Source organism: Diabrotica undecimpunctata, chromosome 4 (genome assembly GCF_040954645.1).
Source record: "Diabrotica undecimpunctata isolate CICGRU chromosome 4, icDiaUnde3, whole genome shotgun sequence".
Classification (NCBI taxonomy): Eukaryota; Metazoa; Arthropoda; class Insecta; order Coleoptera; family Chrysomelidae; genus Diabrotica; species Diabrotica undecimpunctata.
This window is the reverse complement of record NC_092806.1, coordinates 103,780,147-103,924,325: the sequence shown is the minus strand read 5'-3', so window position 1 is coordinate 103,924,325 and position 144,179 is coordinate 103,780,147. Positions and strand designations below refer to the sequence as shown.

Sequence of the window (144,179 nt, the reverse complement as noted above, 5' to 3'; positions counted from 1 at the left end):
CCCTACCACTTACCAACTCATCCGCCCGAAGCCATTGGTCAGCAAGTGGGAGATCGCTTATACCGGCAATCGCTCGGTAAAATTTTCGCCATATCTGGCTACCCTCACTTAGTTTAGTCTGCAGACCAATGCAGTTGCCCGGGGTGTGGCACGTGGAGCTATAAGTGAGAGTTAGCTGTCTTATGAGGACCAGTTATCAAGAATCATCTCCCGTCTATGACGCTCGATGTGGTTGTCCAATATCAAATCTTCAGAATTCATATCCGAAATTGGACAGTATAATTTTATCACCCAGTAGACCGAATGAATCTATTTGTTATTAAATACACACACGTAGTTAATTAGGTTACATACACATTTGGTCAATTATAAATAATAATTTGGACATCAGTAAAAAGTACTGACAAAGTTAAACAATTTACATAAATTAAATACACATATCACGCTAGGTACGCGAAAAATATTGACCCAAATAGAATTTATATAAAACTATATCTCTTGACTAGAGAAGCATTCAATCAATATTCACTCAACGAACATATAGTCTTCAACGATCAACTTCATCAGTCTCTACTCAAAGTAATCCCGGGTCTACACCCATAGTGTACGTCTCAACAATAAACTCTGCTACTATTATTTGGTGTTTCCATTACAACAGAACGAACATCTTCACTGAGCCAACGAAGGGAATTTGTTCAGTGGTCGTTTCGATAAAAAAGGTGCTACCTCTATAACACAACTCTACACCCCCTCTATATCTCTTTGGTTTCAACAAATTTGTTGATAACAATTTCATTCTATCTAACTTACTTAAAATGTTTAATCTTATTAATATGTTAATTAGGTTTATAACAAGTAACTAAGTTTATTTAAAAAAATTACCAAAACTGCTATTTTTAAGTGTATTCTCTTGTGGTGTTAATGTACGTCATGCGAAAATATCGTATTGAACTCTTAATCATAATCGATTATGGTGATCGTGTTAGAACAGGATCCAAAAAGTCAAATATTTGTATGGAAATTGTCCAAAATAGGCACATCGAACCATTTTTCATAAAAGGAAACGAAATAAAGGAAAGACTAGTCACAAGTATTGAGATTTACTAAATAACCAAATTATTCCTACACTTCAAGAGATTGGCCAGTTACCACAACATTTTCAGTTTTAACAAGGTGGGGGGCGTCTTCCCACTATTATCGATGAGTTCGAAATTTTTCAAATGCGAATTCTTCAAATGGATGGATTAGACGGAAAGGATACATAGATTGGGCTGCTTGCTCTTCAAACCTTATTCCGATAGATTTTTTCTTTGTAGTTATCTAAAATCATTTGTTTACATTAGGCGATCAACATGTTTGCATTATTTGAAACAAAGGAATATTGATTAATTCGAATTTAATAACAGACCTGCACATTGTCTGGAGGTAAATGGCGAGCATTTGAAATATTTGAAGTAATTTTTTAAATTATTATTCTAATTGGTCTGGATAAATAAATTTACCCATTATTTTACTCTAAAGTGGTTTATGCATGCAAAGTTTCATGAATGGCGTATTTCTGCTTTCAAATATATTTAGTCGGTTCCATACTTTATCCCAATCATTATGTATTATGTAATAGGAAAAAAAGAATTTGTTTTTAATTTAGTAATTACATAAAAATGACAGAGACATCAATAGAGAAATCGCATTGCTAATTAAGTTACAAGATCCAAAAGCATAATTTTATTCCATTGTTTCTGCGTCAAAATAACGGGTCAACAACAAAAAATATAAATATTTTACTATCGGCTTTATGTTTTATTCAGGTTCAAATGAACCATATACGTGTCCTAAATTTCATAAATGGATTTTATTTTCAGACGACCTTTTGTTCGTCGCCAGAATTCATTCAAAGCTACAACTCACGAGTTTTACAGGAAGTAAAAGTTGAATTATCGTCCTTTGTTTTACATTTCCTAAGACTTAATTTTAAATTAATGTAAAGTTACCATTACAAATAAAACATAAAAACTATAATTTCATTTAATAAGAGGAACATACAAATTTAAAATTGAGAAATATTGATATTCTGACTGTCAGTTAGATTTAGGCAAATATACAAAATGCATATTTTGCATATCGTGCATATTTTGTAAATATTAATAATAAACATACATGAAACATCAATTGGACCGCGTTATGTAATAACGGATTAAGCGCCAAAAATTCAAAATCGAGATAATAGTGCCATCTAGCAGATAGGGTGCAAATCTATGTATAAAAATATGTTTTTTGTAAAAAAGTACAAAATAAGGCGGTTTTTAAGAACCTGTATTAAGCGACATTGGTTATTTTATTAAGAAAAATCGTAAGAAAAATTAAAAGATTTGTAATACCGAATTAAAAGCCAAGTTGATTTTACAGAATTAAAAACTCTTACAACAAAAATTGGAATATCAAATCAAGCCCCAGAATTAGTACATAATCTATTGTCAAAAACAAAAATCCTTATCTTCTAAGTGTAACAACAAATGAAGCGCCACAAATAGTCGGTTAATCCTTTATTACAAAACACAACATATTGATTGTCTAGCTTTCAAGAGATTGAATTACGCGACATCGTTTGTCGGATAATTCGTTATTGGATCATTGGGCATTGTGCATCAGTTGTCAACCAACTAGCGATAATAGTGTTGTCATTTTTTGGCAGGTTACACGTGCATAATAAAATTAAGTTAGATTTATTTTATTATTGCATCAAAATTAATAATCTAAGCCTAATGAATAAAGATATAAGAATAGAAGTCTATAGAATAAAAATTACAAACCGATGTGTACAGCTATAGAAAATAGTGCAGTTTATTTTTCCTTAGAAAATAATGAAAATTTATTACCAGAGCCGGAGATACGTATTATATAATAACATTTATACAGTGAATTCATTTAATATATCTTCTTCTTTAAGTGCCGTCTCCTAATCGGAGGTTGAATATCATCATCACTATCTTTACTCTATCTACTGCTGCTCTGAAGAGTTCCATGTAACTAGGTACATTTGAACCAGTCCCTTAAATTCGTCAACCAGGACACTCTCTTTCTTCATATGCTCCTTCCTCCTCTTATCTTTCCCTGTGTCTTAGAAGTTCACATCGCTGTCCCCTTATGAACAAATAAGGGGACAACGAAACAAATTAATGATTCAAATGGTAAAAAAAGAAGAGTTCGAAGGAGTTTGCGATATTTTAAAACATATTGTAAATAGAAAGAAAGATATAAATGGAAATTCCATTAACTAGCTTCAAACTAAAGAAATACTCCTCATGGAAGAAAATCCGTCTATTTCAGTAAAAATCACGGCGGAAATTTGCAAGAAGTAGACATAAGTAGACATATGGCATGGAAACGTGGACTTTGAAAAAAACATCTATTAACAAACTTGAAGCATTTGAAATGTGGTCATTGAGAAGAATGATGCGCATACCTTGGGTGGATAGAGTTCGAAACGATGACGTCCTTAAGAGAGCCGGCGTGGAAAGAAAACTCTTTGAATTAATTTAAAAAACGCAAGATTGGTTACCTTGGATACATATTGAGAGGAGCAAAATATAAAATACCACAGTTAATCCTACAAGGGAAGATCGAAGGTAGGAGAGGAGCCGGCAGCAACCAATTATCCTGGTTAAGGAATATTAAAGAATGGACAGGAATACACAATACAGGGGAGCTGTGTCACGCCGCCAAGAACAGAATTATAGTTATGAGATAGTCGCCTACGCACTTTGGTGTATGGCATGTTAAGAAGAAGAAGAAGACATAAGTAAAAGAGTCAGAAGAAATGCAACCAGGACTACAGAATTTTTATATTCCTCCAAACTGCAAATTTTGTGGCCTAATGGGAAACCTGTCTCTGTTCCAAAGCTCAATGACATAATGTCGTTAATGGAGCTTATCAGGTGGCTTCTAATAAACGGCTGTCATAATTTTTACATGAAACTTAATCTTTTTAATTATAAAATATGGTAAATTTTTATTTTAAGTGTTTAAACTCTAAAGAGAGATCTAGATCAGATCGGTGACATGCTATTGATTAAATCGGACCAACTGCAACTGGCAATGTATGAAAGAAGCTTGGAAGCTTGAAATGGATGGGTCATGTTCAGCGCATAAATTTCTCTGAACTCTGAGCCAGTAATAAGTATAACCCAACAATACATGGTGGGAAAGTGATTTAAGATGAGACTAAAAATACGATATACGGAACATGTAGATGATGACTCAAAAGATCTTGAAACTAAAAACGAGAACGAACGCTAGAAATATAAATAAATGAAGAGTGTTTATATAGGATATATAGAATAACCTAGTTAATTAATTAAAGCTGTAAAACGTTAAATACATATGGTTTTAAATATACGAACAATTGATTGAAACAACTCCTAAATTATTATCAGCAGAAGAACTATAGAACCACATACCTACGTTTGGTTTTTGGTTGTAAATAATGGCGGCACTGTCTAAGAAAAAAAGGAGTCCGTTTTGTCTTCGTAGCATGAAGTAAATTAATAGGATCTGCGAGACGTGGATGGTAAAGATTTCAGTGCATTCTAAGCTTCGACGACGAATATGTTCGCGTCGCGACTTCTGCTTCAGTTTTACTCTATCGCTCGAATAGATCATGTTATGGTAACTTTGTTTACTCTTTATGTATATTGTTTGATATTGTTTCTCCTGCATATAATAATATTCGCCTAATTATGGTGTTATAAATGCTCATCCTACTTTTTTTAGTCAGTGTTTTGCTTTTAAGTAATCTTTTGTTTGCAAAATAAGCTTTATTCGCTGCTAATATTTTTTCTTTTATTTCGGATTTCCTTTCTCCGGATTTACTTATTGTAACTCCTAGGTATTTGAAGTATTCTACTTCTTCAAACTCGAAACTTTCTATTTTGATTTTTACTTTCATTGATTTTTTCCCTAATCCTAATATTTTTGTCTTTTCTTGATTTAATCTTATCCCCATTACCTCCCCTTTCTCTCTTAATTTTTCTAGCATTTCTTTCATTATTTTTCTGTTCTTTGCAATAATAGCAATATCGTCTGCATATGCAATTATTTGATCACCTCTTGTTCTGAGATTTCCTTTATTTATATTTCGTAGTACTCTTTGTGTCTTTATGCTTATTTTTGTAGTTTTATTTTCATTTCTATTAAATTTCTGAGTTTGTGTAAAATTTTTAATTTTTTAAGTGGTATCATTTTTCCGTTCCTTTTAATCGCATCAAATGCCTGTTTGAAGTCTATGAATAACATTTCCAATTCTAATTTATACTCGTTTGCTTTTTCCATTATTTTTTGTTTTATTGTGTGTATTGCATCTATTGTAGATCTTTCTTCTGTGAATCCACATTGGTACTGTCCTACTGTCTTCTTTGTGATCTTTGATAACCTCTTTTTTATTATTGATGTCAATATTTTATATGTTGTATTTAGTAACGTTATTCCTCTATAATTTTCACAGATTTGTTGGCCTCCCTTTTTATGTATTGTTATCATCTGCCCTACCTCCCAGTCCCCTGGCATTTTCTCTTCTTTCCATATATTTTTCAATAGTGCCAGTATTTTTCCTCCTAGTTCCCTTCCCCTGTACTTTATTAGTTCCATATTAATTCCATCTTTACCAGGGGCTTTTCCATTTTTGCTTCTCTGTATTACTTCATCCAATTCGTCTAATGTTGGTTCTTTTAAAATCTCGATGTCTACTTCATCTACTTCATCTGTTTTTTCTTCGTGCACCGTTTCCTCCTCGTTATGCATTTCTTCTTCTGTTGTTTCCTCCGTCAAGAGCTCTCTGTTGTAATCTCTCCATACTTGCTTGTATTCTTGGTCCTCTATTATCACTATTCCCTCTCTATTTTTTATTCCGTTTGTTTTGCCCTTGTATTTTTTGTTTTGTTCTTTAATCTTTTTGTAAAAACTTTTCGTATTTTTGTTTGTTCTTTCCTGCTCTATTTCCTGCATTTTTTTGTCTACCCATCTTCTTTTATTTTGCCTTATCACTTTCTTAGCATTCCTTTTTAATTTTTCATATTCTTCTCTGTCTTCCTCTTTATCTGTTCTTAGCCATTTATTTCTGGCTTGCATTTTTTTTCCTGTTATTTCTCTACATTCTTGGTTATACCATCCGTTTTTTGTTTTAGCCTGACTTTTACCTATCTGAATATTTGCACCTTCTTCTATTGATTTTTTGATCGTCTCCCATTCTGTGTTTATATCTTCTGCTTTATATTTCTCTTTTATTTGAACTGTTACTGCCTCTTCATATTTTTTTCTTACTTCTTCATTACTCATTTTATTGACATTCCACTTTTTATGTTGGTTTTTTGGTTTTGTTTCAATTTTAACTTTTTGTCTTATAGTGGCTGTGACCATCTGCACACGCACCTCTGAACTTTCTTACATCTTTTATTGACGATTGTTTTCGTTTATTAATCATTATGTGATCAATTTGACTATATGTTTTCTGATCTGGTGACCTCCATGTTACCTTATGTATTTTAGGGTGTTCAAATTTTGTTTTTGGAGCTTATTAACAAATTTGTTCTTGTTGCTAGGTTACATAGTCTTTGCCCATTGTCATTCGTGTTTTCGTGTATTGTATGCTTTCCTGCAATTTGTTGTAAAAAGTCCTCTTTTTCAATCTGGGCGTTGAGGTCTCCTAGTACAAATATAACATCTTCTTTGGATATTTTTTCTATCTCCTCTTACCCTCGACCCTATCATAAAAGATTTCTTTTTCATCTGCATTGCTTGTTTCTGTGGGAACGTATAAATTCAAGACTGATATAATAAATGGTTTGCTATTGACTTCAACATAGGCCATCCTTTCGCATATTGGCTTGAAATTTATAATTTGCTCTCTTAGGTGCCTTAGTATCATGAATCCCACGCCTTTTTGCCCTTGCTTCTTTCCTCCTGAACATAACATTGTCATGTCTTGTTTATCAATCTGTACCTGTCCCTCCCAGCGTAATTCTTGCAGTGTTGCAATATCTATTTTATACCTTTTGAGTTCTTTTCCTATTTATAGCATTTTTCCTGGAGCTAGCACAGTTCTTATGTTCCATGTGCTTATTTTCAACTCTTTATTTTTTTTGTTCTGTTGTCTTCGTCTTTTATTTTTGTTTTCTTGTCTATCTTTGTTTATTTCACTTTTATTGTACCCGGGTTTATCTGCAGTCATTTCCTGTTTGTTTACCTCGTCCGTCAACGAATAATGTATCGTCTCATCCCTTGCTAGTTTTTTGAACCACCTCCATGATGGTCCTCCAGCTGGTTGGTGTTTCTATTCCATCTCCTTTCTAGACCATCTATTATAAGTTTGTTGGCTTTAATTTGGACACGTTTACCTTTCTTTATTTCATCTTTTGCTATTCTTCGTATTTCCTTCTGTATTTGTAATTCCTTTGTCGTTAGATCATTGTTTATATATATTTTTTCTTTTTTCACTTCTTTAAGTTTACTTTTGTTTTCCATAATTTTTGTTTTTTCTTCTTTGTTTGACAGTCTGACTAAACATGTTTTATCTCCTAGCTTCACTGCTTCTTTTATATTTACGGTAATATTTAGCTCTTTTGTCATAAAATTTCCTATTACTTCTTTTAGTATTCTTCTATCTCCAGTTTCTATTGTCATTCCCTGTATTATCACATTATTTTCTTTTTTTTATTATTTTCCCTGTATTATCACATTATTTAGAGGGCACTATAAATAATATTAAAGATAATGATAGAGAATATACTTACAAACAAATAAAAACTCACAGAATGGAATCATTAAAATCAGCACATCACAGGAATTTTTATATTACAATAAAATAATTACAAATAGTTTAAAATAATTTTAGTTTAGAATTTATTTGGGACTGAAATATAAACACATTCACAAACAAATTCATATGACAGAAACATACAATCTACTGTTGATATGGAGGAAATAGTGTACCATTTCTAGATACTAGATAATTATATTATACTAGATTGGTATACAGGTTTATACACAGTTATATATATATGGTTTACAGTGTAAAAAGACCATTTAAAACATATCAGTCCATCTTAATGACAGTGATAGTAGATTACTAGTTTCTTGTTCTTTTTGGGCGCTATTTGTAGTTCTATATAAACTAAGCTTAGTTCGTTTATTGTACTTGTACCTCATATACATTCCCGCAAATTCGGCTTTACCTAAATTTCCACCTTTCTCTATTTTAACATCGTAGTGTAACTTTAGTAGAAACCCAACTAATGTTGGTTCAATATTATAAATTCAAGAGATGTTATGTAGTGTTTAAGTTCCCATTTAGCACGTAACTACTGATATTTACTACGTCGCATTGCAGTTTATTCGTTTCCACATTTCACTCCGGAACTTGGAAAAGGAAGCGTGATTTATTAATAAGACTAGTTCCTTTGATAAATAATTTTTGTCACAATTGTCAAAAAATTCTGGTAAAACACTTGTGTAAAAAATATTACAAAATCCTTAGAGCTGATTTTTCGTATTTCGAATATATACATATATATATATATATATATATATATATATATATATATATATATATATATATATATATATATATATATATATATATATATTATGGATATTTGTTAAACTTTCGAGTTTATTTAACTATTTCTTTAAACATACTAAAAATGAACACAAAAAACACAAAAAACTACATCAGACAATGAAGTTGTTTTATCTTCAACAGGCTTACAATTGTGAGGATGATTTCCGGTGACTTCTTTTAAGGCATGACAGTTCTGTTGGATATACTTTGTGAACAAATACCAATCGGCTTTCTTTAGATTTCATTTTGGAATTGAAGTTGTATTAACATCTTTATAATTAATATTAAAAGAGATTTTGATAGGAAAATGATCACTTCGATATAAAAACGGGATTACATCCCATGAAACCTTTGGTGACAGCACATGATCACATATTGACAAGTCGATAGTTGTATGAATATTATATCGTGTTGATTGTCCATCATTCAGCAAGTGTACGTTTTTAAGGTAATTATGCTTTCTAAAATTTTTCCTTTGGAATTTATTACGAGAAATCCCCATATTGGATTGTGACTATTAAAATCACCAACAACTTTGTAGTTGGTGGACGATAAGAGTGAAATCATTTTGTGGACTATGACTCAAACAATTTGCTGCAATGTGATCTGTTTGCTTACAGATAAAACATGAGGGTTTATCTAAACTTAAAAATATGCGATACGAAGTTTGTACATACGTAATTAAGAAGGAAGAAGGTAGGTCTATATCTACAAGTGGTTGAATATATGTTTGTCTTCTAAAACTAAAGATGTGTTGAAATTCTGGCAGCTGACTACCTATTCTGAGGAAGGTTAAAAGTGACATTAATTTAAGAGCCAATTTAATTAACTCATTTTCTATTAGAGTGTGTGGAATAGAAAAGCAGACATTAGATGGTAACGGTTTTTCGTTCGGAGTTACTAATCTTCGTGCTTTTAGATTTTCGCCTTTTATTTTTATTTCTGCGTAAATGGACATAAATTTTAATTTCGATGAAAATAAAATAGTCCGTGGATGAATAACTTCACCAAGAGCTATTAAGTACTCTTCTATTTTAGTATCAGGTGGCGTATTAAATAAAATTGCTTGATTCTTAGGAAACTGAATTGGAGTATTTTTAAGCAGAGCAGAGTATGATGTGTTGTTTTAAGATTGTTGATCGTCAGTCATGGCTGTTGACAAATTTTTAAGGTCGGATGTGATATCATTTGATAAACTCATTAGTACTTACTTAAACCAGTTATAGAACCAGAAATGATTCTGATCACAGGTTTCGACCGCTACTTTACAACTAGTATGCTTTGAAATATTTATGATATATAAAATAAGAATAACTCACTGTTGTATTCCGTAACATAGCTGCGCTGTATATGATTACTTATTGCTATAGTTTAAGTTTGTTTCGATATAGATTATTTTAGAAAAGACAATTTTTCGGGACTGAAATATAAACAGAATTTGTATTACCATGTTCAGGACCGGCCTCTTTGATATTATTCTATTTCTATCTTTATACAACTAATATGTTTAAGCCATCCTAAAACTCTCGGATATAAAAGTTTTAATCGGTTTTAGTTATAAAGTCTCTAGTGCTTTTGGTTTTTAGCTTTGTTTCTCATTTTGAACTACACTTCTTCTTCTTCTTTCAGTGCCTATTCGTTCCGAATATTGGCAATCATTCTGGCTATAATTATTTTATTGACTGATGCTTTAAATAGATTCGTTGTTGTTGTGGAGAACCATTTCCTCAGGTTCTTCAACCATGATATTCTCCTTCTCCCAATTCCTCGCTTTCCGAATACTTTACCCTGTAGGATTACCTTCAGTAATCTGTATTTAGTGCTGTTTCTCATTATATGTCCGAGATATTCCAACTTTCTCCTTTTAATGGTATACATCACCTCTCTTTCTTTGCCCACTCTTCGTAATACGGTCTCTCTTGAACTACACTAACTTCGTAAAAAGAGCTTTATTTCTATATATATCTATATATATATATATATATATATATATATATATATATATATATATATATATATATATATATTGTTATGATGTGTTTTTTGTTTGAATGATGAGCAATGAGTATTTTTAATAATATAATATATAGGGTTTTTATCGCGGTTCTCAAAGAATTAGTTTGTAAGTACTTTTTTAAATTATCTTTATTATAACTATTATGAAACACACATATATATCTAACCTAGCCAATGTAAATTTAAAATAAACTATCTTTAAATTGATGTTCTTATAAAACTAATTAAATTCTATAGACAATGTTAAATTTAAACAAACTATCTTCAAAATTGAAATTGTTATGACATTAACTAAATTATATTAACAAAATTTTGTACCTTTCTTTCACTGAATGCCCAAATGAACTGTTTTCCACTATATATATTCTAATCACCACTGAAAGTCTTCGTACTTCGGTTATCCTTGTTTTTGTGAAATTTCTTTTTCCAATTATCAGCTTCTACCAATTTAAGATATAGTTTTCTTCACCAGCATTTATACACCACCAACCAAACCAGCAAACAGCATTTATATTTATTCTTCTTTTCAATATACCAATATCCAATTATTATAAGTTGATTTATACTAATCTCCAACCATAATATAATTTAATTTCTTCCAATATACCTTTTTTTATCTTCAATAATTATTTGTGTATAATTATAAATGTGCATTAAATTATATGCATAATTTTTAATCTTCATTTAACTCACTATATTAAACATTTTGACTATTTGTACTTGATTCACTGACTCCAACTAACTTTCATAATAAACTGCTTGACTTCTGACTAAAAAACTTCCAAAAACTGCCATCTTGAATCCAAATCACGGGTATTTATATGTTTTTGGATTTCTAGAACCATCTGGTAAGAGATCATGTTCCAATTTGTTCTATTATATACATGTCTGAATTTTCTGGAACAAACCATCTCGCAAACATGGCCATCTCCGGAGATCCAGAGAATTCCATTCTTTTCTATTAATAATTTTGTTGACATTTAGGCTTTTCAGATCAGAATAAACATTCAAATTAGTAACTAACACTCTAATTTAATAAAATACACATTTCAAACAATATAACCCCACTTATATTCGTAAAATTCTTAAAATGACACTTAGGAATGGAGGGTATAGTGTGTTGCCTAGTCACATGGCTCACTTAAAAATATCTACAAAATCATAACTACTAAAATACAACTTTTTACAATTATTATATGCTAATTTATTAAAAATGCCCTCACATAAATATATTTTTATTAAATTCTCTAGTATATAACTTCTTTAAAATAATCAAATACTTTTTTATATCTAATATTATGTAGTATATAACTTATAAATTATTCTCTATAAACCCCAATTGTCACAATACCCCAAAAATAATATTTAAAATAAATAATTTACTTATTATTTTTTTAAATAATAATTTTCTCATACCTTATTAAATTTAATAAATTAATAATTCAATTTTTTTTTATTTAAAATGTGTTAAATACATCCCTGTTCGCTGTCTACGTCAAAGCAGAGAACCACGGATCACAGTTCGGCTATTCTATGGTCAAACTGTCATGTCAAATGGAGAGAATAAAATATAACCTTAATTAAAAATATAATCTATATTGTGTTCTGTTTATTTATAGACAAAATCCAGGAATTATTTCCATTTAAAATAACTTTCATCAATATAAATTGGTAAGTTTTACACTTTTTATAAAGACATTTACACAATCAATTCTATATCTAACCCCAAATTATGATTTTTAGGGTACCAAACAATTTCCATATGTACAAAATTCAACAAGTATGATGTCAAATTTATTCACAACAAAGAAATCTACCATCTATCTATGAAATGGATCTATCAGTAAGTTTTTTTTTTTAAATTCTTTTCTTTGTTTAGTTGACATATTGGGCATTGGTTAGTAATTTCTTTTGCTATACTTATGTCATTCTTTGCAAAATAATTGTCCCTAAATAGCATCCATAGCTTTCTTGAACCAATATGCATATAATTGTTATGTAAATTTTTCAATATTTTCTTTGCTAAAGTTCTAGTTATTACATATACTTCTATGCCATTTATTATTTTATAATATACTCCATCTTTCCTAAGGACTTTTTGTTTTTCACTCAAATTGATCTGATCTCTTATAATTTCTTCTTTAGAATATAATCCAGTACTTTCTACTAATTGATTTAATCCAATTTTTATTGTTCGCTGCCCTTTTTGTGGTGTATTTTCTAACCTTGATAAAGCATCTGCCACTATATTGGATTTTCCAGAAATGTATTTGATTTCAAAGCAGTATGCACTAAGTATTAGACTCCACCGATGTATTCTACTGTTTCCATATTTGTTATTTAATATAGACGTTAAAGCTTGGTGATCTGTTTCTATTGTAAATTCATTACCCAACAAATAAAATCTTAATTTTGTGACACAGTGTATTATACTTGCTAGTTCTAATTCTGAAACTGAGTAACCCTTTTCATGTGGCTTTGTAATTCTTGAAATGAATTGTATTGGGTATTCGACCCCATCATGTATTTGTAATAATACCCCTGATAATCTCTCTATTGATGCATCTGTTCTTAATATGAATGGCTGTGTGTAGTCAGGATAGTATATTTTCAAATTTGACAGAAAAATGTTTTTAATTTCTTGGAATGCTAGTTTTCTTCTCTGATCCCATCTCCATTTTACACCTTTTCTCAGTAGTTCAAGTAATGGAATTTCTTTTATACTTAGATCTGGTATCATCCTTTTATAATAATTAATTATTCCAATAAATCCTCTTAAAGTTCTTAAATTGTGTGTTGTTTTATATTCCTGAATGACTTGTGTCCGTTCTGGATCCATTTCGATTCCCTTAGTGTTAAGTTTATAACCTAGATATATGACTTCTTTTTGAAAAAATGTACATTTTTCTTGATTTATTTTTAGTCCAACTTTGTCTAATCTATTTATTATAGTTTTTAGGTGTTTCTCATGATCTTCAGCCGTTTTAGAAAAAATTAATATATCATCAATGTAGTGAATTACAAAATGTTCATATTGATCCAAAATATCATGAAGACATCTACATAGAGCACTGCAAGATGATTGAAGTCCAAATGGTACTACTTTGAATTGATATACTACTCCATCTATCTGAAATCCTGTATACTGTCTACTTTTTCTTTCTAGAGGTATTAACCAGAAACTATGCTGTAAATCGATTTTAGTGAAAAATGACATTCCTGTAATTCTTCCTAATATTCCATCTATACTCATTGGTGCTTCAAATTGCTTTTCAGTAATCTTGTTAATATTCCTTGCATCCAAACATAACCTGATTTCACCTGATCTTTTTCGTACTACTACTATGGGGTTAATAAAACGTGTGTCTGCCTTCTCAATGATCCCATCTTCTAACATATTATTAATTGTTTTGTTTACTTCTTCTCTGTATTTATATGGTATTGGGTATGATTTTGTTTTAAAATCTTTTTCTTCTTTAACTTTTATACTATGGATATAATTTTGTGCAATTCTATTTTCTTTATTGACAAGTCCCTTGTGTTGCTGCAATATGGAAATGACTATTGATTTATATTCTTCAGGGCAATTTAAAACTTTCATCATATCTTCTTCTTTACAAATCACATTATTCTTCAATATGTACTCATTATTCCTTGCTTCCAATTTTACGCACTCCGCCTCGTAGGCATCCATCTGCTTAAAATTTCCATTCCTTAAATATTCACTACCATTATTCTTTACATTCTTTTGGGACATTTCCCTATCATCAAAATACATTTCTTCTTCATAAACATCATTATTTTCTTTTAATAATATCCTATCAACTCTTATTCCTTCTTCCACCTCATCTTTCTGCATAAATTTAATTATTTGCCCTTCCAAAGTTACCATTTTTTTTTCAAAATCTATCTTTACTTTCTTCTTTTCCAATTCATCATTTCCCATTAATATATCAACACATAAATCCTTGACAATAAATCCTTGCATATTAATTTCTTTATTAAGAATATTAATTTTAAAATTGGCTAGTTTATCAATTTCACCCAACTTCTTATTATTTGCACCAATAATTTTAATTTTTGGAATCTTTATTATATCTGATAGTTTTAATGTATTAAAAATAAAATTCTCCGAGACTAATGTACTTTCTGAACCAGTATCTATCATAATTTTAATCATTTTATTTTTGGCCAAAGCATTTATATAAATTAAATTAATAGATTCAATAATTTTCTCTTCATCTAAAGAAATAAATTCAGAAGGTTTTTCATAATAGCAATGGCCTAACTTGTAATTCAGAAAGTTTACTGCACAAAATTTTGATTATTAGAATTGTCAGATTGTATCTGACCACTTGGATCTGATGTCCTATGTCTTTCCCTACTATGACTTCTACTTACATTTTCCTGCCTTGTACTATTTTGTTCCCTGTCTTCGCAGCTTCTATTCCTTCGAACACAATTTACCTGTCTGTTATAGTTAGGTCGCTCTGTATTTCTTCTATTATTAAAATCTTGTCTATTATTATTAGTACTGTCATTAAAATGTTGTCTATTATAATTAGTATTATTATTAAAATTTTGTCTATTATAACTAGTATTATTATTAAAGTTCTGTCTATTTGGATTACTGTTATTATTATTAAAATTTTGTAAATTATTACCATACCTAGTATTAATGTTATATGATTGTCTATATTGTTGAATATCATTTTTATTATATTGAAAATTATTATTGTTTTTTCTGTTGTTATTATTACTTGTCATATTGCCTCTTTGTATTCTTTGAATAAAATTAATAAAACTATCTATTGTTTGAATATTTTGTACAGTTACTGTTTGGACAACATCAGCATCAAAATGTCTAGATACATTTAAGACTGTTTCATCCTCTCTAAGTGGTGGTTCTAAATATTTTGCAACTGTTATCAGTTTTAATGCATAATCTACCATATTTGATTTTAAATTGTGATTATACTTTCCAAAATATAGAATTTCTCTAAACTTGGCTTGCTCTAATTCACCCCAATAATAATTTAAAAATTTATTTTCAAATGTTTGAAAATTATCTAAATCATTCTCAATACTAGCAAACCAAGTTGCTGCATTGTCATTTAATGTCATTCTAATATAATCTTTAATATCATTAATATTATTCACAAATCTTAATTTATGTTTTAAACTATTTATGTATACTCTAGGATGCAAATTTTTTATATTACCAGAGAATTTAATCCCAGTCTCATTTGTTAAATTTAAGTAAGGTCTCCCTATGTCTCTCATTTGTGAAATATCATCTATTCTCTGTTCCACATTTCTTATTTGATTACTATTTATTTGGATATTTTGTTGTATATCGTCTAATTTTTCTTCTGTGTTTCTCCTGTCTTCGTTAATTTTTACTTCTAAGTTACATTTCTGTAACTCTATTTTCTGTTCTATATCTATCTTATTATCTTGAATAATCCTCTTTACTTCTGTCCTCTCATTTTCTATCCTTTTCTTGTAGTCATTCCGTATAATTTTTATTTCATTTGCTACTTTTTTCTCTGCAGCTTCAAGTTTTTTATCCATTTGTTTTTCTATTTGCTTTACAATTTTATTATTATTATCTTCTATTTTCTTTTCTAATTTTCTATAATTCTCTTTCATTTTTTTCGTGTTCTCTTCCATTTTTTTCGTATTCTCTTCCATTTTCTTCGTATTCTCTTCCATTTTCTGTTCCATTTTTTTCATGTCTTCTTTGACTTCTTTTGAATTCTCTTCTATTGTCTTGTTCATCTGCATCATTAATGACATCAAAGCTGCCATATTGACATTTTCCTCTCTTTCTGGATTCATTTCTGCAGTATCTTGTGGAACTTGAACTAAACTCTCCTCTTGTATAGGTTGTGTTTCTACTTCCACATCTTCTTCATTCTTTTTGCTTCTTGTACCTTTCTTTCCTTGAGACATTTTGAGACTTTACTTGTTCAAATATAATTAAAATTAAAATCTATACTTTTTCTTTCTACTGATAATTAATTTAATTATATGAGAGCACTTATCTTCCCAAACTAATTCTTTTAAATAGAGAGCCACCGCGTTGGGTGCCAAATTGTTATGATGTGTTTTTTGTTTGAATGATGAGCAATGAGTATTTTTAATAATATAATATATAGGGTTTTTATCGCGGTTCTCAAAGAATTAGTTTGTAAGTACTTTTTTAAATTATCTTTATTATAACTATTATGAAACACACATATATATCTAACCTAGCCAATGTAAATTTAAAATAAACTATCTTTAAATTGATGTTCTTATAAAACTAATTAAATTCTATAGACAATGTTAAATTTAAACAAACTATCTTCAAAATTGAAATTGTTATGACATTAACTAAATTATATTAACAAAATTTTGTACCTTTCTTTCACTGAATGCCTAAATGAACTGTTTTCCACTATATATATTCTAATCACCACTGAAAGTCTTCGTACTTCGGTTATCCTTGTTTTTGTGAAATTTCTTTTTCCAATTATCAGCTTCTACCAATTTAAGATATAGTTTTCTTCACCAGCATTTATACACCACCAACCAAACCAGCAAACAGCATTTATATTTATTCTTCTTTTCAATATACCAATATCCAATTATTATAAGTTGATTTATACTAATCTCCAACCATAATATAATTTAATTTCTTCCAATATACCTTTTTTTATCTTCAATAATTATTTGTGTATAATTATAAATGTGCATGCATAATTTTTAATCTTCATTTAACTCATTATATTAAACATTTTGACTATTTGTACTTGATTCACTGACTCCAACTAACTTTCATAATAAACTGCTTGACTTCTGACTAAAAAACTTCCAAAAACTGCCATCTTGAATCCAAATCACGGGTATTTATATGTTTTTGGATTTCTAGAACCATCTGGTAAGAGATCATGTTCCAATTTGTTCTATTATATACATGTCTGAATTTTCTGGAACAAACCATCTCGCAAACATGGCCATCTCCGGAGATCCAGAGAATTCCATTCTTTTCTATTAATAATTTTGTTGACATTTAGGCTTTTCAGATCAGAATAAACATTCAAATTAGTAACTAACACTCTAATTTAATAAAATACACATTTCAAACAATATAACCCCACTTATATTCGTAAAATTCTTAAAATGACACTTAGGAATGGAGGGTATAGTGTGTTGCCTAGTCACATGGCTCACTTAAAAATATCTACAAAATCATAACTACTAAAATACAACTTTTTACAATTATTATATGCTAATTTATTAAAAATGCCCTCACATAAATATATTTTTATTAAATTCTCTAGTATATAACTTCTTTAAAATAATCAAATACTTTTTTATATCTAATATTATGTAGTATATAACTTATAAATTATTTTCTATAAACCCCAATTGTCACAATATATATATATATATATATATATATATATATATATATATATATATATATATATATATATATATCTTTAAGGAATATGACCGTTTAATTTAATATAAAAAATGTGCACTCGTAAGTGAAAGGGATATTTTCTGTCAATTTGGAGATTAAAAAAGAAAAGAGTTGTGCTACTTTATCTTTTTTATTGAATACGTTTCGCCCACTGTTCAATGGGCATCGTCAGTTCATCTAAAAGAATGGTATTAGCGATACATCTAATATAAAAAACAATAAGTAAACGATCTTACCTTTAAAAGATCTGTAGCATTAAGATATTAGTATGGTGAAGACACATCAAAAATTAATTTACTAAATAAAACAGCAAAAAAAAAAACACAGAATGCCGGAAGATTCCCAATTTAAGTAATTTTATAATTTAACTTTTAAAAACATTGATGGATTCTAAAATCTATCAAAAAAAATTTAATTGTCAATTTTGGAATGTTATATTAACAACGGCAAGGCTAGGGATCTTGACTGTCATGATCATATCATGCAAAATAAAGTATTTGAAAGTTCGAATGTCAGAACTGACAATCAGATGGTGAGATTGAAGGAAAAGTTTTTTAGATGCCAACATAAATGTTATGATATAATAAAAGAAGTTGAAGAATAAACCAATAATTTAAAAGTAGAATTTATTTATTCTTCAACTTCTTTTATTATATCATAACATTTATGTTGGCATCTAAAAAACTTTTCCTTCAATCTCACCATCTGATTGTCAGTTCTGACATTCGAACTTTCAAATACTTTATTTTGCATGATATGATCATGACAGTCAAGATCCCTAGCCTTGCCGTTGTTAATATAACATTCCAAAATTGACGATTAAATTTTTTTTGATAGATTTTAGAATCCATCAATGTTTTTAAAAGTTAAATTATAAAACTAATTAATATAAAATTACTTAAATTGGGAATCTTCCGGCATTCTGTGTTTTTTTTTGCTGTTTTATTTAGTAAATTAATTTTTGATGTGTCTTCACCATACTAATATCTTAATGCTACAGATCTTTTAAAGGTAAGATCGTTTACTTATTGTTTTTTATATTAGATGTATCGCTAATACCATTCTTTTAGATGAACTGACGATGCCCATTGAACAGTGGGCGAAACGTATTCAATAAAAAAGATAAAGTAGCACAACTCTTTTCTTTTTTAATCTCCAAATTGACCGAAAATATCCCTTTCACTTACGAGTGCACATTTTTTATATATATATATATATATATATATATATATATATATATATATATATATATATATATATATATATATATATATATATATATATATATATATATATATATATATATATATATATATATATATATATATATATCTGTTAATGTGATATTAAAAGTCAGAGATGCGCCAAGCAATTAATTAGCTAATTAATTAATTAATTAAACTTATTTAAATGATGCAATTATGATTTTATCACACTATTTAATTCTTTTATCTCAGGGTTATATTCGTGCTTCAATATCTATGCTTTACATATGATAGGTAAGGTCTGAGGAATACCGGAATAATAAACATATATGATACAAAATTATATATTGAAATAAAATTTACACTCAAATATCTTAAACAAAAAATATCTCATTCAATGATTATCAAAATTTTGTTCTATGTACGTGAACCTTCAAAAATTAATGTTATATATTATATAAATTAAAATTTCAAATCAAAATTGTTGTTCTATATCTCCTGATAAATATTTCTATCCTTTCTGAAGCAATAAGAAAAAAAAAACTTGTTGATAAAGGAAAAACTGATGAATGAAAAAAAAACTATCTCTCTGATGATAAGTTGTCCAAATCCTTGTTCCTTGGAGCCTACACTATCTATTCTTAGCAGTTTCCTAGGTAATCAGCAATCTTACAACAAATTATTGCGAGCCTCTCGTCTTCAATGATCTCTTTCAGATGCACGTATCGTTCAAAAGATAAACTTCTTCTCCTCTCGATTAACTGAATCTCTCGTTCCGGCCTGAACAGTGACTCTTGGAATATATAAGTAGAAAAGTATGACTTACAATATTTTACTGGATCAGTTTCCGTCAGGATACACTTAGTCCACGAAAAATCACAAACATTCACTTCTAATGCTTACTATCATTTGGGAACCGCCAAAGAACTACGACTGTTTGCCTTGCACCGTTGGAAAACAACTGATGATCTTTTTTTCCTCTAAAATCTAGCTAAACTCTCATTCATCTATCTCTCCCACTTTTTTTCACTCTTTGCCAATCAAAGTTCGTCATATTTATCCCCATTTAGATAACAAACAATAACCTTAACTACAATAATAACTTTCCGAAAAACTTTTAACATGTTAATCGTTTCTACAAAGTCTTAAAAACTAACGGAGAAATATAATTTTTAAATTTTACCCTATTGTCTTTATTCACTGTAAAAGTCCATTTGGAAAACCCGGTCGTATTGTTCAATTCACTACGTTCACTCAAATATATTTTACAAAGAAAATAATTTATGCATATCTTAAATTTTGTTTACTACAGGTAATCCAAAGATAATGGACTTTCATTTCTTTGAAATATCTTTCATAGTTTATCAGTTTAAACATTTTGAATTATTATGTTTTATAATTTGAAATATATTAAGAGCAAACCAATATTATTTTTAATTTTACATAGCATAACAATATATATATATATATATATATATATATATATATATATATATATATATATATATATCTATATATATATATATATATATATATATATATATCTATATATATATATATATATATATATATATATATATATATCTATATATATATATGTATATATATATATATATATTATAAATTAATAATATAATTTATGTGTATTTTATTTAGACATTATAGAAAAAATCTTAAATATGTCAATTTAAATTTTTGAATGGCCATCAATTCCTATAATATATATATATATGTTATAATATGTTGCATATTACGTTATCAGTGTTGGTATAATGACTTAATCGACGAGTTTTTAAATTCAAACCTAGGTCACGGGACATCTAATTTGAAAGGTCTTATGCTGTTTTTCCAACGATGTATAATTCGAATGTTGATTTCTACAGTGTTAACCAAAATTATGTATTTAGTTAACTAAAATGGTATTACAACAAATACTCATCCACTGAATTAAATTACAAGAACCGCCTCTGAAATAATAAATACATTAATAATTGATAGCAATGCTACATTCTAAAGGCACGTTCTCACGATTTAAGTTTAGTTGACGAGCAAAGTTAAGAGCAATTTAAGTTAATTTTTGTTCATATATTCCAATTAAACATGAATCAACAAATTAATCTAAAAAATGTGTACAAATTGTTGCAAATTTTATTATTTTGTCTGGGCAGTTCTTAAGACAATGAGTCTAATTCTTCATAAATTCATCTGTCACTTACTTGTTCGCTCTTAAAAGCATGCATGTATATGTATAAGTGATATCACACTTTCTTTTTCTTTAATTCTAATTGCACACATTTAATCAGATTTTGTTATAAATCGTTTAACCTGTTCCATGTCTACATGTTTCAGAAAACCAACTCCAAAATTCCTATTATCGCCTCCATTTGTATAAAACGTGTATGGACTAATCTTTTTAATGTTGTTTTCAGTCGATTGTGTTTCTTTGTTATTACTATGTAAATGTTAATATGTAATTACTATGATATTACCCATTTTTTATTTGATGAGGGTGGAAATGTTCTAAACACCTACCAATGCTCGGTGTGAGTGTTGGATTCAGAGCAGAGTAAAACATCCGAGCCCATTTCCCCCTATGTAGAGGAGAACATGCAAACGGATTACTTCCTGTTACCCTGCCTACCAACTAAAACCACCCATTCTTCGTCAAGACACTTCCGTACCTGTTCAGTTAGTGTACGAAACTTTAGGGTGCCTTGCGCTGCCTAAATTAATAATGAACATTTGTTGCCGGTTCTTAGCTAGGAGCAGTAATGAACCAGAAGAAAATGTATGTGAAATAGAGACATGGCCTTGCCGATGGAATTAAGAAAGAGCGGTAAGAAACCAGAGGGAAAGTATATGGAACATATAGGTATACTAGGTAAAAATAAGGTATAGGAATACTAGGTAATAGGTAATTCTAGGTAACAAAAAGTAACTATAGTAAACAAGTGTAGAACATACATATGTACACACATACATACGTATATACACATATACATATCTATATACACACACAAATACATATATACACACATATACACATATCTATATATTCATACATAATATATAATGATTACTAATTTTGAATGGAGGCCGATTGCCTTAGATCACTTTCATTCTTAGTTGCTTTCTTTGTATGGACTTTTTCTTCATAATTTGACACAAATATGACTTTAATATGGCACAAATAATATTGCTGTTTTTTCGTATACGATAGGTGTAAGACTTAAAAGATCCATGTCCGGTAAGGAACTGCATAAAATAAAAATTTACTCGCTTGAACTTATATTTTTACCACTCTACCACATTGTGTATTAATTTTTTGGTCCATTGTGCCTTGTCTATCTGTGCATCCCATTCTGCTTGCCATTCTGTTAGCAATTGTTCTCTAATGGCGGCTCTAACCTGAGGTAGGTCGCCGTCTCGAGAGTTATAGAGCGTCTGCCTTTATTTCGCTAGGCGAATGGGGAGCGTGGCCGCTATCACCTGTAGGGCCATCGTTGAAGTAGTACTGTGCGCACTTGTCACTTTAATTAGGGGCTTTCGCTGGGCTCTGGTTATCATATCTCTGTACTTTTTGTAATTTAGTACATCTGCCCAAATGGGAGTTCCGTATAGGAGGGTCGACTGTACCACGTGCAGGTACATTCTTCGTTTTTGGTTATTCAGGCCTCCTATATTCGGCTTGATCCTTTGTACGGCTGCCGTTCCTTTTGTACTCAGGACTACATTTGTCTACATTATAATAGTACTAGCAATTTGAAAAGTCATCTCGGGTCTTCGTCGTGGTCCTTTTAGTATGACCACTTCCGTTTTGCTTCCTGCTAGTTCGAGATCTTTTCTAGCCATTCAGCTGTTAACTTTTCTGCAGCATGTGTTGACTTTACCCACGATTTTCCAGTTTATGTCAGTCGTGACTAGTATCGCCAGGTCATCTGCATATGCGACAGCTAGAGTATCTCTACCATAGTCTATTTCTAGTACCCCATTAGATAATATATTATCTAATATATTATCTAATGTAATACGTGCCTGCTTGGCAGAGTTGAAAGCATTCTTCACATTAAACATAACCAATATGTCCCATCTTTTCTTTGTGTTCCTTACAGTATCAGTTAAACTTTTTACTGCTTCTATTGCTGATTTAGCTTTTCTAAATCCGTATTGTCTGTTGGAGATAGTCTCTCCTTTACTGAATTCAGCTTCTAATAATATTAACCTGGGTTAATTTGTTTTTTGTTTTTTCCAATTTTTGCTTTATCTTTATATATTTCCTTTTTTAAGCGCTCTCATCTCTTTTCTATGTTCCTTATTTTCATTTCTGGTTTCTCTCAGTTCTCTTATCATCTTCTTGAACACTCATAACGCCGTCTTTATTTTCTGAATCTTGTTTCCTTGGTTTTCTTTTGCTTGGGGTTCTGGCAGTTTTTTGCTCTGTAGTTAAGGGTGAAGTTGATCCTCTATATTTTCTCTTATTGCCTTCTGACGCAAAATAATCACTGTATGTGTGCATCATATCTGTTCCTAACGACCGCGAAAGGAACGAGTTCCACTTCAACCGCTCAAAAATCCAGTTCCTATTAGTCCTTAGTTAACAGAAGTAACTTTGGCAATGTTGCAAGTCTAAAGACTTTTACCTGTTTTGAATAAAACTGTAAAAAATATGACTGTTTTGAATAAAATCTGCGCTATTACGAAGCCTTTTAAAATTTACATATTTATATATATACATATATATACATATATATATATATATATATATATATATATATATATACATCTAGCGGTTAATGTAAGCTCCGTTCTAAAACGGTATTATACTAACTCCAGTAGAATATACACCGTGTATATTATTATCTAAGTAGCGCTTTATGTAGACTCCGACCAACATGTAGCATTAAGTGGACTCCACAATAGGATAAACCATTTTTGGGATCCGTATTTACCATGTTGCATACATTTCTAAACTCCTGAGATGTTGCCAATAATTGTATTAGTAGTAGATTTTTAAATTTTACAGCAGGTACATTTTAACACTTAAGGCAGCAGGAAATTTATTTAAATATCCATCAATTTAGTCATGAAGGAATTTCAGGATTATTTCGCTAATGTAGTTAAATATAAATTGTTAACCGACACATAACTTTATTTTACTTTTTAGTTTTAATAAACAAGGCGGTAATTTATATTACTTATTTTATATATTTTTAAACACAAGAAAGTGTCTATTATAAACTTGGAAAAGTTAAGTTTCCATTTTTATTAATTAGTATTTTTTATTAAAAGGCATTGTCACTAAAACATTTAGTTCATAAATGTACGTAGATCGGATAGAGTAATCGTGTAAGAGTTTATGAAATTAGAGGCTCCTTCGGTAGGATTATAATGTTTGTTACCCTACTAATTAAAGAAAACTCAAACAACAGGGAGATCTTCATAATTTTTGGATTACTGCAGTTTATGACATGCAATATTTGTTTCATAGCGTAGTTGAATTTAAACTACAATAATTTATAAATCAATCTTTAATAACATACTTTTTTACTGTCTAATCTCAATAGATATGTCGATTTTTAATTAAAATATTTAATGCATTAAAGTCGCGTAGAGATTTTCATTAATCATTTAATTTTAAAATTATTATAATAAAAGTCCAAGAAAAGTATAAAGTCTAGGGAATTCAATATCCCACTATGGATTTGTTTTATAGACTATCGTAAAGCGTTCCACAGAGTCAAATGAATACACTTATGACTGATACTAAAAGAATTAGGTGTACAACAACACCTAATTTTGCTTATAACTGAACTGTACGAACACACTACTAGACCATTTAAACTAACATTAAAAGAAGATTGAAAATCAAAACGAAATATAAGTATAATTAATATTAAAAGGGACTTTAAAGAGCATCTGACAAAGCATGCTAAACCTTAAGGCGACTAAACCACACAAAATGGTTATTTGAGAAAAATTATAGCTCGTTCCAGAAAGAATTGTAATATAACATTAATGTAGATTAAGAAGAAACGCTGAAGAAAAAAACAGTAGCGGTTAGCCTAAATAAAGAAAGGCAAAAAGAAGATGTAATTTGATGTTTTGAAAAATCTGATCCGAAAACTGTATGAAAAACATTTCATAGTATAGACATCGAGCGCGGCGATGCCTCTGTCGTCTGGCGGCCTTTATCGACTTTTACTACCATTTGACTATTTGTCTACGATTTTGTGTATGGTTAAGTGGCACACCACAAAAAGTGTTTTTATTTTCTCTTTTGTTCAACAATTAAAATGTATTGCTATACTTCTAGATGTTCCAATACAATAAAGGATAATAATCATAAAGCACAGGGTACAAAATTTTTATTATTTTCTATGCGCTAGTTATTATAAACACATAAGCTATATTACAATTAAAAACTATGACCACTATGAAAAAAATACGGTAGACTATGACTACATTTGTGCTTTAGCACTATAGTAAGAACAAGATAAATCTCTAAATTTCTACATAATTATATTAACAAGAAATTAATAAAACTTTTGTTCGTTATTAGTAATTTCGTTATTTTAGAATATATTATGAAAAATGTTGTTATTACAATATCAGATGATAGGAATACAAAAATAAAAAAACAACTTACATTTTCAAAACTACAATCAATCACTTTATTTTATCATGAAAAATTTAAAAATTGCAATGTAATTGAACCCATTTTGTGAGCTATAGTTACATTGATACTTATGTGGCAATTAGCTGTAAAGTCATTAGTCTTTCTCACCGTATCGTATTTTCATGATATTTTTTGTAGGCAAGCGGTTTAGTTTGTGTAATATAATATCCCCAATTCGTCTCATAATATTTAGTTTTCAAAACAGGTGTTACGCTAATTCGGTCACATTTTTTAAATAACTTTGCAGTACATTTGAAAATAAGTCGACAGTTTTGTTACTTGCTCTTACTTCTAAATTGACAGATCATCTGTTTAACTGCCTGTACTGAACTTTCTTTCTTATTTTGCAAATATATATAAAAATTAATAAAACTCTGACATAACGTTGATTAAAATATTGGATACCCTATACTATTCAATCAACGGAAATACTAAGATCACACGGGGAGAATATTATGGGTTATTTCTGGTTTCGTCACAATTTACACTGAAATTACTAACAAGAGAGTGCTCTTACTTCCACGTTCAAATTGATATATAGAACCAATAGATGCTAGTCATATACCATCAGTACTAATAAAATGGAAACTATCAAATTAATGTCAATTTCATTTAATCAAACGTACTAACCTTAAAAATGGTCATTTAAGGAAACCCGCCTCAAAAACATTGACAATAAATTAAAAATAGTTTAAGCGTTATAAAAGTAACAGAGCAGCAAAGCTCACAGCATGAGAATAGTGCCTTGTACTTTTACATAGCAATTTGTTCTCACAATTTTATAGTTTTTCGAAAAATGAACTCCGATTAAAAGATTAAAACGTCAAATAAAATGTAAAAACCTATTCATATTTTTAAATATAAAATCTTCAATTTAGAAATTGAACATTCTTAATAAATGTATAATCTAATATTTAAGCCTGTTTATGTTTTACAGACTTGGAAAACACTGAACAGACAAATATTTATTCTTTTATATACTAGGTTCTAAAAAAAGTGTACTCAAAACGAATAAATATTATCTACCAAGTGTTTTATTCCAGTTTCATATGAAAGCACTAGATCTTAGATATTATAAATTTCGTCATAGGTGCTAATTTGAAATGAAAACCAAATGATAGAGCATATAGTGAAATATAAATATCTTAGCCCTCTATTGCCCGACTTTTTTTGTAAACTTAAGAGAAAATGTTTTAATTTGTATATGTGCTCAAATATCCATCCATTTACAACTAGTATTTTTTTTAGATTTTTTAAATTTTGTTTGGGGAGAGTTTTGGGAGTATTGCCTTCAGGCAACTGTAGGCAGCAAAAACTAACGAATTAAGTTATATACTTATTTATTATGCCAATCAAAAAAACAAATATTTGTAGTTGTAAAAGATAAAGCAACTTTACATTTATCGCACATTACTTTGGAAGTATTACAGCATCCTGGTTTTTTGCATCTTCCCTTTTTTTGAAAATACGGGCCAGTCGAAGGTTTGGTCAAGCCTAACTTCCTTCGGTGGTACAATAGCAGTAGGTCCTCTCTTCCGTTTTTTTTACAATTTCGTTCTCAATTTCACTGAGCCTGGGACGTCCTTTGTTTTTGATCTGGTCAGTTCTTGCTAACAGTACGCTACATAAGTGGGACTTAAACTGTAACAAAGGCAACTGATTTTTCTTTCAAAGTAATCGCAACCACGACGATACAACAACCAGCTGTTAACAACAGCTAAATCCAGAAGGTGAAAAAATATTTTTAGATACCACTTTTTAGATTTTATGTCTGTTCGGTAAAGAGCAATTAGTGAATCCATAAGATCGACACCTCTCATAAATTTATTATAAAATTGCACTGAATTTGGACAGCATACAATAATTCTTGATTTTTGTTTCTTATCCCACCTCTTGACTAACGAAGTAGGCTCAGAACCAACAAATGTACTAAGCAAATGAACCGGTTTATTATCGTACCACTTTAATGCTGTTGTCTTATGCCATCTGCTGTAGCGTGCTTTTCTTCTACAGTACCTCTACCCTGTTTCTTTCATTGCAGTCCACGTTTTTCCATTTCATTCTGCAACTGAATGCTATTAAACCAGTTGTCAAAATATACTTTATAGTATTTGTTTGGTTCGACTATCTCACACAATCTTATAACTACATTACCGCTGGTGTCTACATTAGTTAATGAAGAGAATGTTCAACAGTTCCTGTATATAATTCCCAGTTATAAACAATACCATTGCTATCACGCAAAACAAATGCCTTGTATCCCCATTTTTTGGGTTTATTCTTCATATATTGTTTTAAAGAATGTGCCCCTTTGAATGGTATCATTTGTTCATCAATACACAATTTTTCACTCCTAGGAATACTCTGAAAATTTTGAAATGGACCGTTGATGAATGGTCTAATTTTGTATAACTTATCATTATTGTTGAGCATATTTTCGTTATTATTGAAATGAATTTTAGTTTCTATTTCTTCCCAGCGATTCCTAGATATAGTGTCAACTATTTGAGCTGGTCTAAATTTGCTTCGTACAAATCATCTTCATTTTCCATTTTATTTGATCCTGGATCGATTGATATCTGAGTACCTATGGAAAATTCATTATCACTCTCTTATTATCACTGTCAAAGTCAGAGTCTTTGGATTCCTCGGGTATTTACTGCTTTTCCCGTAGAACGTTTTTGTATCCATCCTAAAAAATAATTTAAAATAATATGGTCCAGTGTGGATTCAAAGTAACATACCTGTTTTTTATCACAGTACTGAAACAACACAATAAAATAAACAAATTTCAACGGTAATCAATATATAAATGCTGATATAATGCCTCGGTATATATTTTTATATAAATTGTACACAATTTATAACAATAAATCACTATCGAAAATACAAACTAATAAGGCAGCCATGTCCATTTGACATACTGTTAAACATTTCCATATAGGTTTCGTCATAGGTTCATAGAGTGTATTAAAATGTATAACCAAATGTTGCCTGAAATTAACAGAGGGCATCTTAGAGTCGGAAATTGTTTTAAAAAAGTTTTCTGCATCAAAAACTTCTTTGTTGCCTTGAGTACACACGGGGCTATAGAGGGTTAAAATAGCTATATCGCGCGAGGATAAGGTTATTGATGAGGAAAAAAAGACCTATCACTGAGGAAGTGAGATAGTAATTGGCAAACGCAAAGAGCACTATAATTACATTAAATGAAATATGCATTACAATCTATCATGATACACATATCTTGATACACATGAAACAAGACAATTAATAAACACGTTAAGAGAATCTTAAGAAATAATAACCAAAATTTAACTTTTAATACGCAGAAGAAATACTAATATACAGAAGATACACAAATTAAAAAACGTTATCCACTTATTGTACGCAAGAGAGATACCTCTAGGAAAAATCAAAACGATCGAGAATTTATACCAAAAAAACACAATCAAAGTAAAAGTAAAAGAAGAACTAACCGACCCTATTGAAGCTGACAATGGGTTGAGACAGGAATATTCCCTGAGTCCCCTATTATTCAACCTGATTATGGATGAAATAATAAAAAAGTAAGAACTAAAAAAGGATACCAAATGGAAGAAAAACAAATAATATATAATATAATATTAATCTGCTGTGCAGACGACGCAATACTACTTACTCTTTCAAAGTGACGATGATTTACAACGTACGCTGCTTCAATTTCATACAACCGCCAGAAAATTTAACATGTTAATTTCCCCAAAAGAGACAAAATGCATGGTTACTACCGCAAATTTACTAAGATGTTAATTGGAGCTAAAAGGTCAGATAATAGAACAAGGGTTGGAGCTTAAATATCTAGACATCACATTATCTAGCTAGGGAAAGCTCGAAACTGAAGTGAAAGATCCAGTGAATAGAGCAAACAGAGCCACAGGCTGCCTAAATGAAACATTATGAAGAAATAAAAATATCGGAAAAGAAACGAAAGGCATAATTTACAAAACAGTCATCAGACCAATAATGACATACGCGGCAGAAACAAGACCTGATACAGAGAGGACAAAAACGATGTGAAACAGCAGAGATGAAAACACTTAGAAAAATTGATGTAAGACACTATGGGACAGAGCTAGAAGTACAAATATACGACGTAGATGCAAGGTGAAGAACATCAAGAACTGGTTAAGAAATAGAAGAGTAGAACGGAACGATCATATAAGCCGAATGACAACAAATAAAACAATAAAGACGGCAAGAGACGGTTAACCCATAGGAAGACGATCAGTAGGAAGACCACGAAAACGATGGAAAGGCAACTTACTGGAAGCACAATGAAAAACAGACAGAGTTATGTCTATATACAAAGAAAAAGAAGAAGAAGAAGAAGATACACAGGATAAACATTAAAATAGCTGCAAGAAAGATAAAATAAATCAGTCATATTAATGTAGAACAGCAGAGGACAAAGTGTTTAGAGAAAATAATGAATGTCATATTAATGTAGAATAGCAGAGGACAGAGTATTTGTCATAGCTTTCGACAAGTGCCCAATTGAAAAAAGAACACAGGTCGTTCAAAAAAGACGGAACTCTAGAAAGAAAACAGAATAGATTTAAAAAAATAAAAGCATAAACATGTCTTTTCCTACTTTTTTAATATTGAAGATACGTAAATAGAACATTGAATTAAAATGTAAACTTTGACATCTGTGATAAACCCATCATCTGAACAGTGGCGCCAACAAACTTATTTATTTTCCACAAAGAGGCTCTTTAGAACCTAAAATTATTACTATACAAATCTGATTCGACATATCGTCAAAAAGTAATACACGGCATGTAAAATTTAAATTTTTAATAAAAAGATTACGCATTACTTATGGGGTTTAAAGAACGAGCCTTTAGGAAGATTGGAGTACTAATAAGACCACCGCAATCGGTCATACCCCGGGTAATGATTAATTAATTAATTGGCTAATTCTTCAGTCACCCCTTTAATATGATTTTGTCAAATTGGTCCTTTTTAGGACCAACTATTCTAATAACATATGTCTATAACTGTTAAGGGTATATCTAAAAATCAATAAACTTTACTTTACTTAAATTTATCAGACATATGAGTTAACACGAATCTGACTAATTTCTAGTACAGGAAACACATATAGGAACTAACCTAGGGTATTTGGTATATAGCTGATCGCTGAAAACCACATTATAGATATAGACATACTATTTCTGTCGGAAAGTAAGAAAGGACAAAACCAGTCAGCTGAGAGAACCTTTTAATGATGTGGAGCTTGGATCCACCATCCACATATTTAATGAAAAATAACACAACTACCGACCTTAAGGATCTGAGCACAAAGCTTATTACGCAATCTGGACCAAAAACACTACAATGACTTATCCAGATGATGAAACAACTGTATTCAAATTAGGAGATACCCAAAAAATAGAGACAAGCCAAAGTTGTTACCTTACTTAAGCCTGGCAAACACTCCAACGACCACAAAAACTATCGGCTAATATCTTTATTTTGTCAGCTATTCAAAATACTTTTGCACAATATCGTTAATATGATATCACCGATATTAGAAGAAAAACTTAAATTAAAAGATAAAAGTGGCTGTAGACAGGGAAGATCACGTACATCACAAATACTAAATCAAAAACGGGTACGAAAAATATCGGGTATCAGGGGTGGTATTTTTCAATCTAAATGCCGCTTACGACACCTTAAATTACAAAATATTTCTTCAAAAACTATATGATATCCCTTTAGATAACAAACTCACTTATATTGTCTGCGTATACCTACACAATAGAATATTTTTTGTATCACTCAATGATAAGAATAGCAGATGAAGAACGGTCTCGCTTGGGGTAGCATAAAGGCCAATACACTGTATAACATTTACACAAACGAACGATCCATACCGGTAGATACTAGAACTTCTATTATATAGACGATACACCTATTATTACACAATAAAAATAAACTATGAATCAATTTTCAGCCAAAATCCCTGAACAACTCGTGTGTGCTCCATTAATCTCCCTAACATAGACGCTTTCACAAAACTGAACATCCAATAATGTCATGAAATTGTTGAACGTAGACTTCATATAAATTCCTTGAAAATAATTTGTATCGCACGGGGTCAGTCACAGATCATTGTTTAAAACAAAAAGGTAAATTGAGGACCAGAAATAATATTTTTCGCATGCTTGTCAGCTAAAAATGAGGTGCGCGTCCTTCCGCCCTTAAAACATAGACGCTTGCACTATATGCATCTGCTGCCGAATATACCTTGTTAGACAAATTCTTTCTTTTTGTGCAGTTTTGTGTAGTACTACCCATTTTAACACAAAAATATCTATTGTAGCTCTTAACCATATTTATTTTGAGATAACCTTTTATCGAGATATCATATATAGTACACAAATAAGACCAGAACTAAAATAATAAAAAAGCTTTATACAAGATATCGCAGAAGATTGGATGAAGAAAAGTAGTTTTTATTAATCGGATGCTTACATAAAACGTACAAAGACATACGTAAACAAAATATATTACGAAATTTCTGTAATTAAAAAAAAACATTGAGTTCGGCATTTAACTAATAAAATTATATTAAATAAAAAAACGACATTTTTAAAAATGCAGAAAAAATAAAATTTCCTATGCAAGCGAACATTCCATTAAATAATAAGCCCAAATCCTTTTGTATCTATATACCTGTTTTTAAAGAACCAGTTACCTCTTAGTACGTAGTTATACCATGTAATAAGATATCCTTTGTTACTCAGTGTAATGCGTATGACATTACACTGTCTACGAACAGTAGATAAAAATAAGGAGCCCATATGAACCGCTCGGGATATATGTTGAAAATATAAGGTATAATCGCACAGTTGCCAAACTCTCAGAGCTTACTTAAACCGATAAACCTATGGTTCAATTATACATTGAAGAAGATCTCAACGACCCCTATAATATATACACGTGAACTAACCGATATACATTTATGATACAGGGGTATTTACGGGCTCCAAAAAATTTTTATAAATTATTAAACTCTACATGTTGATGAATCGACAGAACCAATATTATGGAATGGTCAAGTGAGCTCCGTATATCGGTACCCACTTGACCACGGAGCTCGATTGAACCTGAATTTTAACATGGGCGGAGTCCACTTTATGCCGTAGATATATATATATATATATATATATATATATATATATATATATATATATATATATATATATATATATATATATATATATATGTATATATATATATATATATATATATATATATATATATATATATATATATATATATATATATATATATATATATATATATATCGAGAAAAGGAGTACGACCGTCATACCAAAATAAACTAAGTTGAAGACGTTTCGCTTTCTGCTCAGAAAGCATCATCAGTTCATCTAAAAAGAACAATATGAAACCAAACATCCATAGAGAAGTTAAAAAATGTGTGTTACCTTACAAAGACATGTAGCAGTCAATGATGTTAAAAATATGAAAAAGCTTACGAAACTGGACATTTAGAGTTAAAGTTGTATAAAACAATTAATTAAAACTAGGTATAGTTTGCAATTTAACAAAATTAGCACAGCAAAAGAACATGTGATAAACATACATGTATATAAAAAAGTTATTATAAAAACTTAAGTAAAAAACATTAAGGTTTATTTTATAGTGTAAAGAACTAGAAAGATCACGAGAATGCACTTCCAACAATTTATTTATAATCAATTAGATTTTAATTTTAACTTTAGGTAACATTATTGAATTATTTAAGATTATTATAGTAATAAAGATAAAAATGAAGTTACCAGTCTTAAGCTTACTTAATCTCGCAGGTAAATGAATTTACAGGTTTAACACCCACGCAAATAACGTGAATAGATGGCCTTGAGGTCAAAATGACAGAACAGCAAGGCAAAATACCAACCTCTAATATGATAGAGCGGTACATTCATAGAATGTGATAAATTTGGTTGACAACTTGTCGTTAAAAAGCCAAAAAATGAAAGGAAAAGGTGGTTAAGATCATCATTTACCCCCCAGTGATTGATTTGTTAACAAAGAACAAAGCATGCGAGGTCAAACCAAAATATCATACATTATAATATTTATGACGTCACCAGTTAGCCAGCCAACAGGTGAAGATTAATTCAACTTCCACAGTCCAAGGTTCATAGCATTTGGAACTGTAATGAAAAAGATTCTATGAATCAATTTCAGTTTAAAATTTTACCAAACAAGTTAATTAAAAGGAACAATTACTTTAAGTATGTAAAAGTGATATTGACCAAATAGTTAATAAAATGTAAGTTGATAAATCTAAGTTAATAAGAAAAGAATAATTTATTTTATTTTATTTTTATTTAAATTTATTATATATGAAAATGTGATAAAAAACCCATTAAGGGACAAATTTAAAGTAAACAACATATTAAGCCTAATTCTGCAAAATTATTGCATGATAAATTTGGCTCAAGTTACTAATGTCGGTTCTCTTATTAAGGGTATTTGGATGTTTAATATTGAACACATTTCTAAAAACTGTCTTTTAACGAGATTGCGTTCAGTGCCAAGAATTTTAACTTCATTAAAGTTTACTTCGTGCTTAGTGTTAATAGCATGCTGGGCAAGAGCGCAAGTATGCTTAGATAAGTTAATATCACTGCGGTGTGTCGTAAGACGCCCTCTCAGTGATCTCCCTGTTTGACCGACGTAACATGAGTCACACTCAGCACAAGGTATATAATATATTACATTAACTTGTTCCAGAAGGGACAGAGGTGTTTTAGTTTTAGAAAACAAATTTCTGACAGTCTTAGCATTCTTAATTGCAATTTTAACCGATACATTATTATGTTTGTACAGTTTAACGAGTTTCTCAGTAACTTGAGGACAATAAGGTAACGATGAGTAATGGGTAGTTGGAGTCCCAAGTACAGTATTAGGCAAAACAGTGTTGTTGATTGAATTATTTGATATTATTCTAAGTTGGTCACCATTGGGTATGTCATTTAAAGAAGAACCATAGCTTTGCACGAAATGGTATTTATTAATAAGGGAGGATGGATAGGAATTCTCAATCAGAATTTTCTTAAGTAATTGAAGGGATTCTCTTCGATTAACCGGATGTGTCAGTCTATTTAGCCTGCAGCTTAAAGCTTTAATTAGGTTTAATTTATATTTAAATGGATGACAAGAGTGGTAGTTGAGAAACCTATTAGAGGCCATTGGTTTCCTGTACCAACTTGTAGTTAGGGTGTTATCTCCCATTCTAATGACACGCATGTCTAAGAAGGGAATACTGTTTGTGTTAGAGTCCTCAAGTTCAACAGTGAACTGTAAATGAGGATCAAACTCATTGAACAAAGACAAGGTGGCCTGAATCTTGTCTGGAGGTAAGGCTAGTAATAAGTCATCAACATACCGTTTAATAAAAGGGATTTGGAAATCTAAAAGACCCAAACGGTCAGATACTAAATCATCCAGTACATAATTAACTAGGATGGGAGAGATTGGGGAACCCATAGGTGTCCCAAAAATTTGGAGGTGATATTTGTCATTAAAGACCAAAAAATTAGTGTCAAATATTAATTGCAAAAGTTCTGCAAATACATCCCAGGATACAGGACAGTTAGGTTGGATGGAGTTACAGTGATTTCTTAAGGAGGTAATAACACTAGAGAGAGGTAAATTAGTGAAAAGATATACTACATCAAAACTCACTAAAATGTAGCCTTGTGGAAGTTCAAAATTATTAATAAATTCACTAAAATGAAAAGAATCAACAATATTAAAGTTGTTATTATAATTATAAGATTTAGATAAGATGTCAGTTAAAAATTTAAAAATATTAGTATTTGGTGAATTGATGGAGTAAACAATTGGCCTCATGCTCAATGTGGGCTTAAGTATTTTAGGTAGACAATAAAATCTGGGAGCATATCCATCATAATTATGTAAAAATTTTGCAAGTGGTTGATCTATGATCTTTATGTTTTTTAAGTGTGTAATGAATTTATTTATTTTATTGGTAAATTTAGAGCAAGGGTTGGTAGAGAGAGGTTGATAGTATCAATCATTATCTAACAACGATTGACTGAGGTTAAGATATTGATCTCTATCCATGAGGACAGTGGCATTCCCTTTATCACTTGTAAGAACGAGAAGATTGTAAGACTGTAAATCTTATCTAACTCCGATATGGGTTGTCTAGGGCGATTAGAATAATTCAACAGAATAATTGGAAAAAGACCTAAGAGATAAAGGGTCAGAATTGTCAGCATGTGACAAAATATTTTCCACATCTGCTAAGTTTCTTCTAACAGAGTAATATCTAAAAATTGGCTGTAAGCCAAATTTGGGGCCCAAGGATAACAACTTGAGAATGTCCTGAGGAACCTCAGTACTAGATAGATTTTTAATCCACTTAGGATTAAATGGAATTTTTTTAAATTGGGGAGTGCCTAAGTTATTAAGCTTCTTACGAAGGTGTGCCATGGATTTATGATATACAAAATTAAATTTCTTATGTAAAGATGACTCAAAAGTGTCCACCAAATTGTCTGAAAGGTGATTATCAAGAAAAGAAGTGACATTATTGATTTGAGAAATAATAAATTTAATATCAGTGTGAACTTTAGATAAATGGAAATTAAGTAATCGTGCCTTCACCTGTCTGTACCTTATATATATATATATATATATATATATTATAGATAATCAAAATCTTTAAAGACACCAGTACCATACAAACCCAAAAGAATATTATTTATTATTCCAAAGGAACGTGCTTTAGATGTAAGATGCTATCACATCCAAAAAAATTTCAAGAACCTATGAAAAAAATTCGGCATCCGTTGCAGCAAACATGGAGTTTATAGCAAAGACTGCTGTATAAGATGCCAGGGAAGCGAATAACAAACTAAAGAAATAATGGGCCATCCCAGTCTGTGAAGAAAGATTCGACACCATACGTTCTCGCAATTACACAACCAGTGAACAATGACTGTCGTCTTTTTGCATCATTAAAAATCAGGCAAAAAACTTAGAAATCGCTTATTGACATAGAAACTGTTGAGATTATACTGAAAACAGAATGGCTTAGGCATACAAGTACTCTGAAAAACTATACCGGAAGAACCAAACTAGCAAATGGTTCTTCAAAGGAACTAGATCAGAAATATCGACTATAAAATTGATCTTTGACTTATAATAATGTCTGAATTAACAGACGATTCTATACTAGGAATCCAATTTCTCATTAAAAATTGTATCGAGATAACGTTCGATATAAAGATGACTGAACAAAATACCATGAACACCAGCACCATGAACTTTACATTTAGAACTACTACACTTGATCTGCACTATGCATGAGTAACTTTCCTACGCCTATCAAATAAAGATGACCTGATAAATCCTAATATAGAGTTTGCAATCGCCTGATTAGACGATTGTTCAATATTTCACATGCGAAAAAAATGTCACATTTTTGCTATATCAAATCTTTTAGCTTCAAAACTCAATAGTAAAAATCATTACTTTAATCCAACCCTGATAATTCGTACCTACATGTTAACATAGCTCCTTGAGACCTACAGACCGTTTTAAAATAACAAACAAAAATGACTTTCCGGTATGAAGTGTTCATACCAGAAAGACGCTTTCGGTTCACTCTCTTTCCTAGGTATTCGCCGAAGACGCATGTTTTCACAACTCCCTCTGATTTTTTGTTCCTGTAGCAATTAGACAAAATATCAAGAATAAGTCTTTGCTGTTGAATCGCAAAGACAATAGATGCACTGTGCTGAGGTCTCCAATTTTTTTGTTTATTCTTGATAGACGTGATATTTTTTGTCGTGATAGACGTATTTTTAAACTTTTTAAATTGAAAATTTAAAATTTTTAAAAAATAAGTGAATAAAAATCGTGACAGTAACAAAATAAAAAACTAGTTTTATTAATTTTAATTATTTTTCTTACAATGATCTTTACAGAACTTTCGACCGGATTTAAAGATAGTTAGATTCTTTAACAGCTATAGTTGATCCTTGACATGGAGATGCGATAGCATTGCTGTAGTCGTCGAAGAACTTGTTGATCTTAGTAGTACTTGAACAGTGCTGTTTAAGTGTGTCTGGGAAACATTCAGTGGCTGGTATGAATTTTCTAAAAAAAGTAAAAAAAAAATTAATCATGACGTCGTTTTTTGTTAAACGCGTTTACTTTGTTTTGGTTAACGCGTCTATTACTTGTTTTCCATTATAACTAGTTCAAGAACTAGACCTTTTATGGATAGTTGTAAATTATTTACTCTTGTACTATATCATGTATTCAGAAGTTAAATTGGATATAACGTTGAATTAAAATCGATAGCAGATTTTTAATTTATCTAAGATTTGCCGATGACATAATACTCATAAGTTAAAGAAGAAGAGGAACCACTCTGCATGTTAAAAACGGTTAAACACAAAACTAAGAAAATCGGTTTAAAAATGAATTTAAGTAAAACAAAATTATTCCTAATTAGAAAGAGAACGAGTCAACATAGTTTTACTAGTTTTGGTTTAAACTGTGAATCGTATACTATAGAAATTAAACAATTTGATTATCCAGTGGCGTACCATTATACCAGGTAACTGTTATTTTTCGATCACTTTATCTACAGTCCTACTGGTACGTCTGTTGCATTAATTAAATTTACGTGTAGTGGTTTTGATATCCAGGACCGCATGATCTCAAATAACACTCAAATAACACTGAAATAACTTTATAAACAAACATAACAATGAACAAAAAGTCTTATGTCGGTGCAACTTTAACTAAATATCCACCTCCTTCATTTCCTCATAAAACTCAAGTTATTATTTTACATGCCATTTCTTAAAATGTTCTTTTTAAGTATATAAAAGCTGTAGGTGACATTGTTACCAAGTAAAATAGCACCATTGCTTCTCGAATTTCAAATTCAAATAATCGTATTTGTATTCATTTAACCTCCGTTGTAGTAGTAGACGAAATTCTACTCCAAAATTCCAACTAGTTAAAACAAAACTGAACTTATGCAGTCATCATCCCTTCCAATATAAAGGCAAAAAAGAGCACTCCTTTTCAACTTTCTTCGGTGGCTACACCGGATCCAATAAATAACCAAATACCTCCACCTTGTTTGAAAAAAACTAATATCTGACTGTATCTACAAAGTCCTACTGGGACGTCTGTTGCATTAATTACTTATTACCCCTGCTAACGTATTCTCGTATCAAAGGTATCTCCCACAATACCGCACCTCATAATCGAAAAGGCACTTAAAGATATCGAATTACAAATAGCTTCTCCTGTTGATTCGTAAAATATGGTTAACTTACTGATGATAATGCACACATAACTAACTTCTGAAGAGTCTCATACGTTATTCCTGATATTGAAAACTTTTTAATTCCAACCTCTCGCTTAATAACTTACGATAACACCCCATATAGAACATTTGTGTCTACTGATAACTAAGAATGATTTTTGTATAAACAAGCTGGCCAAAGTGAACTTTTTCCGCTCGCTATCTCCTTATATGTCCTTATCTCTCCCCATATATATATATATATATATATATATATATATATATATATATATATATATATATATATATAATATATATATATATATATATATATATATATATATATATCTCCATCAGAAAGCAATCGTAATCAAACTAATTTACAAAATGTAAATTTTGTAAATTAGTTTGCCCTCCAATACAAAGGCAAAAAAGAGCACTCCTTTTCAACTTCCTTCGGTGGCTACACCGGATCCAATGAATAACCAAATGCCTACCACCTTGTTTGAAAAAAACTAATTTTCCCTATGAACTCCAAAAGAAAAAAAAAGAAAATAATATTAACAGGGGAACATAAACTGACACTTAGTTTACTAAACGCAGTTCAAGGTATTTACAAAAATAATCCATCGGCACTAATTCTTACCGAAACACTTAGTTTACTAAACGCAGTTCAAGGTATTTACAAAAATAATCCATCGGCACTAATTCTTACCGAAACATATTTTATTACTGTCCTAGAAATTACATGTGGCATCACAGATCCACTTATGAAGCTGTTAACTTTACCTCTAACATACGAGGGTTACTAAACGACTTATCACTTCTTCATTTAGAAACAAAGAAGAGGTCTTTTAAAAATGTCATTACGACTAGACGACAAAAAGAAATTAAATGACAACTTAATACTAATGACTGTGACAGTATGACTACCGCGGCAGTCGCCGCATTGCTCAAAAACTTACATCGATCAAACTGGTAGAAACTTTAAAAAAAGTATAGCAGAACGTTAATGGGCTTTCAATAATAGGAAAACAGATTCTACATACAAAGAATCGAGTTATGTGGAAAGTGGAAAAACGAATGGCAATCTTCTCCAACATCACTGAAGCAAATTAAAAATGACGTTAGAGCTTGGGAACTCTCAACGAGGAACAGAAGAGATCAATTGGTGATAACGAGATTACGAATTGGAGACACGAGACTTTTATTGTCTAAAAGTGATCCACCTATTTGTAAAACATGTAATGTACAAGTTACCATTAACCATTTATTAATTGAATGCCCTAGTTTTGCCAATTTTCGTGTCGCATTTGATATACCTTTAACAGTTTAAGTAATTTATTAGGCACTAATTTTTCAACAAATATTATTGATATTTTATAAACTATTTTGTAATTCTGTAACCATTATGGTGGATGCGGCTGTAATTTGTAAATAAAAAAAATGATTTAGTAAGGATGACGAATAGTATTACTTAAGTATATTACCTAGTTATCTGTAAATTAATAGTAGGAACAGTAGGTGCAATGTATTTACCTGCAGAATTCTTGTCGGGAGGTAGGAATATTTTCATCGTCTCCGGTTTTTTGAGACACAGTGGTTAAGCATTTAATATACTCAATTTGTACTGTATATCTACCCAAGTTATTTATGCAACCAACAATTTCCAAATCTAAAATGGAAAAGAATATTTAACATTAATAAGCACTTCACTGTTTTCATTATTATAAAGTGATTTAGTTTGAAACTATCTGGTGATCTATATTAGCAGATGAATATAACCATATCCATATAATATTAAAGTACATATATTTATATAAACATAGTTTACGGACCCATCTAAAAATATTTAATTAGAGTAGATTATTTACATTTAAATCACAGTTATGAAAATCAGACATTTTACCAGTAGGTAATAAATTTCTGTAAAATATACTTTTATAGATATTTTTGTTGAATGGAAGTAAACCACAATTAATCGTGAATAAATAAAGAAAATTACATTCATTTTTTATTTTGTTTTAATTTATAATAAATGTCTACAATATTAGAGTTGAAAAATTTAATCCTCTGATTAAGAGGTTTAGATTACTCTATTGTTGATTATAGACTATGTTATTCTGACCTGATATTAACTTGTAAAAGTTGGTGTATTCCTACCAACAACTTGTTCTTTTAGTACCTATTACTAGCCTGATCTTGCTGCCTTGATGTGTTCGCAACCTAATTTGCTTAATTGAGGATTACGCCTACTTCCTTATTTTCCTCTTTTTACTATATGTTTCTTTTTTAGCTGTTGCTGCATGTTTCCATCAAACTCCCTTTTTTTTAAAAACACTTTTTTTTAACATTCATGCCAATTTATCCTAACACTTAGTGGTGATAGTTCTCCAACATAAAAGTTATCATTACACTTTTTTAACTATTCCATATATTGTTAGTTTTTTACCTATAATAAGCACAGAAAGTTCAGAATTCGATATCAGTCGCCAGCTATCAAACTATGGTAAATTTAGGTGAAAAGTTAGTGTGTTCTAAAATATTCTCTTACAGTTTTTTTAAAAGTTTATAGGACGGAGCTTTATAAAAAAAAACTACAGGTCTTATTGTGTGGTCCGGTTTGTGTAGTTTAATGAAAGAGTATAATTTAGGAGGCTGTGGATTTATGATATTGAGGTATTTATGTTCTACTATTTCAACATAAAAGGGCTTTCAATAATAGAAAAACAGATTCTACATACGCACTTCACCTTCTAACTCATAATCATTCTTTTAATGACGAATTTAAAATTCTTCGCATTGAAAATAAAGGCCTTAAGCTATCTTTGTTAGAATCTATGGAAATCAACAAATTAAATAACACAGATATAATTCTGAATGACCAACTTGAGAAAAACAGTTTTCCCCTCCTTAACCTATTTCATTAGAAACTATAAAGTGTAAACGCATGCCAAAAATAGATCACTTGAGAAAGGCAATTAGCCGAAACAGCTGTAGTGATAAAAGTTTAAAATAATTTTTGTGGACATTTTGAAAACAACGTTTTCAGTGTTTTATTGTTACATAAAATGAATTTCCATCAAGTTACGGTCGAATCCATCAATTATATAAATATATATTAACACAACTTTTTGTTTTATTTATAATGAATTTTTGTCTTTAACTATATTTAAACTTAAACCCTCTTGATTCAGAAGTCTATACGTTTGTAAGACAACTCCCATCGCGAATTAAGATATTGTGTGCTTATGTTTACTCCACTTACCTTTAAATAGATCTTTGTCATCGTACATATAATTAACCATCGATTTTGCAAGATCCAAAACGAATTCTGGGAAATATTTTTGGTCATTAGACAAACAATCTTTAGTTTCTCTAATTGCGTTCCGACTGCAATCAACCATTTTGCTAATAAATTCATTCTTGGGAGTTTCAAAAATTTTGGTGCTGGACATACAAGTCTTCATTTTACTATAAGTAGCCTAAAGCAAAATTAATTTAAAACAAAAGAAAGAGTAAGCTATATATTAATTAAATACATGTATATCTACTCTAATTTTACATACCATTCGTTAATAATATATTTTAGTAATGGATTCTGTACAAATGGTAAGGAATAGCTTATTTTTACAGTCAAATAATATTGACATGAAAAGTTAGGCAAAATATACTTAAATCATTTAAGATTTTAGTTTTATGTAAAATACGAATTTTTGTTAAATATTGATAGGGGTACCTCACCCCATTATTGATCCTATTGATGAGAAACCATTAAACTAACGTAAACGTTTACAAATAGCTCAGTCCTCAAAGATTTGACCCCTGAAAATCATTACGAACAAGTTAAATTTTACTGAGAATATCAATTTTCGGACTACTAAAAAGTTGTAAGTAAAAAAGATTACCAATTTTACCCCCTTGCTTCCTCCTAAATTCCCCATCGTAGAGGGGTAAAAACTAAAAAAATCGAGTTACCAGGAACCCGTATGACTTAGAGAAAAATGTTTTAAATAAAAAATGTATAAATTTTAAGTTGTGGCAACAAATATGAGGCATTTGAAATATGACGCAAATATGACGAAAAAAACGCAGAATTTAAACTTTTACATTACAAACAATCGCACGTTACGGGAAATACCTTTAAGAAGATGGTTTTAAGTGTAGCTCGTAGCAGAGAATGGGTAAATTAATAAAAAATGTACTAGCATAATTAAAAAAGAACATTTTTAAATGTTTTAGATCGTTTGTAATGTGAAAGTTAAATTCAGCGTTTTTTATGTATACTTCAAATGCCTCACATTTGTTGATAAAACTCAAAATTTAAAATTTTATGCTATAATTTTTAAAGACTAGGCTCTAGTTAACGAAAATCCACAGAGGCGGATTAATAAAAGGGGTAAATTGTATTGATCTCATAAGAATCATAAAAATTGGCACAGATCGCTCCACGTATATTTATTTAACGACTATATAAACTCAGTTAATTTGAAACCAAACACAAAAATTGTGTATATAAGCTGCACTATTTATCTGTAATGGACATCTTGATTTTTATCGATAGGACACTTGGATCAAAAGATATGGAATTTTTAAAGTCGAGCTAATACACATTTTACTGAACATTAATTTCACGCCAGTAACTGACGTTAAAAATTGCCGATCGCACTAAGCGTTGTTTCTGAGAGAACGGTTCATTGTACACAAAACACGGTAATAAACATTTTTATTCAAAATATTTTAGCTACATTTTTTATTTGAAATATTTTTTTCTATGGCGTACAGATTCTTGGTAAATCGATTTATTTCCGTTTTCCCCCATCTACGAGGGGGATTTTAGGAGAAAGCCCACCGGTAAAAGTAGTAAACCTTTTTGCATCTTTTTTCGCGTCCCAAAATTGACATTTTCAGCATAATTCATCTTGTTCGTATGATTTTTTGAGGTTCAGTATCATTTTTGTCTATGACGACTGGAGTAAAAAACAAAATCCTGATCCTAGGCTTATTTGTTAGCAGTTCATAACTCTCCAACAATTGGCCTGGCGATCAAAACTACAAACTAAGTGATTTGTTTGGGTTTTACTAATTTATTAACTAAGCTTCGTAATATTAAAAATAATTTAATAAATTGATATTGTAACTGCAGTAAATTTGAGCTGAGGCCAACTAGGTATGATGCTTTAACTAGATTGTAGATAGACGGCTAAGGTCAAAATTTTAGCCGAATCGGTCTCGTAGTTTTGTTTCGACCGCGTGTAAAAGCGGAGGTGTCCGCGGATTTTAGAAGAATGTAAGAAGAGCAAGATCGGTCGGTGATTCAACGGTCGGCGATATCGGTCTTGTTATTGCAAGGGATATCGCACAGCCAAATAAAAGAGCGCTTATTGAGCGCTCTTTGCGCTTAAAAGAGCAATTGAATGCTGAGTACGGTGACTATTTTCGTATTTTTCAGACAAGTTAAAGAAGTTGGAGCATTGCTGTTTCAAGTCAATGTATCGAGCTAGAATTAGACTATGTTGAAAAATAAATCGTCACTTTTCGAAAATTTTCGTATTTCTTTTGTAGGGTAACTACTTATCTGACTGCCCCAATATATAGCGTATCAAATGAATTAGTTATCAACAGAATTTGGACTGAAAGCTTAAAATGATAAACTTAAAGAGAGATAAATGTACAATAATATGTAAACACATAAGAAGAGTTACAAGGAAGAAGTGAATAAACCAGGTAATCCACTCTCAACATTCTTGTCAAATCTGGTCTTTGTGTGGGTAATAAAAAAAGAATATTAGCCATAGAAAGCAAGTCAAGTATTAAATATTATTAGTTATTAGCATATAAAGACGATTTTGTATTGCTCGCTAAAGCAAAAAGCGGCGTAAAGGAGAAAAATTTAGGTACTTTCTTCATTAATTCCATAGAGACTGCAAAACAGTAAACTTAGGAATAAATTAGGCTTATGTAGCAGGAGTGCTATAAAATCGAAAAGCAATCTGCATTTAATAAAAATAAATGGGTGAATGTTAAAAATGTAACCAGCAGATACTTATAATATTATGCAGTTATTATAAAAAATATCACAGACCCAACATAGATACAAAGTTATGGAAAGAGAATGCGAAGACAGGACTGTTGAAAAATTTCAATAAATCTAAAGAGGTATAACTAAAAAACCTACCCTAAACGGTGATAATAAGAACAACCGACGTATTTATGAAGATTAGATTATCCCACAAGTAGATAATCAAAGACTGGTTATCTGGTAGAAAAAGTAATTAACATAAATTTGTCGCTGAAAAAGAAAATGATAATTTTTAACCAGAAGATATATTGAAAGTATTAAGAGTTGATGTTACGTAATAACTATTTAAAGAATAAGTAAAACAAGAGTACCTAAAGAAATTATTAGAACCGAAATAAAAATAACAAAAGAAACAACTCTTGTGACGATTTGATGACATAAAATCTCGTAAAACTAAAATCTCAAATTTGATAATTTTAACAAGTAATAAGGGAAAAATCACTGATCCAGTGTGCTGGTAGAGCTAGAGATTTTCTGAAAATTCTAGCAGTGCCACACATTTTTCTCATTTTTTAAACGAATTTTAAATTGGTTGTTCTACATTTAATAAATTTTTGTAAAACTAAAATATATTTTTAAATACATAAGCAAATATTTAAATTCTTAACTCAACCAAAGTTTATTTATGAGCACATATAATTCCATTGTCTATTATGACCATATTAAAAAAATCAATTTTCAATAATAAAGTGTTGTTGAAACTTCCCAATTAATATTTGAAATTTTACCTGTAGATCGTCGGCACCTGAAAGGGATAGTCCATTTTTCTTACAATTATTGATAATATTCCTCTCAGTTTGTGCTAAAAATGAACCTCCCATGGATCCTAGGGCTTGTCTGGTGGTTCTTCTAAGAACTAAGGACATATTTGTTAATGTATAAATTTATGAAAACATATTTCGGCTTCCTATGTTTAACATAGTGAAATGAATTCATTAAGCAAATTAAGTTTTTTTATTATTAACATAAATAGGGTTATTGACAATTTAAAACTTAACACTTAATTTTTTAATAATGGGTATGACCTCCTCTTGCCCTAATAACATCTCTTATACGATTAGGCATAGATCTAATCAAGTTTGCTATTGTTGCTTGTGGGATGTTAAGCCACTCTTCTTCTGCTGCAAGAATAAGCTCTGGGATCGAGTCTGGGGTATGAAGTCTAGCTCAAATTCTTCGCTTTAGCTCATCCCATAAATGTTCGATCGGATTTAGGTCACGACTATTTGCTGGCCAGTCTATAACCTGAAAACCGACTTCTGCAATGTAATCTTGCACGATTCTTGCGGTGTGTGCCCTTGCATTGTCCTGCATAAAGATAAATTCGTCTCCAACGTAGTCGACGTAAGGTACCACATGAATTGCTAAAATCTCCCCGATATATCTGGCAGCAGTTAAACCTCTTCTTCCGTGAACACAGTCGTCCCTACGAATGAACTCAAGATCGGTTCGTGCTCCTATAGAAATTGCACCCCAGATCATGCAGGAACCACCCCCATAAGCACTCCGCTCTTCAAAGCAGCATTCTGCAAATCTCTCTCCTGGTCTCCGGTACACTTTTCTTCTTCGGTCGCTACCATAGAGGCATATTTTGGTCTCATCTGAGAACAGAACAGATCCCCATTGTTCCAACGTCCAATTCCGATGATCCTGTTCAAAACGCAGGCGTGTTTGCCGATGAGCTGGAGTAAGTTTTGGACTATTCACCAGGTTCCAGGTTGCCTATGAAAGGATCCAGCCTCCTTATAACGTTGGCACACTCTTCGAACCGATGCGCTTGTCATATCCAATTGTCTAGAAACAGCTCGCTGACTAAGTACATTTTCGATTAGAGCAATAACTTGCTCAATATCAATAGATACATAGACGCTTTGAACGTGAAATCAAATCTTTTCTGTCTTTTTCATTTTATTCGGATCTACTCTGTATGAGTACGAGAAACAAATTCGTTATGATTTCTGCCTAGATGAATAGACATGTCGTGGAATGCAAATTTTAGATTCCCCATGTCTCTTTTTAATATCTTTATCATCGTCTGGCCATGTCTTGCAATTTTTAGAAGGCTCCAGATTAAAGCAGAAATCTGAATTTATTTCGAAACTATCTTAGCGATTTTTCTATCAGATGTCGCTATTGCGTCCATAATGAAGTCATGTTATTGTTGCTTCTAATAAGACAGAGAAGATTATTTTTCACGTTAAGAACGGCTATGAATAACTATTCTGATGAGACTTTTTAAGTCGAAATAATTATCAATAGATACATAGACGCTTTGAACGTAAAATCAAATCTTTTCTGTCTTTTTCATCATATTACTCTTTTTCTTTAAGTTTTTTTAATAACAGTTGTTATTCTATGTACTTGTTGTACTATTGAATGACTGTTTGTAAATCCGAATTGAAAATCAGGTTTGTTGACTAAAGGTTTAATTATTTTTATTAACAGTTAGACAAATAGCTTATATCGGGATGGCAATATCAAGATAAATCTATTTCAATCTGTTTGTTCCGCTCATTTTTCTAATTTTCTCAACATCTGAATTGTTTTACAATTCAGATGTTGTAAAAACATGTTATAAAAACATTTTAAAACATGTTTTTAACCTAAACATGCTTTCAATATTATTAGCATAATGATTGCCTTTTATGGTAGTTTTCTTAGCCAGCCAGCTGAAATTTCAGTAATTCCAGTAGTTTTTGGGGTTAATGTTAGTATTACGTTCTTAAGCTACTTTCATTGGAGCCATCATTTTTATGACCATTTCGACTAGATAGACTGGAATTGTGAAGTTGTGGATTTTAAATTTCCTAGTTGCTTTCCATAATAAGTAATTTTTATCTGCAGTAGAAACACGATTAGAAATAAAAAGTTTTTCTTATAGTTCCAACTTACTCAAACCATTATAAGATATCGTAGAATGTGTCTAATTTGTTTAAAAGTACATATTAAAGCCAATCCATAATATCGATATTTTAGTTGTTTATGTACCAAGGGTATTAAATAGATGTTTATGCCCAGAGGGCGACGATGTTACAAACCAGAGGGCCTCTGGCCCGAGGGTTTGTAAAGCGCCCGAGGGCATATACATCTATTATACCCGCGGTGCATACAAACTTATACGTCATACTAGTTCGGTATTGCACCTACAAATAAATATGTTATGTTATGTTGCTACGCTACGGAAATGCTGTCAAACGTGTCAAACTAAACCGTCAAAATGCAAGATATTTTTGAGATCCCTAACCAAATTTAAAAAAAAGCAGAAAAAGCAACGCAAAAGTTACTACCACATAAGTCAAGAGATGCCTACGACAAGAAATATGAAAAATTACAGCACTGGATGACAGAAAACCGTGTAGAACATATGCGTGCTGGACATAAAGTATACTATTACGTAGTTGGTAACTAAGCAATAAAAACACAATAATACACTAGTATGACATAAAATTATACAATACAACCATTGAAAAAAATGTATCCTAATTATAAAGGCCGTTTATTAAATTTTTTGTTCAGAAGTATATTCTCTCCTTTTTATTATACGGACACATAATAAGATATATTTTCGTTGACTATAATATTTATATTGTGTAAAAAACATTTATTACCTGCTCTCTTTTCGGAAACTTCCTCTGCATTGGCCAAACCTAAAATAAATATATAAGCTTACCGGAAAATTGCATAAATAAACATCTTACTTAAATTGACGTTATTAATCAAGAAAAAATGAAAAAAAAGTAAAAATACTATTTCATTTTGAAATAGTATTTTCAATTTGAAATAGTATTTTCACTAGTAGTGGTGGGCCTCATTCATATGAAAGTACAACAAAACTTAGTAGTTTTTTTATTAATAACATTGAAACCCTCTTCTAATCATAAAAAAATTTTCACCAATGGGTCTCACATGCCTCACCCGATCGAACGTGTATTTTCTTTGTATACCTTTATGCGCTATATATATATTGTTATGATATGTAAAATCAAGAAAAATATTGGTTTGTTTAAAAATATTTCAAAGTTCAAAAAAAAACATTAAAATAATTCAGATAAGTAGGATAATATCCAACAAACATTTCGGAGAAGGAAAGTTATTAAATCCTTGGATTTCCTGTACTAAACATAGTGTAAGCTTTGCATAAATTATTTCTTTGTTATACTTGAGTGACCCGCATAAGTTTAAGTGAAAGCCACAGATAATGAACGGGGTTTTTCAAAATACATTAATGCAGTGATTAAAGACAATAGAAGGGATTATAGAAAGTGGTTTTTGTTAGTTTTTAAGAATTATAGAAAAATATTATTTGTAAATAAGTTTTAGGAAATTTATAAGTATAGGTAAAAATTTGTTTGTTATCGAAATGAAAAAATGGGGGAATTGTGACGAGTTGTGATTGGCGGAGATTGAAAAAGGTAGGATAAGTCTGTAGGAAAAAGTTTAGCGAGATTGAGGAGAGAGAAAAGATATAGTGAGTTGGTTTTCCAAATCTGTAAGAGGAACAGTGATTGTTCTTTGGCTGTTCCTGAAATGTAGCAAGCAGTAGTGTTGAATGTTAGTGAGTTTTTGTGGAGTTAGTGTATCTGACAGAAGCTAAAGCAGCAAAATATTGTAAGTCATATTTCTCTACTTATATTCCAAGAGTCACTGTTCAGGCCAACGAGAGATTCAGTTTATCGTAAAGAGAAGATATTCCAAGAGTCAATTTTCACTCGGGCCAACGAGAGATTCAGTTTATCGAGAGGAGAAAGGCTATCATAATTTGAATGATTTGTGCTTTTGAAGGAGATCATTAAGGACGATATACTTGCAACAATCTGTGTAAGATTGCTGATTACATAGGGAGCGGTTGAGAGGAGATAATACAGTCTACAAGGAACAAGGATTTGGACCACTCATCATCAGAGAGAGATATTTTTGTTTTCTGCAGTTTTTTTTTCTTTTATAGATAACACAATTTTTACTCGTAATTTAGAAAGGATATAAATATTTTGATTAGGAGAGTTAGAATAGTTTGGGATTTTGAGTTTTCAATTAATATTGTTTGTACCATAAATTTTGATTGTTCACGTACGTAGAACAAAATTTTGAGAGTCCTTATATGAGATTTGTTTATTGAAAACTTTTGAGTGTGAATTATTTCATTATTTTATTTCAATATATAGTGTTAGATCATATGTGTTTTTTATTATTCCGGTATTTTCTGGACCTTACCTTTCACATGCAATAGCATAGATATTGAAGCACGAATTTAACCCTGAGATAAAAGAATTAAAAATTGTGATAGAGTCATAATCATATCATTTAAATAATTTTAATTAATCAAAAAAATTAATTAGCTAATTATTGCTTGGCGCACCAAGACTTTAAAAATCACAATAATATATATATATATATATATATATATATATATATGTACTACAGCTAACTTTTAATGAAGATTATATATATATATATATATATATATATATATATATATATATATCTATATATATATATATATATATATATATATATATATATATATATATATATAATCTTCATTAAAAATTAGCTGTAGTTCCCCGAAACTGTTCTCACCCGACCGAATGTAATTTTTTTTTATAACTTTTTACGTCATGTATTATATACAATAACCTTCATAGAACTCTTTAATTACAAAAGAACTGTTAGATGTGATAGCGTATCATTTTTTTTATTTCTTTATGCTGCAACCACATGGGTTATTAACGACCTAAAAAATATAATACAGGTAAAGTTTGAAAAAATTACAATAATTGATACAGTCCTGAGTCTTTACGAAAGCTTATTGTGTTTTTTTAGTGTTCATGTTTTTTCTTAAGGCCTCCTTTATATTATTTGGGATAGTGTGCTTCCCTTTTGCTGCTTCATATGTTTTGCACCGAGTTAGTATATGCTCCACGGTGAGTGTCCCTACTGTCCCTTGACAATTCTCACACATTGGCGGCACAGTCGGCGCAAAGAAGCGTTTATGTGTCAAATCACTGTGTCCCAGCCGCAAACGCGCTATTCTCACTTGGTCGTGTCTGTTCGCTGTGGGTTGGAGCCACGGTTTTACTAATTGTTCGATTTTCTTGAGTTTACCTTGCGATGCACTCTACTTATTGCGCCACGCACTCAACACTTTATTTTTTATTTCTGACTGGAAGTTACCAGAAGAAACCTCATTAATAAGAATGGATTCCTGGCTGAAGGATGCTAAGCGGATCAGTTCATCTGCTTTTTTTGCTGTTTTACAGCTTTCGCTGTGATACCAGTTCTTGGAAATTGGATAATACTTACAACCGATTGCAGTGATTTACTTAAATATATGTATCCAAATAGATGAAAAAAGTATATTTTATCTACTCATGATTCCAATATTCAGTATACAAATCACTTTCACTTAGTTTTTTACTTAATTACTATTACATTTACTTCAATAATTACTGTTTAACTAGCACGATAAATGAGTGCTTAACCTTTAACTACACGCGCTGGCGTATTTTGTACGCCAAATTTAATAATTGTACTACAAATATATTTAAAAATTTAAAGACCGACCCTGTTTATGTATCTAACCTATCACTGGAATGTGCTTTACAACTGGTTTTAGTTTCAGTAAAATCGGCGTTCTGAGAAGGTCGTAATTAGCCGTTTATTATTTGTTGTTCCCGGTGGTGTACAAAATACGCCACGCGTGCAGTAATGTAAGTATAATCGTTCAATTGATTTTTAATAAATATGGCACAAAATTAATTTTTCTTTATAAAGAATGCTATTTCTCATGTAGATAAAAAATTTTATTAGTAATTTTATTTTTCCAGGGATCAGATTCCAGTTAGAAATCCCAATCGACTTACTGATACTGAACTCCAAGCATTCGCTGATGCATTATTTCGAGAAGAAGATGAAGAGGTAATTGGGGGAGATCCTGATACTTCGGACGAAGAAGTTATTTTTAACGAAGAACCTAGTTCTGACTCGAATGGAGAATCAAGTGAAACTTCTAGCGAAAATGAAGATGAATTGAGTTCAGAAGACTTCTATGAAGGCAAGGATGGAATAAAATGGTATAAGTCTTCTTTGAAAAGTAAGTTTAGTAAAACTAGCAAAACGAACATTGTAAAAGTACTTCCTGGACCCAAAGCGTACGCTAAAGATATTACAAATGAGGCAAGTGCTTTCACTAAACTATTTACTGATGACATTATTGAAAATATTGTTGTTTGTACCAATATGCAAATAGAAAAGATGCGTCCGAATTACAATCGCGAAAGAGACGCCAGAAATACAACCAAATCTGAAATTATGGCATTGATAGGACTTTTGTTTCTAACAGGGCTTAAAAAACAAGGTCATACACATTTTTTGGAATTGTGGACAACTGATGGAACGGGCTCAGAAATTTTCAGAGCTTGCATGAGCTGCAACCGATTTTTGTTTCTCTTATGTGCTCTTAGATTCGACAATAAAGAAACAAGACCTCAAAGAAAAGCTACTGACAAACTTGCCCCTGTACGATTTATGATTGACCGCTTTTCCGACAATTGTTATAATAGCTATACATTAGGTGAACATTTGACAATTGACGAAATGCTTATTCCTTTTCGAGGGAGATGCAGCTTTTTACAGTATATCCCAAATAAGCCAGCGAAATATGGGATAAAAGCGTTTGTATTGTGTGACTCACAAACATTTTATGTGAGCGGTATCGAGTTATACTGTGGGCAACAACCAGATGGGCCTTACAAAAAATCCAATAAGCCAGAGGATATTACCCAACGATTGGTTGAACAATGGAACGGAAAATACCGCAATCTAACTTGTGATAACTGGTACACCAGTTACAGGTTAGCAACAGATCTGTTAAAAAAGAAGACTACAATAGTTGGAACATTAAAAAAAAATAAGAGAGAGATCCCAAAAAATTTTTTACCCAACAAAAGTCGAATAGAAGGTTCATCCCTTTTTGGGTTTCAACAGGAAGCTACACTTGTGTCATTTGTACCAAAAAAGAACAGAGCGGTCATTTTACTTTCCACAATGCATTATGATTCTTCTATAGATCAGGTCACTAATAAGCCTAGTATTATTATGGACTATAACTCTCACAAAGGTGGCGTTGACACCGTAGATAAAATGTGCTCTACGTATTCTGTAGCAAGACGTACCCGTAGGTGGCCTTTAGTTATATTTTTTCAGATGTTGAATGTGGCAGGAATAAATAGTCAAATATTGTATAATTTTGCTCACTCCAACAGTCCAACTAAGTTTAGAAGAAATTTTTTAAAATCTTTATCGATATCATTGATGAAACCACATCTTTCAGAACGAGCTGAAATAAATACTTTGCCATCCAACATAAGGCTTTTTCTAAATACATATAAGCAGCCTCAAATCGATCAACCGAATGACGAACCACCAGCCAAAGTACGAGGAAGGTGTTTTTCTTGTGGTAGACAGAAAAACAGGACTACAACGATAACCTGCAGCATTTGTCTTAGATCAGTCTGCAAGGATCATTCTGTTGCTGTTGTCACTTGCACACAATGTCAAAATAAAGATGACAGTTTAGATAACGTGTGATAAATATTTATCATTTTGACTGTTATTTCTTATAGTAGTATTGTGTATACCTATTTAGTTTCAAAAAATTTGTTGATAACAATTTCTTTCTATATGACTTACTCAAAATGTTTAATATTATTAATATGTTAATAAATAAAGTTTATAACAGACAACTAATTGTATTTTTTCAAAAAAAAAACAAAACCGCTGTTTTTAAGTGTATTCTCTAGTGGTGTATAAAGTACGCCACGCGTGTACTTATGTTATAACTTGATGCGCGAGTAGTTAAAGGTTAAAACACGTCTTTCTCACTTGGCGGTCAAACATCGACTCATTGCGTATCATTGCTTTTATTGTTTACGTCTAGTCGTTTAGTACAAGTGTGTGCATTCCTTTTATTCTCGACAGAAGGTTTACAACAAATATTATTTGAATAAATTAGCACGATACATAACAGCATGCCGTGGGAAATATGCTGACCGAAATTGACTACCGATATTTTCTGTATGAACTTTTTTGTTTAATTTGTTGTGTGTTATTTATTACACCGCTATTTTTGTTTCTTATAAATAGAATAGATGCTTTCGAGTTATCGTTTCTAATTTTGTTGTAAACTAAAAATAAGATAAAAATTCAAAAATGCGAAAAATCTTGAATATTGTAATTATATTAATTAACTAATTTAATACTAATAATAAAAAAAAATAGACTAGGACAAACAAGAGACTGCATACGAAAATTGAACCCAGTACTATGGGATAAGAGCATCAGCATGAAAACAAAGAAAAAAATATATAATACCATGACAAGAAGTATCCTCACTTATGGTGTGAAAATTGGACAATAAATAAGAAAACCAAAAACAAAATAAGAGAAACAGAGATGGAATTCCTAAGGAGAAGCTGCAGAGCAACAAGAAGAGACAGAATAAATAACAAGGGGATTAAGAGGAGAATGGGAATGAACTCCGACATAATAGACTACACCGAACAGAAGAGATTAACATGGTACGGACATGTCAGAAGAGCAGACCAAAATCGGTGGATAAATAGAATAACAGAGTTGAGCCCGATAGGACGAAGAAAGAGAGGCAGACCCCGAAGATCTTTCAGAGATGAGGTGGACGAAGAAATGAGTAGAAGAAACCTACAGGAAGGGGAATGGCTAAACAGGAAAAATTGGAGAAAACGGTTGAGTGAAGGAATACAGTGAAAACTGTAGAAATCCTTGTATATATATATATATATATATATATATATATATATATATATATATATATATATATATATATATATATATATATATATATATATATATATATATATATATATATATATTAATTAATATTAGTATTAATATATATATATATATATATATATATATATATATATATATTAATTAATATTAGTATTAAACTAATATTAATTAATTTAAAATGCCACAAGAAAATAGCTTCAGAACTATATTAAAACAGTTAACTCTACTATTATAAAAATACACAACAGATAGATAGTTTAAGAAAATTTATTTAATTTTTTTATTCTTCGAAATTTGTCATTTAAGACCTCATCTATAATGTTTATGTAACTTTATTTCGCCCGTCCGCTGGCGGGTTAATAGAAAATGTTTCGTGCAGTATTTTTGCACTTTTGTACTGCTTTTTTATAATTTAATATATAATTTATAATAATAAGGCTTCATCGTTATGGAAGGAACTAACACTGAGCAATAACTGTGAAAATAATTATATATTTCTAGCAGCATCCAAATATCCAGAACTTGGAAAGCTCTATATGTTTTGTTTAATTTTATAACATGATGGATTGTTAAAGTAATTCCTCGACAAATTGAAAATTTTTAAAATATTTTTAAAAAACTACCAACACTAACATTGAAATTAAAGACCAGAAATTCTACCACTGGGTAGAAGACAACATTTTGACAGAATTTCAATGTAACATTGTAAAAGAATTTCACAAAACACAAGATGGTTCTAAAAGTCCCCATAACTGGTTTTCACATTTCTTTAATGAACAACTTGTAAAGCTTATAACATCAGAAAATAATCGGTATGCTTCTGTAAACAGAAGAATCACCAACAATAAGTTCCGGTGTATGAGGTCAAAGCTTTTTTGGGAACTCTAATATTGAGCGGTTATCTGAACAGGAGAACTTTTTGTTGACGTGAAAGAGATACTTACAATTAAGTTGGGACGGGATTCTCATACACGAGATAAATTTAAATTTATTATATAAAATTTTGAACTGACAGATAACTTGTACCTCAACAAGGAGATAAGTATACAAAAGTCAGGCCTCTGTTTGTTAACTCAAATATTAAGAAGTTTTTTTTTTTTTTATTTAAAGAAACAAAGTCGCATCCACCCAAAGGTTATTAGCGACACTCCTGTAACATTTGTAATAATATTAAATTAACGTTTGTAACAGTCAATCATTGTAACAATTAATTACAATTTGTGAACAATTGAACATTTGTAACAATTAATTAAGTTAAATTTTGTGTAACATATTTATACATTTTAAGTAACCTAATAAATTGTCCGGAACTAAACTTTTGTTGAGTAGTGCTTTCAGGTTATTTGGCAAATTGTAAGACTGTCTTTGATTTACATATTTAGGACAGTCTATCAAGAAGTGCTTTATACTGTCTACTGTATTGCATGCTTCGCATTTTGGTGGTTCACTATTTGAGAAGAGATAGGCATGAGTATACCTACAGTGTCCAAGTCGTAGACGTGTAATAATAGTTTGGCATCTTCTACTTCTGGCTGTGCACTTCCATGAAAAAATATCACTTTTGATGGTTCTGAGTTTCGAACTAGAGTCACTCCACTCCCGATTCCACGCACTTAACACCTTATTTTTGAAATAAACTTTTAGATCGCCTGCGATACTCCGACACTCTGTTTCTGATACGTCACTGGTGATAGCGTTACGCGCACTAGTATCTGCTTCTTCATTCCCTTCTATGCCTATATGAGATGGTATCCATAGGAAGTGGACTCTTCTGAAATTTTCTTGAGCTTTCATTAATTCGGCCCTGATAATTTTCTCAATGGGGTGTTTAGGGTATACATTTTGCATAGCTTTGACTGCGCTGAGAGAGTCAGAAAGGACTAGACAACAAGGGATGTTCTTAATATTTACTTGCTTGATGGCTTTGAGCAAACCAAATAGTTCTGCAGTATAGATGCTTGAATTTAGAGGAAGTTTAAATTGAAAAGTGTCATTTGGGGTTACCACTGCTACTCCAACGCCAAGTTCCCCTTTGGATGCATCTGTATAAATTTTAATCCACTCATTGTATTGTTGATCTAGGATTGAATTTAGTTTAACTTTAAAAATAATAGGACTAGTTTCATGTTTATTATATATGCTTAACGCTGTAATGACTTTGGGCTGTTCAATAGTCCAAGGTAGATAGTTATTGGTATTCGTTTGAAATACTGTTGGGAATTGAATGTTCAGTCTGGAGCTATATAATCGGATTCTCTCGTAATAAGGTTTGGGAGCACGGGGCTTATTATTGTAATAATTAATATATTTGTTACTAAAAGTATTACAGTAGAGGGGTTTTTTTATATTTGAGGCTATAGATGTAGCATGCGCTAGAGCTAAGTACATTCTTCGGTAATTTAGAGGTGGTTCGCCGGCTTCGCTCAGTATGCTTTCGGAGGGAGTTGTCCGGAAGGCTCCGAGTGCAATTCTAATACCAGCGTTGTGTATGCTGTCAAGTTTTTTAAGTAGTGTTTTTGAAGCAGATGCATATGCAATTGATCCATAATCTAATTTAGATCTAATTAGTGTTTTATATATTCTCAACAGAGTTTCCTGATCTGATCCCCAATTTCGGTTTGCCAATGTTTTCATTAGATTCAGTCTTTTATGACATGTTAAAACTGTTTGTTTTATATGTTCTTGCCAAGTAAGTTTTTGATCAAACCACATACCTAAGAACTTTGCCGTTGGTTTAAATGGTAGCGTAGTGTTGTATAATTTTAATGTAGGGGGCATTGATGAGACCTTTTTGGAGAAGACTATACCTGATGTTTTTGTTACTGAAAATTTGAATCCGGTCGTTAAGAAGTTTATGAAGTACAAATTTTTAAATAAACTGCATTCTATAGATGAGGCAATGTTCCTTATTTCGAAGAGTACTTATGTAATATATTTATCGATAGAAAAAAGATAAGATACAGTTACAATTTATGGGATGGTATATAAATTTTTGGCTAGTCCAGGGGTGGCACCAATTGTTGCCAAGATGAGGGAGCATAAGTTGAGATAGTTCGGTCATGTTCAAAGTAGATTACCCAATACGAAGAATTACTGATCTGTGGGTTCCTGGAAGTAGTAGGAGAGAAAGACCAAAAAAGGCCTAAGGGAGACGCTTAGACAGGACATGTCGGTCCAAGATAAAAACTTATAAAGAAATGTAATCAAGGAAGCCAACTCCGCATAGGGATATAGGCAAAGAGAGAATGATGATAAAATTGTTGCCAATACTTGCTAGTTTAAACCATGTCAAGAATCATTATCTTATATTGGTACAATATGTACAGATTATGAAGTCGGAGTTTAATGTTGTATTGCAATATTTTGATAAACTAAGAAAAAAATGGCCCGATGAAAAATTACATTTCGTTTTTGTCAACTTTTGTATCTGTACTCCCTTTACGCAAAAACTGACGAAAAAAGATTTTTAGCACCGGCAAGGTTAGAGAAAATAATCGTATACAACTCGTCTGGTAAAACGGTTTGTTTTCGAAAGAGAAGAAAACGCTCCAGATATGAACAAAATAGAGAATCTTCATCTGTGATACTAGTACTATTTATAATTCCAATTAGAACAACATCAACTGGTATATTCATATGTATAATGTAAACTCAAGAGGAGTCAACCGTAGTGACCAAAATATTAGTCTCAGCCGCCTTTCTATGCGCATGGAGGAAAATTGAATCCGTTATCAAGTAGAAAACCCATTGTAACATATATGTTACAACAAAATAATAATCTCTGGGTCTTACTCGGTTATCAAACTAATCGGTATAATCTACCTAGATAAAAATCATAATTTATTTTCGAATAGTTGTTTAAATGGTTCTAACCTACAAATGTATCCTTCACAGAATATTTTGTGGTCTTAGAAAAAGGTACAAAAAATAAAGAAACAAATTGCGACATACTTAGGTGAGTCGACAAAAAAAATTTACATATGTAAATATTCCTAAAATATAAAGAGTACACTGTGCATAAGGTAAATACTTGTTTATTGTATTATTGTATTTTATGCTATTTTATTGTATACAATAACGGTAATCAATTACAAGCCTTATGGATTCAAAAGAGTTGGGACTATGTCATTAAGCAATATGGTGCATAATATTACACAGTGAAAAATAATAGTTTAATATTGACCCTAGGTTGAAGATAACAAAGTGGTAACATAATTATATTCGTTATCTCTAAGCGATGTCAAAAGTCCGGTAACTAAAGAAAAAACTCTCAGTACTGCCAGCTAACCTTTACATACGCAAATATTCAAAAAGATTAAATCATTGTAAACGCTACTGGGCTCTGATTTGAACCGTTGCAGATTGCAATGTTAAAATGACTGTATATTTAAATATAATGTTAACTATACTAAATGTAAGTTAGTTGTATATCTGCACAAAGGTAGAAATTGTTTCTCGCGCAAAAAAAGTATTTTAGTTGCATAAGAAGCAATATTTTTCTTTACTCATACGACGCAATGTGTAACTTATTTTTTATCTTAAATTTAATTAAAATTAATAACTAAATTATATTAAAAATTAATAGTTGAAAACTTTCTAAATTTATTACTATTTTATTATAATAATATACTTTTTGGTGGTAATTATTTAAAGTAAAACAAAATAACTTTTATTTATACTCTAATTTAACTTTTTCTTGATTTTCTTGAAGGAATACTTACCAAGAACTACAACAACTGTTAACACTATCCACTTCATCGTAATGCAGTTTGGAACTCGTCACTATCACAGCTACTTTCAGTTCACTTGATCTCTTCAACCAAGCTGTATTTATATATGCTTTTAAATACTTGACCTATTGATAAAATAATAATTATGGGAATTTTAGTAGATAATTCATAGTATTATATTTTATAAATTTGTGGTACGATGATAACCTTAGACTTCTAAATAAGAATAAATTGGCTAATATTGGATTTATTTTGAAGAATATAAGCTTGTTATTTATAAGATGACAATTGTGTTAAAACAAGCAACTTTATACATAATGCACTATACAAGGTGTGCCTAATATAATAATTTCTTATATGCACTTTTTTGTTTTAATCATATAATTATCTATCTGCTTATTCAAGAATACGTTATCAACTTTATTTTTCACACTTTTGTGGTATTTCCAGGTCTTATTAATGTAAACTATATTTTTATATCTCAGGAAATAAATAAAAATAAATAAGAAATTTTTCTGGATCTGCTAATGATGATTCAGCTGTACATATTGATGAGAGGGGATCAACATAATCATACTAGACAATGTTAAGGCGTATTTTACCTTGCTCAAACCTACATGACAATTCCGTGTCTAAAAGTTACTATTACAAACTGTCTACTAAAGGCAACATGCTACATCTATTTACATTTAAGGCTTTACATTGTGCACTAGGTATGAACTTATTGCTTTCATACTTGTAAAACCTAAATGGACCATCTTAATAATACAGCACACTTAAAAACAGTTAAGAATAAGAAAGAAACTATGATGAGGTCCTAATACTGCTATTTTGTGGTATCTTCGTGCTACAATTTCCATTTGGGAAAAACCGCAGGACCACTAAGTGTCAGGATAAATGAGCATGAAACATACATCAAAAACAGGAGCTTTGACAGATCATCAATCATTTTAAAAGATATAGACCAAAAACTACTCAAAGAAGCAGCAATCATCCTACTTATTGAAAAAAAATGTGTAGCAAACGTATCAGCAGAATCTGGCAGCTCTTCGTTGCCAATACTAAAAGAAGAAGTCGACAACACGAATATATCAACAATAGCCGAATAAGAACACCGAGACACATCATATTTAATTATACACAATACACATGCAACACACAAACAAACTACATAAACGCTCACTCACACATAAACGTTTAAGCATGTACAAATAATGCAGAAACGTACTTAACCCTTAACTGCTAGTTAAAAGTAATTACATAAGTACTATAAGTGGGTCTATACGACCCATTTTTTATATAAAGAAAAACAAATTTTTTATTTAAAACTAATATTACAAAACGAAGTACCATAGATCGTTTAAACAAAAATTGAAGTTATTTTTTGCATTTTTTGCATACTTACTTAAGCATTTTACACTCTGTGCAAACATAGTTTGTTTTTCTATCTTTTTTGGCTGGACAGAAATGACATCTTTTTCTTTTTTAATTCTCATTGGTTTAAGGAATACGCAATAGCTCGAATCTGTCAGGGTACATTGAAGTTATATATTATTTTCTTTATGTGTGTAATATACAATCTTTGGGCTAATTCTTTTAGGAATTTTTCCCGAGGGATAGAATTTCCTTTATTTTTTCTTCTTCTTCTTCCTTCTTGTATGTGGGCTTTAAAGCCTGTTTCTTCTTCAATATTAGCCTCCTAAATTGTTTAAATTGTCGCACCATCTTTTTCTTGGTCTGCTAATACCTCTTCGTCGATTTGGTGACTTATTTCATGCTCTTCGTACTATCCTATTCTCTGTCATTCTAATAATGTATTTGTTCCACTCCTGTTTCCTTTTTTTCACCCATGCATTTATGTCTTCTATATTGCATGCTCTGCTTATGTTTTCGCTTCTCTTCCTATCCAACAGACTTTTCCTTGATACTCGTCGGAGTATTTTTATATCTGTTGTTGATTTGTCAGGATTTGACTCCGCCGTGTATGTTAGTATAGGTCTTATTGCTTCTTTATAGAGTCTTGTTGTTGTATCTTGTCTTAGGTGTCTGTTCTTACAGATTGTGTTATTAAGAGATTCCGCTGCTTCACTTTCTTTACGCTTTGTTGTCGTACTTCTTGTTCAACATCTCCGTAACTAGTTATATCTATTCCCAGATATCTAAACCTTACTTCCTGCTTTATTATCTTTCCATCAATTTCGATTTTACATCGTAGTTGGTATTTTGATGTTGTCATACATTTGTTTTTTTTGCTGATATTATCATATTGTATTTCTTGGCTGGTGTATTGAAGATATGTGTTAATATTTGGAGTTCGTCTTCTGTCTCGGCGATTAATGCTGCGTCGTCTGCGTAACATAATATTTGATTTCTTTGATCCTCATTCTGTAGCTATAACTTTTACGTACTGCTTGTATAATTTAGTCCATAATTATATTAAAGAAAAGTGGACTTAACGAGTCACCCTGCCTGACTACGCTTTGTACTGGTATACACTGTGTTAGTTTTCCATTTACCTTTACCTTTGCCTGTATTCGATTATAAAAGTAGCTGTTTTCGATGGTCTGTATAATATTTATTGGCATGTTTTTTTTATACAGTAGGTGTAACACGTCTTCAACTTTGATGCGATCGAAAGTCTTTGTCAGGTCTATAAAACATAGATATGCTAGTTTATTGTACTCGATGGCCTTTTCTGTGATTTGCCTTAGTACAGATACGGCGTCTACGCGTATCCTCCAGATCTGGACCCTTGTTGTTTTATCTGATACAGTTGTTAGTTTACTGATTTTGTTGGTTATGATTTTTGTGGTAAGCTTAAGTGCGGTGTTCAGTAGATTTACACCTCTATAATTGTTGAGGTCTTCTTTATCTCCTTTCTTGATCATTGGTATGATTATACTAATTCTCCATGAGTCTGGTATCTTTCAGTGCAATTTTAGTTTTTGTATAAGTTTTGTCATCTCTAGGGTGATACTTTCTCCTCCGTGTTTTAGAAGCTCGTTGATTATTCCGTCTGGTCCTGGTGACTTTCTATTTTTGTGTGAATTTATGGCTATTTCTACTTCCTGAAAACTGATTTTTATTTCGTGTTTTAATTCAGGTACGTTATTGTGTTGATTTTTATTTTCCTTTGCTTTAAACAGTTCCGTCAGGTATATTTCCCATTCGTTTGCTATGTTATTTTATTCCTTTAATTCTGCCATTTCTTTCCGTTGGTTTTCTTATGAATCTCCATATTTTTTTTTGTGTACCGTATAAGTCGCTTTCCATCTTTTTTGTAAACTGTTCCCAATGTTTATTTTTTGTTCTTCTTACCAACTGCTTTGTTTCATTTCGGATTCTTCTATAGCTGTCTCGGGATTCTGGCGTATTTAATGTTTTGTACTCCGTGTAGTCCTCTCGTTTCTCTCTTTATTTGTCTTTTATTTCTTTTCCGAGCCAGGGTGTATTGTTGATTTTTTTTTTGTTTAGTATGACTTTGCGTTTTCCTAGAGATTCTGTTGCTGCTTTTTCAATGTTGTTTTTAATTTATCCCAGCTCGCGTTTATATCTTTGATGTCGTCTATTTGTTTCAGCTGTATCTTCTGTGATCCTTTATTTAGAAACTGATATAACACACTGAAAGTTGATACCTGCAATACTTATAACACGAAAAAATACTCCCATTGGCCATCTTTGTCATCTTTGAGCTACAGAATAACTGGCACATTTTTTATCATAGGCATCCACACCGGTCTTTGTCGAATTATAAAATAAAATGATGTCGGGTTTTTTTGTTTTTTCATCAACAACATTATCATGGTGCATTGTAGATATCAGTATTACACTTTCGCCTTTCTTAGGTACATAATATACCATAATAACATCAGAAGTGAATCCAAACAAAGAATAATATTCTGACCTTTTTCTTCAAGGAAGAAATTCTGGTAAAATTTGGCGTTTATTTTTTTTTAATTGTGCCAACGTAATTAAATGTTTTTTATTAATTCACGAACCATTTCCACCAAAGTGTTTCAGCCATCGCCAGACACATTACGTCTCTTGCCATAAATTGGTCAAGTAACCCGTAAAACTACTTCGGTGGGATCAGAAAAGAGTGATTTTGCAGTTTTGTTTTAATTTTTGTCACTGTATATTTCTGCGTTGTACATGTAATGCGTATTGGAATCCGCCAAAATTTGTATTTCTAAGCCCAAGAAATATCCAGGTGAGTAGTTTTTGGGACAATTTTGTACAAATTGTTGAAATATATTAATTATTGGGACCAATTTAGTGTCTCTTCTTCTCTCAAAGCATTAAATTGCAGACACGACATTATAAAGGAAAATCCTGCTAGTGTCATTGTACAAACCCAAAGGAATATTATTTATTATTCCAAAGGAACGTGCTTTAGATGCAAGATGCTATGTCACATCCAAAAAATTTTCAAAAACCTATGGAAAAAATTAGGTATCCGTTGCAGCAAACATGGAGTTTACAGCAAACACTGCTGTATAAGGTGCCAGGGAAGCGAATAACAAGCGAAAGAAATAATGAGCCATCCCAGTCTGTGAAGAAAGATTCGACACCATACGTTCTCGCAATTACACAACCAGTGAACAATGACTGTCGTCTTTTCGCATCATTAAAAATCAGGCAAAAAACTTAGAAATCGCTTATTGACATAGAAACTGTTGAGATTATACTGAAAACAGAATGGCTTAGGCATACAAGTACTCTGAAAAACTATACCGGAAGAACAAAACTAGCAAATGGTTCATCAAAGGAGCTAGATCAGAAATATCGACTATAAAATTGATCTTTGACTTATAATAATGTCTGAATTAACAGACGATTCTATACTAGGAATCCAATTTCTCATTAAAAATTGTATCGAAATAACGTTCGAGATAAAGATGACTGAACAAAATACCATGAATACCAGCACCATGAACTTTAAATTTAGAACTACTACACTTGACCTGCACTATGCATGAGTAACTTTCCTACGCCTATCAAATAAAGATGACCTGATAAATCCTAATATAGAGTTTGCATTCGCCTGATTAGACGATTGTTCAATATTTCACATGCGAAAAAAATGTCACATTTTTGCTATATCAAATCTTTTAATTTCAAAACTCAATACTAAAAATCATTACTTTAATCCAACCCTGATAATTCGTACCTAAATGTTAACACAGCTACTCCTTGAGACCTACAGACTGTTTTAAAATAACAAACAAAAATGACTTTCCGGTGTGAAGTGTTCATACCAGAAAGACGCTTTCGGTTCACTCTCTGTCCTAGGTATTCGCCGAAGACGCATGTTTTCACTACTCCTCTGATTTTTTGTTCCTGTAGCAATTAGACAAAATATCGAGAATAAGTCTTTGCTGTTGAATCGCATAGACAATAGATGCACTGTGCTGAGGTCTCCAATCTTTTTGTTTGTTCCTGATAGACGTGATATTTTTTGTCGTAATAGACGTATTTTAAAACTTTTTAAATTGAAAATTTAAAATTTTTAAAAAATAAATGAATAAAAATCGTAACAGAAACAAAAAAAAACTGGTTTTATTAATTTTTATTATTTTTCTTACAATAATCTTTACAGAACTTTCGACCGGATTTAAAGATAGTTAGATTCTTTAACAGCTGTAGTTGATCCTTGACATGGAGACGCGATAGCATTACTGTAGTCGTCTAAGAACTTGTTGATCTTAGTAGTACTTGAACAGTGCTGTTTAAGTGTGTCTGGGAAACATTCAGTGGCTGGTATGAATTTTCTAAAAAAAGTAAAAAAAAAATTAATCATGGCGTCGTTTTTTGTTAAACGCGTTTACTTTGTTTTGGTTAACGCGTCTATTACTTGTTTTCCATTATAACTAGTTCAAGAACTAGACCTTTTATGGTTAGTTGTAAATTATTTACTCTTGTACTATATCATGTATTCAGAAGTTAAATTGGAAATAACGTTAAATTAAAATCGATAGCAGATTTTTAAGTTATCTAAGATTTGCCGATGACATAATACTCATAAGTTAAAGAAGAAAAGGGACCACTGTTAAAATCGGTTAAACAAAAATCTATGAAAATCGGTTTAAAAATGAATTTAAGTAAAACAAAATTATTCCTAATTAGAAAGAGAACGAGTCAACATCGTTTTACTAGTTTTGGTTTAAACTGTGAATCGTATACTATAGAAATTAAACAATTTGATTATCCAGTGGCGTACCATTATACAAGGTAACTGTTATTTTTCGATCACTTTATCTACAGTCCTACTGGTACGTCTGTTGCATTAATTAAATTTACGTGTAGTGGTTTTGATATCCAGGACCGCATGATCTCAAGTAACACTCAAATAACACTGAAATAACTTTATAAACAAACATAACAATGAACACCAAGTCTTTTGTCGCTGCAACTTTAACTAAATATCCACCTCCTTCATTTCCTCATAAAACTCAAGTTATTATTTTACATGCCATTTTAAATGTTCTTTTTAAGTATATAAAAGCTGTAGGTGACATTGTTACCAAGTAAAATAGCACCATTGCATCTCGAATTTCAAATTCAAATAATCGTATTTGTATTTATTTAACCTCCGTTGTAGTAGTAAACGAACTTCTCAGTGCTCACCAAAATATCACGATCAACTCATCAATTGTTTCTAGCCGAAGACTTATTACCCCTGCTAAACGTATTCTCGTATCAAATGTATCTACCACAATACCGCACCTCATAATCGAAAAGGCACTTAAAGGTATCGGATTACAAATAGCTTCTCCTGTTTGATTCGTAAAATATGGTTAACTTACTGATGATAATGCACACATAACTATTTTCTGAAGAGTCTCATACGGTATTCCTGATATTGAAAACATTTTAATTCCAACCTCTCGCTTAATAACTTACGATAACACACCATATAGAACAATTGTGTCTACTGATAACTAAGAATGATTTTTGTATAAACCAGCTGGCCAAACTGAACTTTTTTCACTCGCTATCTCCTTATATGTCCTTATCTCTCCCCATATATATATATATATATATATATATCTCCATCAGAAAGCAATCGTAATCAAACTAATTTACAAAATGTAAATTCATTCCCTCCAATACAAAGGCAAAAAAGAGCACTCCTTTTCAACTTTTTTCGGTGGCTACACCGGATCCAATGAATAACCAAATGCCTCCCACCTTGTTTGAAAAAAACTAATATTCCCTATGAACTCCAAAAAAAAAAAAAAGAAAATAATATTAACAGGGGAACATAAACTGACACTTAGTTTACTAAACGCAGTTCAAGGTATTTACAAAAATAATCCATCGACACTAATTCTTACCGAAACATATTTTATTACTTTCCTAGAAATTACATGTGGCATCACAGGTCCACTTATGAAGCTGTTAACTTTACCTCTAATATACGAGGGTTACTAAACGACTTATCGCTTCTTCATTTAGAAACAAAGAAGAGGTCTTTTAAAAATTTCATTACTAGACGACAAAAAGAAATTAAATGCCAACTTAATACTAATGACTGTGACAGTATGACTATCGCGGCAGTCGCCGCATTGCTCAAAAACTTACATCGGTCAAACTGGTAGAAACTTTAAAAAACGTATAGCAGAACAATAATGGGCTTTCAATAATAAGAAAACAGATTCTACATACAAAGAATCGAGTTTTTTGGCAAGTGGAAAAACGAATGGCAATCTTCTCCAACATCACTAAAGCAAATTAAAAATGACGTTAGAGCTTTGGAACTCTCAACCAGGAACAGAAGAAATCAATTGGTGATAACGAGATTACGAATTGGAAACACGAGACTTTTATTGTCTAAAAGTGATCCACCTATTTGTAAAACATGTAATGTACAAGTTACCATTAACCATTTATTAATTGAATGCCCTAGTTTTGCCAATTTTCGTGTCGCATTTGACATACCTTTAACAGTTTAAGTAATTTATCAGGCACTAATTTTTCAACAAATAATATTGTAAATTTCTTGAAATCTATAGGGATATTTTATAAACTATAATTTTGTAATTCTGTAACCATTATGGTGGATGCGGATGTAATTTGTAAATAAAAAAAAATGATTTATTAAAGATGACGAATAGTATTACTTAAGTATATTACCTAGTTATCTGTAAATTAATAGTAGGAACAGTAGGTGCAATGTATTTACCTGCAGAGTTCTTGTCGGGAGGTAGGAATATTTTCATCGTCTCCGGTTTTTTGAGCCACAGTGGTTAAGCATTTAATATGCTCAATTTGTACTGTATATCTACCCAAGTTATTTATGCAACCAACAATTTCCAAATCTAAAATGGAAAAGAATATTTAACATTAATAAGCACTTCACTGTTTTCATTATTATAAAGTGATTTAGTTTGAAACTATCTGGTGATCTATATCAGCAGATGAATATAACCATATCCATATAATATTAAAGTACACATATTTATATAAACATAGTTTACGGACCCATCTAAAAATATTTAATTAGAGTAGATTATTTACATTTAAATCACATTTATGAAAATCAGACATTTTACCAGTAGGTAATAAATTTCTGTAAAATATATTTTTATAGATATTTTTGTTGAATGGAAGTAAACCACAATTAATCGTGAATAAATAAAGAAAATTACATTCATTTTTTATTTTGTTTTAATTTATAATAAATGTCTACAATATTAGAGTTGAAAAATTTAATCCTCTGATTAAGAGGTTTAGATTACTCTATTGTTGATTATAGACTATGTTATTCTGACCTGATATTAACTTGTAAAAGTTGGTGTATTCCTACCAACAACTTGTTCTTTTAGTACCTATTACTAGCCTGATCTTGCTGCCTTGATGTGTTCGCAACCTAATTTGCTTAATTGAGGATTACACCTACTTCCTTATTTTCCTCTTTTTACTATATGTTTCTTTTTCAGCTGTTGCTGCATGTTTCCATCAAACTCCATTTTTATTAAAAACACTTTTTTTTAACATTCATGCCAATTTATCCTAACACTTAGTGATGATAGTTCTCCAACATAAAAGTTATTATTACACTTTTTTAACTATTCCATATATTGTTAGTTTTTTACCTATAATAAGCACAGAAAGTTCAGAATTCGATATCAGTCGCCAGCTATCAAACTATGGTAAATTTAGGTGAAAATTTAGTGTGTTCTAAAATAATCTCTTACAATTTTTTTGAAAGTTTATACGACGGAGCTTTATAAAAAGAAACTACAGGTCTTATTGGGTCGTCCGGTTTGTGTAGTTTAATAAAAGAGTATAATTTAGGAGGCTGTGGATTCATGATATTGAGGTATTTCTGTTCTACTATTTCAACATAAAAGGGCTTTCAATAATAGAAAATCAGATTCTACACACGCACTTCACCTTCTAGATTATAATCTTTCTTTTAATGACGAAATTAAAATTCTTCGCATTGAAAATAAAGGCCTTAAGCTATCTTTGTTAGAATCTATGGAAATCAACAAATTAAATAACACAGATATAATTCTGAATGACCAACTTGAGAAAAACAGTTCTCCCCTCCTCAACCTATTTCATTAGAAACTATAAAGTGTAAACGCATGCCAAAAATAAATCACTTGAGAAAGGCATTTAGCCGAAACAGCTGTAGTGATAAAAGTTTAAAATAATTTTTGTGGACATTTTGAAAACAACGTTTTCAGTGTTTTATTCTTACATAAAATGAATTTCCATCAAGTAACGGTCGAATCCATCAATTATATAAATATATATTAACACAACTTTTTGTTTCATTTATAATGAATTTTTGTTTTTAACTATATTTAAACTTAAACACTCTTGATTCAGAAGTCTATACGTTTGTAAGACAACTCCCATCGCGGATTAAGATATTGTGTGCTTATGTTTACTCCACTTACCTTTAAATAAATCTTTGTCATCGTACACATAATTAACCATCGATTTTGCAAGATCCAAAACGAATTCTGGGAAATATTTTTGGTCATAAGACAAACAATCTTTAGTTTCTCTAATTGCGTTCCGACTGCACTCAACCATTTTGCTAATAAATTCATTCTTGGGAGTTTCAAAAATTTTGGTGCTGGACATACAAGTCTTCATTTTACTATAAGTGGCCTAAAGCAAAAGTAGTTTAAAACAAGAGAAAGAGTAAGCTATATATTAATTAAATACATGTATATCTACTCTAATTTTACATACCATTCGTTAATAATATATTTTAGTAATGGATTCTGTACAAATGGTAAGGAATAGCTTATTTTTACAGTCAAATAATATTGACATGAAAAGTTAGGCAAAATATACTTAAATCATTCAAGATTTTGGTTTTATGTAAAATAAAAAATTTTTGTTAAATATTGATAGGGGTACCTCACCCCATTATTGATCCTATTGATGAGAAACCATTAAACTAACGTAAAAGTTTACAAATAGCTCAGTCGTCAAAGATTTTACCCCTGAAAATCATACGAACAAGTTAAATTTTACTGAGAATATCAATTTTCGGACTACTAAAAAGTTGTAAGTAAAAAAGTTTACCAATTTTACCCCCTTGCTTCGTCCTAAATTCCCCCTCGTAGAGGGGTAAAAACTAAAAAAATCGAGTTACCAGGAACCCGCATGACTTAGAGAAAAATGTTTTAAATAAAAAATGTATAAATAAATTTTGAGTTGTGGCAACAAATATGAGGCATTTGAAATATGACGCAAATATGACGAAAAAAACGCAGAATTTAAACTTTTACATTAAAAACAATCGCACGTTACAGGAAATACCTTTAAGAAGATGGTTTTAAGTGTAATTCGTAGCAGAGAATGGGTAAATTAATAAAAAACGTACTAGCATAATTAAAAAAGAACATTCTCTCAAAAAAACTCAAAATTTAAAATTTCATGCTATAAGTTTTAAAGACTAGGCTCTAGTTAACGAAAATCCACAGAGGCGGATTAATAAAAGGGGTAAATTGTATTGATTTCATGAGAATCATAAAAAATGGCACAGATCGCTCCACGTATATTTATTTAACGATTCTATATAAACTCAGTTCATTTGAAACCAAACACAAAAATTGTGTATATAAGCTGCACTTTTTACCTGTAATAGACATCTTGATTTTTATCGATAGGACACTTGGATCAAAAGATATCGAATTTTTAAAGTCGAGCTAATACACATTTTACTGAACATTAATTTCACGCCAGTAACTGACGTTAAAAATTGCCGATCGCACTAAGCGTTGTTTCTGAGAGAACGGTTCATTGTACACAAAACATGGTAATAAACATTTTTATCCAAAATTATCTTAGCTACATTTTTTATTTGAAATATTTTTTTCTATGGCGTACAGATTCTTGGTAAATCGATTTATTTCCGTTTTCCCCCATCTACGAGGAGGATTTTAGGAGAAAGCCCACCGGTAAAAGTAGTAAACCTTTTTGCATCTTTTTTCGCGTCCCAAAGTTGACATTTTCGGCATAATTCATATTGTTCGTATGATTTTTAGAGGTTCAGTATCATTTTTGTCTATGACGACTGGAGTAAAAAACAAAATCCTGATCCTAGGCTTATTTGTTAGTATTTCACAACTCTCCAACAATTGTCATGGCGATCAAAACTACAAACTAAGCGATTTGTTTGGTTTTTACTAATTTATTAACTAAGCTTCGTAATATTAAAAATAATTTAATAAATTGATATTGTAACTGCAGTAAATTTGAGCTGAGGCCAACTAGGTATGATGCTTTAACTAGATTGTAGATAGACGGCTAAGGTCAAAATTTCAGCCGAATCGGTCTCGTAGTTTTGTTTCGACCGCGTGTAAAAGCGGAGGTGTCCGCGGATTTTAGAAGAATGTAAGAAGAGCAAGATCGGTCGGTGATTCAACGGTCGGCGATATCGGTCTTGTTATTGCAAGGGATATCGCACAGCCAAATAAAAGAGCGCTTATTGAGCGCTCTTTGCGCTTAAAAGAGCAATTGAATGCTGAGTACGGTGACTATTTTCGTATTTTTCAGACAAGTTAAAGAAGTTGGAGCATTGCTGTTCCAAGTCAATGTATCGAGCTAGAATTAGACTATGTTGAAAAATAAATCATCACTTTTCGAAAATTTTCTTATTTCTTTTGTAGGGTAACTACTTATCTGACTGCCCCAATAAATAGCGTATCAAATGAATTAGTTATCAACAGAATTTGGACTGAAAGCTTAAAATGATAAACTTAAAGAGAGATAAATGTACAATAATATGTAAACACATAAGAAGAGTTACAAGGAAGAAGTGAATAAACCAGATAATCCACTCTCAACATTCTTGTCAAATCTGGTCTTTGTGTGGGTAATAAAAAAAAGAATATTAGCCATAGAAAGCAAGTCAAGTATTAAATATTATTAGTTATTAGCATATAAAGACGATTTTGTATTGCTCGCTAAAGCAAAAAGCGGCGTAAAGGAGAAAAATTTAGGTACTTTCTTCATTAATTCCATAGAGACTGCAAAACAGTAAACTTAGGCATAAATTAGGCTTATGTAGCAGGAGTGCTATAAAATCGAAAAGCAATCTGCATTTAATAAAAATAAATGGGTGAATGTTAAAAATGTAAGCAGCAGATACTTATAATATTATGCAGTTATTATAAAAAATATCACAGACCCAACATAGATACAAAGTTATGGAAAGACAATGCGAAGACAGGACTGTTGAAAAATTTCAATAAATCTAAACAGGTATAACTAAAGAAACCTACCCTAAACGGTGATAATAAGAACAACCGACGTATTTATGAAGATTAGGTTATCCCACAAGTAGATAATCAAAGACTGGATATCTGGTAGAAAAAGTAATTAACATAAATTTGTCGCTGGAAAAGAAAATGATAATTTTTAACCAGAAGATATATTGAAAGTATTAAGAGTTGATGTCACGTAATAACTATTTAAAGAATAAGTAAAACAAGAGTACCTAAAGAAATGATTAAAACCGAAATAAAAATAACAAAAGAAACAACTCTTGTGACGATTTGATGACATAAAATCTCGTAAAACAAAAATCTCAAATCTGATAATTTTAACAAGTAATAAGGGAAAAATCACTGATCCATTGTGCTGGTAGAGCTAGAGATTTTCCGAAAATTCTAGCAGTGCCACACATTTTTCTCATTTTTTAAACGAATTTTAAATTGGTTGTTCTACATTTATTAATGTTTTGTTAAACTAAAATATATTTTTAAATACATAAGCAATTATTTAAATTCTTAACTCAACCAAAGTTTATTTATGAGCACATATAATTTCATTGTCTATTATGACCATATTAAAAAAATCAATTTTCAATAATAAAGTGTTGTTGAAACTTCCCAATTAATATTTGAAATTTTACCTGTAGATCGTCGGCACCTGAAAGGGATAGTCCATTTTTCTTACAATTATTGATAATATTCCTCTCAGTTTGTGCTAAAAATGAACCTCCCATGGATCCTAGGGCTTGTCTGGTGGTTCTTCTAAGAACTAAGGACATATTTGTTAATAAAATAAATTCAGTTGATGAGGTAAATATAATATGTATATATATATATATAAATATATATATATATATATATATATATATATACATATATATATATATGTATCTATATATATATATATATATATATATATATATATATATATATATATATATATATATATATATATATATATATAAACTTGCGTGCATAGAAATCGGCCCACTGTAACTGTAAACTTTTGACTTTAACTATATTTTTTTCAAGAAATGTTTATCAGATCACAAAAACAAATATACTATTTGAAAGACAATTTAATATGCTTTAATGTGAGTATAAATTTATGAAAACTTATTTCGGCTTCCTATGTTTAACATAGTGAAATGAATTCATTAAGCAAATTAAGTTTTTTTATTATTAACATAAATAGGGTTATTGACAATGTAAAACTTAACACTTAATTTTTTAATAATGGGTATGACCTCCTCTTGCCCCAATAACATCTCTTATACGATTAGGCATAGATCTAATCAAGTTTGCTATTGTTGCTTGTGGGATGTTAAGCCACTCTTCTTCTGCTGCAAGAATAAGCTCTGGGATCGAGTCTGGGATATGAAGTTCAAATTCTTCGCTTTAGCTCATCCCATAAATGTTCGATCGGATTTAGGTCAGGACTGTTTGCTGGCCAGTCCATAACCTGAAAACCGACTTCTGCAATGTAATCTTGCACGATTCTTGCGGTGTGTGCCCTTGCATTGTCATGCATAAAGATAAATTCGTCTCCAATGTAGTCGACGTAAGGTACCACATGAATTGCTAAAATCTCCCCGATATATCTGGCAGCAGTTAAACCTCTTCTTCCGTGAACACGGTCGTCCCTACGAATGAACGCAAGATCGGTTCGTGCTCCTATAGAAATTGCACCCCAGATCATGCAGGAACCACCCCCATAAGCACTCCGCTCTTCAAAGCAGCATTCTGCAAATCTCTCTCCTGGTCTCCGGTACACTTTTCTTCTTCGGTCGCTACCATAGAGGCATATTTTGGTCTCATCTGAGAACAGAACAGATCCCCATTGTTCCAACGTCCAATTCCGATGATCCTGTGCAAAACGCAGGCGTGTTTGCCAATGAGCTGGAGTAAGTTTTGGACTAATCACCAGGTTCCAGGTTGCCTATGAAAGGATCCAGTCTCCTTATAACGTTGGCACACTCTTCGAACCGCTGCGCTTGTCATATCCAATTGTCTAGCAACAGCTCGCTGACTAAGTACATTTTAGATTAGAGCAATAACTTGGGCGGCTTTTTGTGGTGTAGTATGCATTAAACTATATTTATACTCACAATAAAGCATATTAAATTGTCTTTCAAACAGTATCTATTAATTTTTTTTTATTTCAGATCCTGTAGATAAAGATTATCTACAGGACTAGATCTAAAAGCGCCAATACAAAGACGAAGGGCTGTGTTGTGAATTGAGTTTAGAACGTTAATATATGTTTTGGAGGCGGATATATATATGTGACAACCATAATCTAGCTTGGAGCGTAGTAGTGATCTGTATATTTTAAGAAGTGAGTTTTCGTCAGGTCCCCAATAATGATGTGATAGAGTTTTTATTATGTTTAGTATTATGCTCGTTTCTCCTTTTATTGCAAATATATGTTGCTTCCAAGTTAGTCGTGAGTCAAACATTAATCCGAGAATTTTGCATTGTTTAACAACAGGAAGAGGGACACTGTTGATCAAAATAAGTGGAGATGGAGAAGGGTGACGTCTACTTAAGTTTATAATTTTAGATTTTACATAGGATAAAGATAACCCCATGTCACTAGTTTTTTTTTTTTAAAGTTTGTCAACAGCAGTTTGAATAAGCTTCGAGGTGGTAGAAGAGTTTTGTCCATGACAGTAAATTACTAGATCATCAGCGTACATGATATGTTTAATAGGGGAAATGAGGTGAGAGCATAAATCACTTATTGCTAGATTAAAAAGTGTAGGACTTAGTACCGATCCCTGAGGTACGCCATCAGTTTGAGTATGAGTAGAAGATAAAATACCGTTGACAGAGACTCTGAACGATCTAGAAGATAGAAAATTTCGTATGAAGTTAAATATATTACCATTAATATTAAGAAGGATAAGTTTGTTTAATATACATTGCCTACTTATAGTGTCAAAAGCACCTTCAATATCAAATATGGCAGCTACGACTTCTTGTCTTTTGTTTAAGGCCTCTGATATATAAGTTTGGAGGATTACAAGGTTGTCTTGGGTTGAACGGTTCTGACGAAATCCTGACTGTTCACTAGCAAATATCTTATGTTTTTCAATGAACCATAGGAGTCTTTTATTAATCATTTTTTCGAATATTTTGCACATCGTACAAGTTAGTGATATAGGTCTATAAGAGTTGGCCAAGGAACGTTCTAGGTTAGGCTTTTTAATAGGTATTACGATAGAGGTTTGCCATTGATTGGGAAATTGGTTAGATGACCAGATTAAATTATACATCTCAAGTATTTTGAGTAGGCTACAGTTTGAAAGCTTTTTGATTAATATGTAAGGAATGTCGTCAGGACCAGCGGCATTGTTTTTACAAGTTTGAATAACTGATACTAGTTCTTCAAAAAGAAAGGGAGAATTAAGATGTGTGATGTCCATTATTGTTTCGGGTGAGGAACAGGGTGGGGCTTTAGGTAATGGTTTTCGTAAGGAGGTATCTATTTTACTTTTGAATTTAGTGTCGAAGTGCGTTGCTAGGATTTCACCGATTTCTTGATTGTCAGTGATTGTAGTGTTATTTACAGCAATACTAGAGATTTTGAGGTTGGTGTTGTTTCCTTGGATTTGCCTAATCTTTTTCCAGAGATCCGCCGGATTGGTGCTTGAATTAATAGAGGATACATATTCTCTCCAAGATGATTTTTTACTTTGTTTTATAATAAATCGGGCTTTGGCTCTGGTTTTCTTTAGTTTAATAAGATTCTCCAGATTTTTGTTTTTACGGTAATTTTTAAGAGCTAATTTTTGTTGTTCTGTTGCAGTTTGGCAAGATGTATTCCACCAAGGTACTGCCTTTCTGTTATGGGAAATACTATTTTTGCCTATGTGCAAATTTGCAGCTTTAAGTATGAAATCTGTGATTAATAATAGATTATTGTTAATATTGTCGGATAGGGATAGAGAAGGTAAGGTGTTATCTGTTTGTGAAGTATAGTCTATCCAGTCGGCATTTTTTAGCCGCCAGAAGTTTCTGGTTATAGTTTGTTCATGGTTGGAGATATCAGATGATATAAATATTGGAAAGTGGTTGCTGTCATATAGATTATCGGAAGTTTTCCAAGTTAGTGAAGTATATGTTTTTGGGTCGCTAAAACTAAGATCTATGGCCGAAAATGTGCCAGAGGAAAAGTTCAGATGCGTATTAGAGCCTGTATTTAGTAGACAGGAGCCTGTGCAATTGATAAGGTTTTCTATAGTTTTACCTTTGCCATTAGTGTGGTTTGACCCCCACATAAAGTTATGAGCATTGAAGTCACCTACTAGAGTATATGGAGCGGGGAGCTGATATATAAGATTTAGAATTTCAATTTCTTTAAGGGGGTAGTTAGGAGGAATGTAAACACTGCATATCGTAAGTTTATTAGGGCACCAAGTAGTTACGGCGATAGCCTCGAGTTCGGTGGTGATGAGAAGATGGGATGAATATATTTCACTTGAAATAAAAATAGATGTCCCACCACTGGCTCTGTCACAATTAGTTATGATATAATGATATCCTTCGAACTTTTTTAGTGTGGGAAGCTTAGATATTTTTGAGTTCGTTTCTTGTAGACATATGATATTAGGTTGTTTTTCTGTCACTAGTTGTTGGATTCTTTCAATACGGGGAAAGAACCCATCGCAGTTCCATTCGATTAAATTGAAGGTGAATCTTGAGTTGAAGAGGTAAGGGGCAACTGAAATGGTTGTTCTGGCTGTTGGGAGAAAAGGGTTTTGGTTTCATCATCGGTTAGGAGTTCAGATGAGACGCTGATATTATCAGAGTCATCTGGGTTTAGCTGTCTTTTGATTTTCTTTTGAAGTCTCGTAAGTCGATTTTTAAGGGATCTTTCCTTAGTTTCTGAATGGAGAACTGTTATGTCTTGTAATAGCCTTTTAATATTTGACGTTAAAACAAAAGCTTCATTAAGTGGACTAGGATTACCATGTGTATTTTCTAGGAAAGCAATAAACTGAGTCTCGGTCAAAGTTAGACCAGATGGATTATTTTTATAAATGGCCGCTACCGATTGTAGTGAACTAGCTGTTAGATTATGTTCCTCTGATTTTGTAGTTTTTGTTTTTTTCTTGTGAGGTTTGGAGATAGTGTTTGTTTTTGTGGATAACGGAGGAAGCATTTGATTAGACGCTGGTTCGGGTGTACTTGCTGAAGCTGATAGAGAAGGAGTATCAGAATTGCTGTCTGTTGATATAGCTCTTTTTTGTCCTTGTGTGGGTGGAATTGATGGGTGTATAGTTTCAGTATTTATTTCAGTGTGGGTTTCTGTGCAATTTAAAGTAGTTAGGTCTGATTGAAAAGGAGTGTTTACGTCAGAAATTATATCAGTAATTTCAGATGTAGAGGGCTCTAGATGGGGTAGTTCAGTTTGAGAAAAAGTAGTTGGATTATTGGTACATGAGTCAGCGGTATGTCCGACCTCTTTACATAAAAAACAATGCAATTTATCCGTAGAAATAAATATTCTATAAGGTGTGTTTTCGTATGTAATAACGAAGTTTCTATCTACTGAAAAGTTCTCTTTATCGGGGATAATATACGTTACTCTTCGGAAGCTCATTATGTGTGCATAACCTTCTCCGAGTGCACCACATTTCACAAATGACACAGGAGAGACCAGCTGTAATCCAATATCTTTAAGGGCTTTCTCAATTATGGAATGTGGAATTGAAGGAGATACGTTAGATATAAGAAGGCGTTTAGCTGGGGTGATAAGTCTTCTGATGGGAACTACTGTAGAGTTGATAGAGATATTTTGATGTGTTTTTAGAAGGTTATCGACAACTGTAGGCGAGGAAAGATAAATACAGATGCGGTTATTCGGAATACGTGATGCAAAGGTAATGTTTTTTGGGATAACAATGTCCCCTATAGCTTTAACATAGTCAAATAAAACAGTATTAGGAATAGCGTGCATTAAAATGGCTTGCTCCTTACGTGGGAAAGTAGGAGGTGGAGGTTTGGATAAAGTAGCAGCGACATATGATTTTGTGGGGAGGACTTGTGGAGTTGTGAGGTTTTTATTTGAGTTCATTTTTGTGAGTGTTCCTGGATACCAAAAACACTTCACTTAATTTTTAGTATTGCAACAGTCGTCCTATTAGGACACTGTGGATAAAATAATAGGAATATAACAGTTACCTGTATCTGCAGTTTTCCTTCAGTTGAATATAATAATATTATAGTCCAATAATAATTGCTGTTTCCATAACACACAAAATAATTCGAATTATCACATCACAAGGTAATGTTTACTCGTTGGCTGCCTCAATGGGAATCTTGAATACTAATTAATTGTAATATAACTATTAAATACTGTTTAATATACACAAAATTATTAAAAGCTAATAGAAGAACTTTTAATTATCAAGTTTAACTTTGACAGTTATTTGACATATGAAACAGTATATTTGTTTTTGTCATCTGATGAATATTTCTTGAAAAAAATATAGTTAAAGCAGAGAATAACCAACACATGGTGAGAGTGAGATGTGTTGTTCTGTTATTCTATGGTTAAAGTCAAAAATTTACAGTGGGCCGATTTCTATGCACGCAAGTGTATATATACAGTGTGTCCAATTAATCTTCTATGTATGAAGCAACACTAGTAGTCTTTGTAGCCAATTTAGACAGAATTAAACATTTTGTAAAAATCTGCTCGTTAAGAATCATTTCTTATAAATCATTATATTTAAGAAATTAAATTTATTCTATAGTTTACAAGCAGTATATAAGTCTAGAGTGACTGTAAATCATTAAATATGTAAGTTGGAACTATATGAAAATATTCGTTAATATTAATTTATTTAAACTAAAACATGTTTTTTAAAAAAAAGTCAAATAACCTTATTTTCCACAAATATGAATTGGAAATTATTGCAAAAGGATAATCAGAAAGATTTTTAAATTTTATTTATTTGTTACTAATATTTAGATTTTATACAGTAACTTTGAATTAATTAAGGTTACTTTTATTAATATACTAAAACATATTATTTTTCAAATCGACTACAACAATCGCTTTCTTTTAATGAGAGAATGTGTGGTTTAAATGGTCTATATAAAATATTTTTTAGTTCTTTACACTGTTTCTTTACTAATATTATTTTGGTGTAATGATTTTCTTTTTCACAATAACAGTTTCGGATTTGCTACTGCAGATACCACATTTCTAATTTCGAGTCCTCATTGATAAACAGTTTTTACAATTTTACATTAAAATTATTATTATTAGTTCCATTTGTTTTGATCTATATGGTACTTTTTTAACATTGGCAAAATCTTATTATTTCTGTTACGTTCTGGAACATTAAGAAGTTTTTAATGTTAATACTTTAATAGTTTTAAAATTATTTAGTATTTTCGTATCGTTTAAAAAATCAAAGTTTTTATTGGATTGTCTGTTGATAGCTGCAGATTCTGTATGCTTATTAGTGTTATCTACCAAAACATAATGGTGTGCAAAGGGGGTAGTGAGGCGCAATACATGATGCCGTATCCTGTTGGCATCACTTAGCCTATCCTACTCAATTCCTATCTTGACCTTCAAGGCGGTACACGCCGGTAACCTGAGCAACCCCACTGGAGATTGGGTAACCAACCCCCAGTGGAAAGTGGGGTCAGGGCTGACGAAGAAGGGAGTCTTGGTCCTCCGAAGAATAGGGGGTTGGGCTGAAGGTTAACTACCTTCTCCTAGAAAAACTAGAAGTTATGAACGTTCAAGGAAGAAAAGCCGGACTGATCAAACGACAAGGATTGTACGAGAAATAGGAACACGATTTGAGGGTTGGGAGCTCTCCAAAATCTCCTAAATGAACTAGACAGATACAAAATAGACATAATTGCCATACAAGAAATGAGGTGGGTTGGAAACAATGTAATGGAAAAAAGAAGCCATACGATTTTCTACAGCTGCGATCCTAAAGATCACGTCTTGGGCACAGGATTCATAGTAAACAAGAGAGTAAAGCATACTATGAGACAATGCAGAGCCATTAGTCCAGTAATGTCTATTTTAAGAGTTAAAGGTCGTTTCTTTAACTACAGTCTAATTAATGCGCATGCTCTGACAGAAGAAAAAGAAGAGGAAATTTAAGAAGAGTTTTATGACGAATTAGAGTCCGCATATCAGTTATGCCCAAAAAATGATATACATGGTGCTTCACTCGCAAAAATATACACAAAGGTACCTGGAAATCCCCGGATGAACTTACAGTAAATATGATAGATCATGTCATTGTAGACTCGAGACACCAATCGAATATAATTAACGTCCGCACCAGAAGAGGGGCAAATGCGGATTCTGATCACTACCTGGTCGAAAGTAGGGTAAGGGCTAGAATTTCAAACATCAAAAAGGAAAGAGGCTCTAACTATGAACGATACAAGGTAGAAGGACTCAAAGAAACAAACAAAAATAAAGAGTATAAAGAAAAGATAAACAACAAACTAGAAAACAGAATAATACATGAAAACCTAAATAAGGAGTAGGAAGAATGCAGAGACATCATAAAAGAGGCAGCTAAAGAAGTACTAGGCATAAAAGGTAGAGAAAGAAGAACAAGAACGAATGACTGGTTTGACGAAGAATGTCAGATCATAACAGACAAAAAAACAGAGCATATTTACTGATGTAACAGGGGCACAGAACCCGACAAGCAGAGGAAGAATATAAATGACTACGCAAAGAAAAAAAGACAAGTCACCGAAGAAAAAAGAGAGAATATATGAACAAAGAACTTCAAGAACTAAGTAAATCAACAGAGACAAGAAAATATTATCAGAGACTAAACAAAAGCAGAAAAGACTTCAAACCGAGAACAACGATGTGTAGAGATAAGGAAGGTAATATATTAACAGAATAGCAAGAGATACTAAGTAGATGGACAGAACATTTTACGGAAAAGTTTGAAGGAGATTGGAGAGAGACGAACCCTGACATACCATTAAACCAAGCAGACAACAGAGAAAAGACTCCACCAACAATAGCCGAGATTAGAGCAGCAGTAGATAAATTAAAGAACAATAAAGCACCGGGATCAAATAGCATGGGAGTTACTGAAGAAAGGAGGAGACGCACTACAAAAAACAATACATGAATTGATAACAAAGATATGGTCGAATAAACAACTACCAACGGAGTGGAATAGTGGTATTATTGTACCATTACATAAAAAAGGAAATCAGTTAGAATGTGGAACCCACCGTGGAATCACGCTGCTGGATGCAGCGTACAAAACAATGTCCAAATTTATGAAAGACTTAGACCACACGCTGAAAAAATAGTTGGCAAATACCAAAGTGGCTTCTGTAGACAGAAGCCAACAATAGACCAGATATTTGTTCTGCGACAGATCATCGAAACAACAAGTAAATATAACATCAACACACATCATCTCTTCATAGACTTTGAAAGCGCATATGACAATATAAACCGAGAATTCTTAATAAAAGCAATGAAATAATTTAATATACCAACACATCTAATAGAACTGATAAAAGAATCTCTAAATGTAGAAAGAAGAATCCGGATAAAAAAGGAATTAACGGAAACAACAGATGTGAAAAAGGGACTACGCCAGGGAGACGCTCTATTATGCACCTTGTTCAACATCGTACTCGAGAAAATACTGAAGGACACAACAGTCAATACACGAGGAACAATCATTAATAAAAGCGTGCAAATACTAGCATTTGCAGATGATGTTGACATAATCGCAAGATAAAGAAGAGAAAAGATAGAGGCATACAACCAAATAGAACGAGCTGCACAAAATAGTGGTCTTAAAATCAATCAGAACAAAACAAAATATATGCAGGTAAGTAAAAACGCAGAAATAAGGCAGCCACAAAATATAACAATAGGAGAATAAAACATAGAGGGGGTAAAAAACTTTATATACTTGGGATCCCTAGTCACGTCCGATAATAACGTTACGGAGGAAGTGAAGAGGCGAATATTTATTGCAAATATAAATGCTACCATGGCTTAATTAGGCAACTAAGATCAGATAACGTTGCAAGAAAAACAAAATGCCAAATATATAAAACCATAATAAGACCGGTACTCACATATGGCTCAGAAACCTGGACACTCACTAAAAGAGAGAAAACGTTGTTAGCCACCTTCGAAAAAAAAATCTTGCGACACATATATAAGGGCACAAAAGAAAACGGAATATGGCGAAGAAGATACAACTCTGAACTATACAAAATATACCAGGATCCGGATATTATAACATTCATTAAAATAGGACGGCTGCGTTGGATAGGACATGTAGAAAGAATGGAAGAAGGCCAAATACCAAACAAAATATTCAAACAGATGCCAGTAGGAAAAAGAACAAGAGGAAGACCGAAACTGAGATACTTAGAACAGATAGAAAATGATATAACAACCTTAAAAATAAAAAACTGGAGAAAAAAAGCACGAAACAGATCAGAATGGAGAAGAAACCTGGAACAGGCCAAGACCCAAAAAGGGTTGTCGATCCAGTGATGATGATGACCAAAACATAATAATTCTTTTTCTCCGCAAGTTATTAACAAGTTATTAATTTTTTCTTTGCTTTTTGATTTTCACCAAATAAATGTTTTTTTTTTAATTATTGTATTGAATATGGTAATTAAAATCTTAATTACAAATACACTTTTGTTAGATATAGCTAAGTCTTTGGAGACACCCCCTATCAAATTCCCGCTATGCATCAAGACATAATGTTGAACATTACTGTTTTTCTTTAAGTTTTTTTAATAACAGTTGTTATTCTATGTACTTGTTGTACTATTGAATGACTGTTTGTAAATCCGAATTGAAAATCAGGTTTGTTGACTAAAGGTTTAATTATTTTTATTAACAGTTAGACAAATAGCTTTTATCGGGATGGCAATATAAAGATAAATCTATTTCAATCTGTTTGTTCCGCTCATTTTTCTAATTTGTAATTACAATTCATATGTTGTAAAAACATGTTTTAAAAACATTTTAAAACATGTTTTTAACCTAAACATGCTTTCAATATTATTAGCATAATGATTGCCTTTTATGGTAGTTTTCTTAGCCAGCCAGCTGAAATTTCAGTAATTCCAGTAGTTTTTTGGGGTTAATGTTAGTATTACGTTCTTAAGCTACTTTCATTGGAGCCATCATTTTTATGATCATTTCCACTAGATAGACTGGAATTGTGAAGTTGTGGATTTTAAATTTCTCAGTTGCTTTCCAGAATAAATAATTTTTATCTGCAGTAGAAACACGATTAGAAATAAAAAGTTTTTCTTATAGTTTCAACTTACTCAAACCATTATAAGATATCGTAGGATGTGTCTGATTTGTTTAAAAGTACATATTAAAGCCAATCCATAATATCCATATTATAGTTGTTTATGTACCAAGGGTATTAAATAGATGTTTATGCCCAGAGGGCGACGATGTTTGAAACCCGAGGGCCTCTGGCCCGAGGGTTTGTTAGTCGCCCGAGGGCATATACATCTATTATACCCGCGGTGCATACAAACTTATACGTCATACTAGTTCGGTATTGCACCTACAAATAAATATGTTATGTTATGTTGCTACGCTACGCAAATGCTGTCAAACGTGTCAAACTAAACCGTCAAAATGCAAGATATTTTTGAGATCCCTAACCAAATTTAAAAAAAAGCAAAAGAGCAACGCAAAAGTTACTACCACATAAGTCGAGAGATGCCTACGACAAGAAATATGAAAAAGTACAGCACTGGATGACAGAAAACCGTGTAGAACATATGCGTGCTGGACATAAAGTATACTATTACGTAGTTGGTAACTAAGCAATAAAAACACAATAATAGACTAGTATGACATAAAATTATACAATACAACCATTGAAAAAAATGTATCCTAATTATAAAGGCCGTTTATTAAATTTTTGTTCAGAAGTATATTCTCTCCTTTTTATTATACGGACACATAATAAGATATATTTTCGTTGACTATAATATTTATATTGTGTAAAAAACTATTTATTACCTGCTCTCTTTTCGGAAACTTCCTCTGCATTGGCCAAACCTAAAATAAATATATAAGCTTACTAGAAAATTGCATAAATAAATATCTTACTTAAATTGACGTTATTAGTCAAGAAAAAATGAAAAAAAAGTAAAAATACTATTTCAATTTGAAATAGTATTTTCACTAGTAGTGGTGGGCCTCATTCATATAAAAGTACAACAAAACTTAGTAGTTTTTTATTAATAACATTGAAACCCTCTTCTAATCATAAAAAAATTTTCACCAATGGGTCTCACAGGCCTCACCCGATCGAACGTGTATTTTCTTTGTATACCTTTATGCGCTATGTATATATATATATATATATATATATATATATATATATGTACTACAGCTAACTTTTAATGAAGATTATATATATATATATATATATATATATATATATATATATATATATATATATATATATATATAATCTTCATTAAAAATTAGCTGTAGTTCCCCGAAACTGTTCTCACCCGACCGAATGTAATTTTTTTTTATAACTTTTTACGTCATGTATTATATACAATAACCTTCATAGAACTCTTTAATTGTAACGTTAGACACCAATTTGTAACGTTCCAACGAACATTCATTGGGTGCCAATTTGTAATCCTTCGAGGCTCAATTTGTAACATCCCAACGTTGAGCTGCTGTTGTCAACTTGTAACCGCAAACCTTAGTTTGCTGCTACAATCCGACTAACATCACTAACAACGTTGGAGTGACAAATCGTTTCCCGTTGGGACCAATTTTTAACGTCATAACCCCTAATGTATCAATTGCAAAATTGCTACATTAGACGTTATACGAAACACTCCCTGGCTAGCTCACTCAGGACGTGAATATGGCCTACTCTGGAGCAACACATGCAAACAAGTAAAAAGAAGAAACAATACACAGTTAAATTAACACATGTTTATTAAAATATTAAACAAAAAAAAAAAGTAAAATACATGTTTAAATATTATGTTGAATTTAAATAAAAATTATTCGACTTCTTGCTACAGTGTTACATTATAGTAAGGAAAAATGCTTGTCACCAAATCCTAGGTTTTATCCTGGTCTTTTCTGCTATGGTTGTTAGCAAGCCATGTTGTTAGTTATGGATTTTCTTGCCCTGGAGTCAACTCTCCTAATGGAATGATAGTGCCATTCTCAGGCCGGTTGGTCTTCTGGATGTTAATATAAATTGACCCGCACCTGAGAAATGTATCCCGGAGGTTGACTAAAATGAAGAAAAACACACCTTGCTTCAGAAAATGGTGAAACCAAAATGAGAGACCTTGCTTGGGGGATGAATAGGTGACCAATCAAATTTAACAAAATTTTATCATTATTCACCCAAGCAAGTCGAGAAACAATTCTTATTTATGTAGCAAATAAGTAAAAGTAAGGATATATAATCTTTTTAAGCAAATGGTAATTAATTTTTACTACTGAATTATTCTAATATTAATTACAAAGCGGATTCGGTAAAAATGACAAGATATATTCATTGAAAAGCTAGATAATTTAGAATTTAGAAACATTTCTATATAGAAATGGTAGTTTGTCAAAAGTTAATTATTATTAAAATCAAAAGATATTAAGGATTTAAATTCAATATTTAAAACTGTAAAAATATTCGTAAAAATTTTACATACTATATTAAAGAAACTATATATTTCTTATTGCTTATAGTTTTTATATAAAATAAAAAAAAACGTAAGAAATATCCACAAAAATATGTACCTACTTACATATGATAATCATAAATAATGAGATTAGAATTTTCAAAGTTAAAATTATAAAAAGATTTTTATACAACAGGTAGAATCAGGAAACCGATAAAATATATTAAACTCTTACCTCCTAATTCAGGAGACGACACAACAATTGGTTATTTATTATACTAAAGTCATGAAGAAAATCGACATTTTTAGAAATAAAAGCCATTATATCGACTTTTGTATCGAACGGGAAGGGGGAAATGTCAACAAAAAGGAGTCTTTGTCACTAGCATTAAACTAAACAGAGAATAAAGATGGCACCTCTCGTTCCAAAGTAACAGAAATAGAGATGAAAATAAAATTCATTCTTTAGAAACTTGAGTAAAAGATAAAAATGATGATTATTAAGAAAATAGGAAAGGTAGATACTGAAATATATATATATAAAGAAGATAGATTTGGACGCCAACTGGTTTTTATACCAAATACCAGTAAAAATGAAAAGAGAATAATGAATCAATTAAGTAACGATATAATTCTGATACAATCTATATCTGAGAAAATATATAGAAAAATAAGAGATACAATGGAGGATATAGAAGAATATGAATTATGACAGAAGATATGGGAATTGGAGAATAGAATTAACGAAATATATTAACATAAGAAAGAAAGCAGGCAATGTAGCAGTTATAACGCTACACACTTCCACCACCCAGTAGAAAAATTTCGAAAGTACCTTGAGAAATTTTTCTCATCACTAAACTCATTATATGTTATGATCATCAAAATAATAATAAAGGTAATCTTTACCAAATAATAAAGTTATCTAGATACCTAGATATAGGTATAATAACTTGTAAGTTTAGGTACTATTATTTAAACAAAATAAAGTGAAAATGGTTAACTTGTGATAAGATATAAAAATTAATATACTTATATTAACCTAAGTCAAAAAAAATAAATGACTATCACCCAACGAATTATAGTATCCGTTAAACTAGAATTTTAACTACATAATTATAAACTATGTATTACAGTATTGTAATACTATATACACTAAATGACTTTAGAGTGAGCACTCTGGGTATTATTTCATCCCCAACGAATTATAGTATTCGTCACACTAAAATTATGAGGCAAATATTTATGTGCTATACATTGTAGCAGCATGTAACAGGGCTTTAGAGTTAATACTCAGGGAAATATTTTATCCCAACGAATTATAGTATTCGTCACACTAAAATTGGTCGTAGACCAAGAGGGAGAAAAGCTACGTTAAGGGTTATCCGCAATCTTTGGTACTGTACATCGATTATACACTGGGCCGATTGAAATCATGTTGGTATGAACGCAGTAGCTCATAATCCATGGTTAAACCTCGAAAGCGCTCCTCAGAGACGACAGTCCTGTGTACTATGAACCCCCCGACGCCATACCCTAAAGACAACCTTACCATTAAAGGAAGATCCAGTGGTATAAATGTACATCTCCACCACAGTTCGGTCCCATATATATGTAATTACATAAATATCATACAAAAACAACTAATATGGGGACGATGTATCTATCACTCATGGAGATAAACATCGTTAGAAAGACATTCTTTCAAGAATGTTAGTTCTTAAGGGAAGTTGATTTTAAACCAAGGTAATTATGATATTAGCAATATCACTAGATATGCATATAATCATTAAGTTATAAAAGATAAGATATCATAATCATCAGTAATGCAGTAGGTATATAAATCCAAATATTAGTTATCATAATACTAATCTAGATTTTAGTTGCATATATTGCATGAGATAGTATGAGTAGAACATTATAAGCAGTTAAGAAAGATAAGGTAAACATCAAAATATAAAAGAAATAAGTAAAAATTTAGTAAGACCAATCTAGACATCTATTAAGTATAAAATTTACACAAGATGAAAAGAAAACTGCACAAAATTATACTCAGTTGAACTGAAGAAGAAAAATTAGTCATAAATATACTTTGATTTAAATCCAAACGTTATGCACCTGTTAGAATAATAAAGTAATCTATACAGAAAAATTGTACAGAGCAAAGTTATACAAGAGGGTATAAAAAACAAAACCTTTCCATTGTCATTTCAAAGAGACACAACCCTACACCAGATTTCTAAATAGTAGTATGCATAAGGTTAAATCTACCTTGTAAATGCAATAAAAAAATAATTTCATTAAAATATAACACTCAGGAAAAAGAAAATTCATTGTAGTTATGAGGGCAATCATTGTGAACTAAATCAGAGAAACTTATTATGACTAAACTTCAATAGACAGTATGGTCTGGAAACAATTACATTGTTTATTAAAGATAAGAAGATAATGAGAATGAATTCTCAGCATATTGCATATGCATATTTATGGACTAAGGCAAGTCAATAAAACAGCAAATTGACATTAAGCTAGTATAAGATAAAGTAATTTTTGTACCAAATAGTATCAAAAATTAAAGGTAGGTAAATATCAAGATAATTATGTCATACAAGTAATTTTGATTGTCAGATAAACATAAGTATATTCTTCACAATACCTAGTAAGTCAAAGGTCTACACAAAAGACATTAAAGATACTGTATAAAATTTGGCTTACTTATGATAAAGGAAAATACAAAGCAAAGATAAGATAAGTTGTGGTAATATCATATAAAATTGCTATAACACTAAACACTATCCAGGGATCTACACAAAAGAAATAGAACTAGAACTGCATAAATATAGACGTATGTATTTAAAATGTTAAAGACAATTCAAATGCAATCAAAAACTTCAAAGCTTCATAATCTTACACCAGAGGTTTCTATAAAAGAAGATATATGCATAAGATTACTTTCACTCCAAAAGATAAAGAATTATGCCTAACGCAACACCCCTAATGGGTAAATGGAAAATATTAACGCCCTTGTTAATAGTTTTCCTGCAGTGACCTCAAGTCCCGCGAAGATAAATCATCCTAGGCAATTTTTATGTGCTTGTCCGAACAAATCTCATATTTGAACCCACTCAACGGAAAAACAAGACACTTGCACTAGGTATGAAAATTAGACATAAGTTATTACCGCAATAGTTTTAATAACACCATAAAGGTAATACAAGTAGCTAACTTGTAAAAGTAAGAGATAATGTGTTATTAAACGAAGATAAAGATAAGTAAATAACAATCAAACTTGTGAAAGGTAGTAGATAAATTTTCTAGCAAAGGTTCTCATAACTAAATATTTTATTGAAAAGTCCATAAATAACGAAGATATTTGTTAACGCAGGTAATAAAAATATGTATAAGCTTAACAAAAGAGATAAGAAGATAATTTAAAATATATGCAAGATATATGTAAGTTTAAATTACACTTAAAGGTAAGATATAATAGTATAACTGCAAGTTTTACTCAAAAGATATATTTTTAATATGCATTACTGATTTTCATCGTCACTAGAATCAGTGACATCTAATTTGATATCCCTGACATGAAAATTTCCAAGATCATTTCCATCTAGATCCTTTAAATTGTAGACTAATTTAGACAAAACTTTATTGACAATACAGGGGACAAATTTTGGTGCTAGTTTTGCAGAGAAATCATCGACAGCTTTTGATAGGACAAAATTTTTCTTCCAGACTTTATCACCAACGTGATATTTGACATCACGTCTACGAAGGTTATACCTGCTAGAATTCGTCGCATAAGAGTGACGTATTCTCTTTTGCACTTCTTTGAAAATAGAAGACATATTTTCTAGTGGTCTTGGGTCGTATAGCTTATTATTAATATTAATGACATTGCTTGCTTTGTCTTCTATTGCACCAAAGAAGGAACCGTCCAAAGGGATATTTCTGGCAAAAGTTAGAAACGAAGGACTACATTGTGTAACTTCGTGTTTGGCTAGGCGAATAGCCTGGGCAATCTTAAAGATTTCTTTGTCCCAATCTTTATGATTATCATGTATAAAAGAACGAATAGCTGTTACGATAGTTTTGTTAACTCTCTCAGTAGGATTTATTTGAGGAAAATATCTCGCATTATACCAAATTTTTTGTACTTTATATTTATTCATTAAATTTTTGAAATCATTGGAAACGAACTGTTTCCCATTATCAACTGCGAAAATTTGTGGTACCCCAAAGATAAGAAAAACTTGATTTTCAATAAATTTAACAATAGCTGTAGAGGTAGCATTTGCCATTGGATGGACAAAAATAAATTTCGTGAACCAGTCGACAACAACTAAAAGAAAACGATTTCCATTTTTAGATCTAGGATAAGGGCCTAATAAGTCAGCAGATAAAAACTGAAATGGAAAATTAATATCTCTGTACTTTCCCATTAAACCAGCAGGAGGTACATTTCCTGCTTTACTAGCAGCACAGATTTTGCACTTACTGATATAGTTTGCGACATAAAGTCTCATTCTAGGCCAGTAATACAATTCCGTAATTCTAGAGAGCGTTTTATATACTCCTAGGTGAGCAGCTGTAGGATCATCATGAAAGAGTTTCAAAATATCTTTTCTGTGAGGAGACGGAACGAAAATTTTCCATTCTGGGGAAGGATCTGAAAACTTATTCCTTGAAAAGATATGCTTGTAAAGAACATTACCATGAACTTTAAAAGCAGGAAATTGACCTGGATTATTTTGTACTTTTTGTACCATATTATCATACCAAGTATCTGTTTTAAGATTAGATAAATCTAAAAGAGAAATTTCAGGATTTTGTTCAGGTATTCTAGAAAGGGAATCAGCCACAACATTTAAAGAACCACTACGGTGAATGACAGTGAACTTGTGACAGGATAGTTTCATTATCCATCTGGCAATTCTAGGAGAAGGGTTTTTCATGGAATATAACCACTGTAAGGATGAGTGATCAGTAATCACAGTGAAGTTTTCACTTCCTTCAATATAACACCTAAATTTTTCAATAGATAATAAAATAGCCAGCAGTTCTTTCTCAGTAGTAGTGTACTTACGTTGAGCTTTAGAGAGAGTTTTACTAAAGAAAGCTATAGGATGCTCTAAACCATCTTCTTTTTGAAATAATACACCCCCAACACCAGTGTCACTTGCATCACAAGCAAGATAAAAATGCTTGTCAAAGTCTGGACTAGCAAGAACAGGAGCAGATGTTAGTGCCTGTTTAATCTGACTGAAAGCTAAGTTAGCTTCTGGAGTCCAAACAATAGACTGTCCTTTCTTTTTACCCTTGAGTAAATCAGAAATGGGAGTACAAATGGATGCAAAATTATTCAAAAATCGACGGTAATAACCTATCAATCCGATAAGTCTACGAATTTGAGTAGTAGTTTTTGGAACTGGATATTCCAAAATAGCTTCTACTTTAGCTGGGTCAGTTCTTAACCCTTGTTGATCTACAACAAAACCAAGAAATTTAAGAGAAGGTCTACAAAACTGACACTTTTCAAAATTGACTGTAAGATTTGCATATTTAAGTCTCTTAAACAACATTTTAAGAATTTTGATATGACAATCAAAGTCAGGAGTAACAACAATAATATCATCAAGATAATAGAAAACATAAGGCTCCAGTAAAGGACCTATAACTGAATCCATAACTCTGCACATAGCTTGTGCACTATTATTTAAGCCAAAAGGTAATACATTAAAACAGAACAAACCTCTATTTTGAACTGTAAATGCAGTCTTTAATTTGGATTGATCATCCAAAGGTATCTGATAAAAAGCTTGTTTTAAATCGATTGACGAAATAAATTTAGCATCTCTTACTTTAGATATGATTGAATCTATTAAAGGCATGGGGTAACTATCAGGAACTGTTATCGAATTAAGTTTTCGACCATCAAAACAAACTCTATAGGAACTATCTTTCTTCGGAACCAACCACAAAGGAGACAACCAAGGTGTACTGGTTGTTAATGGTTCGATGACTTTCAACTTAAGCATCTCATCAACTCCTTCGTTGAGAATTTTCTGCATAGCAGGCGAAAGAGGATATTGTCTTTGCCTAATTGGTTTCGCATCACCAGTGTCTATATGGTGAGTATACAAGTGGGTTCTACCAATAGAATCTGTTGGGCCTATTCCCTTAAACAGTTTGACTACCGAATGTAGTTGTGAAAGCTGATGGGTGGATAAATTCTCTGAACTTACTATAGTATTAACAACACAAGTTGACAGTTGAGCTGTACTATACGAAAAATTTGTGAAATCCAAAGAAATTCTAAACAATTTTATAAAATCCATACCTAAAATCATTTTATGTGAGATAGAAGGAACCACTAAAACTTTTAACTTTTGTGTGCTATCAGATAAGGTAACAGGTAAAAACACATAACCTAAGGTACTTTGGACATTACCATCAGCAGTGGTTAGCTGTACTGAAATATCATAGTGAAGATGCAAATTCAACTTCTTAAGAAGAAATAAGGCTGGAGAGCCAATAATAGAGACATTACTACCAGAGTCTACAAGTGCAGATATTGTTTCACTGCCAATATTTATTGAAATATATGGTCGATTATCCTGTGTACGAATATCGAGAAGAGGATTAGTTCTACATAAAGTATCAGACGTTGAAATCAACGGAAAAGAAATATTCGCAGGATTTAAAGAAACATTGTGCGTTGTATCTATGGGAGTTTTGTCTATAGGTAAAGGATTAAAATCACAATTAGAATCAGAAGTTTCAGCTCGCGTTTTAATAATAGGTGGTAGTTGAAATGTTACTCTTGTCCTTTGTTTGAAGTTTTCTTCAAATTTTTTCCTGGTATGTTCTTGCCTTTTAGGTTTGATGCAGACATTTGACTGCAATGAGGTTGATTCCTGTCCGCTATCGAACAACCTCGCGCTTCGTTTTTTGAACATTTGGGGCAATGTGCCTTAATAACGTTCTTAAAACCGCAACCATAACAAAATTTATTTTTTTGGTACCTGCACTGAGGATACACATGACCTCGTTTGTTGCAATTCCAACAAATTTCATCAAGTGAATTTGTTTCATATGAAAATTTCTTATTATTATTATTAAAGTGGGGTATAGATAACGCAGACTCAATTCTTTTACAGTAAGAGGTAAGATCAGATACAGTGTCTATATCGTGCAAAGCCAAAGCTTTGATGTAGTCTGGCAAAAGACCACGTCTAATTTCAGATACTTTATCTTTCTCTGAAACGACAGAAGGTAAACGGAAGAAAAGAGCTTCAAAATTAGAGATAAATGTAGATACAGGTTCTCGAAAAGATTGCCTTGTAGAACGAATTTGTTCCCACAAATTCCTCTCATAATCTGCCGGAAGATAAGTTTCCTTTAAAGCGGCAACTAAGTCAGACCATGACTGAAATGTCTTTTTAAGAAGATGATTATGCCACCAAGTGAAAGCATTGCCATCAAACAGATCTCCTGCAGAAAGAAACAGGTCATCATTAGAACAATTCCTGGAGATTTTAAGCGTCTCAATTTGTTCAAGAAAAGGAATCAAAGGCTGTTTGCCGGAAAACTTTTGAATTCCCCATTTATAAATGGGCACAGACTTCACTACTGAAGATGCAGTATGTGATTCTACCCTAACTGGAGTAGATTCTGAAGGAAGATTAAGTTTTTCCACAAGCACACCCTCAATTGACAATAATTTACTCCGTAACTGTCTTTTGAGTGTTTCCTGCGTTGAAGAAGTGGTCTTCAGACGAGATACACGGCCAGACAAATGAGTTAAACGAGAACAAATACATTTGTACCTATAATCAGACTTACTACCTGAAAATTCATCGATGATACTAGATAAATCAGCAAGAGTAGCCAAGGCCTGATTATGGTCTTGCTCAAATTCAAGAGGGACAACTGTTTCAGAGAAGCTTCTGTCTGATGCTTCCTGAGACAAAATTCCACTAAGGACTCTTCTTTTCTCATCGACAGTAGAAGGAACCTCAAGATCTCTAATAATTAACTCATAGGTTAACTCATCAGTTTTCAAATGCTTAGGGTTGATGGTAGCCATTTTGTAAGATTATTTAAAAAACAATAATTGATGTAAACCAACAAGTAACCAAATCAACTTTAAAGATAAAGATAATTAAATTTACGAAAATAATATAAAACTACTATTTTATATTTAATTAAGTTTTAACACTACCCAACAACACATGAACTTGTCAAGGTTAATGATAACCAGCAGACAAAAAAGGTTGGTGATCAAAAAAAAACTATCAGTAAAAATTAGATAAAAAAAATAAGTATAAAAAAGTAAGTAAGATAGAAAATAGATATTTTTACTGAAATTTAATAAATTTACTACTGAAAATAGGAAGAAAAATGTTAAAGATAATAATAGCAAGAAAATATAAAAGTATTGTTTCAACTAAATACAAGAATGTATGCATTACTCAGAGTATATTACGTTGGTGCGCCAATTTGTAACGTTAGACACCAATTTGTAACGTTCCAACGAACATTCATTGGGTGCCAATTTGTAATCCTTCGAGGCTCAATTTGTAACATCCCAACGTTGAGCTGCTGTTGTCAACTTGTAACCGCAAACCTTAGTTTGCTGCTACAATCCGACTAACATCACTAACAACGTTGGAGTGACAAATCGTTTCCCGTTGGGACCAATTTTTAACGTTATAACCCCTAATGTATCAATTGCAAAATTGCTACATTAGACGTTATACGAAACACTCCCTGGCTAGCTCACTCAGGACGTGAATATGGCCTACTCTGGAGCAACACATGCAAACAAGTAAAAAGAAGAAACAATACACAGTTAAATTAACACATGTTTATTAAAATATTAAACAAAAAAAAAAAGTAAAATACATGTTTAAATATTATGTTGAATTTAAATAAAAATTATTCGACTTCTTGCTACAGTGTTACATTATAGTAAGGAAAAATGCTTGTCACCAAATCCTAGGTTTTATCCTGGTCTTTTCTGCTATGGTTGTTAGCAAGCCATGTTGTTAGTTATGGATTTTCTTGCCCTGGAGTCAACTCTCCTAATGGAATGATAGTGCCATTCTCAGGCCGGTTGGTCTTCTGGATGTTAATATAAATTGACCCGCACCTGAGAAATGTATCCCGGAGGTTGACTAAAATGAAGAAAAACACACCTTGCTTCAGAAAATGGTGAAACCAAAATGAGAGACCTTGCTTGGGGGATGAATAGGTGACCAATCAAATTTAACAAAATTTTATCATTATTCACCCAAGCAAGTCGAGAAACAATTCTTATTTATGTAGCAAATAAGTAAAAGTAAGGATATATAATCTTTTTAAGCAAATGGTAATTAATTTTTACTACTGAATTATTCTAATATTAATTACAAAGCGGATTCGGTAAAAATGACAAGATATATTCATTGAAAAGCTAGATAATTTAGAATTTAGAAACATTTCTATATAGAAATGGTAGTTTGTCAAAAGTTAATTATTATTAAAATCAAAAGATATTAAGGATTTAAATTCAATATTTAAAACTGTAAAAATATTCGTAAAAATTTTACATACTATATTAAAGAAACTATATATTTCTTATTGCTTATAGTTTTTATATAAAATAAAAAAAAACGTAAGAAATATCCACAAAAGTATGTACCTACTTACATATGATAATCATAAATAATGAGATTAGAATTTTCAAAGTTAAAATTATAAAAAGATTTTTATACAACAGGTAGAATCAGGAAACCGATAAAATATATTAAACTCTTACCTCCTAATTCAGGAGACGACACAACAATTGGTTATTTATTATACTAAAGTCATGAAGAAAATCGACATTTTTAGAAATAAAAGCCATTATATCGACTTTTGTATCGAACGGGAAGGGGGAAATGTCAACAAAAAGGAGTCTTTGTCACTAGCATTAAACTAAACAGAGAATAAAGATGGCACCTCTCGTTCCAAAGTAACAGAAATAGAGATGAAAATAAAATTCATTCTTTAGAAACTTGAGTAAAAGATAAAAATGATGATTATTAAGAAAATAGGAAAGGTAGATACTGAAATATATATATATAAAGAAGATAGATTTGGACGCCAACTGGTTTTTATACCAAATACCAGTAAAAATGAAAAGAGAATAATGAATCAATTAAGTAACGATATAATTCTGATACAATCTATATCTGAGAAAATATATAGAAAAATAAGAGATACAATGGAGGATATAGAAGAATATGAATTATGACAGAAGATATGGGAATTGGAGAATAGAATTAACGAAATATATTAACATAAGAAAGAAAGCAGGCAATGTAGCAGTTATAACGCTACATAATTACAAAAGAACTGTTAGATGTAATAGCGTATCATTTTTTTTATTTCTTTACGCTGCAACCACATGGGTTATTAACGACCTAAAAAATATAATACAGGTAAAGTTTGAAAAAATTACAATAATTACAATCCTGAGTCTTTACGAAAACTTATTGTCTTTTTTTAGTGTTCATGTTTTTTCTTAAGGCCTCCTTTATATTACTTGGGATAGTGTGCTTCCCTTTTGCTGCTTCATATGTTTTGCACCGAGTTAGTATATGCTCCACGGTGAGTGTCCCTTGACAATTCTCGCACATTGGCGGCACAGTCAGCGCAAAGAAGCGTTTATGTATCAAATCACTGTGTCCCAGCCGCAAACGCGCTATTCTCACTTGGTCGTGTCTGTTCGCTGTGGGTTGGAGCCACGGTTTTACTAATTGTTCGATTTCCTTGAGTTTACCTTGCGATGCACTCTACTTATTCCGCCACGCACTCAACACTTTATTTTTTATTTCTGACGGGAAGTCACCAGAAGAAACCTCATTAATAAGAATGGAGTCCTGGCTAAAGGATGCTAAGCGGATTAGTTCATCTGCTTTTTTTGGTGTTTTACAGCTTTCGCTGTAATACCAGTTCTTGGAAATTGGATAATAATTACAACCGATTGCAGTGATTTACTTAAATATATGTATCCAAATAGATCAAAAAAGTATATTTTATCTACTCATGATTCCAATATTCAGTATACAAATCACTTTCACTTAGTTTTTTACTTAATTACTATTACATTTACTTCAATAATTACTATTTAACTAGCACGATAAATGAGTGCCTAAAACACGTCTTTCTCACTTGGTGGTCAAACATCGACTCATTGCGTATCATTGCTTTTATTGTTTACGCCTAGTCGTTTAGTACAAGTGTGTGCATTCCTTTTATTCTCGACAGTAAGTTAACAATAAATATTATTTGAATAAATTAGCACGATACATAACAGCATGCCGTGGAAAATATGCTGACCGAAATTGACTACCGATATTTTCTGTATGAACTTTTTTGTTTAATTTGTTGTGTGTTATTTGTTACACCGCTATTTTTTTTTCTTATAAATAGAATAGATGCTTTCGAGTTATCGTTTCTCATTTTGTTGTAAACTAAAAATAAGATAAAAATTCAAAAATGCGAAAAATCTTGAATATTGTAATTATATTAATTAACTAATTTAATACTAATATTAATTAAAATTAGTATTAAACTAATATTAATTAATTGAAAATGCCACAAGAAAATAGCTTCAGAACTATATTAAAACAGTTAACTCTACTATTATACAAATACACAACAGATAGATAGTTTAAGAAAATTTATTTCATTTTTTTATTCTTCGAAATTTGTCATTTGAGACCTCATCTATAATGTTTATGTAATTTTATTTCGCCCGTCCGCTGGCGGGTTAATAGAAAATCTTTCATGCAGTATTTCTGCACTTTTGTACTGCATTTTTATAATTTAATATATAACTAGCTGACCCGGCCACGCGTTGCTGTGGCTAAAGTTTTTGTTATATTACATTATAGTAAACAATCTAAGAGGAACAATAAGAGAACATCAGTCACGGAGTCCACTATGCTTTTTCACACAGATGGTATTTGTAAAAAAAGATGGTGATCTCCTTATTTGACTTTCTACTACTATAACTCTTTAGTACAATGAAATTATTTACGAACAAAGACGAAAATGTTGATGTTGGTATACAAATTCACTGGATTGAGATTTGAAGGGGAAGTACGTTGAACACAATTAATTGAAATGTTCTTACACTTGATATTAAGCAGAAATCAATAGGTACAAAATAAAAATTTATCAGATTTATTATTTCCATTTAATTTTATAACAAATATAAGTATATTACAGTATAATACAGTAAATAACATGTGACGCTTAAACTCATGAATGAGGTAGGCAAGGCAGACAGTCTTAAACTTTTAAACATTAATATCTATTTTTTTGAATTATAAATACTTTCAATTTCAATTTAATTTAACACCAATCGGTGCACAATGTTTTTGATTAACCTGTCTTTAGCTAACACAAATAGATTCGACGGTTTCCCAACACGTGAACACGCAACATATAGTTGCCCGTGAGAAAAACATGGATTTTCCAAATCTAAACCACAAATGGACATTGTTTGACCTTGAGATTTATTTATAGACATGACGAAAGCTAAATGAATTGAAAACTGTAGCCTTTTGAACGATATTGTAGAATCTGATGGTATCATCGGAATACGTGGCAGCAGGACCACTTTTCCTTTAAACTTCCCAGCCAAAATGGTTGCTTCAAGAATGTTTCCGGTGATCTTTTGATGACCAAACGCGTACCGTTACATAATTGAGGTGGATTCAAATTACGGAGGAGAATAATAGGAGAACCAATCTTTAATCGAGGATTATGTGGTGGCATTCCAGGGATATCTAATGAATTTAAAAATTCAATCGGAAAATTTACACTTTCATTTTCATCAACAACAGTATCGATTGATTTAAAAAACATCAGATCACCTGGAAACAACTGTTGTATCTGGAAGTTAATTTCGTCAACATCAACGTTTTTGGCTGCCAAAATCGCCCGTTGACTAAGCCATTCATGATTCAAATAATTATTCTGTATATCCGGGAAAATACTCTGAATCAATTTATTTTTATCCTGAACAACAGTGCAAAAATTGTCTGGTAGTTTAATGCATTGCGTATTTGGTTGCAGTTCTATTTTAGCGTTCCCAATATCTAGTAGTTGTTCGGAAAATATTTGTGCTGATGGATCATTTTGCAATTGTACTCGCATATTTATGGTCAATCGAAGTGTTTCAACACTTCGCCATAAGAATGATTGTTTCAAACATGCATTAATCTCATCCGCGAAAGTAGAGCGAGGTATAACCGGTAAGGTCTGCCGGAAGTCACCAGACAAAAGTAAGATAGCACCACCGAAAAGTTTATTATTGCTGTTTAAATCTTGCATAATTCTGTTTAATGCTTCAAGTGAATATTTGTGTGCCATTGTGCACTCATCCCAAATTATTATAGAACTCTTCCGCAACACTGCAGCTATTCCATTATTCTTTTTGATGTTACACATTGCATCTGGTTTATTACGAACGTCCAATGGCAGCTTGAATGTTGAATGTGCTGTTCGCCCACCATCCAGTAAAGTAGCCGCAATGCCTGACGATGCTACTGCTAATGCGATTTTTTGTTGCGACCGTATTTTGGCAAGAATCAACGATATTAAAAATGTCTTACCGGTTCCACCGGGTGCATCCAAGAAAAAAAAACCGCCTTGTTCAGCAGCAACAGCCAGCATAATCCGATCATAAATAATTTTTTGTTCTGCTGTCAGTAATCGTTCACTGTTCATGATAATTGCTGCTAAACTTCCATGGTCATATTGATTTTCTTGTTGTAAATCAGTATTGACTAAGTCGGTGGCTGGACGATTAGGTGATGGCATACCATAATGATTAAGTGGTAAATTTGAAATAAGAACACATAAATCCTCTATCAAGACCAATGCTTCATTGTACATTTCTGGTGTATAATCTATGTTTTAGCATTGATTTGTTTGTCTTATTCGGTGCAAGATGTCTTCTGACATACAATTTTTATATTTTTCCCACAAAGTTTGTGCTTGCGAGGGATAACATGTCGTCAAAATAATTGCAAACAACTGACGAATGTTATTCGGTGTTGATGTCAACGCAGCATCAGCTAGCGTTAAGTCCCAATAATTATCGTCTTCTAGCAATTGCAGTTCACGACATGCATCCTGGTATGTCTTGAATACTGGACCATTAACTGTTCGTAAAAATTCAAAAGACGTTGGTCCGGGAACATTCACCAATAACAAACGTAAATAGAAGCACTCACGTTGCTTTGGATGTACCGTGTAAAGTCTCCCCAATGTCTTAGCTTTGAATATGCCTGTAATGGAAGGATGTGGTTTTCCTTGTTTCCGTGGCTCCGATTTTTTACTGGAATTGTTCCATGTAAAATAACGTGGAACATCACCAAACACCAATGTCTTCGCGAATTGGCCAAAAACATCAGGTTTTTGACACAATGTAAAAAATTCAGTTAGAGTCGTTTTCGGAGCTTCAAACGCTCTTTGGAGAACATTTTCTTCAGTGAAGTATACACGTTGACCGTTTTCAAGATGTATTGCCAGATGTTGGACAGCAGGATCTCTTTCGTGGATGGGAAAGCTGAGAATATGCCAAATAGCTTCATTGCTGCTAATGTATCTGCCCATTTGGTATCGTGCTATTTTGTCATTTTTATTTATGTTTTGTACTTCAAATATGGCCAAATCACTGCCTTTGTTTACATATTTACAAATATACTTAATTGATTTAACAGAACTGCAAAGCTCAACATTGATATGAGCTTTGTAAGTTTTTGAAAGTAGTGGTGAGTATGGTACCACCCACTGATTATCAAACTCAACTTGATTTGGAAAGTTCGGCAGTCGCATTGTAAATGTGTGGCCACCATTCTCAGTACTTCTGCGGCGATACATTGGATAACCATCAATATCCGTGATCGTGTCATTCGTATGCGGCTTTGGGAAGTTTTTTTTACATTTTCCATTTTCCATGCACGGTGACGTCATGTTGAAAGCACCGCATGGCCCATGGATCATGTGTTTGGTGACAATATCAAATAATTCTTGATCAATTAATGGGTCTGGAATTTCGGCTGAAATTATTTGATCGATTTCTTCAGGACGGATTCTATCTTTAAGCCAAACCAAAATGTGGGCATGAGGCAAACCTCGCTTTTGCCACTCTATCGTATACAGCCAACAACGTGTGATACCAAAAATTGAATATTTAACAATAAAATCAATTAAGGATTTCAATTTTTGTTTAAACACACGTGCAGTTAAATCATGACGATGAATGGCTTGTTGTCCTGGCAATAGTAAAGTTTGTATCTCTTCCCAATTCGGATTACATGTGAATGTAATAAATAAATCCGGTCGGCCGTAATGACGTACGTAAGTCATCGCATCTTGTATGTATTCCTGCATGTTCCGTGGACTGCCGATGTAGCTTGAAGGTAAAATGAAAGCATTACCCATGTCATTGGGATTTAAATTTCCATCGATGTTTCCAGCAACAGCATCTCGTAAGTGAATATATTATTTCGATCGTAGTTTTGCCTGGTTGAATCGAAGGAAACACAAGCGTTCGCTTTCGACCTTAGCATACATATCAACAATGTATTGATGGAACAGCTGACGATATCGAAGGATATAATTGTCTTGATGTTGCCTAACCATTATTCGGTGTGCGTAGTATTTCATTAAGCTAACTTTATTATTTCTGTAATCACCTAAAAAAATAAAAAATAAAATGCAATACGAAATTAAAATCTATACATACAGTAAGAAAGTAAATAGATAATTGTCAAATTTACCGGTTTTAGGATCATACTGTTTGATATTAGGGTGATATTCATCTTGTCCTTGCCAAAATATCAATGGATATTGTAGTGCGTCATATGAACGGTGTAGATCCGAAATCGTACTGACAGTGTTGTCTCGCCGTGTAATTTTTATAGATCTTTTGTCAACTGGATCACCAACCATGATAACAGCAACCTGATCAACAGTTGGAGCGTTGAATCTACCAGCATGTTCACCTAATGGTACTTTGTCGGCTTTTATGACGATTTGATAATTGTCATTTTGCAGTCGTGGCGAAACTCTTTTGATCAATTGAATTAGTTGATTGTGATCTTCTAAAAAATTTTCCAATAATATCACAATTATTGCTCTTTCCTCTGCTTGTTCAATAAAATTATACAGACAACGAGTCGTCACGCGCTCTTCACAATCGCCCATAAAATAAATTTGAAGAAATTTCGGATTGTTATCAGGCATTGGCATCAGTGATCCGATTTTATGGTACACCTGGCCTTGAATTTTAAATGTAGTTTCAAAATTACGTCCATCTGATGCACGATCGCAAATTTTAGTTGCCCCAAATGACGTCATTTGGAAGCAAGAATTAAATTTGTGTATCTTACGCAAAAATAATTTGGAATCATCTGAATTGCCAGTAAGAAGGGATAATAAAGGCTCCGGCGGAGCGGGTAGAGGTGACAGCACAACTTTTCCTGATGCGCAGCACATGCCGGCTGCTTCATTCCGAAATTTCAATGCCTGACAATATTGACATATTTTATCCATTCCACCGATAGCAATTTTTGAATGCGCTGAGTAGTTAATATCTGGTGCATATTCAAAGGCAAGCCGAACGAATGGTGCACGTGGTAATGAGTGGCTGATCCGTTGCCTTTGTCGATCCAGTACTCGCACTCTAGCTATGTTTCGTTCTCGTGCCGCTCTTGTCCTCGTAATATTCTGAAAATAATAATTTAATCGTTTAAATATGAGAAAAGAAAAATTGAAAATCATTCTAATTAACTTTTATAATTATGTGTCATAATACTGACATGTACATATTAAATTATAGATTTTAAATAATAATTTCAATAAGAATTGAAATACTAATTTAATCGTTTAAATATAAGAAAAAAATCTGAAAAACTTGTTATCATAGCACATTGAAATAATAAGTGCTAAATATTTTTTAATAGAGGTTAAATAAAAACCATAAAAAAAAATTTGTACAACTATTGAAAAAGTGTAGGAAATTGTGTATCATTTTTGCATTGACATTTTAATTAAATTTTATAATTATGTTATAATACTTACATACATATATTCAAATTAAATTATAAAGTTTTGATCAATGAAGCACAAATAAGTAAAAAACAGGATTAATTTCACTGTATTATCTTCATTATAATATGAATTCAATTTACACTTCAGTCTAAGTAACACGTGGCCGGCTATGCTAACACCAAAAATTTAAAAAGTGGAAATAATTGAATTATACAGTATTTCGTTCACTACAAAATAAATCTAATTAATTTTATAGCGTCAACAACACGTGGTAATTATGCTATTAAAATGTATCTTATATGACACGTTCGTAGATTTACCATAGCAGCGCCATCTATTGATTACTTACTCAACCCAGTCGAAAGGTATCGACATCTGTTAGAATCATTTGGAGTTAACAGATAATTGTGACTGTCAAATAATAACAGACAAATAATTAGCAATAAATTAAAATTGCGACTATAATTTGAGATTTAAACTATCCTATCTCTCAAGTTGGATCGAACTGCACATGGTGTGCGAATTTTATTATAATCGGTTAATTGGTTTAGGAGTCCATTGAAGACAAACATTGTGACACGAGATTTATATATATTAAGATAAGATTTATAATAGTAAGGCTTTATCGTTATGGAAGAAACTAACACCGAGCAATAACTGTGAAAATAATTATATATTTCTAGCAGCATCCAAATATCCAGAACTTGGAAAGTTCTATATGTTTTGTTTAATTTTATAACATGATGGATTGTTAAAGTAATTCCTCGACAAATATAAAATTTTTAAAATATTTTTAAAAAACTACCAACACTAACATTGAAATTAAAGACCAGAAATTTTACCACTGGATAGAAGACAACATTTTGATAGAATTTCAATGTAACATTGTAAAAGAATTTCACAAAACACAAGATGGTTCTAAAAGTCCCCATAACTGGTTTTCACTGGTATGCTTCTGTAAACAGAAGAATCACCAACAATAAGTTCCGGTGTATGAGGTCAAAGCTTTTTTGGGAACTCTAATATTGAGCGGTTATCTGAACAGGAGAACTTTTTGTCGACGTGAAAGAGATACTTACAATTAAGTTGGGACGGGATTCTCATACACGAGATACATTTAAATTTATTATATAAAATTTTGAACTGACAGATAACTTGTACCTCAACAAGGAGATAAGTATACAAAAGTCAGGCCTCTGTTTGTTAACTCAAATATTAAGAAGTTTATGAAGTACACATTTTTAAATAAACTGCATTCTATAGATGAGGCAATATTCCTTATTTCGAAGAGTACTTATGTAATATATTTATCGATAGAAAAAAGATAAGATACAGTTACAATTTATGTGATGGTATATAAATTTTTGGCTAGTCCAGGGGTGGCACCAATTGTTGCCAAGATGAGGGAGCATAAGTTGAGATAGTTCGGTCATGTTCAAAGTAGATTACCCAATACGAAGAATTACTGATCTGTGGGTTCCTGGAAGTAGTAGGAGAGAAAGACCAAAAAAGGCCTAAGGGAGACGCTTAGGCAGGACATGTCGGTCCAAGATAAAAACTTATAAAGAAATGTAATTAAGGAAGCCAACTCCGCATAGGGATATAGGCAAAGAGAGAATGATGATAAAATTGTTGCCAATACTTGCTAGTTTAAACCATGTCAAGAATCATTATCTTATATTGGTACAATATGTACAGATTATGAAGTCGGAGTTTTATGTTGTATTGCAATATTTTGATAAACTAAGAAAAAAATGGCCCGATGAAAAATTACATTTCGTTTTTGTCAACTTTTGTATCTCTACTCCCTTTACGCAAAAACTGACGAAAAAAGATTTTTAGCACCGGCAAGGTTAGAGAAAATAATCGTATACAACTCGTCTGGTAAAACGGTTTGTTTTCGAAAGAGAAGAAAACGCTCCAGATATGAACAAAATAGAGAATCTTCATCTGTGATACTAGTACTATTTATAATTCCAATTAGAACAACATCAACTGGTATATTCATATGTATAATGTAAACTCAAGAGGAGTCAACCGTAGTGACCAAAATATTAGTAGTGACCAAAATATTTCGAATAGTTGTTTAAATGGTTCTAACCTACAAATGTATCCTTCACAGAATATTTTATGGTCTTAGAAAAAGGTACAAAAAATAGAGAAACAAATTGCGGCATACTTAGGTCAGTCGACAAAAAAAAATTTACATATGTAAATATTCCTAAAATATCCAGAGTACACTGTGCATAAGGTAAATACTTGTTTATTGTATTACTGTATTTTATGCTATTTTATTGTAAACAATAACCGTAATCAATTACAAGCCTTATGGATTCAAAAGAGTGGGGACTATGTCATTAAGCAATATGGTGCATAATATTACATAGTGAAAAATAATAGTTAAATATTAACCCTAGGTTGAAGATAACAAAATGGTAACATAATTATATTCGTTATCTCGATGTCAAAAGTCCGGTAACTAAAGCAGAAACTCTCAGTACTGCCAGCTAACCTTTACATACGCAAATATTCAAAAAGATTAAATCATTGCAAACGCTACTGGGCTCTGATTTGAACCGTTGCAGATTGCAATGTTAAAATGACTGTATATTTAAATATAATGTTAACTATACTAAATGTAAGTTAGTTGTATATCTGAACAAAGGTAGAGATTGTTTCTCACGCAAAAAAAGTATTTTAGTTGCATAAGAAGCAATATTTTTCTTTACTCATACGAGGCAATGTGTAACTTATTTTTTATCTTAAATTTAATTAAAATTAATAACTAAATTATATTAAAAATTTATAGTTGAAAACTTTCTAAATTTATTACTATTTTATTATAATAATATACTTTTTGGTGGTAATTATTTAAAGCAAAACAAAATAACTTTTATTTATACTCTAATTTAAATTTTTCTTGATTTTCTTGAAAGAAATACTCACCAAGAAGTACAACAACTGTTAACACTATCCACTTCATCTTAATGCAGTTTGGAACTCGTCACTATCACAGCTACTTTCAGTTTACTTGATCTCTTCAACCAAGCTGTATTTATATATGCTTTTAAATATTTAACCTATTAATAAAATAATAATTATGGGAATTTTAGTAGATAATTCTTAGTATTATATTTTATAAATTTGTGGTACGATGATAACCTTAGACTTCTAAATAAGAATAAATTGGCTAATATTGGATTTATTTTGAAGAATATAAGCTTGTTATTTATAAGATGACAATTGTGTTAAAACAAGCAACTTTATACATAATGCACTATACAAGGTGTGCCTAATATAATAATTTCTTATATGCACTTTTTTGTTTTAATCATATAATTATTTATCTGTTTATTCAAGAATACGTTGTCAACTTTATTTTTCACACTTTTGTGGTATTTCCAGGTCTTATTTATGTAAACTATATTTTTATATCTAAGGAAATAAATAAAAATAAATAAGAAATTTTTCTGGATCTGCTAATGATGATTCAGCTGTACATATTGATGAGAGTGGATCAACATAATCATACTAGACAATGTTAAGGCGTATTTTACCTTGCTCAAACCTACATGACAATTCCGTGTCTAAAAGTTACTATTACAAACTGTCTACTAAAGGCAACATGCTACATCTATTTACATTTAAGGCTTTACATTGTGCACTAGGTATGAACTTTTATTGCTCTTATACTTGTAAAACCTAAACAGACCATCTTAATAATACAGCACACTTAAAAACAGTTAAGAATAAGAAAGAAACTATGATGACGTCCTAATACTGCTATTTTGTGGTATCTTCGTGCTACAATTTCCATTTGGGAAAAACCGCAGGACCACTAAGTGTCAGGATAAATGAGCATGAAACATACATCAAAAACAGGAGCTTTGACAGATCATCAATAATCTTAAAAGATATAGACCAAAAAATACTCAAAGAAGCAGCAATCATCCTACTTATTGAATAAAAAATGTGTAGCAAACGTATCAGCAGAATCTGGCAGGCCTTCGTTGCCAATACTAAAAGAAGAAGTCGACAACACGAATATATCAACAATAGCCGAATAAAAACACCGAGACACATCATATTTAATTATACACAATACACATGCAACACACAAACAAACTACATAAACGCTCACTCACACATAAACGTTTAAGCATGTACAAATAATGCAGAAACGTACTTAACCCTTAACTGCTAGTTAGAAGTAATTACATAAGTACTATAAGTGGGTCTATACGACCCATTTTTTTATATAAAAAAAACAAATTTTTTATTTAAAACTAATATTACAAAACGAAGTACCATAGATCGTTTAAACAAAAATTGAAAATATTTTTTGCATTTTTTGCATACTTACTTCAGAGAGCATTTTACACTCTGTGCAAACATAGTTTGCTTTTCTATCTTTTTTGGCTGGACAGAAATGACATCTTTTTCTTTCTTAATTCTCATTGGTTTAAGGAATACGCAATAGCTCGAATCTGTCAGGGTACATTGAAGTTATATATTATTTTCTTTATGTGTGTAATATACAAGCTTTGGGCTAATTCTTTTAGGAATTTTTCCCGAGGGATAGAATTTCTTTTATTTCTTCTTCTTCTTCTTCTGTCTTATTGTATGTGGGCTTTAAAGTCTGTTTCTTCTTCAATATTAGCCTCCTAAATTGTTTAAATTGTCGCACCATCTTTTTCTTGATCTGCCAATACTTCTTCGTCCATTTGGTGACTTATTTCATGCTCTTCGTACTATCCTATCCTCTGTCATTCTAATAATGTTTTCGTTCCACTCCTGTTTCCGTTTTTTCACCCAGCCACTTATGTCTTCTATATTGCATGCTCTGCTTATGTTTTCGCTTCTCTCCCCATCCAACAGACTTTTCCCTGATGCTCGTCGGAGTATTTTTATATCTGTTGTTGATTTGTCAGGTTTTGTCTCCGCCGTGTATGTTAGTATAGGTCTAATTGCTTCTTTATAGAGTCTTGTTGTTGTATCTTGTCTTAGGTGTTTGTTCTTTCAGATTGTGTTATTAAGAGATTTCGCCGCTTTATTTGCTTTTACGCTTTGTTGTCGTACTTCTTCAACATCTCCGTAACTAGTTATATCTATTCCCAGATATCTAAACCTTACTTCCTGCTTTATTATCTTTCCGTAAATTTCGATTTTACATCGTAGTTGGTATTTAGATGTTATCATACATTTGTTTTTTTTTGGTGATATTATCATATTGTATTTCTTGGCTGGTGTACTAAAGATATGTGTTAATATTTGGAGTTCGCCTTCTGTCTCGGCGATTAATGCTGCGTCGTCTGCGTAACATAATATTTGATTTCTTTGATCCTCATTCTGTAGGTATAACTTTTACGTACTGCTTGTATAATTTAGTCAATAATTATATTAAAGAAAAGTGGGCTTAACGAATCACCCTGCCTGAATACGCTTTGTACTGGTATACACTGTGTTAGTTTTCCATTTACCTTTACCTTTGCCTGTATTCGATTATGTAAGTAGCTGTTTTCGATGGTCTGTATAATATTTATTGGCATGTTTTTTTTATACAGTAGGTGTAACACGTCTTCAACTTTGATGTGATCGAAAGTCTTTGTCAGGTCTATAAAACATAGATATGCTAGTTTATTGTACTCGATGGCCTTTTTTGTGATTTGTCTTAGTACAAATACGGCGTCTACGCAGTATCCTCTAGATCTGGATCCTTGTTGTTTATCTGATACAGTTGTTAGTTTACTGATTTTGTTGGTTAGGACTTTTGTGGTAAGCTTAAGTGCGGTGTTCAGTAGATTTACACCTCTATAATTGTTGAGGTCTTCTTTATCTCCTTTCTTGATCATTGGTATGATTATACTAATTCTCCATGAGTCTGGTATCTTGCAGTGCAATATTAGTTTTTGTATAAGTTTTGTCATCTCTAGGGTGATACTTTCTCCTCCGTGTTTTAGAAGCTCGTTTATTATTCCGTCTGGTCCTGGTGACTTTCTATTTTTGTGTGAATTTATGGCTATTTCTACTTCCTGAAAACTGATTTTTATTTCGTGTTTTAATTCAGGTACGTTATTGTGTTGATTTTTATTTTCCTTTGCTTTAAACAGTTCCGTCAGGTATATTTCCCATTCGTTTGCTATGTTATTGTATTCCTTCAATTCTACCATTTCTTTCCGTTTTTTTCTTATGAATCTCCATATTTGTTTTTGTGTACCGTATAAGTCGCTTTCCATCTTTTTTGTAAACTGTTCCCAGTGTTTATTTTTTGTTCTTCTTATCAACTGCTTTGTTTCATTTCGTATTCTTCTATAGCTGTCTCGGGATTCTGGCGTATTTAATGTTTTGTACTTCGTGTAGTTCTCTCTTTTCTTTTTATATTTCTCTTTTATTTCTTTTCCGAGCCAGGGTGTATTGTTTTTTTTTTGTTTGTTTTTTTTTGTTTAGTATGACTTTGCGTTTTCCTAGAGATTCTGTTGCTGCTTTTTCAATGTTGTTTTTAATTTATCCCAGCTCGCGTTTATATCTTTGATGTCGTCTATTTGTTTCAGCTGTATCTTCTGTGATCCTTTATTTAGAAACTGATATAACACACTGGACGTTAATACCTGCAATATTTATAACACGAAAAAATACTGCCATTGGTCATCTTTGTCATCTTTGAGCTACAGAATAACTGGCACATTTTTTATCAAAAGCATCCATACCGGTCTTTGTCGAATTATAAAATAAAATGATGTCGGGTTTTTTTGTTTTTTCATCAACACCATTGTCATGGTGCATTGTATATATCAGTATTACACTTTTGCCTTTCTTAGGTACATAATATACCATAATAACATCAGAAGTGAATCCAAACAAAGAACAATAATCTGACCTTTTTCTTTAAGGAAGGAATTCTGGTAAAATTTGGCCCTTATTTTTTTTAATTGTGCCAACGTAATTAAATGTTTTTTAATAATTCACGAACCATTTCCACCAAAGTGTTTCAGTCATCGCCAGTCACATTACGTCTCTTGCCACAAATTGGTCAAGTAACCCGTAAAACCACTTCGGTGGGATCAGAAAAGAGTGATTTTGTAGTTTTGTTTTAATTTGTGTCACTGTATATTTCTACGTTGTACATGTAATGCGTATTGGAATCCGCCAAAATTTGTATTTCTAAGCCCAAGAAATATCCAGGTGAGTAGTTTTTGGGACAATTTTGTACAAATTGTTGAAATATAATAATTATTGGGACCAATTTAGTGTCTCTTCTTCTCTCAAAGCATTAAATCGGAGACACGACATTATAAAGGAAAATCCTGCTAGTGTCATTGTACAAACCCAAAAGAATATTATTTATTATTCCAAAGGAACGTGCTTTAGATTTAAGATGCTATGTCACATCCAAAAACGTTTCAAGAACCTATGGAAAAAATTCGGTATCCGTTGCAGCAAACATGAAGTTTACAGCAAAGACTGCTGTAAAAGATGTCAGGGAAGCGAATAACAAACTAAAGAAATAATGAGCCATCCCAGTCTGTGAAGAAAGATTCGACACGATACGTTCTCGCAATTACATAACCAGCGAACAATGACTGTCGTCTTTTTGCATAATTAAAAATCAGTCAAAAAACTTAGAAATCGCTTATTGACATAGAAACTGTTGAGATTATACTGAAAACAGAATGGCCTAGGCATACAAGTACTCTGAAAAACTATACCGGAAGAACTAAACTAGCAAATGTTTCATCAAAGGAGCTAGATCAGAAATATCGACTATAAAATTGATCTTTGACTTATAATAATGTCTGAATTAACAGACTATTCTATACTAGAAATCCAATTTCTCATTAAAAATTGTATCGAGATAACGTTTGATATAAAGATGACTGAACAAAATACCATGAACACCAGCACCATGAACTTTAAATTTAGAACTACTACACTTGAACTGCACTATGCATGAGTAACTTTCCTACGCCTATCAAATAAAGATGACCTGATAAATCCTAATATAGAGTTTGCATTCACCTAATTAGACGATTGTTCAATCTTTCACATGCGAAAAAAATGTTACATTTTTGCTATATCAAATCTTTTAATTTCAAAACTCAATACTAAAAATCATTACTTTAATCTAACCCTGATAATTCCCACCTAAATGTTAACACAGATCCTTGAGACCTACAGACCGTTTTAAAATAACAAACAAAAATGACTTTCCGGTATGAAGTGTTCATACCAGAAAGACGCTTTTGGTTCACTCTCTTTCCTAGGTATTCGCCGAAGACGCATGTTTTCACAACTCCCTCTGATTTTTTGTTCCTGTAGCAATTAGACAAAATATCGAGAATAAGTCTTTGCTGTTGAATCGCATAGACAATAGATGCACTGTGCTGAGGTCTCCAATCTTTTTGTTTGTTCCTGATAGATGTGATATTTTTTGTCGTGATAGACGTATTTTTAAACTTTTTAAATTGAAAATTTAAAATTTTTAAAAAATAAATGAATAAAAATCGTAACAGAAACAAAATAAAAAACTGGTTTTATTAATTTTTATTATTTTTCTTACAATAATCTTTACAGAACTTTCGACCGGATTTAAAGATAGTTAGATTCTTTAACAGCTATAGTTGATCCTTGACATGGAGACGCGATAGCATTACTGTAGTCGTCAAAGAACTTGTTGATCTTAGTAGTACTTGAACAGTGCTGTTTAAGTGTGTCTGGGAAACATTCAGTGGCTGGTATGAATTTTCTAAAAAAAGTAAAAAAAAAAATTAATCAAGGCGTCGTTTTTTGTTAAACGCGTTTACTTTGTTTTGGTTAACGCGTCTATTACTTGTTTTCCATTATAACTAGTTCAAGAACTAGACCTTTTATGGTTAGTTGTAAATTATTTACTCTTGTACTATATCATGTATTCAGAAGTTAAATTGGAAATAACGTTAAATTAAAATCGATAGCAGATTTTTAAGTTATCTAAGATTTGCCGATGACATAATACTCATAAGTTAAAGAAGAAGAGGAACCACTCTTCATGTTAAAAACGGTTAAACAAAAATCTAAGAAAATCGGTTTAAAAATGAATTTAAGTAAAACAAAATTATTCCTATTTAGAAAGAGAACGAGTCAACATCGTTTTACTAGATTTGGTTTAAACTGTGAATCGTATACTATTGAAATTAAACAATTTGATTATCCAGTGGCGTACCATTATACCAGGTAACTGTTATTTTTCGATCACTTTATCTACAGTCCTACTGGTACGTCTGTTGCATTAATTAAATTTACGTGTAGTGATTTTGATATTCAGAACCGGATTATCTCAAGTAACACTCAAATAACACTGAAATAACTTTACAAACGAACATAACAGTGAACACCAAGTCTTATGTCGCTGCAACTTTAACTAAATATCCACCTCCTTCATTTCCTCATAAAACTCAAGTTATTATTTTACATGCCATTTTAAATGTTCTTTTTAAGTATATAAAAGCTGTAGGTGACATTGTTACCAAGTAAAATAGCAAAAAAAAAACTAATATTCCCTATGAACCCCAAAAGAAAAAAAAGAAAATAATATTAACAGATGAACATAAACTGACACTTAGTTTACTAAACGCAGTTCAAGGTATTTACAAAAATAATCCATCGGCACTAATTCTTACCGAAACATATTTTATTACTTTCCTAGAAATTACATGTGGCATCACAGGTCCACTTATGAAGCTGTTAACTTTACCTCTAACATACGAGGGTTACTAAACGACTTACCACTTCTTCATTTAGAAACGAAGGAGAGGTCCTTTAAAAATTTCATTACTAGACGACAAAAAATAATTAAATGACTAAATTAAATAAACTTAATACTAATGACTGTGACAGTATGACTACCGCGGCAGTCGCCGCATTGCTGAAAAACTTACATCGGTCAAACTGGTAGAAACTTTAAAAAACGTATATCAGAACATTAATGGGCTTTTAATAATAGGAAAACAGATTCTACATACAAAGAATCGAGTTTTGTGGAAAGTGGAAAAACGAATGGCAATCTTCTCCAACATCACTGAAGCAAATTAAAAATGACGTTAGAGCTTGGGAACTCTCAACCAGGAAGAGAAGAGATCAATTGATGATAATGAGATTACGATTTGGAGACACGGGACTTACTCATTCATATTAATTTATTGTCTAAAAGTGATCCACCTATTTGTAAAACATGTAATGTACAAGTTACCATTAACCATTTATTAATTGAATGCCCTAGTTTTGCCAATTTTCGTGTCGCATTTGACATACCTTTAACAGGTTAAGTAATTTATTAGGCACTAATTTTTCAGCAAATATTATTGTAAATTTCTTGAAATCTATAGGGATATTTTATAAACTATAATTTTGTAATTCTGTAACGATTATGGTGGATGCGGCTGTAATTTGTAAATAAAAAAAAATGATTTATTAAAGATGACGAATAGTATTACTTAAGTATATTACCTAGTTATCTGTAAATTAATAGTAGGAACAGTAGGTGCAATGTATTTACCTGCAGAATTCTTGTCGGGAGGTAGGAATATTTTCATCGTCTCCGGTTCTTTGAGACACAGTGGTTAAGCATTTAATATACTCAATTTGTACTGTATATCTACCCAAGTTATTTATGCAACCAACAATTTCCAAATCTAAAATGGAAAAGAATATTTAACATTAATAAGCACTTCACTGTTTTCATTATTATAAAGTGATTTAGTTTGAAACTATCTGGTGATCTATATCAGCAGATGAATATAACCATATCCATATAATATTAAAGTACATATATTTATATAAACATATTTTACGGACCCATCTAAAAATATTTAACAAGAGTAGAATATTTACATTTAAATCACAGTTATGAAAATCAGACATTTTACCAGTACATAATAAATTTCTGTAAAATACATTTTTATAGATATTTTTGTTAAATGGAAGTAAACCACAATTAATCGTGAATAAATAAAGAAAATTACACTTATTTTTTATTTTGTTTCAATTTATAATGAATTTCTACAATATTAGAGTTGAAAAATTTAATCCTCTGATTAAGAGGTTTAGATTACTCTATTGTTGAATATAGACTATATTATTCTGACCTGATATTAACTTGTAAAAGTTGGTGTATTCGTACCAACAACTTGTTCTTTTAGTACCTATTGCTAGCCTGATCTTGCTGCCTTGATGTGTTCGCAACCTAATTTGCTTAATTAAGGATTACGCCTACTTCCTTATTTTCCTCTTTTTACTATATGTTTCTTTTTCAGCTGTTGCTGCATGTTTCCATCAAACTCCATTTTTATTAAAAACACTTTTTCTTAACATTCATGCCAATTTATCCTAACACTTAGTGGTGATAGCTCTCCAACATAAAAGTTATTGTTACACTTTTTTAACTATTCCATATATTGTTGGTTTTTTACCTATAATAAGCACAGAAATTTCAGAATTTGATATCAGTCGCCAGCTATTAAACTATGTCCTACCGCTAATCAACACTTCTTATATACTTCTAATAACATTTTACAATTTTAAAATGTTTGGAAAACAATTTCTCGAAAAATATAAAATGTTTTTCGTAAACGTAAAAGGATGAAATGGAATTAGTTGTGTCTTAATCCGTCATCAGCATTTTCAGAGTATTCTAACAATTAGGGTGCAGCCTCCCGTACATGCTCACTCATCATTTCTGTGCATGGTTTTCTTATATTTGCTTTTCTGTGCTATGTTGTATCGGATTGTTTCCTTATCATAGCCCCCTCTTAAATTTAGACGTCTTCTTGGTCTCATGACGCTTCTTGTATACCACAGTGTAATTCTAGCAGACCATCTATTGCCAGTTCTTCTTGCTAAATATCCCGCCCATTGCCATTTTAAAGATTTAATTCTATGGATTACATCAGTGACCTTGGTTTTCTCTCTGATCCATTTTATTCTTTTTCGATGTCTCTTTGTTATACCTATAATGCACCGCCTCATTTAACTTTAAGTGACTTTGAGATTCGTTATTATCTCTTTTATTAGTGTCCATGTTTCGCAGCCGTATATCATGATAGGTAGTAAACACTGGTCGAATGATTTTTTCTTCAGGTAAAGTGGCATGCTCGATTTAAATATAGCTGCATTTTTACTAAAAGGTGCCCAAGCCAGTCTGAATGTTGGACATCCACTTGTCGTTGTACACGGTTTTTGTCAAATTCATTTTTAGGTCAACTTAATTGAATATAAGTTCTTGTTATTCTATAGGATTATTATTAATCAGAACGATGTCGTCTACAAATCTGAAATGGCTGAGGTATTGTCCGTTAATGGTCTCGAAATCTGTGAAAGTTAATGCTAGCGGTATTTTATATTTTTAGCTCGGACTCATTAGTTTTGAAAGCGTATGAATATAATGCAGAGTACTGAATCTACTGCTGAAGCCAGCTTGCTTTCTAGGCTGTGCAGCATCTAGTGCATTTGTTAACCTTTTGATGGTCTTGGCAAATATCTTGTATATGAATGGTAGTAGACTTAAAGGTCTGTAGTTTCTGATATCCCCTTAGATACCTTTCTTATAAATGGGAATTAGGTTTGTTGTATTATAGTGGTTATAGTGGTCTGGTATGCTATTTTGCTTTAACGCCGTTCGTAAATATGCCTGCTAAGATTTTCCAGGTTATTTTGCCAGCGTATTTAAGCAATTTCACTGTTATGCTATCTATTTAAGCTACTTTACCGCTTTTTATTTTTGTAATCGTCGATTCTACTTTTAGCAATATTTTGGTTTTATTAGACAGCTTCCTACGTTCATTTTGTTGTTGCGAGCCTCCGATTTCTTTGGCACTATCAGTGATATTTTTCATTAATTGAGAGCTATCGATTTGGTTATCTTTTGTCAATTGTCCTTTGGTAGTGACCTAAGTTTTCTTTTAGAGTGTTAATATTTATTCCGTCTACTGTTGGTTTTGTGATTAATTTAATTGATCTGATTAGTCTCTGGTCGCTGCCTGTTTATTATTTATTTATTATATTTATTACACTGATATCTTTTATTGTGGGTATACTGTTGGTTAGAATAAAGTAAACTTCATTCTTAGTGGTAGCATTTTTAGTAGCAGTGCTACCTAAGTTCATTTTCTGTTTGATTTGTTTTTAAAGGTTGTACTAGTATTTGCAATAGGTATGTTTTGGTAGTGCGTAAACTGAACCAGTCTTTCTATTCTTTTATTTCCCTCAACGACTCCATACTTTCGAATGACATATTTTTTGTAGTTTATTTTTACCACCTTAGCATTAGAGTCGCCAATTAAATACTTAAAGTGACTTATATTGCTATTTTGTGCCTTACTTATGTTATTATAGATTTCTTCTATTTCAAGGTCATTATGAGTAATCGCTGAGGCGTGTGTTTGTATAATTTATTAAGCTAGCTATTTTATTCCAAATACTACTTATTTCTGCTACTTTCCGATTTCATTTCTTGCTGATTAGGAATTAGTACTGCTCATTCTGCCCGTTGATGTTCCTCAGTAGTAGAATGTGTTTCCTGACGCTAATTTCAATAGCTCTTTATCTTTCCGTCTTACTTCGTTGATTCCTATGACGTCCCATTTTATATTTTTAGTTTATTTTTCCAGTTCTACAAGTCTGGAATAATTTGATAAGGAACAGTAGTTATATGTCGCTATATAAAGCGTTGTTTAGATTCTGCAGAGATTCTTAGCCTTTTCTGCCCTCTTGGCTTGATCTCGAAAACTACCTATTTCAGGGCCATTTCAATATACACACACACATATATATTATATATATATATATATATATTATATATATATATATATATATATATATATATATATATATATATATATATATATATATTTATATTAACACAACTTTTAAAAATTGTTTTATTTATAATGAATTTTTGTATTTAACTGTCTTTAAACTTAAACACTCTTAATTCAGAGGTCTATACGTTTGTAAGACAACCCCTAATCGCGAATTAAGATATTGTGTGCTTATGTTTACTCCACTTACCTTTAAATAGATCTTTGTCATCGTACATATAATTAACCATCGATTTTGCAAGATCCAAAACGAATTCTGGGAAATATTTTTGGTCATTAGACAAACAATCTTTAGTTTCTCTAATTGCGTTCCGACTGCAATCAACCATTTTGCTAATAAATTCATTCTTGGGAGTTTCAAAAATTTTGGTGCTGGACATACAAGTCTTCATTTTACTGTAAGTAGCCTAAAGGAAAAGTAATTTAAAACAAGAGAAAGAGTAAGCTATATATTAATTAAATACATGTATATCTACTCTAATTTTACATATCATTCGTTAATAATATATATTTTAGTAATGGATTTTGTACAAATGGTAAGGAATAGCTTATTTTTACAGTCAAATAATATTGGCATGAAAAGTTAGGCAAAATATACTTAAATCATTCAACTAAGATTTTAGTTTTATGTAAAATACGAATTTTTGTTAAATATTGATACGGGTACCTCACCCTATTATTGATCCTATTGATGAGAAACCATTAAACTAACGTAAAGGTTTACAAATAGCTCAGTCGTCAAAGATTTGACCCCTAAAAATAATACGAACAAGTAAAATTTTACTGAGAATATAAATTTTCGGACCACTAAAAAGTTGTAAAAAGTTTACCACTTTTACCCCCTTTCTTCCACCTAAAATCCCCCTCGAAGAGGGGTAAAAACTAAAAAAAATCGATTTAACAAGAACCTCTATGCTTTAGAAAAAAAATAAAAAAAAAAAAAAGAAACTGAGATTTTTTTATGTTTTTTTTTAACGTATTCTAATAAAAACTGTAGCTGAGATGATTTTAAACACAAGTGTTAATTAGCACTTTTTATACAGAATGAACGGTTCTCTCAGAAATAACGCTTAAAACGACCTATGTCAGCAGTGCGCGCAAAATCTATGTTAAATAAAATGTGTATCAACTCGACAGTAAAAATTCGATATCTTTTGATCAGATTGTCATATCGACAAAAATCAAAATGCATTTAAAAGTTAAAAACTGCATCTTTTTGTGCAATTTTTGTGTTTTGCCGCAAATTAACTCAGTTTCTATAAATCTTGTCAATAAATAAACGTTGCGCTATTTTTACCTTTTTTACAATTTTCGTCAAATCCCTCACATTTGTTGCTAAAACTCAAAATTTAAAATTTAATGCTATAAGTTTTAAAGATTAGACTCTAGTTATCGAAAATCCATAGCGGCCGGTTATTAGGTTAATAAAAGGGGTAATTTGTAATAATCTCATGAGAATCATAAAAATTGGCACAAATCGCGCCACGTATATTTATTTAACGATTTTATATAAACTCAGTTTATTTGAAGCCAAATACAAAAATTGCGTACATAAGCTGCACTTTTTGTCTGTAATAGACATCTTGATGTTTATCGATAGGACACTTGGATCAAAAGATATCGAATTTTTAAAGTCGAGCTAATCATTTTACTGAACATTAATTTCACGCCAGTAACTGACGTTAAAAATTGCCGATCGCATTAAGCGTTGTTTATGAGAGAACGGTTTATTTTACACAAAACACGGTAATAAACATTTTTATTTAAAATTATCTTAGCTACATTTTTTATTTGAAATATTTTTTTCTACGAGGGGGATTTTAGGAGAAAGCCCACCGGTAAAAGTGGTAAACTTTTTGCATCTTTTTTGGCGTCCCAAAATTGACATTTTCAGCATAATTCATCTTGTTCGTATGTTTTTTTAGAAATTCAGTATCATTTTCGTCTATGACGACTGGAGTAAACCAGTCAGTCTGAGAACCAAAGCCTAAGAACAAATTCTTGATCTTAGGCTTATTTGTTAGTAGATTGTAACTCTCCAACAATTGTCAGGGCGATTAAAACTACAAACTAAGTGATTTGTTTGGGTTTTACTAATTTATTGACTAAGCTTCGTAATATTAAAAATAATTTAATAAATTTGAGCTGAGGCCAACTAGGTATGATGCATTAACTAGATTATAGATAGACGGCTAAGGTCAAAATTTCAGCCGAATCAGTCCCGTAGTTTTGTTTCGACCGCGTGTAAAAGCGGAGGTGTCCGCGGATTTTAGAAGAATGGAAGAAGAGGAATATCGGTCGGTGATTCAACGGTCAGCAATATCGGTCTTGTTATTGCAAGGGATATCGCACAGCCAAATAAAAGATCGCTTGAATGCTGAGTGCGGTGACTATTTTCGTATTTTTCAGACGGGTAAAACAAGTCGGATCATTGCTGTGTCAGGTCAGTGTATCGAGCTAGAATTAAATTATGTGGAAAAATAAATCATTACTTTTCGAAAATTTTCGATTTTCTTTTGTAGGATAACTACTTATCTGACTGCCCCCAGTATATAGCGTATCAAATGAATTAGTTATCAACTGAATTTGGACTGAAAGCTTAAAATGATAAACTTAAAGAGAGATAAATGTACAATAATATGAAAACACATAAGATGGAAGAAAGGTTACAAGGAAGAAGTGATTAAACCAGGTTATCCATTCTCAAGATTCTTGTTGAATCTGGTCTTTGTGTGGGTAATAAAAAAAAAGAATATTAGCCATAGAGAGAAAGTTAAGTATTAAACATTATTAGCTCTTATTATAAAGACGATTTGGTATTGCTTGCTAAAGCAAAAAGCGGCTTAAAGGAGAAAAATTTAGGTACTTTCTTCATTAATTCCATAGAGACTGCAAAATAGTATGGAAAAGCAATTTGCATTTTACAAAAATAAATGGATGAATGTTCAAAATGTAACGAGCAGATGCTTATAATATTATGCAGTCATTATAAAAAAACATCACAGACCCAACATAGATACAAAGTTATGGAAAGAAAATGCGAAGACAGGACTGTTGAAAAATTTCAATAAATCTTAAGAGGTATAACTAAAGTAACCTACCCTAAATGGTGATAATAAGCACCTACATATTTATGAAGAATAGGTTATCCCACAAGCAGATAATCAAAGACTGGTTATCTGGTAGAAAAAATAATTAACATAAATTTGTCGCTGGAAAAGAAAATGATAATTTTTAACCAGAAGATATATTGAAAGTATTAAGAGTTGGTGTCACGTAATAACTATTTAAAGCATAAGTAAAAAATGAGTAGCTAAAGAAATGATTAAAACCGAAATAAAAATAACAAAAGAAACAACTCTTGTGACGATTTGATAACATAAAATCTCGTAAAACAAAAATCTCCAAATTTGTTAATTTTAACAAGTAATAAGGGAAAAATCACTGATCCAGTGTGCTGGTAGAGCTAGAGATTTTCCGAAAATTCTAGCATTGCCACACATTTTTCTCATTTTTTAAACGAATTTTAAATTGGTTGTTCTACATTTATTAAATTTTTGTAAAACTAAAATATATTTTTAAATACATAAGCAATTATTTAAATTCTTAACTCAACCAAAGTTTATTTATGAGCACATATAATTCCATTGTCTATTATGACCATATTAAAAAAATCAATTTTCAATAATAAAGAGTTGTTAAAACTTCCCAATTAATATTTGAAATTTTACCTGTAGATCGTCGGCACCTGAAAGGGATAGTCCATTTTTCTTACAATTATTTATAATATTCCTCTCAGTTTGTGCTAAAAATGAACCTCCCATGGATCCTAGGGCTTGTCTGGTGGTTCTTCTAAGAACTAAGGACATATTTGTTAATAAAATAAATACAGTTGATGAGGTAAATATAATATGTATATATATAAATATTATATATATATATATATATATATATATATATATATATATATATATATATAAATATTATATATATATATATATATATATATATATATATATATATATATATAAACTTGCGTGCATAGAAATCGGCCCACTGTAAACTTTTGACTTTAACTATATTCTTTTCAAGAAATATTCATCAGATCACAAAAAGAAATATACTGTTTGAAAGACAATTAATTTAATATGCTTTAATGTGAGTATAAATTTATGAAAACTTATTTCGGCTTCCTATGTTTAACATAGTGAAATGAATTCATTAAGCAAATTAAGTTTTTTTTATTATTAACATAAATAGGGTTATTGACAATTTAAAACTTAACACTTAATTTTTTAATAATGGGTATGACCTCCTCTTGTCCTAATAATATCTCTTATACGATTAGGCATAGATCTAATCAAGTTTGCTATTGTTGCTTGTGGGATATTAAGCCACTCTTCTTCTGCTGCAAGAATAAGCTCTGGGATCGAGTCTGGGGTATGAAGTGTAGCTCAAATTCTTCGTTTTAGCTCATCCCATAAATGTTTGATCAGATTTAGGTCAGGACTGTTTGCTGGCCAGTCTATAACCTGAAAACCGACTTCTGCAATGTAATCTTGCACGATTCTTGCGGTGTGTGCCCTTGCATTGTCATGCATAAAGATAAATTCGTCTCCAATGTATTCGACGTAAGGTACCACATGAATTGCTAAAATCTCCCCGATATATCTGGCAGCCGTTAAACCTCTTATTCTGTGAACACGGTCGTCCCTACGAATGAACTCAAGATCGGTTCGTGCTTCTATAGAAATTGCACCCCAGATCATGCAGGAACCACCCCTATAAGCACTCCGCTCTTCAAAGCAGCATTCTGCAAATCTCTCTCCTGGTCTCCGGTTAACTTTCCTTCTTCGGTCGCTACCATAGAGGCATATTTTGGTCTCGTCTGAGAACAGAACAGATCCCCATTGTTCCAACGTCCAATTCCGATGATCCTGTGCAAAACGCAGGCGTATTTGCCGATGAGCTGGAGTAAGTTTTGGACCAATAGCAGATGTTTTAGGGGTCAGGTTATTTTCCCGCGGTCTTCGTCTCACTGTCCACTGACTAACAGCCACTCTTTGCACCTCACGGAGCTGTCGTTGCACCTGAACGGCATTCAGGTGACGATTATTTAATGTTGTTGACACAATAAAGCGGTCATCACGAACGGTTGTAAATCGATATCTGCCTGTTCCAGGTTGCCTATGACAGGATCCAGTCTCCTCATAACGTTGGCACACTCTTCGAACCGCTGCGCGTGTCATATCCAATTGTCTAGCAACAGCTCGCTGACTAAGTCCATTTTCGATTAGAGCAATAACTTGGACGGCTTTTTGTGGTGTAGTATGCATTAATCTAATACACTTGAACATTGCTGACATTATGAAAAACGAATAATATGCAAATTTCACTTGAAAATGCAATACTTTTACAATTAGACAAATTTGTTATTTTCGTGACAATCATCACATAAACACGTTTCATTTGTTTACCGGTTACTACGCATGTAAACGATAAGCCTTCTTGATAAATTTATACTCACATTAAAGCATATTAAATGGTCTTTCAAACAGTATATTGGTTTTTGTGATCTGATTTTCTTGAAAAAAATATAGTTAAAGTCAAAAGTATATATACAGTGTGTCCAATTAATCTTCTATGTATGAAGCAACACTAGTAGTCTTTGTAGCCAATTTAGACAGAATTAAACATTTTGTAAAAATCTGCTCGTTAAGAATAATTTCTTATAAATCATTATATTTAAGAAATAAAATTTATTCTATAGTTTACAAGCAGTATATCAGTCTAGAGTGACTATAAGTCACTAAATATGTAAGTTGGAACTATATGAAAATATTCGTTAATATTAATTTATTTAAACTAAAACATGTTTTTTAAAAAAAAGTCAAATACTTAATCTTATTTTCCACTAATATGAATTGGAAATTATTGCAAAACGATAATCAGAAAAATTTTTAAATTTCATTTATTTGTTACTAATATTTGGATTTTATACAGTAACTTTGATTTTATTAATTAATTAAGGTTACTTTTATTAATATACTAAAAAATGGTATTTTTCAAATCGACTACAACAATCCCTTTCTTTTAATGAGAAAATGTGTGGTTTAAATGGTCTATATAAAATATTTTTTAGTTCTTTACACTGTTTCTTTACTAACATTATTTTGGTGTAATGATTTTCTTTTTCACAATAACAGTTTTGGATTTCCTACTGCAGATACCACATTTTTAATTTCGTGTCCTCGTTAATAAACAGTTTTTACAATTTTACGTTAAGATTATTATTATTAGTTCCATTTGTTTTTATCTATATGGTACTTTTTTAACATTGGCAAAATTTTTTTATTTCTGTTGGAACATTAAGAAGATTTTAATGTTAATACTTCAATAGTTTTAAAATTATTTAGTATTTTCGTATCGTTTAAAAAAATCAAGGTTTTTTTGGATTGTCTGTTGATAGCTGCAGATTTTGTATGCTTATTAGTGTTTTCTACCAAAACATATTAATTCTTTTTCTCCGCAAGTTATTAACAAGTTATTAATTTTTCTTTGCTTTTTAATGTTCTCCAAATAAATGTTTTTTTTATATCATTGTATTGAATATGATAAGTAAAATCTTAATTACAAATTTAATTTGTTACTTTTTTTTAATTTTACTTGAAGCTAGCAATCAGAACGTGTTAACGTTTAATGTATCATACCAAAATTAAATACTTAATATAACTTAAATACATATTCAACACATTGATTAACACATTCGTTTTAATCTTTTAACAAGTGTTATCCAGATGTTAAATAGCTTCTACGGTGGTTTGGCTGAGAAGTTTCCTTCCGTGTTCTTAGCATTATTTTGACGTCATGTACCCATTTGATGGAAAAATCAGTATAAATTTCTTTGTTGGTTACGCAGCGGTAAATCTTTGCAATCGTTTGGGTATCTTTATTTTGACCAAATTATATTATCAGCCTATTTGATAAATATTTTGTGGACAGTGGGGTACAACCCCACAGTTATACCTTAAACGTTGTCCAAATTGGTTTTATTATAGACAGATCGATCAGCTTTTTTTTACCTTAGGTCAAGAACTTCTTTGCTAAGCGTCATCTTTAGACATATTGTTAGTCTGACTAAGACTGGACTAGACAACATCTGAAATATTATTTAGGTACAGGAGTGGTACACAGGACTTGGACAGTATAAAAACTTCTTCATGTGACACCCAAAATTTTTTATCACAAAGATATGACTGCAGTAATGGACTGAGGTTCCGAGGCAGTAGTCAACTTTTGTTATATATAGTTAAGTCTTTGGAGACACCCCCCATTCAAATTCCCGCTAGGCATTAAGACATAATGTTGAACAGTACTATTTTTCTTCAAGTTTTTTTAATAACAGTTGTTATTCTATGTACTAGTTGTACTATTGAGTGACTGTTTGTAAATCCGAATTAAAAATCAGGTTTGTTGACTAATGGTTTAATTATTTTTATTAACAGTTAGACAAATAGCTTATATCGGTATGACAATATAAAGATAAATCTATTTCAATCTGTTTGTTCCGCTCATTTTTCTACATGTTTTTAAAACATGTTTTTAACCTAAACATGCTTTCAATATTATTAGCATAATGATTGCCTTTTATGGTAGTTTTCTTAGCCAGCCAGCTGAAATTTCAGGTATTTCAGTAGCTTTTTGGGGTTAATGTTAGTATTATCTTCTTAAGCTACTTTCATTGGAGACATCATTTTTATGTCCATTCGACTAGATAGACTGGAATTGTGAAGTTGTGGATTTTAAATTTCACAGTTGCTTTTCATAATAAGTAATTTTTATCTGCAGTAGAAACACGATTAGAAATAAAAAGTTTTTCTTATAGTTCCAACTTACTCAAACCATTATAAGATATCGTAGGATGTGTCTGATTTGTTTAAAAGTACATATTAAATCCAATCATAATATCGATATTATAGTTGTTTGTGTACCAAGGGTATTAAATAGATGTTCATGCCCAGAAGACGACGATGTTACAAACCCGAGGGCCTCTGGCCCGAGGGTTTGTAAGTCGCCCGAGGGCATATACATCTATTAATAACCGCGGTGCATACAAACTTATACGTCATACTAGTTCGTTATTGCACCTACAAATAAATATGCTATGTTATGTTGCTACGCTACGGAAATGCTGCCAAACGTGTCAAACTAAACCGTCAAAATGCAAGATATTTTTGAGATCCCTAACCAAATTTTAAAAAAAGCAACGCAAAAGTTACTACCACATAAGTCGAGAGATGCCTACGATAAGGAATATGAAAAATTACAGCACTGGATGACAGAAAACCGTGTAGAACATATGCGTGCGATACATAAAGTGTACTATTACGTAGTTGGTAACTAAGCAATAGAAACACAATAATAAACTAGTATGACATAAAATTATACAATACAACCATTGAAAAAAAGATATTCTAATTATAAAGGCCGTTTATTAAATTTTTTGTTCAGAAGTATATTCTCTCCTTTTTATTATACGGACACATAATAAGATATATTTTCGTTGACTATAATATTTATATTGTGTAAAAAACATTTATTACCTGCTCTCTTTTCGGAAACTTCCTCTGCATTGGTCAAACCTAAAATAAATATATAAGCATACTATAAAATTGCCATAAATAAAAATCTTACTTAAATTGAGGTTATTAGTCAAGAAAAAATGAAAAAAAAGTAAAAATACTATTTCAATTTGAAATTGTATTTTCACTAGTAGTGGTGAGCCTCATTCATATGAAAGTACTACAAAACTTAGTAGTTTTTTATTAATAACATTGAAACCCTCTTCTAATCAAAAAAAAAATTTTCACCAATGGGTCTCACAGGCCTCACCCGATCGAACGTGTATTTTCTTTGTATACCTTTATGCGCTATTTATATATATATATATATATATATATATATGTACTACAGCTAACTTTTAATGAAAATTATATATATATATATATATATATATATATATATATATATATATATATATATATATATATATATATATATATATAATCTTCTTTAAAAATTAACTGTAGTTCCCCGAAACTGTTCTCACCCGACCGAATGTAATTTTTTTAAACCTTTTTACGTTATGTATTATAATACAATAACCTTCATAGAACTCTTTAGTTGCAAAAGAACTGTTAGATGTGTTTGCGTATCTTTTTTTTTATTTCTTTACGCTGCAACCACATGGGTTATTACCGACGTAAAAAATATAATACAGGTAAAGTTTGAAAAAATTACAATAATTGATACAGTCCTTTAGTCTTTGAGTCTTTACCAAAACTTATTGTGTTTTTTTAGTGTTCATGTTTTTTCTTAAGGCCTCCTTTATATTATTTGGGATAGTGTGCTTCCCTTTTGCTGCTTCATATGTTTTGCACTGAGTTAGTATATGCTCCACGGTGAGTGTCCCTTGACAATTCTCGCACATTGGCGGCACAGTCGTCGCAAAGAAGCGTTTATGTGTCAAATCACTGTGTCCCAGCCGCAAACGCGCTATTCTCACTTGGTCGTGTCTATTCGCTGTGGGTTGGAGCCACGGTTTCACTAATTGTTCGATTTCCTTGAGTTTACCTTGCGATGCATTCTACTTATTCCGCCACGCATTCAACACTTTATTTTTTATTTCTGACTAGAAGTCACCAGAAGAAAGCTCATTAATAAGAATGGAGTCCTGGCTAAAGGATCTTAAGCGGATTAGTTCATCTGCTTTTTTTGCTGTTTTACAGCTTTCGCTGTGATACCAGTTCATGGAAATTGGATAATACTTACAATCGACTGCAGTTATTTACTTAAATATGTGTATCCAAATAGATGAAAAAAGTATATTTTATCTACTCCATTCCAATATTCAGTATACAAATCGATTTCTCTTAGTTTTTTACTTAATTACTATTAAATTTACTTCAATAATTACTTTTTAACTAGCACGATAAATTAGTGCCTAGAACATTTCTTTCTCACTTGCTAGTCAAACATCGACTCATTGCGTATCATTGCTTTTATTGTTTACGCCTAGTCGTTTAGTACAAGTGTGTGCATTCCTTTTATTCTCGAGAGTAAGTTAACAATAAATGTTATTTGAATAAATTAGCACAATACGTAACAGCATGCCGTGGGAAATATGTTGACCTATACAATATACTGATCTGCAGGTTCCTGGAAGTAGTAGAAGAGAAAGACCAAAAAAGACCTGAGAGAGACGCGTAGGGATATAGGCTAAATGAGAATGATGATATAAATTGTTGCCAATACTTGCTAGTTGAAACCATGCCAAAAATCATCATCTAATATTAATAGAATATGTACAGATTATGAAGTCGGAGCTGTATGTTGTATTGCAATATTGTGATGAACTAGGAAAAAAATGGCCCGATGAAAATTTCCATTTAATTTTTGTTGTTAACTTTTTATCTCTACTCCCCTTACGCAAAAACTGCCAGAAAAAGATTTTTAGCCACCAGCAAGGTTAGAGAAAATATTCGTATACAATTCGTCTGGTAAAACGGTTTGTTTTAGAAAGAGAAGAAAACGCTCCAAGTATGAAACAAATTAGAGAATCTTCATCTGTGATACTAGTACTATTTATAATTCCAATTAGAACAACCTCAACTAGTATATTTATATTTATAATGTAAACTCAAAAGGAGTCAACCGTAGTGACCAAAATATTAGTCTCAGCCGCCTTTCTATGCGCATGGAGGAAAATTGGATCCGTTATCAAGTAGAAAACGCATTGTAACATATATGTTACAACAAAATAATAATCTCTGGGTCTTACTGGGTTATCAAACTAATTAATATAATCTACCTAGATAAAGATCATAATTTATTTTCGGAAAGTTGTTTAAATAATTCTAATCTACAAATGTATCCTTCACATAATATTTTATGATCTTAAGAAAAGGCTACAACAAATAAAAAAACAAATTGCCGCATACTTAGGTCATTCGACAAAAAAAAATTTACATATGTAGATATTCCTAAAATAGCCAGAGTACACTGTGCATAAGGTAAATACTTGTTTATTGTATTATTGTATTTTATACTATTTTATTGTATAAAATAAACGTAATCAATTACAAGTCTTATGGATTCAAAAGAGTGGGGACTTTATGTCATTAAGCAATATGGTGCATAATATTACACAGTGAAAAATAATAGTTTAATATTGACCCTAGGTTGAAGATAACAAAGTGGTAACATAATTATATTCGTTATCTCTAAGTTATCTTTACATACGCAAATATTCAAAAAGATTAAATCATTGCAAACGCTACTGGGCTCTGATTTGAACCGTTGCATATTGCAATGTTAAAATGACTGTATATTTAAATATAATGTTAACTATACTAAATTTAAGTTAGTTGTATATCTGAACAAAGGTAGAGATTGTTTCTCACCCAAAAAAAGTATTTTAGTTGCATGAGAAGCAATATTTTTCTTTACTTATACGAAGCAATGTGTAACTTATTTTTTATCTTAAATTTAATTAAAATTAATAACTGAATTATATTAAAAATTAATAGTTGAAGACTTTCTATATTTATTACTATTTTATTATGATAATATACTTTTTGGTGGTAATTATTTAAAGCAAAACAAAATAACTTTTATTTATACTCTAATTTAACTTTTTCTTGAAGGAATACTCACCAAGAAGTACAACAACTGTTAACACTATCCACTTCATCTTAATGCAGTTTGGAACTCGTCACTATCACAGCTACTTTCAGTTTACTTGATCTCTTCAACCAAGCTGTATTTATATATGCTTTTAAATACTTGACCTATTGATAAAATAATAATTATGGGAATTATAGTAGATAATTCTTAGTATTATATTTTATAAATTTGTGGTACAATGATAACCTTAGACTTCTAAATAAGAATAAATTGGCTAATATTGGATTTATTTTGAAGAATATAAGCTTGTTATTTATAAGATGACAATTGTGTTAAAACTTAAGCAACTTTATACATAATGCACTATACAAGATGTGCCCAATATAATAATTTCTTATATGCACTTTTTTGTTTTAATCATATAATTATCTATCTGCTTATTCAAGAATACGTTATCAACTTTATTTTTCACACTTTTGTGGTATTTCCAAGTCTTATTTATGTAAACTATATTTTTATATCTGAGGAAATAAATAAAAATAAATAAGAAATTTTTCTGGATCTGCTAATGATCATTCAGCTGTACATATTGATGAGAGGGGATCAACATAATCATACTAGACAAAGTTAGGCGTATTTTACCGTGCTCAAACCTACATGACAATTGCGTGTCTAAAAGTAACTATTACAAACTGTCTACTAAAGGCAACATGCTACATCTATTTACATTTAAGGCTTTACATTGTGCACTAGGTATGAACTTTTATTGCTCTTATACTTGTAAAACCTAAACAGACCATCTTAATAATACAGCACACTTAAAAACAGTTAAGAATAAGAAAGAAACTATGATGACGTCCTAATACTGCTATTTTGTGGTATCTTCATGCCACAGTTTCCATTTGGGACAAACCGGAGGACCACTAAATGTCAGAATAAACGAGCATGAAACATACATCAAAAACAGGAGCTTTGACAGATCATCAATAATCTTAAAAGATATAGACCAAAAAATACTCAAAGAAGCAGCAATCATCCTACTTATTAAAAAAAAAAATGTGTAGCAAACGTATCAGCAGAATCTGGCAGGCTTTCGTTGCCAATACTAAAAGAAGAAGTCGACAACACGAATATACCAACAATAGCCGAATAAGAACACCGAGACACATCATATTTAATTATACATAATACACATGCAACACACAAACAAACTACATAAACGCTCACTCACACATAAACGTTTAAGCATCTACAAATAATGCGGAAACGTACTTAACCCTTAACTGCTTGTTAAAAGTAATTACATAAGTATTATAAGTGGGTCTATAAGACCCATTTTTTATATAAAGAAAAACAAATTTTTAATTTAAAACTAATATTACAAAACGAAGTACCATAGATGGTTGAAACAAAAATTGAAGTTATTTTTTGCATTTTTTGCATTCTTACTTAAACATTTTACACTCTGTGCAGACATAGTTTGTTTTTCTATTTTTTTTGGCTGGACAGAAATGACATCTCTTTTCGTTTTATTCTCATTGGTTTAAGGAATACGCAATAGCTCGAATCTGTCAGCGTACATTGAAGTTATATATTATTTTCTTTATGTGTGTAATGTACAAACTTTGGGCTAATTCTTTTAGGAATTTTTCCCGAGGGATAGAATTTTCTTTATTTTTTCTTCAAAGGAAGAAGAACTTCTCTTCCTTCTTGTATGTGGGCTTTAAAGCCTATGTCTTCTTCAATATTAGCCTCCTAAATTGTTTAAATTGTCGCACCATCTTTTTCTTTGTCTGCCAATACTTCTTCGTCCATTTGGTGACTTATCTCATGCTATTCGTACTATCCTATCCTCTGTCATTCTACTAATGTGTTCGTTCCACTAATGTTTCCGTTTTTTCCCCATCCATTTATGTCTTTTATACTGCATGTTCTTCTTATGTTTTTGCTTCTCTCCCTATCCAACAGACTTTTCCCTGATATTCGTCGGAGTCTTTTCATCTCTGTTGTTTCTAGTAGTCGTCTTGTTTTAGATTTGTCAGGGTTTGTCTCCGCTGTGTATGTTAGTATAGGTCTAATTGCTGCTTTATAGATTCTTGTTGTTGTATCTTTTCTTAGGTGTTTGTTCTTCCAGATTGTGTTTACTTTACTTGCTTTTACGCTTTGTTGTCGTACTTCTTCGTCAACATCTCCGTAACTAGTTATATCTATTCCCAGATATCTAAACCTTGCTTCCTGCTTTATTACCTTTCCATCAATTTCGATTTTAGATGGTAGTGGGTATTTAGATGTTGTCATACATTTGTTTTTTTTTGCTTATAATATCATATTATATTTCTTGGCTGTTGTATTAAAGATATGTGTTAATATTTGGAGTTCGTCTTCTGTCTCGGCGATTAATGCGGCGTCGTCTGCGTAACATAATATTTGATTTCTTTGTTCCTCATTCTGTAGCTATGACCTGTATGTACTGCTTGTATAATTTAGTCCATAATTATATTAAAGAAAAGTGGGCTTAACGAGTCACCCTGCCTGACTCCGCTTTGTACTGGTATACACTGTGTTAGTTTTCCATTTACCTTTGCCTGTATTCGATTATGAAAGTAGATGTTTTCGATGGTCTGTAAAATATTGATTGGATGTTTCTTTTATACAGTAGGTGTAACACGTCTTCGACATTGATGCGATCGAAAGTCTTTGTCAGGTCTATAAAACATAGATATGCTAGTTTATTGTACTCGATAGCCTTTTCTGTGATTTGTCTTAGTACAAATACTGCATCTACGCAGAATCCTTCGGATCTGAATCCTTGTTGTTCATCCGATAAAGTTGTTAGTTTACTGATTTTGTTGGTTAGGACTTTTGTGGTAAGCTTAAGTGCGGTGTTCAGTAGATGTATACCCCTATAATTGCTGAGGTCTTCTTTATCTCCTTTCTTGAACATTGGTATCATTATACCATTTCTCCATGAGTCTGGTATCTTGCAGTGCAATATTAGTTTTGTCATCTCTAGGGTGATACTTTCTCCTACCTGTTTTAGAAGCTCGTTGAGTATTCCGTCTGGTCCTGGTGACTTTCTATTTTTGTGTGAATTTATGGCTATTTCTACTTCCTGAAAACTGATTTCTATTTCGTGTTTTAATTCAGGTACTTTATTGTGTTGATTTTTATTTTCCTTTGCTTTAAACAGTTCCGTCAGGTATATTTTCCATTCGTTTGCTGATATGTTATTGTATTCCTTTAATTCTGCCATTTCTTTCCGTTGGTTTCTTATGAATCTCCATATTTGTTTTTGTGTACCATATAAGTCGCTTTCAATCTTTTTTGTAAACTGTTCCCAGTGATTATTTTTTGTTCTTCTTACCAACTTTGTTTCATTTCGTATTCTTCCATATCTGTCTCGGGATTCTGGGGTATTTAATGTTTTGTACTTCGTGTAGTCCTCTCGTTTCTCTTTACATATCTCTTTTATTTCTTTTCTTAGCCATGGTGTATTGTTGTTTCTTTTGTTTCTTTTGTTCAGTATGACTTTGCGTTTTCCTAGAGATTCTGTTGCTGCTTTTTCAATGTTGTTTTTAATTTTCTTTCAGCTCGCGTTTATATCTTCGATGTCGTCTATTTGTTTCAGCTGTATCTTCTGTGGTCTCTTATTTACAAACTGATATAACACACTGGGCGTTGATACCTGCAATATTTATAACATGAAAAAATACTGCCATTGGCCATCTTTGAGCTACATAATAACTGGCACATTTTTTATCAAAGGATTCACACCGGCCTTTGTCGAATTATAAAATAAAATGATGTCGGGTTTTTTTGTTTTTTCATCAACAACATTGTCATGGTGCATTGTAGATATCAGTATTACACTTTCGCCTTTCTTAGGACATAATATACCATAATAACATCAGAAGTGAATCCAAACACAGAACAATAATCTGACCTTTTTCTTCAAGGAAGAAATTCTGGCAAAATTTGGCGTTTATTTTTTTTAATTGTGCCAACGTAATTAAATGATTTTTATTAATTCACGAACCATTTCCACTAAAGTGTTTCAGTCATCGCCAGTCACATTACGTCTCTTGCCATGAATTGGTCGAGTAATTCGTAAAACCACTTTGAGGGATCAGAAAAGGGTGATTTTGCAGTTTTGTTTTAATTTTTGTCACTGTATATTTCTGCGTTGTACATGTAATGCGTATTGGAATCCGCCAAAATTTGTATTTTTAAGCCCAAGAAATATCCAGGTGAGTAGTTTTTGGAACAATTTTGTACAAATTGTTGAAATATAATAATTATTGGGACCAATTTAGTGTCTCTTCTTTTCTCAGTTCTTGTCAAAGCATTAAATCGGAGACACGACATTATAAAGAAAAATCCTGCTAGTGTCATTGTACATCGAAATAAATCGCGATCTGTTTAATCAGTTGCCCAAATTCAACGTAAATCCTCATGTCCAGATTTGAATAGTCCTTGCATGTAGAGCAAACCAATAAACGCTTTTAATTCTGTAATATCAACGGGATGTAGAAAAGTAGGACCGAATAACGCTCTGGAATTTTTATTTCGTTTGAATGTCGCTTATTGCAGTTTGATATCTTTAATTATTTCATACAACATAATGACGGTTTTAGATTTTTGTTTCGATACAGGGCAGCGGCAAGCCGCTTATACGTATTTCGACCTCTTTAGGTCTCATCAGAGCGATATATGCCCCTTCTCTGCATCGAAACAAAATCTATCCCGTCGTAGGCCAATAATTATCGAAATAACTATTTACAGACGTAACTACGCCATCTAATAAAATCAAGAGAAATTATACCACTTCCTACCTAGCGAAACCGAATTAAAATTTTAAAAATTTGAATTCGGTTTCGCCAGGTAGGACATCGTATGATTTCTCTTGTTGTTTTTAATTCTTTCGTTGATCCGAAGCAGTTCTTTTTCCAATATGTCCAGAGAATAAATTGTTCTTAGTAGATCTAATATACCCAGCTACGTCTTTAAAAGTCGCTAGTTCCAAACAAAAAATATGCACTCTTTACTATAGTATTTCAGACCAAATAAGTTGAGAATAGCCGTAGCCGCAGTCAAAAATTACTTAAGGTGGGGAGAGTGCGTGGTTGCTAAGAGCTATATGGGTCTGGCTGACCCATATTATAGTAGCTGAGGGATAAGAATCAAAATTTTAAAGTTCCGTATGTCATAAAATCCACCCTCATATCTTTCAGCCACACATGGTTGTTGCCTATCACACCGAGGACAAAGTCAAAGCAAGTCAACTTTTATTTATTTTTTTTTTGAAAAGACATAACCTCAACTTTGGCAGACTCATTTGCAGCTAAAAACAAAGTACTAACTATAATAGGGAATAATCTGAGATATATTCTCAGACTCACAACAGTTGCCCAGACATTAACAACACAAATGTACTGACTGATTATTCAGTAGAAAAAAAAAGAAGAAGGTTAAATACTCTCAACAAATATCTTAAATCATTTTTTGAAAACATTTTTCGAAGAGTCGAAACGTCAAATTTTAGCTAATCAAAAATGTCATTTTTACAGTGTGTCCGTAAAGTGTGGATTAAAATCAATATTTATTTCCTAAATGAAAAGAGTTTTTAAAAAACTCTAAAACATGCCGATTTTTAAGTTTAATGTTTTACATTTTACAATAAAATTTCATTATACAAGGTGATACACAATAAGGTGATGACGTAATCAGTTCTTTTTTAAAATGTAACACCCTGTATTTTGAGATATTTTTGGATCGATAAGAATAAACTGATTCCAAGAAGTATAATACTGGGGGTCTAACGGATATATTTTAAAAGATATGCGCTTAGAAAATTAATTTTTATTGATTTATATTATAAATAAATTATAATAAATAACTTGAAAGTAATCCAGTTGTCTTGTTTATGGTTTCTTTTTATATATATAATATAGAAATATTGTTTATTTCTTTACGAATTCTTGTTTTTAAGTATTCAATATTTACAGGTTTCGTTTTGTAAACAACATTCTTCAAATGACCACACATAAAATAATCCAAAGGATTGAGGTCTGGCGACCTCGCTGGCCATTCAATATGTCCACGTCTTCGAATCCACCTGTTCGGAAAAATTTCTTTTAGGTACCTACGAATATCTACAGCATAATGCGGAGGCGCACCATCCTGTTGAAACCATATACTTTTATCAAAACCTCCAGGATTAGTTCAACTGGAGAATAAAGTAACTAAAGTAGGTACCAGATACCCCCTTAAAAATTGAAGGTATGCTGGCCCGTTTAAATTACCTTCGAAAAAGTAGGGTCCGATGATTCTATTTTATACGATGCCAGCCCATATGTTTACTTTTTGCGGTTATTGTTGATAAACAGTTGGGGTTTTCTTTTGCCCAATATCTACAATTCTGACGGTTGACCTCGCCATATAATGTAAATGTAGCCTCATCAAAAAAATAATATATTGAACCAGGAGAGGGTTTCGGTGGCAGTTATCCATCATTGTTTCGCAAAATTGTATTCTTTTATCTGGATCATCCTCGTTTAATTATTGTACAAAAGTGCATCTAAAGGGGTGCCATTTTTCAAGTTTTATTACTTTGTGTATCGTTGTTTTGCAAATATCGAGATCACGACTAAGCTTACGAACAGAAGTGTGCTCATCTTCTTCAAAAGCAAGTCGAACATCTAATGTTAGATCGTAATTTACAGAGGGACGACCTGATTTGCGTGCATTTTCAACTGTACCAGTTTCTCGAAATTTCTTTTCAATATTACTTACTGTTGACTGCGTGGTGGGTTTTGCTAGATATTTATAATTAAATAAATTACACACTTCCATCTGAGTTCGCGATTTGTCTCCATCATGCGTATTTCAATTCTTTGCTTTACACGCAAATTCATTTTTACTTCAAATTAATTCTAAGCAATAATACAGAACATTCACGAATTAATACACTTATTGTACTACTTAATTGTTATTAAACGTTACTAAAATTAATTACATTTTACTAAAAACTAGTAGTAGACTACTTTTTTGCAATTGATAATAAATAATTTATTTTCTAAGCGCATTACTTTTAAATTATATCCATTAGATCCCGAGTATTAAGGCCCGTTTTTACACTACGTCTTATTGTACGTTTTGTGGGTCATATAAAACGTACGACAAAATGTATGTTTTGTCCACTGTATACACACTACGTTTTTCCTTCCGTTTTCTACCTCATTTCTAATTCAGAGTCTTGAGTTGTGTGAAGTTGGTTTAATATTTTTTTTTAATATGGAGGAAACACGGCTGCTTTATTTTATTTTTTCAACTATAAAGATACTACGACTGAGGAAAAGGGGATGAAGAGGGAAAAGACAAGATGGTCAAGAGAGTGGGCTTCTAAAAAGAAGCCAGTATTCACACGTCTCGTTACTAAAAGAGGCGAACCAGATGACTGGCGCAATTATTTGCGAATGGACACCTCAGCCTATTGTCAATTGCTAGAGTTGATAACACCATACATATTAAAATAAGACACCTTATGTGAAAAGCCATTACACCCCATGAAAGACTTACAGCAACTCTCAGATATCTTACAACAGGACGCAGCGTCAAGGACTTGGAGTTCACAATCATAATATCCAAACCAGCGTTAAGCCACATAATTTCTGAAACCTGTAATGCAATCTACTTGGTTTTAAAGTATAACCACTTAAAAACTTTTATACAATTCAATAAATTCCCCGAGAAAATCGTGGGTGCATTGCCGCAAATCTGACATTATTAGGCTTTTTTTGGGAAAAATGAAACGAACTGCAGTGGAACGTCGTCAAATAAGTCAAGATCGGACGACTTGTCTGAACATGTATTTTCATGTAACGTTTTATCCTATCAGTTCTCGCAAAACTATGCTTCTCCCATTATTTCTACGATCTGACCTTGGATTTCATTTCGATTCGACAAGACGTACGTTTGGCTGTTTACAGGCCACGTTTTATTGTATAGGATTTGTCCTATCCAACAAAACGTACAATAAGACGTAGCGTGAAAACCGGCCTTTATTCTTCTTTGGCATCAGCTCATTTTTATCTATCTAAAAATGTCATAAAATATAGGGTGTTACATTTAAAAAAGGAACCGATGACGTCATCACCTCAATATGTATCAACTTTTGTAATGAAATTTTGATGTAAAATGTAGATTTAACTTAAAAATAGACGTATTTTAGATTTTTTTAAAAAGGCTTTTCATTTAGAAATATCGATTTTATTCAATACTTTACGAACACACTGTCTAAAAGTAGTCTTACTCAAGGTATAGAATAAAAAATCAGTCAAAAGTTGCTAACGAAGACCAAGATATACATGGCATATATTCCAGACCACAGTAATATATCACCGTATGGCACCATGTGCAGAACGGATAATAGGAAAATACCAGGCTGGTTTTAGAGGACGTAAATCGACAATTCATTAGATTGCAACCCTGAAACAAATTTAAAAAAAAAACACTGGAATGTAGCATTGATACTCATTATATATTTATAGACTACAAAGCAGCCTACGACTCTGTGAATAGAAGGGGAATGTTCAAATCCATAAAAGAGTTAGGAATACCAAATCAGTTGGTAAATTTAACAAAACTTACTCTTAAAAAAGTTGAATGTAGATTACGAATTCAAGGGTAACTATCTGAATTTTTTAAAACATACAACCGGCTGCGCCAGAGAAACCCTCGCTCTTGTATACTGTTTAATCTAGCTCTGAAAAAAGTAATACGTATATCACAAATCACAACCGTTAGTTCAATATATAATAAATCAGTGCAAATCCTTGCCTATGCTTATGATAGTAATATTGTAGGGACAACGAAAAACGCTGTAAGAGAGGCGTATGTAGCATTAAAATAATAAGCTACAAAAATTAGTTTAATCATAAACATCAACACAACGAAGTATATGAAAATAAGCACGCAACCACAAATCCTATAACCACTTGTTACAGAAAACGACGTCATCGAAGCAGTGAACAAATTTGTATACCTGAAGCCGCTCCTTAACACTAAAAATAATACTACTGCAGAGATAAACCGCAGAATGTGCACTATTAACAGATGTTATTTTGGACTCAATCTCCTCCTTAAATCAACAATTATATAAAGAAATACAAAAATAAAACATTACAAAACAATTATAACAATAATAACAGAGACCTAGACTCTAACAAAAAATAATAAAAACATGTTCTGATGTTTTGAAAGCTAAATACTAAGGCGAATCTATGAAACAGTGAATGACAATGAAGTGTGAAGAAGCCGATACAACTTCGAACTTTACAGAATATACTAGGAACCAGATATCGTAAAACATATTAAGATAGGACGTCTGAGGTGGATAGAGCATGTAATGCGGATGGAACAAAATGGCTTGGAAAAATACTCCTTAATATACATATTGGTCAGAGAAGAAGTGGAAGACCCAGATTAAGGTTCCTTGATAACATCAATGAAAATGTTGAAATATTGGGATACGTGCTTGGCAGAGGAAAGCGATGGATGGTTACGACTGGAGAGAAATTTTTAAAGAGGCTAGGAGTCTAGGACCCACACAGGGTTGTAAAGCAGGAATGATATTAAGGACATATTCAAGACTAAAAGATACATCAGGCGATAAATTTTTGAGGTTGGGAGCTGATTGCGGGTATAATCTATCTAATTATCTAAACAGCGCCAATTTTTCTATCCATCTTTGAATAAAGTCCTTTTTTTCATTCTTACATGCCTTTATATCCTGGGCAGTTTACATTCATTTTACATTACATTCAGTTGCGTTGGTGTAATTTTTCAGAATATTTCTCTATCGTATTTGCCATCTCCTTTTTTTTTTCATAGTGGTCCTATGGTTTTCAGTATTTAAGTTTCTTATTTTTTCACTCGTATTTGTACCTTAGAGAAAATTTCCATTTGTTATCTACTTTTACGGGGACGTTTCTTACTTTGGTTTTGTTGTGGATCCAGTGATCGTTTTCAATTTGCGGATCTTTCTATTTTTGCTAATTCTTTCGTGGTTTTCTATGAAAATTTACAGATTTAAGTGCCATATATGAGGACAGGGAGGATACATTATTTGTCCACGTCTACCTTATTTTTCGTTAATTTTTTTTTCTTATTTTTTATTTAATTTATTGACTTTTGACGTGACAACGTCTTAAATTAGGTTGTGGCTCGGAGTCATTTAAGAAAAAGTGTAACGCCCGCTCACGTCTGTTACAGTGAGTCGCCGAACGAGAGAGAGGCCCGCCGGACCGGCGAATGCCTTGCGTCTCTCTCCCACTCAAACATGATCGGTCCGCTGCGCGCGGCACTAGAGAATTAGGCGCGTTGAATCGCTAAAGTTGAAAATCGTTGAAAGTATCGTCAGCTGTGTCTGTAGTGAAAATGTGGAGTGCTTAGATTCGTCATTTACAACAACTACAACAATAAAGGTAAATAATTGTACACTAATATTTCATTATCGTAAACTATGATTGATTGATTAATTGTTAGATTGACACAAAAGTTGAGAAACTGAGTTTATAGGTTATGTCATACTATTGACAAATGTTGATAGTGTTAAGTAAATTATTAGTTTAAATCACTCTGCAATCAATCGTAATTCAGTCGATTGAGAAGAAACAGCGCGTATTGCTAGTGAAACATTTAAAATAACAAATTATAACTTCTAACCTGTCAAAACAGGGCGACCAAACAAACGAACTAAACCGACCAATCACCACGCGCGGAGTTAGAATTTAATTGTGTTTAGCAAGAATTTCAAATTCCAATTTTAGTAAATGTTTTAATTTTCAACTTTACCATTTACATTTACAAATTTTAATTAATTTCAAATTTATTTAGCAAAAATTTGAACCTTCAATCTGAATAAGTGTTTTGATTTTCAAATTGATTCTTTAAAATTAAAAATATTAAAATATATATAATCAGAAGTGAACGTCACATAACATTATCTGTACTTATTATTATTTAATATGTAGGCAAATACATGTGACCATACTTGGTAGACACAATTGGAAATAGTAATTTTTTATAACTGAAAAAAATAAATATATAAAATACTGGTAGCAAACAATAACTTCAATGATCGATATCTCCGCAACTAATTGATATATCGAAAAAATTTTCAAATAAATTTTGTAGAAAATAATAAGATCAATAATATAATATAAAATAAATAATATATAAAATAATATATAAAAATATAATATATAAAATATAAATAATACATACAAATAATACATGTATATAAAATACCTAATAAATCGGTAATGCAATTCTTATTTTCATTCAATTTCTTGTTCCTATTGTGCAATTTAATAATATTCATATCAATAAATATTCTACCGAGAAAAAGACGTTGTCACGTAAAATCTTCGCCCGTAAAACCGACTTTACAAGCAACCGATTTTTTTAATTAGTTATCTTGTTGTTGGTTTTTGTATAGAAAAAAAGTTAAAAACAGACTGTTATACACTTGTGTCTAAATGAACAATGATGAGAGAAGATAGTGTACGTGTCTAAATAGTATTTGGAAGAGGAGATGATTTTTGTTACTGGTGTGCCTACCCGTGACGAATCTTGGCGATCACCATGACAATATTTATCTTGTCTACATCAGCGCGGAAAAGCTGCACGTATGCTATGTTTAACCAGGTTCTGAGGTTCTTTAACTAGTGTGTTCTTCTTCTTTCTAGATCTACCCTTTAAACTATGTTTTATTGCAGGATTGCTGATAGGAGGGCATATCTGAATTAATTTCGCCTAATGTATCCAAGGTACTATAGAATTCAAGATTTAATAGTGGTCAGTACCTATAGATTCTTCTTTAATCTTCTGCGGATTTTTTTATTTGTGACTCGATCAGTCCACGGGATCCTGAGATACTGCAGTATAGGTACATCTCTAGTTCTTACAATCTTTTGCAGATATCTCCCTTCAAGGTCCACGATTCAACAACAAAAAACAGAATAGGAAAAACGTAGAATCGCATCATATTTACTATTATATCAAGAGGGAGGTTGTGGCTTTTTATTTATTTAGTGTATGGACTTTCACAGGACGATAAATATACAAATACAATAATATATACATATATATTAAATATATTATTTAAACACTAAAGATAGAATGAATGACACTAAATATTAATGTCCAATTTACATAGCCATTCAATTGCTTCTGGGGAACATTCCGCAAAGTCCTGGAGGTTTCCACGGTAGGCACGATTCAAGCAGTCTGAAACACAATGGCTTATGGTCTGTCTAGATTGTCCGCAATCGCACTGTGGACTTTCTGCACGACCCCACCTGAACAGCGAATCAGCATATTTACCATATCCGGTACGTATACGATTAAGCCTTGCCCAAGTGGACCGGGGCAGATTTGATCCGATAAAACCCTGAGTTGGGGTGGATATCTTAATATAGTCCGATTCTACTGTTATCATCCATCTTGTTGTCCATTGCCTATGTATATCATAGGAATTACCAATTTTTCTGGCAGATCGTATTGGAGGATTTCTAGATCTCAGTCGCTGGTGCTCTTTTGCGATGTCTGGGATATCTTGATGTATTGGTAATTGTACATTGGCTACAATTTTCTGGTACTCTCTCACTAATGCTGCTGTACGGCGTAGATCTGGTGGAGCAATATTGCTCAGAGTAGGCATCCATCTCACTGGCGTTGGTTGTGACTTTTAAAGAAGGTTATGATCCAGTTAAAAGTAGATCTAGTTTTTTTAAATGTCCTTTCGATTTCATTGAGAGTAGAGAATGAAGATTAGATGAGACAAAATACAGCCTTGCCTCACTTCAACATGATTATTACGTGTTCGGTGTATCCAGGTAAGGTTTCTAATTATTTTTAGATTTTGGTTGTTAACTACTATTTCTTTTGACGTCTCTGCATCTCCTAAAGAAGACTTGAACTAAAAACTAAGTCTATCTCTTACTAACAGCATGAACTCGAACTTATTGGGAAAAATTTGACATAGCTCGTGTAAAGGGAATGCAGATATAAAGTATAACTTTGTTATCTTATTCAAAAATTCCTGATATTTCTTATAAAAAAGAGGAAGTAATACAAATGTAATGTTTGGTACAATCACAATAAACCAATCGTTAAATAAAATTTTATAAAACAGTCGTAGAGATTTCCCAGAACTTATGTGTATAAGGATCCTAGCGCAATTAGTCCGAAAAACTATTGATTGTGTCACTAAAACTGCCATAGCTCAAAATAAAATAAATTAAAAAAATAAAATCACCAGGTTAAACAAAAACTTCAAAACCCCAATCACACATCGTCACTGGAAAAAACCCACCAACCGCTATTGCAGGTAGAATTTAAAAAATGTGTAATAAGTTTATTAAACAATGAATATTAATAGCTTCTACATTCACATTGAATAATTAAGATTTTTAATAAACGGACTTTTTCCTAGAATAATCGGTGTATAAAAAACCCATCTTAAAAAAACAAATGTAAAATTATCAATGCCTTCACAACACACCTCTTATACTTAGTTTTCCTAAAATATATGACATCTTAAACAATACCATCAAATTGTAAAAATCCTGGCTGAATTTCAGCCTTGAATGAGCCACCGAAAGGCGTGTTTATTTTGACCTCAATAAATTTGCAAATGTTGCTCAGTTTAGTATTAACAGTGTAGTTATAAATATTTAATGACAGTTATATGAAATACAATAAAAAACTAACCAGACAATCCTAGATAAATATCTTCGCCCAACAACGGTTAAAAAGAATGAGTGAATTACTGATAAAATCCTAAATATGATGGAGAATAGAAGAAGAGCTAAAAACAGAGACATGTGGGAGTATAGAACGAATTAACAAAGAAATAAGAAAAATTATTAGAGAAATCAAAAACAAATGGTTGGAAAATCAATGCATAGAAATAGAATCATTGGAAAGTAGACACGACTCGTTTAATCTCCACAAGAAGGTAAAAGAGGCAGCAGGAATGTACAAACCCAAGAAATCAGGACATAATATGACTGATGACCATGATCATATGGAAGAGATACGTTCAGATAACAACCAGATAATTATGGAATACGACACAGGACCACCAATCACTCAAGACAAAGTCAAAGCCGCAATTAAAGCAACCAAAGCAGATAAAGCACCAGGGCCTGACAACTTTCATTCAGAATTTTTAAAAATCATTGGAGACGAAGATGTAAAATGGCTAACGACAACGTTCAATAAAATCTACTCGGGAAAAATCCCAGAAAGCTGTTTAAATTATCAGTCTAATATGCCACATTCTTAAATTCTTCTTAAAGATAATACACAGAAGAATTTATCAGAAATGCGACTCACAGATCTCCAGAACGTAGTTTGGATCCAGTGACGCGTTAGGTACAAGAGAAGCCTTGTTCGCGGTTCAGGTATTATTTCAAAGGTGCAGAGACGTCAACTGTGATATTTATGTATGCTTTATCGAGTACCAGAAAGCTTTCGACAGAATCAAGCACGATAAGCTCATGGATATACTAAAGGCAACTGATCTGGATAACAAAGACCTTCGAGTAATCAAGAACATATACTACAACCCAGTGCCCCGTTCCTACTATTTAGGAGCCACCATAAACGACCAATGGGACCACTCAGTTGAGATAAAACTGAGTGGTGACTCAGAAAGAATTGAAAAAGCCAGGTAAGCATTTGTCAGAATGAGCAAGATGTTTAACAGCCACGACCTATCCTTAAAAACGAAAATCCGTTTATTGAGATGCTACGTGTTTACAGTGCTGCTCTGTGGGGTTGGATCATGAAAACTAACCGAGGCATCCATGGGTAAACTCGAGGCGTTTGAGATGTGGTGTTATAGATGGATATTGGGGATCTCCTGGGTGAACCGAATAATAAACATTGAGGTTCTACGTCGGATGGATAAAACATGAGAAATTATATCCACAGTGAAACAGCGCAAGCTAGAATATCTTGGACATATAATGCAAAACGATCATAGATTTAACTTGCTGCAACTTATAGTATAGGGAAATGTCTACGG

The 144,179-nt window shown here is 31.6% G+C and overlaps 3 protein-coding genes across 3 annotated transcripts; all 3 read right to left on the bottom strand.

Moving 5' to 3' along the window:
- Window positions 1-37,962: 37,962 nt before the first annotated feature.
- On the bottom strand, window positions 37,963-60,106 carry LOC140439833 (uncharacterized). The gene is made up of 6 exons (XM_072529986.1): window positions 59,992-60,106; window positions 49,054-49,092; window positions 46,174-46,301; window positions 42,632-42,848; window positions 40,903-41,038; window positions 37,963-38,195 (listed from the first exon to the last, which is right to left on the bottom strand). The coding sequence occupies exons 1-6, from the start codon at window positions 60,026-60,028 to the stop codon at window positions 38,039-38,041; spliced, it is 714 nt and encodes a 237-aa protein (XP_072386087.1). The 5' UTR covers window positions 60,029-60,106; the 3' UTR covers window positions 37,963-38,038.
- A 5,447-nt stretch (window positions 60,107-65,553) lies between these two features.
- Window positions 65,554-106,651, bottom strand: LOC140439832 (uncharacterized). The gene is made up of 6 exons (XM_072529984.1): window positions 106,494-106,651; window positions 84,805-84,843; window positions 73,391-73,518; window positions 69,915-70,131; window positions 68,186-68,321; window positions 65,554-65,771 (listed from the first exon to the last, which is right to left on the bottom strand). The coding sequence occupies exons 1-6, from the start codon at window positions 106,528-106,530 to the stop codon at window positions 65,615-65,617; spliced, it is 714 nt and encodes a 237-aa protein (XP_072386085.1). The 5' UTR covers window positions 106,531-106,651; the 3' UTR covers window positions 65,554-65,614.
- A 5,421-nt stretch (window positions 106,652-112,072) lies between these two features.
- On the bottom strand, window positions 112,073-129,246 carry LOC140439831 (uncharacterized). The gene is made up of 6 exons (XM_072529983.1): window positions 129,113-129,246; window positions 126,001-126,039; window positions 121,129-121,256; window positions 117,588-117,804; window positions 114,079-114,214; window positions 112,073-112,290 (listed from the first exon to the last, which is right to left on the bottom strand). Exons 1-6 carry the CDS (start codon window positions 129,147-129,149, stop codon window positions 112,134-112,136), a joined length of 714 nt encoding a protein of 237 aa, XP_072386084.1. The 5' UTR covers window positions 129,150-129,246; the 3' UTR covers window positions 112,073-112,133.
- Between the last annotated feature and the right edge of the window lie 14,933 nt (window positions 129,247-144,179).

Excerpts from the sequence above, each read along its gene's own strand:
- LOC140439833 (XM_072529986.1), bottom strand. The coding sequence starts at position 60,028 with ATGAAGTGGATAGTGTTAACAGTTGTTGTAGTTCTTG. Across the intron at positions 49,093-59,991 it reads AACAGTTGTTGTAGTTCTTG|GTTTGGCCAATGCAGAGGAA; the intron begins GTAAGTATTCCT and ends TATTTATTTTAG. Across the intron at positions 41,039-42,631 it reads TGACAAAGATCTATTTAAAG|ATTTGGAAATTGTTGGTTGC; the intron begins GTAAGTGGAGTA and ends TTTCCATTTTAG.
- LOC140439831 (XM_072529983.1), bottom strand. The coding sequence starts at position 129,149 with ATGAAGTGGATAGTGTTAACAGTTGTTGTACTTCTTG. Across the intron at positions 126,040-129,112 it reads AACAGTTGTTGTACTTCTTG|GTTTGACCAATGCAGAGGAA; the intron begins GTGAGTATTCCT and ends TATTTATTTTAG. Across the intron at positions 112,291-114,078 it reads TCCCGACAAGAATTCTGCAG|AAAATTCATACCAGCCACTG; the intron begins GTAAATACATTG and ends TACTTTTTTTAG.
- LOC140439832 (XM_072529984.1), bottom strand. The coding sequence starts at position 106,530 with ATGAAGTGGATAGTGTTAACAGTTGTTGTACTTCTTG. Across the intron at positions 70,132-73,390 it reads CAGGTGCCGACGATCTACAG|GCCACTTATAGTAAAATGAA; the intron begins GTAAAATTTCAA and ends CTTTTGCTTTAG. Across the intron at positions 65,772-68,185 it reads TCCCGACAAGAACTCTGCAG|AAAATTCATACCAGCCACTG; the intron begins GTAAATACATTG and ends TACTTTTTTTAG.